Source organism: Triturus cristatus, chromosome 5_2 (assembly GCF_964204655.1).
Source record: "Triturus cristatus chromosome 5_2, aTriCri1.1, whole genome shotgun sequence".
Classification (NCBI taxonomy): Eukaryota; Metazoa; Chordata; class Amphibia; order Caudata; family Salamandridae; genus Triturus; species Triturus cristatus.
In genome coordinates, this window is record NC_140588.1 from 286,658,492 (window position 1) to 286,802,670 (window position 144,179).

General features: G+C 41.9%; 1 protein-coding gene across 1 annotated transcript; it reads left to right on the top strand.

Moving 5' to 3' along the window:
* The first annotated feature begins 15,812 nt into the window (after positions 1–15,812).
* PRL (prolactin) lies at positions 15,813–107,317 on the top strand. The gene is made up of 5 exons (XM_085606592.1): positions 15,813–15,876; positions 21,831–22,012; positions 26,538–26,645; positions 74,775–74,954; positions 106,819–107,317. Exons 1-5 carry the CDS (start codon positions 15,849–15,851, stop codon positions 107,008–107,010), a joined length of 690 nt encoding a protein of 229 aa, XP_085462718.1. The 5' UTR covers positions 15,813–15,848; the 3' UTR covers positions 107,011–107,317.
* Positions 107,318–144,179: the final 36,862 nt, after the last annotated feature.

Below are 144,179 nucleotides of genomic sequence, written 5' to 3' on the forward strand. Positions count from 1 at the left end.
TATGGTTGTCGGGAAGGGGAAGGAGATCTGGGGGGATAGATGGTGGCCACCGGAGCTTGGGCCGGCTCCAATTCCGGTAACGGAGTTGAGAAATTTGGGAGTGTGGATGGAGCCCACTCTTAGCTTCGTGGGGCACTCTAAGAAAACCGCGGCCTGCTGTTTTGGGGTCCTTCGAGGCTTAAGACCTGTCCTGAAGTTTTTTGATCCCCCTACCAGGCAGCTGGTGGTTCAGGCAACAGTAATATCTCGTCTAGATTATGCCAGCTCCCTCCTGGTAGGGGCTAACCAGGCAGAAATCATTCGCCTTCAACGTGTCCAAAACGCCGCTGCTAGAGCCATAGTTGGCTTGCCCAGGTCCTGCTCTGTTTCCAGTACCCTTCGATCCTTGCATTGGCTACCGGTTAAATCAAGAATTCACTTCAAAGTTTTATGTTTGGCCTTTAAGATCTTGAAGGGATCAGCCCCCCGGATTCTTTCGAATCTTCTGTCCTCTTATGTACCAACCCGCTCTGGGCCAAGCGCTTGCGGTGGTCCCGAGGTTTAAGCTCAGCCGTGTTGGGGGCCGGTCCTTCCGGGTAAAAGCAGCAGCGCTATGGAACTCTCTTCCGATCGAGATTCGCTTGATGGAAGACCTTCTTTTGTTCCGTAAAGCTATAAAAACCTTTTTATTTTAATTTTTCCCCTTACTTGCTGCGCTCTTTTTGTCCTTCTCTGTCTCTATGTTGAGTGTTGCTATGTTTACCTTGTCATGCGCCAGGACGCCCCTTAGCTGGGGCAGCTGTGCGCACTACAAATGCTCATAACATAACATAACATTCCATAATGAGAACACTTCCCCTGTCGCAGATTGGAGTCAGTTGGCCAAAGTCCACAAAACCACCAGTATACTATATTACAACAAATACATGAGAGGAGTGGATAAGAATGACCAGGTTCTTCAGTCACACAACACAAGTTTTAAAACTCGAGCTTGGTGAAATAAGCTGTTTAACCACCTGATCCAGATGGCAACATAAAATACGTATTTTCTTTATCATCAGACCGCCACGGGAAGACCCACATATTTCCTTGAATTTCGGTCATTAAAAGTTTTACTGCTACAGAAGAGCAGCCTCCACTTCATATGCTTTGGAGGACGTGACAAGGCAGCAGGATCAACACTTTTTTTTTTACACATTCCAGCAACAGCTAGAAAGACACAACCATGTTGTTGTTGAAGAGTTGTTCTAAGCAAGGAAATAAGTCAGAGACTCTTTGCTACGGTCCCCAGTGGCCATCTCAGCCAGTCCTATGTTTTTCTACTTGCTTTATGTTGTATGAGGCAAAAGTGAATTATGGGAAATTGAGGGGAGCTGCCTTAACATATATCTTTCAATGACTGTTAATGGATACATGCCTTTTTTGGGCCACTACTTTACTAAGGAAGCGGTTGCACAATTGTTTTTCATCTACCTGAGGACTTCATGGACTTGCTTATAGCCTGCTTGACGCCTTTATCTGCCGTCAGAAAATGGTAGATGTTCTGGTTGCCGTATGACAAGTGCATTAAAGTCACCACATTGCACATAACGGTGGATGAAACATAAGCCACATTGTCATGGAGCACTCTGTATGCTAGAAATGTAATCTCTTTAGTGGTTTTTGAAGTGTTCTTTTGGTATGCTAGGTAGTTTTCCCCACCGTGTTTGCCTTTGTTTCAAAGGTAGACATGCTCACTCAGTTTAAAGAATTTTGGCCTTGAAAGGCAGTCCCAAACACCCCCAACTTGTATCCACAAACAGGAAGGAATTTGATTTGGCACTGTGAGTGTGCTAAAGGCATATGAAAGACATTTTTATTTTAGCTTGTGGTAGGTGGCAAAAGAAAGCTTTAGTAAAGGTTCACTTAGCAACTACATGGATAAGTCCGGACCTTAAAGGAGAAAGAGATATGAATAGATAGGAAAAGGTTTGGCTAGGTGTGTTTGACAGGGATATTACATGCGTAGAAGCAAATAGTCGAGGTGGTAAAGATACACATACCGTCACGTTATTATCACCAAAGGACTCAACCCCATCAGCATCACACTCACCCCGATACTCAGTTAATCACTCACTCAACTAAGCAGTTGACTCCAAGCCACAGAGAAGGCAGCAGACAGCCTCCCCTTCAACCTCCCATCATGGACACTCCCTGCACTTCGAACAACTGCACTGTTTCCCCATCCACAGCTCTCTTCAAAACCCTGACACACATTCAAAGCCTTACACAACACTGGTCCAGCATACTTCAAAACCATCTCAGATTTCAGAAACCTTCAAGGCACCTTTGCTTAGCCGGACTCATGCTTGCACACATTCAATGCTTACACAGCACAAAAACAGACACTAGAGACTTCTATCGCATTCTGAAAGTCTGGATTGACCACCCCTACACATCTGGCCCACCTATCAATTTATTGAATTCTGCATGAACCTGGAAACTTGGCTTTCCAGCCAGGTGAGTCCATTGATCATACCTGACTGCTCCTGCGTCTGGAGACTATCCTCCTGGGTGATAGTAAGTTTTGCACAAAATCATAACATTACAGAGAACTCTGTACCCAACACTAAACGTTTGAGTGAAACATTTGTTCTATTTGCCATGTTCAGACTCCTACAGAACATAGTAGATTACCAGTTTGCCGTATGACAAGTGCATTACAGTCACAAAACTCCAATGGTGAGCACAACATACTCCTATTCTCACTGATTGCCCTGTGTGTAAAAAAAATTACTTCTTCTGAATTTAGGATGGGAAGCACTCTTTACTATGAAGTCACAACCAGGCAGTTCTTTACAACGCAGGCAGTACAAGGATCGTGTTGTTACCACACGTTCCTTTACCATGCAAGTTGTTACAATGACTTGCTTTGGGAACGCGCTGTTGAACTGGTGTTGGATTTTAAGTCCAACACCTTCCCTACTGTTTACACATACTGGAGTTGGAATAATGAATTAAACTATTCCAAAGTCCAGCGCTTCCCTAAGGCAAGTTGATGTAATGACTTGCGTGCTAAAGAAACCTGTTGTAACGGCGCATTCATTGGGAAACAGCCTTACAACTAAGTTTTTACCACATTGTGACTTAACCACACATTTTTAAACACGCTTGTTTGACAACATGTATGTTTTTACAACAGATGCCTTTATGACATATTTAAGGTAAGTTAGGGGTCTGGGTGTCTCCCCCCACAAATACATTGTTTTTAAATAAATTTCTAATGCGTGGTAATGGCATCTGTTGTAAAAACATGCACGTTGTAAACAAATGTGTGAAAAAAAAATGCATGGTTAAGGCTTGCGACGTATTTCCCTGCATTGTTATGTCGTACAACCGCATTTTTTGTATGTAAAGGCATGTATGGTTCCATCATACAACCGTTTAGTATGTGCTCTTTAGGGAACTCAGGACGGTCTTTCCCAGCATGTTTACCTTACTTTCCAAGATAAATATGCTCACTCAATTCAAAGAATGTGGGCCTTCAACTGCAGTCTTGAACGACTCCCAAATTGCATCAACAAACCGGAAGGAGTTGGATTTAGCACAGTGCATGACAAGACATGTCTTCCTGAGCCTCATGCGACCGTCATAGAACCATTAGTAAAGGTTCACTAGGCATGTGTTTGTCATTGCTCAGAATGTCGACAGAAGTGGATACTTGGCAGGTAGTAAATACACAGTCAAATTATTTTCATTTATTAAGGTTGTTGACGCACCAACCATCAACATGTCTGGCAATATGAGTGTACAGGTATGCTTATGGTGTGTCTGCATGCAAATTAGTTTATGAATCGGTGAGTCTTGGATTGATTGGGGATCCCGTCCTGTGGCGCATTACTGTGATGAGCCATTGAATGTCGGTGGTATGTTGATGTGAGTGCACTGATCTGTTGGATTGAGCGTGTGACTAGCAGAATGAAAGTATTGTGTGTGGTGCATAAATGGCATGTAAATGGCCGATAAAGCCATTGGTGCCATATAATGGCTATAATACTCACTTGTGTATAACACACGAAACCCCTGTGTTTCGTGTGTTATACATTCATTTGGTGCTGGGGATAAAATCAGGTGTGGGTCTTTAAAAAATATATATCCCTTGGACCCTATTTTAAATGGTTTTGTTTAATCTATAATACTCACTTTCAATAGTCTCGGTTTCAATATTCTGATCCTGTATTAGTATCTGTTCTTTGAAACTAGCATTTCTGGATTAGCCAAAATCAACCTTTTTGAATGGTGATGTTATTTTGAAAGGTCAACAACCCCTAATGTTTTATATCAACTGAATACCAGCAGGTGTCCAGAGTAGTATAACTTGCATTAATCGGACTTACTTTCCCACAATGCCCTGAAAAACTTGAAAGTTTGGGTAAATGGCTAAGATCACTTCTTTATTTACAATTTGGGATGGATATTTATGAAATCTATTGCAATTTGCAAATTACACAACCACCTAGCAATTTTGCATGTCTCAAAACACATCCTTATTTTTGGGGGTGGCCACTGCACTCATGATTGGATAGTGCTAAAAATACAAAATGGACACATACAATTTTTGAACTGAAGCCACCCAGTTTTTTAATGTTGGTAGCTGTGGATTTTGGGGCTTATCTGTGCCACAACCCAAGGAAACCTACCAAATCCACACATTTGTGAAAACTAGACAACCAGTGGAGTCCATGTGTGTGTGACTTGTGTGGCTCTCACTAGGTAATTTTACCCAGAATCCCTTGCTAATCTCAAACTTTGGCTAAAAACATACATTTTTCTCCCATGTCTGTAAAGGAAAGTTCTGGAATCTGCAGTGAGCCACACATTTCCTACCTCCCTGAGTTCCCACACCTCTCTTGATAAGGCCCTTAAGCACTATGTTGAGAGCTAAGCAATAGGGTAGCTGTGCTATTTGGGGTAGTGCTGTTGCGCCACCCATGCAAACTTATGAACTGCAGACTTTTTTTTAAACTAGACAACCAAGGTATTCCAGAGTGGTGTGCCTTGTGTGGATCCCAATACTTTTTCTTGCCAACAATGTCCTGCAAACCTTCAAACACAATGCCCTGCAAACCTCCTTACATTTCTGTGATGGAAACCTCCAGAATCCCCTTGTGCCAATAACAATGAAGGCTCACTTGTGTGGCTGGGCTAGTGCCCATGACAGGAACTTATCAAACTAAGGTCAATGGGAGCCCTGGTGAGGGGACTGCACTTGACCTTGGTTTGATCTGCTCTAGTCGCTGGCACTAGGCCCAGTCACACAAGTGAGGCAGCATTTATAGCGTTACAAGTGGGAGAATGTGATGGAAATGTGTAATTTTAGTCAAAGTTTGAGGTTTTCAAAGTCTTCTGGGTAATAAAAGCTGGTGATGAGCCACCCAAGTCACCCCACTCTGGATTTCCCTGGTTGTCTAGTTTTAAAAAATGTGCAGGTTTTATAGGTTTTCCTAATTGCCGGCTGGACTAGAGTCCAAAATCCACAATTTGCCACATTGAAAAAAATGTCCAGTTTTCATTGGAAACATGTGATGTGTTCATGTTGTGTTTTGGGCGTGAGGTACCATTTTTATTGGAAGACATGTGGGAACATAGAATAGCAAATCATTTGGTATTACCAATTGGAATCACTGCAGTTGTGCCTTCCAAATGAATGCCAATGTATAAAAAAGAAGACCTTTTGAAAAATGCCCTCTGAATCAAGTGCTAGTCTGGGTACTCAGAAAATCAGAGATGTACAAATAACCACTGCTTCTAAACTCCCTATCTCGTGTACACTCAGAAATGCAAAGGTATCCTTGATACACATTTTTCCTTCTTCATATGTCACAATATGAATTGGTGCACAATGAAAAACTATTTTACGGTGCAGCTCAGTGGTTGGCTCTGGCTACCTCGGGTTTTTGGACAACTTTCAAACCTTATATATTACTGCACCCAGGAGGGCCTAGTGAACATAATAGTATACTACTTTTCTGAACTGGCCATCATGACAAACAAGTACAGATGAAAACGCTGTTACAAAGGGCTATTTTTACCTACTAATTTTCAACATTTCTTTATTTCAAAAGTTAGTTTGTAGGGGAAAACCTTTGGAGATCTACACATATGACCCCTTGCTGCATTCAGAGTTGTGTCTACTTTTCAGAATTCTATAGCTTTCCTGGATCACCCATGGATTTTACACCACTTTCCACCACAAACTGGAAGCAGGATAAAAATACCAAAACTAAGAAAAATTTCTATCTCGTTGAAAAATTACAAAATTGTGATAAAAATAGTTCTTTTGATTCAAGCTCTGCATGTTCCTGAAAGCTCGGAAGATTTATATTTTAGCATTGCAAACCTTTAATTTATGTCATTTTAAAGACATTTTGAAGAAAATAAACAGACACTTAGGGGTCCATTACAATGGCGTGCGGGCGCCACGGAACCAGGGACCGACTGCCAAAGTGGCGGCGGTCCCGCCATGTGCATTGGGATGCGTTCGCCACACTGGCGGGCGCATCCTGGGCCATATACATTGCGGGTGGATCTGCTGGCTGCAGCCCAACACGCAATGCATACAGACTGTGTAAAGTATTGCCATGCACTACGTGGCAGGCACCCCGTTGTGCCTGTCATGTAGTGCATGGCAATGACAGGAGGTACCATAGGTACCTCCCATGTGCACCCCCCATGCCCCCAACACCCTGGGCGCCCGCAACAGGCCTCCATAAGGAGGAACCGCATGCCTTTCCATGGTGGCAACGCCGCCAATGGAAAGGCGATTCACTGCCTGAACCATAATATGGATGGCAGTGTCTTGCAGACACCGCAACCATGTAATGCCCTTTTTCCACCCGGCCGATGAGTCAACCGGCGGAAAAGCGGCGGATGGTCTTGCCATCCGCCGCATACCCCCAGCCATACTAATATGGCAGGGGGTCAATAAGGCAAGGATGGCGGGCGGATCGCCCCCACCGGGCCAGCGGTGGCTACCGCCGGCCCGGCTGGGGAGATCCGCCCATCATCCTAATGGGCCCCTTTGTGTGGGTGCTTTTTCCTCCAAAAACTCAAAATATAGCTATATTTTGTCTATTTTCTTTGTTCCCTCCAGGGAAGTTCACAACCCCTGGGACCTTTAGAATGCCCAGGATGCTGGAAAAAAAGATGCAAATTTGGCATTGATAGCTTTTGTGGAAAAAAGTTATGGAGACCTAAGTACCAAACTTCCCCAAAGAAACAAAAATGGCTCAGCAATGGGGCGAAAAAGCTTCAGCAGTTAACGGGGTTAATAAATGGCTAATAGAGTATTGGATAGTTGATTCAAGGAGAGGAGCAAAGTTAAGGTGGCTTATCATGAAATCAAGGAATCTAAACCCCTTTAGGCGTTCACACCCTAAAGACTTCCTAGTGTCTATTCCACTGCCCCTTTTACCATAGACGTAGACCCTTTAGAAGAAGTGATTAAACACATTAAGCTGCTGATAATCATAAATTTCTCGAAATAACAGCAGGCTATGGAATCCCCTGGTGATGTTGAAAGGTAGACACTTCTCTGTTGCCTAGAACTCCTTTTCCAAGTCTTAGGGCCTGATTACTACTTTGGAGATCCCACCGCTGAGGTAGCATCTGATTCACAGCAACGGTCCGCCCACTGTATTACGATGTCGGATTTCAGAATGAAAGAACGCCAGAGCACTGCTGCGGCCATCAGCCATTCACCAACTGCCACAGTGTCTGTTAAGGGAAAGCAGTTGCCATAGGGCAGTACAGAGATGTTTCTCTGCCACCCTAATTATGAGTAGGGCTCCCGGTTTTATGGTATTTATGTTTTTGTCATTTCCATCTGTATTTATCCATATTTATTTTTTGCTAATTTTACCTGTATTTATCCATATTTATTTTACGTTTTGTGGAAAAATTAAGCTGAAATGTGTATATTTCTGCATTTATTTAACCAGCTAATGTGCACTTCTGCCTGAACGCCTGATAGGTTTCAATGATATATACACACTCAGATGGTAAAATATGCACTTGTAAGAAAATATGTAAATTTTAATATCAAGGTTGTGCAAATCTACTGCTGTTTAAGACTCTTTACTAAAATCCCTATATGCCTGTCAATCCACACAACTATTGGCCTGGCAGTTATGACTGACAGCATTTAGAATCACTCAAATACAACCCAATTTCTGTTTTTATCCAGATTTAAAAATAAATACAGACAGAAAAATAAATGGTTTTCTGTTTGCATTTGTCTGTAAAAATGGAAAACAGGGAGCCTTCGTTATGAGTTGGCTTTCTCACGAGGAGACCGTGGTGGTGGGGCCGTCTGCTTTGAGTCATAGGAAATTAAAGTTTTGGGGTGCATACTCACCCATTTCCTTTTCTTCCCTTCAGTCTCCGACGTGGATCACTTTTTCCAGGTACCCCTTCAAAGCAGCATCTTTCACCGAAAGAAAATGAAAATTCTGGTCCCAAGTTCCAGGTAAGTGAGTTTTGTAGTATTTGCTCATTGGATGGACTGGCACATATGGTTCAGACTCTAGCAAAGGGTAGTAGGTATTTTTTCACATGTTATGCATTCGTGTTCATTCAACACTTGTGCTGTCAGAATATACATTCATGCATCATCAAATATGAAAAACACATTCACCACCGTCAGAAAGACCACCTCCAGCCCATCGGAGACATCATAATACGGCAGGCGGGAGACCGCTGCCGCTGTGGTCTTCTTTGGAGAGCCACCGTGACTGTCAAACTCACAATAAGGCCATTAGTTATTATTCCTAATAATATGGTCATCTCCAGGCTGGACAATATGAATAGCTGCAGAGTGGGACAGCCAAAAAACAACAACTGGCATTGAAGGCAGTCTTGTTACAAATGTACTGTAGGAAGAATCAGAAAAGCTCCGACAGAAAATCAGTAGCGACTGCAGAGTTATTGGTTTGTGTAATTCTTACTCGTCTTAACTTCTGTAGGAGGCTGAGACTTCCAGTTGCTATTCTTTATATTTACAGTATGGTCTTGACAGTGGTGTCTAAATTTGATATCTAACTTATGAGTGGACTATAAATTAATGGTCCTCATTGGACAGCTAACTGTGAGTTTATTCATTATAATTTCTACTCCACCCATCGGTGGAGAAGATTCATCAGAGGATCATTACCTTTGTGGTGAATGAATTTAAATTGAATTGAAGGACCCAGTACAGTTAGAGGAGTAATATAAAAGTTGATTAAGTAAGCAGAAAATATAAAAATGTGTAAGCACGCTTACGTTGTATCAGTAGCTTCTTCAATGTATCTTTGAATTGCTTACAGCTCATCTGCAAAATGATCCCTTCACTCAGCCACCAATCTTGTTGAATGTCATAATCTTCCCACCTATGATGATGTTTTACTGGCAGCTTTCTGAATTACCTTTCCCCTGAATTGCTCTTCAACTGTTCATGTGCCATGACTACAGGACCACTATGAAGGCATGGGCTTAAATGCACTGTTCCATCCAGCCACTCCACTACTCCTGTCCTCATATGTTAATTACTCAAATGTCAACAGATGTTGCAAAGGAGTGTTATGAGTGTTTTTGGATGAAGAACATTTTTGGGGTGATTCTTCATCTTGAAGTGAAGCTTAGCATAGACTAATAGGGGGTTGGCATCAGGCAGTGAGTGTGGCATCATGCCTAGGTACTTGGAAGAAACGTCTGAAGGCACCTTGTAGGTAGAATATTATGACCATATTAGAAGATAAGAGGGTTTTGATTTTAATGTACTGTTATGAGAATCGTATCGACTACTTAGGTGGGGTACCGACTAGGTTAGAGGGGCTATTGAAGTGAAGGCTACTCTGTCACTTCAGAGAATGATATGTGTTTGAAGGTGGAAGGCTTAATGGGGAGAAAAGAAAATGTCACAGAGCCTTAAAGTCCAAATACAGTTTTTGTAATTGTTGTGAAGTTCAGGGTGGTCATACTGACATGTAATACTGTTACTTTTACTGCAGACACACTGCAGGTTAAATACACATTGTAAGACTGAGCTCCGTGTTGACATTTTTAAATGATTGTCCCGGTAGTGAGCCAGTCATCTTGACATGATTTTGTTGGGGCAGTGAGAGTGCAGAATCTCCTTAGACGATGTGGCTAGTAAGCGTAATGTAAATATGAAGAGAGGTAAGGTAAGGTACAGAGTACCAGAAGAGGCAGAGGTCACCTGAGACCCTCGGTAGGAAGAGTTAGAGAATGAAGATGCATGTAGCGGTGGAAGAACACACAGTGCCTGTGATTACCTAAGGTATGACATGGGTACCATACACTGAGGATGGGAAGGTCACAATCGTCCAGGGAGCTACTCAGTTCACATCAGTGATGGTCTACCAAATATGGGGTTGAAAGTGCCAGAAGTTACTCAGATCTATGGAGTATAATTCAATAAAGGCTCTAGTGAATGACATTAGCCCCGAGGCAGAGGTATCAAGCAAGAGATACATACAATAATATCAGAAACACTAATAATAATAATAATATTAATAATAATATGATAATATGCTATTGCTGACTAATACGTCATATTTAATGCTAGAAGCAATGTTAACGTCTTACTATTCTTTGAGATTCTGCGTTTTGTTCTTTTTTTGTTTTTTGAGCTACAGCAACTTTCTTTACTATCCCATATTTTCATCAATAAGTCAACCAGTAGTTTAATTGGGTGCCTCAGAGATTTTCATATCTACTGTCCCTTTTAAATTGTAGAAGGAAAAGTCAAAAGAGCAAAATAAATCACACTCATTTGTAGACTCCAATTAATGATCCTCTCCATTCTCACAATACCTGGAAAATAACAAATCAAAATTATCTTATAAGGAAAAAGTGTAGGGGCAAATGGGTAAGGAAACATCTGGGAGAGGTCCCTGCGATATCAGTTTGACCGTAGTCAGTGAAGTCAATAGCATGTCAAAGATTGATTTCATTCCTAACAAAAATCATTATAGATGTTACTTATTTGTCATTAATTTCCCTTTTAGTTAGCTCTGTGAAGTGCTCCAATCTTTTATGGGTTCATTTAGGAGTAATAATACAGCATGTGGGTAAAATCATGTTTTTAGCAATGTTGGATTTTTCGTGATAACGAGAATTATTATAAAATGAATATGCATCATTTCCCATGGAACAGCATACTTCTCAGATTCCAAGAATCAATATCAGGGTACTGATAGGAATGGGTCCTTTTACTCCAAGGGGCTTCTAATAGGCATCTGTAATCGGGGTCCAGAGGCATTTTTTTTAAACAGACACAGCTCAAAATATTTCTATATTAGCCAAGATGGCCTTTACCTCTGATGAAGATATTGACTATATGTCAAATAAAACATCAGCTGAAAATGGTGATAATATACACTTCTGTGAATAAAGAGGTTGTGAAATAGATTCATGATTATATAAGGAGAGGAGGGCTTTGATTTGCTGCCTCCTACTTTAATGCATTTTCTTATTGGGTAACTTGTGTCATAGGGCATAGTCACACCCTATGTTACAGATGTGGCCCCCTTTCCATAAACTACAAACTGCATTTCAACATACATCTCAAGAGAGGAGTAACTCCATTCGGTGTATTGTTTGAATCCATTTGTTTCTTACATTCTTAATTTTTATGAGAGAATAGAACAGTGTAGACCAATAATGTTGAATTGCAGAACAGTTCTTTTATTTCTCTTCATATATTTTTCTTAAGGTTGCACATTCAGAAGTTGTTTTCATAATTAGTTACATATTGTTGCGGCTATCAGTATCACACAATTGTAATCAAGGATACGTGGTTCTCCATCTTCTGGCATGTAAGCACAGGTCCTTCTTAAGGCTTACGGATAGTCTTGCAAATTAACATGGTCCAATGATCTTGTGTGAAGTTTGGGGTGTGCTGTTTGGGGTAATTTCTTAATTCAGGAGCAGAGCACAAATTGTAATTCTTTTAAAATGATCTTGCAGATATAGCGGTCAGAAGATCTTGCATGTGGAATAATGTGGTACAAAACTTGTCTGCCAAAAAGGATGGGTCATTCTTATTTCATTTAATTTAAATCTCTCACAAACTCTGATAGACATGTTACATGTTTCTAAAGCAGAGAACTGATCACTTGTCAATTTACCAGTCATAATTAGTCATCTGACTGTTGTAAAGGATTAACTTTATACATTCAATTCATTCCAAATAATATAAACTAACTATCTAAATATTTCAATATAACCTCAGTCCCTTACTCAATCTTCTCCAATCCAGTATTCACCTTTCCATTTCACATCACCAGCTCTTACTAAACGTTGCATGTTTGTGTAGCGGGTCAGACCGGCAGTCTGTGCTCTATACTCTCACCAATACTTCATGCATATTGATAGGGTGCAATTCACAATGATTTTGATACTAGTGTCAGCTTTTCTGGTAGTACACCTGCATTAATGTTGGATTCCAGGAGTAATCAAAGATTTATCCTGGTAATATCTGGAATTCAGGAATAAGGTGGAAGTACTGTAAGGGTTTACCTTTGAAACAGTGTGCACACACCTTGAATTGAAGCCACCCTGGCTTAAAAAATGGAAACCTAATTGATCTTGCTCCCGGACCCTGTGCTTTTGCATACCCATGCTATGTAGAATTTCAGTTGTGGTACATTCTTTCCTAGGATACAGTAAGATAAAAAGAACATGGACACTTAGATTGAAAGACTGCTGTGTTGGTTTTCTATGTTTCTTTCTAACAAAGATTACACCCAGTACAATGTGAAAAAGTCCTTAATGTAGTTTGGGTGGTAGCAGAAAAAACTGCACTCCTGACTGATGTTTGTTACTTTCCGAGATTACAAAATGAAACATTTATTTCTAGTTTTGATGCCAAATTTATCATTATACATTGAAACATTACGAACCAGATGACTGAGACACTTACAAAGCTCAATAGTGATGAACATTGCCAGTCTGACAATTTTGGGTGATCAAACTTGGAAGGTCAAGCAGATCAAAAGGGATCACAGATCATTACAAGAGCTTCGATTTCACTGGATCAATTACGTTGAATATAGCCAGTTATTGCTCGAAACATTTAAACTAAGAGGCATTATTGTTTCTTTCCAAAGGTAAGTAAAAAGAAAGAAGGTGCATGTGTTCCTTTCTGGAGCTCTGTTATCTGTAATGATGAAGAAAGTCAGAAGACAGTCCACAAATGAGCTACCATCAGTTACACTTGCGAATACTAAAAAGTGATAGAAGGAATGATTGAATTAATCTCATCCACTGTTATGTGGGTCATGTGCACTGTGTCACTGGAACAAAGGTATACCTGGCTGATCAGCACTAACTAGGGCGAAACCAGTCCTTCGATGCTTGTGTTCTGGTTCAGATGGGACCTTCTCTGACAGTTCAGGCTGAACTGTTCTCATAGGAGCAGGGTCAGAACTGATTTGATATGCCTGGGTCTGATCTGAGGTGACATAGTGTGCATTATTGCAATGGACCAGAATGTAGCCAGAGTAATTACCATTGGCTGAGCTTAGTTCAAGCACTCCATCTATCCATTTTTGTATACATCAGTTACACTTGGTCACACTAGAATGTTGTGATACCAAGATAATATACACATTGCGATTCCTATAGCAAATACATATGGAAACACAGTATTTTTAGTGATAGAATGTGCTCCCCTACAGGTCACGATTTGAGACACATTGGGGAATTTCAGGAGTAAATGTACAGCTCAGTGTTTCATGGAAAGTTAGTGGATAGAATCATACAGAGCTAATGACCACAACAAAGAAATATATTGACATATTCCTGTGGCTGACCCTGGGTATGCAGTTTGAGTTTTCCAAACAATGAGGTCAGAGGAGAACAGCACATAGAGATGAGCGCAAAGTTGGCTGCGTCCTTGCATGTACTCATCAATAACATCCATGACATAATGTCCTTAACAATCATGCATGTACTCATCCATAACAGCAACAATTCCATAACCAGCTACCTCTCCTAACACTCGCTGACTGTATGCTTTTTGACTAGGTTCACATTATACAAATACTACATACATGCAAATATGACATACATTTATGGATGTTCATTTAAGCACTTGGCAGAAGGCTGGTACAGTCAGAAGTGCCAAAGGGGAAATACACACGTTAGACTACAGTTGATGTAATTGGTGGTGGACTCAATGAGAATTACGGCAGAGGCTAGTACGCCGTTCCGTCATGCTGTCATTCACAGGGGTAAACTGTTCTACCATGTTGTATGGCTCTACATGAGGGCAATGCTGATCATAAGCCAAAGAAACTATGACAAGGACTTTATCCTTGAGTTCGCTGATGGCTGCATGAGCTCAAGTCAGCAATGTCATATTACCTGTGCCGTCAGACATAGAGTATCATGCTTGAAGGCCTCGTAATGCACAATATTTCACAAAACGCAATTACTGAAAGGAACACAACTCACACTAGTGAAGCACTAGAAGGAACTGGAGGCCTGATTTAGAGTTTGGTGAATGTGGTACTAAGAAACAAACGTGATGAAAATCCATCCACCTTGTTACAAGTGCCATAACATAAAATTCACTATTAATAAATAGAATGTGATATCTGTCACATTTGTGATGGAGTAGGTCGTTTGTCAACCTCTCAATAAGGCCCTAGATCCTGGATATAGGTTACAAAGCCAGTATATTGTTTCTGGTATAGACCTGACTCCTGGAGAAGGGAGATTCTACTCAGATTCCATACTTTCATTCAAATTTTTTTAGAAAAACTGTCAGCTGATGTCTCCTATGATGTGCACATCCTAGAGCAGAGGTGAACACTTGCCTCCATTAAATTCATCCCCCCTCCATATTGCTACCAAATGGGACCTCGTTACAAGGTCCCTTCATTTCCAAATAAACGTCATTTCCCCATAACCCCTGTGTTACCGATGCCAGGAGCACCAGTAATTCAGAGGGATGGTGGGCAGGGCCACGTAAACAGAGATTACAAGTGGAACCCTAATGGTCCTTTTAGAAATGAGAAATTATTGGGATATATGTAATTAGAATACTGAATCCCTGGGTAATTCCTATTTTTCCCCATTATTTCTTCTGGATACTCTGCCTTCTTTTAGCATTAGCAAGTGGAATCTCTGAGAGGAATACACAGATCCACAGAGTTTCTGTAGATCTCTTAATTCTGATGTGACCATTAAATCCTATTAGCTGCCTAATCGTAAATACATGGGAATATTAAAGAGGCTCCTAGTAGGTCAACATCACACCTACCCCGTGCTGGCTGCGAAGTGCAAGCCTTTCATGGACTTCAAACTTAGTTCTCCCACTTGGAAGACCCAAACCACAGCACTGAATCACAACCATACATGTACTGCAATAGGAATCTCATGCAATCCTCTTTAAATACAATTTCAATCCACTGATTAGTGCTGTTGTTGGTTGTACTAATAGAGATATTTCAAATTATATATTTTTGGTGTACATTTTTGTTGCCTTGAATATTCAACCTGACCCTTTCAGGTCTTCCAAAGCCCTCCTGTATAACTTTTTAAAAAAAACATTAATTAACCATCTTTTGCTGAGGACAAACATTTCCCATTTTGTCACAGTATGGTCTTGAATATGAATGGCAAGGTGACCATTTGATGTTTATAATTAGGCAGCACACTATATTGGCAATGACTATGTGAGTAGTTTAGGTCTGGTCGGGTCCCCCTGAATATTAAAATCATAGACCTCAGAGTATATATACAGTTGTGAATAGGAGAGCAAATGCACAAAGGCTTTGCTTCCAACCCAGCGTGCTACTCTGGCAGCCAGGACAAGTACCATGGACATAAAAAGGCAGTCGTTAAAGGGTAAGTATTTTACTCAATACATTACATTATTTTCTCCTGCTCTTGCTGGTTCTCTGAATGGCAGGTGATATTGTGAGAGAAGACAGGGTTATCAAGTATATGACCCTGTAACTTTTGAGGCTAAGGTTGTGAAACACTGAATTGCAGGTTTGAACATAAGTTAGGGAAGAGGACTTTGTGAGGTGGTGCACACAAACGTCAGACAGGGTTATAAATAAATAATTTTAAAGTATGAAAACTCACATGCATATATTTCTGAAAGCGAATAAAAGAGCTACAGAATGGATACACTAAAATAAGTTCGTTTGCAAAGAGCTAATACGTGTTTGCCTTTGCTATCAAGCACTTGGAGAATACAATTATGCAAATGAAGTACACGGTTGTAAAATGATTTGTTTTAGCCTATATTTTTTATGTGCATGCTGGAATCTAACTTAAAGACAAAAATCTCGTCCAAAAACGTTGGTTTTACGATTGTGCCTGCATGTTTACCTACAAAGCAACAGAAAGCAGAAACATATTTTTCACTCATTTTGGTAATATTAAAACTACCGAGTTATTCTATCACCTGCAGCCGAATATCCGCCTGGAGCTTTAATATCAAGCGGTGATGGCATATAGGGATCTCAGATGCAAGTGGTTTACCAAGTCTGACCAGACATCACCCAAAGAAACTACAAAAACTTGTGAAAATGTAACACGTAGGGGCAAATTATCAAGACAGGCGATACAATTATCGCCGCTTTAGTGGCAGAAAACTGCCGCTAAAACGGCGATAATAGGCTTGATAATATGCTCTATGGAATTCCAATTGAAGCTCAGGTTAGATGTCCTTCACATAATTTTATCACCTGTCTTGATAATATGCCCCATGGTACGACCTGAATTCCATTCCTTTACGAGGAAAATCATTTGCGTCTCTCAAAAAATAATCAGTGACTTGATAGACCGTCACTTGCGAAACTGGAGGAAGGGCTCAGAAATGTCTGCACCCACTGCAGCCACTGTTGGTTTAAAACCATCAATGCATTTTTACTAAATATTGTGTGACACTATGACCTCGATGATGCATACTGTGACATTATTACCAGAGTCCCATTAATTCCAGGGACGGGAGAATAACGGGGGACTTCGGGTTTTTGGGGAGTAACATGAAGGAATGTATTTATTCCCATATGTTTTCTCCTGCGTTTGTTTTGGGTCGCCTCCAGCAGCTGAAATCTCTGTGTGAAACACCACAACTCTTAATTCCGATGAGTTACCTTGCCCATCAGGATGAATAAACTACTTGTAACTGAGGCCTGTGACAATATTCCATCCACTACTTCGACCTACCACTATGATTGAAGGGAAACATATATTTACTACTCATAACTTCACCCATGCTTTCCTTAGGAGGAGAGCATAAATGGAATTAAGAATAGAAAAGCAGAGATTCTAATGAAGCCATTAGACTACTCTTCCAGGCCGAGGAACCACCTGCCCACTGGATGCCGCTTTTTGGAAATCTGAATGTGCAGTTTTTCATATGGCATTATGAGAGTAAGGTCTTCACTCTGAGTGACCCGCTGTATGGTCCAACATTTATTGCACCTGATGCCATCCAACTGCAGGGGTTGAAATTCATTGGGTGCAATACATAACACCTAATCATGAGTTTTCCCACCTACTAACAGGGAATATCATGCATACTTTGGTGCTTACCACACCTAATCTACATCTACTGGTAATTAAAGGGCATTATTACACTGATACGTTTCGACAAGTTACCTGCCAAACTTATAAATTTGATTTGCACGGTAACAGTAGTTTCCGCACATATCAGAATCATTCCAGCCACTCATAATGAGTGCTTAAGTCTCTATATAAGCAGTTTCAGGTTGGAAAACATAGGCAGGAATCCTGGAGAATTAACCAACTTTTGCCAGAATGGGACATACACCTTGGTAAAACAGAGAGCCTTCCTTCAACATAGGACACTGCAAACAAGAAACACAGGCGCATATTTATGGAAAAATCATACAGCACATCGTCACCTTGCTGCTCTGCGTGATAGGAAAAAGACAGGAATGCGTCATGTTCAACAAAATATGGCGAATTGCTGTATTTTCTCTGTGCTGGCGCACAATGTGCTGCCTGAACGCCGAAACGCTTAATGGTACCTTAATGATTGATATATATAGATATATATATATATATATATATATCAAACGCAGAAGGTTACCCTTGAGAGGAGCCTCACACGTCAGGATTGCACACCAGTCCGCAGGCGACAGTGTAGACAGAATGCTCCACGCGTTACAAATGCCATACGCGTTTCGAGCGATTAGGACGCTCTTGTTCACTGGCAATCAGAGACAGGAAGCAGTGCGTGAAGAACTTTGTTTTAATTGAATATTTGGAGTCCGGCCCCTGTGGGCGTGTCCATTAGCATGCTGGTACTAGTAGTTCAGATATTGCTAAAGGACTCCATCGTTCTTTTGCCAAGTGGCCACTTGTCCTGCCAATGTTAAAAAGTCAAATACCCTGTTGGGTGTACAGCGCAGGATGCACCGCTGTACCACAATGTCAAATATCTCTGTGGGCGAGGCTCCTGACGTCCCAAGAGCACCGAAGGTTTCTCAGCACTCGGGATCCGCCCGCAAGCGTCGGGGCTCCTCGCGACCGAGCGAGCCGCTTAAACATCAAACGCAGAAGGTTACCCTTGAGAGGAGCCTCACACGTCAGGATTGCACACCAGTCCGCAGGCGACAGTGTAGACAGAATGCTCCACGAGCCCCGACGCTTGCGGGCGGAACCCGAGTGCTGAGAAACCTTCGGTGCTCTTGGGACGTCAGGAGCCTCGCCCACAGAGATATTTGACATTGTGGTACAGCGGTGCATCCTGCGCTGTACACCCAACAGGGTATTTGACTTTTTAACATTGGCAGGACAAGTGGCCACTTGGCAAAAGAACGATGGAGTCCTTTAGCAATATCTGAACTACTAGTACCAGCATGCTAATGGACACGCCCACAGGGGCCGGACTCCAAATATTCAATTAAAACAAAGTTCTTCACGCACTGCTTCCTGTCTCTGATTGCCAGTGAACAAGAGCGTCCTAATCGCTCGAAACGCGTATGGCATTTGTAACGCGTGGAGCATTCTGTCTACACTGTCGCCTGCGGACTGGTGTGCAATCCTGACGTGTGAGGCTCCTCTCAAGGGTAACCTTCTGCGTTTGATATATATATATATATATATAGCTGAAACGCATAATGGCGGCATCAGAATAAAGAAGGAATATTGAGCACTTGTGGTCCGTGTCCATATGTGGCAGCAATCCAGGAAAGACAAACGGAATCCAGGAGATATATTTATATATATATATATATATATATATATATATATATATATATATTTCGATTCAACTCCTCCCATCTGACTGACGTAAACTCACTTCAGTTCACTGTCATTGCAATTGGCAGATCAATAATCCTGCAATAACACGTGAATTAAACTCTACAAACCCATCTCCACATCCAATTCATCTGGAGGGAGGGAGTGTCTCATTATCAGTTCTGCTATTTTCTGAGAGACATTTGCTGTTCACATTGTCTGTGCATCAGACCATGGTACAGGACATGGTTAATAAACACTCTGCCAATTCATCCTGCATCTTCAGCATTTACTGGCTGTGTATTGTATGACATAATCAACCTGGATGTACTTTTAGTCATGATCTGTGGATATACTGTTTTAACCACTTCAAGGTTATCTCATATGGTGTTTTATCAATATAAAGCTGAAAAACTCTGCCTGAAATGCCTTGGTTATATTTTTGGTTAAGCTTGGATAACACTTGCTGATAATATGCTTAAAGGCATTATAAAAATATGGCAAAAGGCTTAGTTACTTTTTAAGGTTGGTACAGATGGAACTGACCTTATCCTATGCTTAATGTTTGTGCTAGAAAAACAGACATTTGAGGTGACCAAATGTAGACCGTCAGTGTTTTTAAAGTGTGCCATAAAATGGAATTGTACCCCACCTAAACCCTGTGGACTACCCAGGGTTTCGTACTCTGTTTTTGCATATATTATGCAGCACTCTAAGCCTGCAAGGGCATTGTTTTGGTGTATATTGGGTGCTACCTTGTCTCTGAACATAGCTATGCTTCTCTGGCTAGCTCTTATAAGAGTGAAACACGTGTCACGTGTCAGATGCTACTTTTACTTCTTCCAGGTTGGCTTGTATGGTATTTTATCAATTCAAACCTGTCAAACTGTGCCTAGAATGTTAAAATGCATGTTACATTCTGGGTTGGCATCAATAACACTTGCTAATTCTGAGCTCAAAGACACTGCCAAAAATTGCAAAAGTCTGCACCACTTTCACGGGTCGGTGTGGTGGCATACGGCTTTTCATATGCTTAATCATTTTGCTAGAACTAGACATTTGAGTTGAGCAGATTTAGAGTGTCTGTGGTGTTGTAGAGTGGTTTATGATAAAGCAGCTGCTCTCCATCTAAAACTCGGGGAACTCTCAGGGTTTCCTACTTCCTTTCTGAATATATGTATCTCCCTACAATTGTCATCATCCAGCTTTTGGTTTAGAGAAACCCTTAGGGAGACCAGAACCGCTACTTGACAAGAAATGTTATACAGAGACACAATATCTGTGGTGCACAGGTCAATGACAGTTTGGGTGGCTAACTTAGAAAACACTACAAGTAAGGAGGATGGTGAATGTGTCACAATCAAAGCATACACAGAGATATTGCTTTTGTAAGTGCAAACTTCATCTGCACTCCTTAAGGCAGTGATGCTCGAAGTACGGCAGGGGGCGGCATGCGGCCCGCTTGACCTTGACATGCGGCCCCCTGTGCGACAGCAGCACTGGGCTGTTGTTTACTGGAATCAGCACTAACATTACAAAAATATTAAGTAAAGAGAAAGCGTTTTTTTAAAGGTTCATTTCAATTAAAGGAAGGAAGTAACTAGGGTGTACTGCACCCTAGGTTGTCCAGTTCCAAATTGTGTGATTCAGTCCAGCCACTAGATGTACTTGCTTCGCTTCTACTACACCCGCTTTACACCTTCCCCACCCCTCTCCAACACCCTGCTGGCATTCTTGCGGCCCTGGGTGACACCAAAGACCAAACATCTTGGACCAGTGAAAATGTCATTCTGAGTTGTGTGGTTAGTTAAGGTATTGTTAGCTTGTTGATGATGCACGTGCGTTTCTAGTGCATCTCTATAATCTGCTTTCAATGTAATCTATAACTTGGTTTTCCTTTTGTTTCTCTCTATGTCGGTGTTTACTTTTGGGTGCCTTTCCCTGCTATCACACCAATTTGTGTCTTTTTTTTATTTGGATGTCTTCTTTGTGAATCACTGAATATATGCTAATGTTGACTTTTTCGATCATTTCAAGTCAGAAGTTACCATAATTCCCGTCTACCAGTATTATATAACCCATCAATGTATCATGGGAGTGGTAGTGTTTGTTTCATTTAGTTGACTCAAAGGGACTCACCAGATAATTACGAGTCCGATACTGGAATCATAGTGTCTTGGCAATGTCGGGCAGACCTGCCCTGGCCCTGTTTTTCTCCCACTCTACTGACCCAATGTTGATTAAACCATGTTCCTCATTCTTAATGTGTTTCCTTGTTCTGTTGTGAAATGATAGTTCTGTATTAAACAGCCCTTCCTCTTATCTAATTGTCTCTATATTCAATTCCACTTGGTACATCACTGTATTTTTGTATTCTATTCATCGAAATGTGTCTTCTCATTCTTGAGAAGGTTTTGATTCAGGCAACTGTGGACATATCTTATGTTGTAAGATTTCAAGCTGGTCAACTTAAAAGTATAGATTTATTTGTAAATAACATTCCACAAAATATTCAGAACTTTTGAAAAATCACTAAATCCCTTTATTTTGCTTTGTCTGTGTTTGTGCCTGAACAGGCGTGCTGCTAATGATGACCCTGGGATCTAACATGTTTCTGACAAGGATTGGTGTCACTTCTTCACCAATTTGCCCTAACGGTGCTGTTAATTGCCAAATCTCTACAAGTGATCTTTTTGACCGTGCAGTGAAACTCTCACACTACATCCACTCCCTTTCCTCTGAAATGTTCAATGAATTTGTAAGTATTCCGCATTTTCTAATGTTGTTATTTTTGTGTGATTGACACTATTTTTTCAGAAATACCCAATATGGTATCAAAAATATAACAAAGCATTGTCAATGAATTATGTCAAAATATGTTTATACCAATTGAGGATAAGCAGGGTAGTGGGAGCAGAGAAGTGCATGAGAATATCCCTTATGATAGACGTGATGCAAAGTTATAATTCCATCAAGTATTGGGTAGCATGTATAAACAGCAACATGTGAAACAAATACTATCAGTGCAATGCAAGATTTAAGAGTAAACTTTATTAAATTGTGTTTTTGAACTATACTACAGTAACATGGTGCTTGAATATTGATTTTTAAAGATTGCGCTAAAACAATATAGTAGAAGAATAACGATAACCAAAACAATGAGGTGGTAAGTATACATACTTTAGTAGAGATAATAGTAGCACAACATTCCTCTAGTCAATATTTTGACTTGCAACTACCACACTATAGGAAAAGTCAATCTGAGGTGTGAGACCCCTGCCCTAAATATGACAGACCTCTGATTCACCCAAAAACATTTCCCAGTTTAGTCTAAAGTCACAATCTCTTCCTAATTTAGCAAATACCATAAAATATTGCCCCAAGCCTCAGGACATATATTTTACTTAAAGTAAATAAGGTAGGCGTAGTATAATGGAGCAATAAACTCCATGTCTACAATCACTCTCACTACATAAGAAATGTATCCATACATTTTTTAATGGTTTTACGACAAATTTCTTCTCATGTAGACCAATCTTGGTTTCTCACTCGCATAGTGAGGAGCAGAAGATCCTTTTTGCCGCATACACACACAAATGTAAAGCTTTTTCTCTGGCTGTCTCTAAGCACAACCTCTCCCACAAGGGTTAGGTTTAAGTTTTCATTTCTCCCACTGCTGCTACATCCACATCACTCCAATCATGCCTGATAGTTCTCTGTGTCACATAGGCCCTTCGACTGCTGGAACTACCGCTTTCTGCACTTCCATTTATTTTTGTCTAGCTTCAAATGTTGCTATTGGTCTCAGACAACATTGTGATGCTGACACTCCACCACTAATTCAGATTCACCTTTGTTTCATGTTCTAACAGCTTTACCCATTCTACACAGCTCATGGCTTCTGCTCTTCCCATTAAACCTTCAACCTAGAGGTTCCTTCTCCTAAAGAAACATACCTCTGATTCTACTCTGCCAATAAAAAGCATGAGTATACTATTATATACATTCCACTATTTTTGTTTTATTATATTTGAAATTTTAAAATGAAGGCAACAGATTGCAAATACAATTACATAATTGGAGAAGGTGCTCTAAACTGTATAAGACAATTAGCGAAACTGAACTCCCCTAGTTAAGTGGAAAAGCTAATTGGAAGGATTGTCATAGTTCCCTTCCTATAGAGGATGATCCAAGAAGGGTGCAACTTGTATAGCAAAAAAGACAGACATTCTCTAAGTCTATGCCTGAGTTGTGCAGTCCTGGGAAGCTAGAAGATCTCAAAGAAAGAAAAACCAACATTAAAGAGCCTTCATTGTCTTTAGAGAACAAATAAACTCACTATATCTAAGAAAATCCTCAGTATATAGACTAACAAGGTAGTTTGTCATAGGTCAGGTAGGTGAAGGTCACATCAACCAGATGACAAGAGGTTCACTTCAGAAAGATTTCTTCCACTTAGACACTCTAGAGTAAACTTGAGTCATGCCATAAGACCACTGTGCAGCCAAACACACAAATATAATGGGAACTTCCTGTTACCCGTTTCTTCCCTTGTAGCATTCCACACTGGGAACAGGGAAATTGGCTGCAAAACACTATACAGGAGGGGCTGGAGTTTGGGGGTGTCTCACTGTGATTCAAGCAGGTCTCCAGTCATGCTCTCTTCTTAGTGATGCAACCTTACCTACACAGAAGCTGAGGCTTGTAGGTTACAAGAGAGACGGATTCTAGGAATGCTCTATCCCAAAATCCCACCTGGGGTTAAAGATGGATTGTCAGACACATCAGCCCGTTATCCACCAACCCCTTATTCCTGTGTGGCTACCACATCAGTACCATTGTTATCATTGGTCTATTCCATGACCTACAACATCACAGGTTTGCTACTTCTAAATGGAGGATCGTTTATTGTGCTGCTGCTACCTGTGCCCACTCTTTTTGGCTGCCTAGGACTTAGACTCCCCTTTGACCATTTAACAGTCTTGGACCAGGCCCTCACCGGAGAAATGTACAACAGAGTATTGACACCAACAGTGTCATGGTACAAGTATAATGAGGATACAATATTGAGGGACAAACTATAGAAAGCTAAGGGCATACAGGGAAATATACATTTATTGTTCCTAATTCCATATCTATGTACCTTGAAGGTATATGTAGCTTGTAGGTACACATATGGGAAAGTAAGTGTAGAAAATCTAGACTTACTTACCTGTTAATATTTTATTTTCGATACACTGTCCTCAATGTGTCCCGTTGATATTGTGGTTTTGATATTTAGGAGGGCACATCTCACCAAAATAATAATCTCCAGTAGCTCAGGGAAAGTTAGCGCCCCTCTATTGAGCCCTTAGCCGCCAGTGATGTGTCACACACTTGAGGCGGTAGGGTGTATCATGTTTCAAAGATGGCAATTAAGATGTTTAATGCATCAAAATATTGCCATGGCAGAGATTACATACTTCTGAACTCCATCTCAGTCATTGCGCAACTAACAGACATTCCACGGTGCCCAAGTTGGAAAACACTCGGTAGAACTCCATGATATCACACAGATGATGCCTAGCACTGGCTGAGCTTACGTTATATCTCCCTCCTTTAAAGATATCCACAGAATCCACTACAAATAGCATGACTAGAAATACACACACAAATATTTGTATATATCATGGAAAGTGCATAGGTCCTTTGATCCCATGTTTATCTCATTACATGATCCTTAAACATCGATGATCTTTGCATGTAGACTTTGCCACCTGCGTTGAACACAAGATATATTACACCTGATTAAGTAGTAGAATTACTATCCTTTTCACTTTACCCCTCCAACATAGTCTGCCACCATGAAACACATCACCTCTATCTCCTATTCACGCCCTAAATGGAAGCAAGGAAAGCTTTAACACCAGTGCTCCTTCTCTCATCAGGAAAAAAATAGTTTGATGGGCCATCCTAAACATACTTAGCATCTCCTCCACAATTGTCCTCCATGTCATTTCCCTCAAACAAGTCAACAATTGACTTTTCATACCCATTCTGTTGTTTTCCCTACCAACCCATTTACCCTCAGTTTGTACAGCACTTTGCACCTATGCCCAATTCCATCCTTCAGGAGATGCTCACTTATCTCCTTTGAGCCCAACGGGATCCCGCAAAATCGTTCTGTTTCCTCTGTAAGAATATCCAATGATGCACCTTGAATGAAATAAAATGAGTGTTTCACTAGAGCCAGGCCTTATGAGTGACTGGTCACAAGGGCTACAAGTGTACCAGCAAGAGAAGAAGTGTGATCCATCACCAGCGGATTCACAATCTGGTGAGTTAACATTTGTAGTATTGGGTAAATAGTTCTGAAATCAATAGTGGGCTCACAAGTACTCTGTGATGCAAGTGTTGCGGAAACTACCATTTTCCAGACTTCCCTTTCCCTTAAAAAAAAAACACAAGACTTGTTGGACTGACTAAAGGCCCATGTTTTTTACAGGTGATTTAGAAATATGCCGGCCATAAATGCACCGTCTTTCTAGTGGCTAAGATTTTGCACAAGATTATTGGTAAAAAGGCCTAGAAATTTATATAAGTGCTTTGACGCCTCGTCAGGGATAGTAAGCGCTATACAAATGCAATTACAATACAATACAATGAGGTGCAGGCGCTGTGATAGATACTTGCAGCTTAAACTTGCTGCCTCTCTCGTTTCCAGCACCTGCCAAACACCTTAAAAACACTAATCATTTGTAATCTTTTGGATATAATAGTTATGTGCTCAGGAACACAGGATTGTTTGGTCCAGGTCTAAGCAAAACAAGACAGGAAGTTCAGCAATGCCAGGAGCAAAGATGTTGTTGAAGGTCTAGCCATTGCTGCTGCAGGACCCCCTTTGCTCCAGAATGTTGGATGGCCCCTTTGCAAGCTAAATTCATATTCCCCCAGCTTCCTGTCGTGATTAATGAACAGGCAGTGACCCCAAACACCCCTTCTGTACAAACGTAGGAGGTCAAAAGTCACATACATTATGTTGTCCGCGGGTGACATAATTATGCAAGATTTATGTGATGCAGCCCAGGCAAATGATGAAGTGCATGTAAACACGTTCAGCGACATATTGGAACAACTAGCAAAATGACAGATGTTGACAGCCAGCGCACTCGCCATCTGCACTGTTTCTCAATCAGAAGGACCCAGAGAGGTATCCATGATGGGCCCAGTCAGGTTCAAAGCCGCCATTTTAATGACAACATCGCTGGCGCTTTTTGTTGATGGATCTGCTTGTCTATCTCTAGGACGAACAATACGCCCAGGGCCGGGGGTTCATAATGAAGTCCATCGATACCTGCCACACTTCCTCGCTCAACACTCCGGAAGACAAGGAGCAGGCCCAGCAGATTCATGTGAGTCGCGCGCCCTCCTGCTGCGCTCCTACTTGGCCCATGGGCTTGTAAACTGGCGAAGAGCATGAAACTGAATTGAAAAGACAGGAGATGGGAAAATGGAGGCGGGAGGGAAAAAGGGAAGGGAGAAAAGTCGAGGAGGAGAAGATGGGAGTGTAGGAGAATGGGGAAGATGGAATGGTTAAAGAAGTGTAGCCTGTTGAGGTAAGAAAAAACAGAGATTTAAAGATGAGGCAAATGAAGGTTGAATGAAGAAAAAAAAGAACAGAGATAGAGAAAAGCAGAGGGAGACAGTGTGGGATTAGGAGAGAAAGAGGGAGAGAGAGGAGGAAAGGAAGAATGAGGGAAACGTTAATAAATTCAGAGGATCTGAAGGTAGGAGGGATTACTAAAAAAGGAAAGAGAGGCATAGGCAGAGAAAGGTGCAGCGGGAAATAGCAGAAAAAAGGGCAGAATGGAGAACAGTGACTAAAGGAAGCCACTGAAATGTTATGGTCAAAGAGAAAATGGGAGTAAAATAAGATGGGGCATGCGTTTGAGAGCTACTAAAATGAAGGTGGGATTTAGAACAAATAGGCATGTATTTCTTTTTAACGAGTTAAAGAAACATTTTGTGCGAGAATGGTGGAAGAAAGAAAGGTGACGGAAATACAAAAGAGGGAAGAGAAAACGAGGGGAAGGCGAGGATGAAAAAGCTGCAGTAAGAAGGAACAAGAGCAATGTGTGTTGCGAATGACACAAGGAAGGAATAAAGGTATGGATCGGGAGGAATCAGGTGAGCAGAGGAATTACTAATACAGAAAGATGGATGACAACAATGAAGGAAGGACTTGAAGAAAAATAAATAGTGGGAAAGAAAGGCAATAGGAATACAAATAGGACTAACTATTAAAGGGCGAAAAATAGACGTAGAGAACGCCTTAGAGATTGAAGGTAGAATCAAGGAGGAAGAAAGTTAGAGCTGTGGAAATACGAGAGAATAGCTGAAGATATAGCGGATAGACGTGGAAAAAGTAAGTTTAAGATGGAATGAAAAAATAGATAGTGGCCAATGAAGGCTTAGGGGTAGAAAATATGAGAAAGGATGAATGAGGCAGAGGAAAAAATTGCTGTATTAAAGCAACACCAGGGAGAAGAGCGCGTAAATTTGAATGAATATTGAAAATGTGATTGAGGGAAAGAAAGGCAAGGCAAGAAAGGAGAGCTACGTCATCCTTAGGGATCGAGTACTGTTCACTTGCATTCTTTATCAATATTAGGGCCTGAATCAGGAAGATTTTGCTATGAATAGATGTGCCTCAATATTATAGTACTCCTGCTTTACTAAATAATTCCACGATTACGTCAGGAGTACTACTGGTATACATCTGGAATTTACGAGTAAGCAAATAGAGGTATAAGCTTAAGACATAGAAAATCTTTGTGTATCTGGCCAATAGTTTTCATACTTTTTCTAACCAAAACTATTATGTGCATGAACATTAAGGCTGTCTGCTGTTTGTGTTTTTTTGAGAGGTTATATACTGTAGGTGTCTATTTTTTTTGTAGCAAAGCTGTTGGTGAATACAACATCCATTAACAGAGAGCTCTTTTAATTACTTAAATGAAGGCCATTTGTAACAATCGATGGACGAATCCAAGCAGACTGCTTAGAGAGGGCCACTGCACGCCAGACGCAAACGTTCCTGCTCACAAAACCCCATGAATAATAAATATATACCTCCCAGCCTTCTGAAGAGGCATTACAGTGTTATTGCCTTTCATTTCGCTCTTCCTTTCCACACTTGAAAAACTCTATACTCACACTTTCTAATTAATTCCCCTGGGCAGGCGGCACACTGTTTTCCGGAGCGGTGGCCTCCAGATTAAGGTCTAACACCTTTTAAAATACTCCTCCACACCTCCGACTCTGCACCGATCGAGCTGCTCATTCAGGAACGACGCTACGGCATCGACGCGCTGCCCAATTAGGCTAACGTCCCATGTTGTGAGACAACCTAACGGTCGCCAAGCGAAGTAGTTCGGTTGACCAGTGTATTAAATTGTTTATGTAATGTTTCAGGAGAAAATAATATGCCTTAAAAAAAATCTTTGTTGAGGTGTAGGTCTCGTTATGTATCCATGCAACGCTAAAGTAAGTGCACACACTGAGAAAGACAGTAATTTTGTATTGCTTTTTTTTTTATCGTTCGGCCTTGATTTTTTTTCACAGTAAATGTAGTATGCAATCATGGCCTGAATTTGCTAAAAAAAACTCAGGCGGCGCAGGGCAGCGTGAAAATACAGAAGTGTAAAGGTAAGCACCAAAGACGTCATTAACAACGGTATTAATTAAGAGGGAAATAAATGAATTGGAATTTGTCCCTAATCATATACAATTTTTAGGTCTCGCCTGAGACAGCGCTTTAGCGCTGCTCTGGCGAGACTTATAGTAAGCGAGTTTTGGCAGTGCAAACAGTGGCTTTTCAGGCCTCCAAATACAGTGCATGTGCCCCGGGCGCGCGCACCATTTGGAGGCCTGAAAGCACTCGTTTGCTTTCACTTTCGCGGCCCCTTTGATGTCCCGTACCACTGTGCCCGCACCCACTCCCCCCTCCCACTCCCTCCTCGTCAACTTCAGTGCGCGCTTGTTTATACAATGCAGCCCTGCTCTCCGCTCCCCCGCCTGGAATGCGCTCCCCCCGCCCGTTTCCTCTTCCCATATATTTGTTTCTGTCTCTGCCCACCCCTCACTCTTAATCTCTGCCTAACTCTTTCTCTTTCACACTCGTGTGCTTTTACAAAACAGCATTTTGTTGGCTTTTGCCATTGTTTTCTTTACGTTTTTCAGATTGGCATGTCTCTGTATTTTTTGTTTTCTAGGCACAGGGAGAGTTGACGCTCAGACGCGAACCCAGTTTCCCATTTCCAAAGCCTGCAGCGCTGGATGTTATGCCACGTCCTCTCTCTAAAACACTCGCATTTTCTGGTGTATTTGTCTTCATTTCCCCTGATTGAGTTACTCTCCAACCATGCGCGCACTCACAATCCCTTCCTCCCTTTTGTTTCCCGTGTACTCAATATCTTGGGGGGTCTGCTTCGGTATGATTACGAACAACACTGTCCCCTTCATAGATGGGACAACAGGAAATCCCAGGTCGACGCCTTTCCCTTCACTTCCCCAAACGTGAAACCGCAGTGCGCGCTGTACTGGCGTGGCCCCCCTCCCCCCGAGGCGTCAAGACTTCTGCTCCTCACAACTTTGCATGATGTTTCTGCCCATGTGTTTGAAATGTAGGCTTTTCTTCCTGTATGTGTTCACCAGTCCCGATTGCCATAGTGAGAATAAACGTACAGATCGGCATTTGTCATTTTCATTCCGTTCTATGTGTAGTTTACAAAACAGCATTTTGTTGGCTTTTGCCATTGTTTTCTTTACGTTTTTGAGATTGGCATGTCTCTGTATTTTTTGTTTTCTAGGCACAGGGAGAGTTGACGCTCAGACGCGAACCCAGTTTCCCATTTCCAAAGCCTGCAGCGCTGGATGTTATGCCACGTCCTCTCTCTAAAACACTCGCATTTTCTGGTGTATTTGTCTTCATTTCCCCTGATTGAGTTACTCTCCAACCATGCGCGCACTCACAATCCCTTCCTCCATTTTGTTTCCTGTGTACTCAATATCTTGGGGGGTCTGCTTCGGTATGATTGCGAACAACACTATCCCCTTCATAGATGGGACAACAGGAAATCCCAGGTCGACGCCTTTCCCTTCACTTCCCCAAACGTGAAACCGCAGTGCGCGCTGTACTGGCGTGGCCCCCCTCCCCCCGAGGCGCCAAGACTTTTGCTCCTCACAACTTTGCATGATGGTGCTAGACCGTCCGCGCAGCTCTAATGTGCGAGCCACCAGCATCTCACTGCCATACTGTGTGAGCCTGGTCAAAGAAATAGTTATGTATGTGCCGGCCGCGTGGCTTGATCAGCATGGGCCCAGCAGGGTGCTACGCATGGAGTATCGCTTCTGTCAGATCACGTCCATCGTGCAATGGACGTCTGTCTGCTAGGGTGAGAGAATCCACATTTATTTCTTGCCATATAGGTGCACGACTGGAGAGCAAAGGAATCATTCAAACGGGTTCTGGTGCTTTGACAGGTCTGATAGGGCCTATCACTAAACAAGCATTTGCAATGCAATAGGTCTCGCATTAACGCGAGTTTGAGCTATTGACATTGCAAATAACAATGCCTTTTATTTTTGTTTTCTTTTTAAAAACATAAAAAGGCATTGTTATTTACAATGTCAATAGCTCAAACTCGCGTAACTGCGAGACCTATTGCATTGCAAATGCTTGTTCTTCATATTAATTAAATTACTAATTTTAGCAAATAGCAATCTGCACAGATGGAAATCTTTTCGATGCAACATATATGTTTATATGCTCAAATCACATAGTTGAAGCAATATGCATATTATATAAAGGTAAGGACATCACACGATTCACTTAGAAAAATCACTCTGCTTAATAGATCTAAAAACAATGACAACTGATCACAACCAACACCTAATATTAGCAAACCGTCTCCTGTGAATGCTTCAATGTATCCTATGAAAAAGAGGCAAACATGTTTAACCTTGAATATACTATTGGGAATGCCAACACCACCAGTGAAGAAATCCTGAACTAGCAGGGGACTGCCCTAAAACTTTGCAGTAGTCTCATTAAGTTAATGGCCACTCCAGGGACTCAAAATACAACTTTGTGACTTCAGTACTGAAAAGTCTGTCACTAAGGGATGTGCAGAAAGTTTGAAAACTCCACAAAGCTCTATAATGATCATTATGTAAGAGCTTAGGCAGCGTTTTGAACTACCTAGAAAAAGAATATAACATTTGACACAGTTGCTAAACGCTGTAAATAACGAATTATATTATTAAACAATTAATGACACAAAAATGACTGATCTCTGAAGGATGGAAGGCTGAGTGTGGCTTGGTGGTGTTGAAGCTCGTCACCTTCTGATCACTGGATTTATCAATGGTGAGCGTTCACGTCAATGAGCGATCTTGCCATCTAAATAGTGTGTTATGGTGGGTCTTCAGCCCGACAACTCTCCTCCTTTTAACACTGAAAAACAGAACGTTACCGTAGTCCAAACGTGACGTAATGAGAGCATGGACTACGGTTTTTTGGGTGTCTTTAGGCAGCATCCAGATGATCTTGCGCAGCCACTTCAAGATGGTGAAGCATGTGCCTGACACCTTGATAGCTTGATCTTGCATTTTCAAAGAGTCATCAATGACAAATCCCAGGTTTCGGACATGATCAACAGGACGGGGGAGGGAGCCCAACTCGTTCGGCCAGTGACGAGAGCCCCACAGATCCCTTTGCTTACCCAGAATAAGGACCTCAGTTTTATTTGCATTAAGCTTGAGATAGTTGTTAGTCATCCAAGCTGCAATTTGACGTAGGCCCGACTGGAGAACAGAAGCAGAAGATGAAGGATCAGATTTGGAGAGAGAAAAGATGATCTGAGAATCATCAGCTTAAGAGAAAAGGGATAGTCCTGCATTAACAGCAATGTCGGCAAGAGGCCTTACATACAAATTAAAAAGTAAAGGACTCAGAATGGAGCCCTGAGGGACTCCAAAAGGTGAAGGGGAAATATTAGAGCTATCAGATGCAGAAAACACTTGAAACGTGCGATCAGTGAGAAAAGAAGAAAGCCAATCCAAAGCTGAACCACAGATTCCAAAGGATTCAAGAGTGTTAATAAGAATGGGGTGAGAGATGGTGTCAAAAGCCGCGCTCAGGTCTAACAATATGAGCGCGACTGTCTCACCAGAGTCCAGGAGGAGGCGTAGTCTTTCAGTCACGCCTAACAGTGTGGTTTCGGTCGAGAAACCTGCACGAAAACCAGACTGAGAAGGGTGAAGAAGATTATTGGTATCTACAAATTTAACAAGGTGAGTGTGAATATGTTTTTCTAAAAGCTTAGAGAAGATGGGAATAAGAGATATGGGGCGAAAGTTAGACATGACTGTAGGGTCAGCAGCTGGCTTTTTCAGCAGAGGGACTACCATACAGTGCTTCCAGATTGAAGGAACAATAGAGGAAGTGAGAGAGGAGTTGAGAACTTCCATAATAACCTGAAGGTGGATAGGGTCAAGTTGTTTCAAAATGGAGGCAGGCAGAGGGTCATTAGGAGAACCGGATTTAATGGAGCCAAGGATGGAAGTAAAAGTTTCCAGTTTCAAAGTTGGCCAGCAGGACAATTTGGGAGGGACGCTGGAATGTTCTTCATGGGAAGCGTCGGCCAGAGTGGAGGGGGACGCAAAGCACTTAAGTGGTGAGTTAGCTATTTCTGAATGAATAAGTTCAATTTTTTCTGAGAAGAATTTAGCAAGATCATCACAAGATTGTTTGTTAAGGGGCGAAGGTTTAGCTATAGTCTGAACACCAGCCAGATTTTTTACCAAGCTAAACAATGTCTTAGGGCGGTTAGTGGCAGAATTGATGATATTACAGGTATAGGCAGCACGAGAGGATTTGCATAGATCATGGTATATTTTTAATGAGTTTTTATATAATTTTTTAAAATCAGGAGCATAGCAGCGCCGCCATTTTCTCTCTAATGCTTTGCATTTGGATTTTTCAGCTCTAAGGCTGTCAGTAAACCAAGGTGCAGGAGGGTGATGGTAGGATGATTTTTTCTTGACAAGGGGAAGGCAAACATCAACGGCGCGAGACAGCCAGTCTTGGATGCTTTGAGCAGAGTCAGGTACCAGCGTAGAAATGGAGGGTGGATTTTCCTTAAGCAAGTTGTTCAAAGCATTAGTATCTACTTTTTTCCAATCCCTAATAAAAAACATGGACTGCGGGGAAGCAGAAAAAGAACTAACTGGAGCCTGAATGTGAAATTTCAGTAAAAAGTGGTCTGACCAAGAGATGGGTAACGCAGGTTCACACACTATAGATGTAACGTTAGAAAAGATGGGATCCAAAAGATGACCAGCTTTATGGGTGGGACCAGAGTTACAAAGGATTATATTCATAGCTAAGAAATCAGAAATAAGATTAGAGCATGTAGCATTAGTAGCGTCTTCCAAATGGAGATTGAAATCGCCCAGAAGTGAGAAATTAGAGGAGGACAGAAGGAGGGAAGAAACCAAACCAGACAACGAGGCCGACCATAGTGAGGAGAGCTTGTTTCAAAGTTCTTACATAGTAAGTCAATCAAAGGAAGGTCAAACAAATTGGCCAAGGAGGCGCACCCATAATGCAAAGAAAAACCGCTTACTACATGGTCTGTAACTTTCGCATTACGGTACAACTTAGTCAGTAGCCTATGCAACTAGGTGCTTTCTCCCCCTGGGGTAATATCCAATGTGTCTTTGGTTCCACTCAAGTTTGGTTACTATTCACATACTACAGAGGTTAGCCGGATTTTTATACCCACGAAAAATCAGGAGCAGAGGAATACCTTCAGAGAGTGATATTAGAAAAGCACTCAATTTGATTGCATTGAGTAGCCAGGAGTAAAATCCATGTCTTCTAGTTCCATAGTTTTCAGCTTGCGCAATGGTGGTTCCAACAGGGATGTCTCTAGGCGGCCCTCCTCAGGCAAATGACTCTATGTTGGGAGTGCATGTCCGTTTTTTTCAGACAGTGCTGTTTTCCAGTATCTTTTTACAATGTGGTAAATCTAGGAATAGACATCAAGCCTCCTAGAGCAATGTCTAAAGTCTACCCAATGGGCTGCATCTAGCAGGGGGTAGTGTGATGACATGTGGCCCCCTCAGTAAATTTGCCCCCTTCTCGCAGGACCAGTCATTTGGCCTTTTTTGAAGCAATTTCAGTGCTTTCTGTTAAGGGAATGAAAAAGCAGAAGGAGATTACAAGACTTTTCTCTGATTGATGGGGCAGTAGATCCTTACAGGGCAGCCTCTATGGGGGAAAATGTTGTTTAGAATTGATGTCCTAATACTATTTAAATTCCGATTGGATAATCAACACACTGCCTTATTTTGCTTAAACCTTCCTGTATATAAAGCATGAAAGTACATAGTGCCCTAGTGTGCAAATGGGATACAATCGTGTATCTCCACATTTACTTAATGTTGCAGGCCATGCTCGTTTTAATGTGATGTTAAAGTGTTGTACCATGGCAGAAAGGCAAGTGAGAGTTCTCTCACAAACAATTTGGAGTGGACAGCCATTTCCCCTACATATTTTTTCACATCTACAGCTACCCAAGGGCAACCTGCATACAATGCACAATTTCACAATAATTACACACCAAGGGCCTGATTCACAAAGGTAAACTAACACACTTTCTTCTACTGGTATTATCTATCTAGTAGTATCTTTACGAAAACGGACTCTCCGCACATAAAAAGATCGGACATAGCAAATAATCATAAACTTACACAAAAGTGTAAGTTTACCTTTGTGAATCAGGTCCTAATTGTAGAACTATCACGTTATAATCAGCTTGCTAATTGTGAAGGCCGAGTTTCATTTGGTACAATAATTCTCTGTAAAGCCTGATCCAGCTACTTTAGTTGATCTGTTTTTGTGTGTACACATTCTAAGGATGTTTTTGGTGTACCTGCCCAATTATGGCCAGCTTTACATTTTGTGCTACATATATTGCTCTTACTTGGGTTTCCGCAATGCGAGATGCATTGCTATTTTCAGTGCTACACTCATAATAACTTTGACTAAAAAATCCTTTTGCAAGCGAAAGTTGACTGACACTGCCATCAGCTCTGCTAGACGTCACTTGAACACTGTTTTCTGTGGTGTGACTGCCCGTGCTGAAGTTCACTTGATTTGGGCTGGGGTGAAAAAATATGATATTACCTTATTTAGTGAAAAATCATTATCTTGAAATGTATCTGTGTTAAATGTTCTGGTCAAATTTCAGTGACAAATTCGATTAAAAAATGATCACGGTAAATTCTAGTCTACTGTGCACTATTATTAAATGGAACACAAAGAAGTATGTATATATATATATATATATATATATATATATATATATATTACCTATTGGCAGTCGCCAGTAGGTAGTTATAGTTAGGACCTAGTTTCCATAGGGAAAGCGTTTTTTCTTTTCCCAATAACTTTGGCACTTTAACGAATCTTCGCAGAATTTTCAAAACTCGTGGGGCGCTCCGGTCAGCTCCTATCTTGAAAGTTTCGGGGTGATTCGGCAAGCGGGGTCCGAGAAAAAAGGGGGTCCCCAAACCTGTTTTCTCCATGTTATTTCCCATAGGAAACTTTAGACACAACTACAGCCCGAATTGCTGAACGGAAGTACACCAAATTCGGCAAAAAGGTAGCCCTTGGTTCAGAAAGATACCTTTTTGTTAAATGGTGTAAATCCGTTCAGTAGTTAATTAAACATTAAAAAAATAGAGGCGAACAAATCAATTTCCCATGGGAAACTTTAGACAGGGCTACAGCTCGAACTGCTGAACGGAATTACACCAAATTTGGCAAAAAGGTAGTGCTTGGTTCAGTAAGCGCCCTTTTTTAAAATGGTGTAAATCCATTCACTAGTTGCTGAGAAAATAAAAAAATAAAAGTTTCAATATCTATGGCCGCGGTGGATCCGCGCACCCTGCGGATCACGAGCTACTTTCTAATTGGCTGTCAACACTTCAAACAAGGAAGTGTTGGCAGCCCTCTTGTGTCTCTGAAGAACCGAGGCACAAGAAAAGGAAAAAGAAATGCATAAAACAAGAAAAGGGGGCAGGGTAGAAACACCTTGACTCCCTAGGCCTGCTCAAGGGGTCCCACAAGGACCCACAGGGCCCAAAAAAGCATGTAAAAAAAATGTTCGCGCTGGGTGCACGAATCCGGCCGAGAAAATAAAAAAATAAAAAGCGCGGGCTCATTTAATTATGGCTTCCTGGTGGGCCAGGTCCTGGGGGCAGTAAAAAAAATGTGTGTGGGGGCCCCAATCCCCCCTACACTGCCCCGGGGACCGCCACCCCTCGGGGCTTTGCATAAATATTTGCGGGGGGCACACAACCCCCCCTGCGGCCCCGGGGACCGCCACCCCCTGGGGCTTGTTTTTTTAGGGCTCCTCTAAGGCTCCCCCAAGCCCCGGGGACCGCCACCTCCTGGGGCTCTCATTAATTATAATCACAGGGGGCACACTGCAGCCGCACCACACTGCAGCCCTAAGGATCGCCACCACCGGGGCTTCTTTTAAAAAAAAAATATACCTGTGTGGGGGGCTCGAGCTGGGTTCCCCGGGGCAATAAATGGCCTGAGGAGGGGGGCCATTCAGCCCCTCTCTATAATAATCAAAAAAAAGTTGGGCCATGCCCCCGGGGATGGGGTCCCCGGGGCCCGGAATTGGCCACGAGAGGGAGGCCCCTGCGGCCCCCTTCCCGTTAATATATATATATTTTTTTTTTAAATGGGGTCCGGCCCTGGGGGATGGGGTCCCCAGGGCCCAAAAACAGAAAAAAGAAGGGGGGCCACACAGCCCCTTCGCAAAAAAATCTTTAAAAAACTACTCGCGATCGTGCCAGAGGCCCCGCCCCCTCCCAGCAACACTCTGCAAACGCGTCCTGTGGCGCGTTTTAAGTTGGGGAATTAATTCCCCTTCAATGCTGGGGGTCCCTGGGGGCCAACTAGCCCACCAGGTACCTCCATTAAGTGTCACATGGCTGCGTTGCAGAGAGGTGATCCAGGCCACATCCCTTTTTACACCTCTCTGCAAAACAGCTCTGTGGTGCTTACTGGAGGTACCTGGTAGGCTAGTTGGCCCCTAGGGGCCCTCAGGATTGAAAAGGACTTTATCCCTCAACTTAAAACGCGCCATGGGGCGTATTTGCACAGTGGTGAAGGGAGGGGGCGGGGCCTGAGGTGGCATGTGTGCAAACACGCCCTGTGGCACGTTTAAAGTTGGGGAATTAATTCCCTTTCAATCCTGAGGGCCCCTGGAGGCCAACTAGTCCACCAGGTACTTCCAGTAACGCCACTGCGCTGCGTTGTAGAGGTGGTACATGGTGGGCTAGTTGGACCCCAGGGACCCTCAGAATTCAAGCGGACTTAATCCCCAAACTTAAAATGCGCCATGGGGCGGGTTTGCACAGTGGTGAAGGGAGGGGGCGGGGCCTGAGGTGACATGTGTGCAAACACGCCCTGTTGTGCGTCTTAAATTGGGGAATTAATTCCTCTTCAATCCTGAGGGTCCCTGGGGGCTAACAACCCCACCAGGTACCTCCAGAAAATGCCACTGTGCTGCGTTGCAGAGAGGTGGGCCAGGCCACGTCCCCTTTTACACCTCGTGCCAGAGGCCCCGCCCCCTCCCAGCAACACTCTGCAAACACGTCCTGTGGCGCGTTTTAAGTTGGGGAATTAATTCCCCTTCAATACTTGGGGTCCCTGGGGGCCAACTAGCTCACCAGGTACCTCCAGTAAGTGTCACAGGGCTGCGTTGCAGAGAGGTGGTCCAGGCCACACCCCTTTTGACACCTCTCTGCAATGCAGCTCTGTGGCGCTTACTGGAGGTACCTGATTTGCTAGTTGGACCCCAGGGACCATCAGGATTGAAGGGGACTTAATCTCCCAACTTAAAACGGCCACAGGGCGTGTTTGCACACGTCCCCTCAGGCCCCCCCCTCCCTTCACCACTGTGCAAACGCGCCCTGTAGCCATTTTAAGAGGTAGTTTTAATCCCCCTGCCTTATTATGTACTAGGGCCTTACAGAGGAAGTCATGCTAATCACAGGGGTACCCCAACGCAAAGTGTTCCCTGGTGTATGTAGGTGTTTTCACTGTATTCTAAGTGTCTTTTAGCATAGCACTGGCTCTAGGCCTGGTTAGTCAGTCAGTTACCACCAGTACCCGTCGGAAAAAGATGCGGGCACAGGATGATTTTGGAATAAGGCCTCTTTCTGCTCCTCTGTTGGTTCTTTCTGCACATGTCTCGCTTCTAACTGCACTTTTCTTCATCTTTCTGGACTTCTGTTGCTTCTTTCTGCATTTATTTTGCTTCTTTCTGTGTGTTTTTTCTTCTTTCTTCACATGTCTTACCTCTGTAGGCATAGTTAGAAACTAGCATTTAATAATCCTTTGAAATGCACTGAAAATCCATAGGTTTCAGGCACGTTATAGTTAGAAATTAGCATTTATAAAAACCTTAGAAATTCACTGAAAAAACCATAGGTTTTAGGGAAAGTTATAGTTAGTTGGACTTTTCACTCGTACAAAACCAGAGAAATTCCCCCGTTATAGTTAGTTCAGCTAACTATAACTCGTGCCCCCGCAATGCACTGCTGATGACGTCACATATTACATCACTCATGACATGGTCAGTGACATCACTGATGACATCACTGATGACATCTCAAATGACATCACTGATGACATCATCCATGTGATAATTTGATGCATCTTCTCACACCCTAATATAACCTATGATACACCCACTCTAAATTACAGACTGCCATTCTCAAAACCATAGACACTCAAACAGCAATAACTACATACACACTCACTGATTCTTAGGTTTACACACACATCCAGTCACTCACCCGTACAGTGACTCATACTTATGATCACTCAGTACAGGACTATCAAATGCACTCATACACCTATATGAACACTCACACCACCACTCACCCATAGAGGTACTCACACACCTAGTTAGTCATGCAAATAATTAATCACACTGCCATTTACTCACCTATACAGTTATACACACACCAGCTCAATCACTCATACAAATACTAGCACATTCTTACGCTCTTATACAATCACTGATACAAGCACACACTCATCCATACAGCCACTCTCACAATCACACACTCTCACTTATAGCCATTTATATACTCCAACACACATATATACTGCCTTTCACATATGTAGTTACTCACACATGTACCACTGAGATATACATTCACTCACTAACACACCCATGCACACACTCACCCACCCATACAGTCCATCACAGATGCACTCTTGAAACCATGCATCCATTGAATCACCCATTCACACATCTATGCACAGAGTCACACAGACCCCACCCACATAAACACTCAGGCACCCATACAGATACTCAGACAATCAATCAATAACCCATATAGACACTCATGTAGCTATTCACAAACCCATGTAGCCGCTTACACACCAACAGACAGACGGATATAGACATTCACACAGTTTAGTCACTAACCCATGCATTCAGTAAGATACGTTTAATCACTCACTTATAGAGCCAGTCACGCACCTACTAAATCATCCATTCCGACACTTATACACCCACTCATTCTTCAATACGCCTTTCCCTATATATATTAAACATATTTAAACTTTACAGAAACACACAGTCACTGGATGATGTCATCAGTGATGTCATCTGTGATGTCATTTGATATGTCATCAGTAATATCATCAGTGATGTCACTGACCATGTCATGAGTGATGTAATATGTGACGTCATCAGCAGTGCATTGCGGGGGCGCGAGTTATAGTTAGCTGAACTAACTATAACGGGGGAATTTCTCTGGGTTTGTACAAGTGAAATGTCCAACCAACTATAACTTTCCCTAAAACCTATGTTTTTTTCAGGGAATATATCTATATATGTGGACAAGGGCTAAGTGGCCCAAAACGCGTCAAGAAGGAGCTATGCACGCAACTTTAATCAACCAATAAAGAAAAAAATCTGGCACCAGCTTGAGAAAGTTGTCCATTCCTGCTTTTTGTGTGTCCAGTGTACAAGGGATAGTAATTTGATATATATATATAGGATAAAATACACCTTGCCCTGCTTCATAAGGATATTGAAGTCCCTGAGGGGATTCATGATCGTATAGAGGAATAATGTTATGGAACTCTGAGCCGACTTGCACAATCCTTAGCATATACAGCAGGGGGTACTTTATTCTAAGGGTGGGCGTAGTGGGCGTAGTGGAGCTACGTGAAGCAGCGCGTAGTGTGCCCAAATCTACGCACACTACGTGCTCCGTGTAGCCCCAGTACGCGCCACCCGCCTCCTGCCCGCCCTCCTTTTAAAACATACCCTGAATTTATACTAAATAAAAGTAAAGACACTTACCTGAAGCGCGGCGTCTCCGGGGCTCCCTCTTCCTGGTTTCCAACTTCTTGCGAGAAATGCGCATGCGCGGGCGTCCGCGCATGCGCATTTGTCAAAAGAAGTTGAAAACCAGGAAGAAGGAGCCCCGGAGACGCCGCGCTTCAGGTAAGTGTCTTTACTTTTATTTAATTTACAATTAGGGTAAGTTTTAACCCGTTCCGTGCTCATGACGGAACCACTCCGTCATGAGCCACGGGCGCCGTGTGCTCATGACCGAGTGGTTCCGTCATGCTGCGGCCGCTCCGCCCACGCGGCGCTAATTCCCTGCCTGTGCAGGCGATTAGCGCAGTGGGCAGAGTTGTGACGGAACCACTCCGTCATGAGCACAGCTCACCCATGACTCATGACGGAGTGGTTCCGTCACGAGCACGGCGGCGCTGCAGTGCCCCCAAACCCCCCCAGCGCTGCGGCGGAATTCGTGCCGCGGCGAAGGGGTTAAAAGGAGGGCGGGCGGGCGGGAGGTGGGTGGTGGGTGGCAGGCAGCTACGCTTCGCCCTGGCGTGTGCGTAGCGCTGCCTGCTTCGCCTACTTCGAAAACTGCGAAGCAGGCAGCGCTACGTACACTACGTGGGCGAAGCATAGTGTCACGCCCAGGGTTACTTTATTCCTTATAATACATAGTCACACCATCCCCTTGCTCACAAACCACTTAAATCCTTGGTGTGTAGCTCTTTCATATGAAAGAGCAAGGATGTTTGCAAACATAAAGAATACAAATAGAATGTCTAGTGCAATATTAAACACAATAAAAAATCTGTCAGAAATGTGTTGAAAAAAGATTTGAGAAGCAGATTAATACAAGTTAGTTTTTTTTTTTTTTAATAAAAGGCATTGTAGAAACATACAGAAAGATTCTAACTTTTGTATAGTTACTCAAATAAAGCAAAAATAAACATGTTGCCATAAATATCTCCTCTCTTCTTGTTAATGTACAGCTAGTAAAACCAACAGAAAGAAAAGCAATGTTTCGTTTTCCATTCTTCTAACATTTGCTTTAATTATGCTTTGTGACCTGACTGGCCTTTTCCCTTTGGCTGCTGGCTCTAGCATCAGGCATGTGATGTTAAAACCCAACTGTAATAACTTGTAACAGTTGTGTTTCGATGTCATTTCTTTATAATCTGCAACTGAGTGTGTCGGAAGAGATGCATTTTTAAACAGTGATTGCAGAATACCATGCATTAGAAAAATGCTTAGTGCACAATTGCATAGTATGCAATAGAAAACTAACTCTGCTTAAAATTTTGAAAATTGGTGAAAATGCGCTCTTTAAAAGTGTTTGGAATTAGGGCATGGTAAATAGAAGGAAGGTCTGAATGTTCCATAACACACGTATTAAGAGGTGTATGTGTGTGGGGGTGTGGGGTCTAGGCAGGTGAACCCTTTCCTTTTGTTTGCAGTTCATTCAGTGTCTTTGAATTAGCATTCAGAGAACTAATATGGCTTGATCCGATGCAGTTTTCAATGCAATTTTAGACATATGATCGAGGACATAAACTACAACAATATTTTAACTTCTGGCTAAATTATGACATGCATTTTGTCTCTGTTCATCGGTCTCAGACAATCGGAATGGCCATAATGTTCAAATCCATCCTGCACAGGCCCTTTATCACTGGTTAGCAGTGGTAAAGTACACAGTTTTACAGCCAGCAAAAAAATAGGATCCAGCAAAAGGTGAAAAATCCAGGGTGACCACGCAGAAAGGTCAAATTTCCCACAGAACCCATCATCTATGGCCAGCAGTCCACTCTAAACATCCAAATGGTTGATGTTTAGACTACCGCAGCTGCCTTATTAGAGTGAATAAGGCAGAAACGGAATTTGGAAAAACAGTATTCTCCTCAGAGCCCCAAGAGGACTTTTAGACAATGGCTGCTAATTTTGCTATGACAAATCAGAAGCAATAAAGCTCTGCACAAACCTAGTACACTGCGGACCTATCAGGCAGGCCTACAAGCAGGCCTACCACCCAGGTAGATATTTGCATGTACAGAGAGCAAAAGTAATTGATATTGTTGCAGGAGGGAAAAGAGAAGAAATGCCACAGTATTTGATGCAGCTCTTATTGAGAGGACAGAAGAAAAGGGTTTAAACAAATAGTAGAGGAGTTAGCAAACCACTAAGTGCTCACCTTGTATATTGTGCTATCTTTGTGATCAGAGGTTCACATCTGAGCACGACTGGTACAACTTTTCATCATTTCAAGAGTGATACCATACTATCATAATCAAAATGTTGATTGATGTAAGTATTTGTGTCTGAATATTGTTTACAAAAAATGAGCTCCCTTGGAGTTAACAACAGAAAATCTACCTCCAATCAGTGGCGGCTGCTATTTACCAGAGGTGGCTGGGTGGGGGAGGGGAGGAAGGGGAGGTTGTAAATAAAAAATTTATAATACCAGAAAATGTCTTACCTTAAGGCCGGCCACTCGGCCGGCCGCCGCCTCTCGATCCGCTCGCCACCACCTCTCGGTCCTCTTGCCGCCGCTTCTCGCTCCCCCGAATCAGGAACCAGGAAGCACCCAGGCTCCTGACTCCACTGACCAATCACAATGCTGCAATGCAGCAATGTGATTGGTCTAAGCGCCGTGGTTCGGCACTCAAATGGGAAATGGAGGCCTGGGCATGATCTCCACCCAGGCTGTTATGCAGTCTGTGTGCAGAACACGCAAATTGCGCATGACTGTTATTGTGGGCCCGAGTGGGCCGGCCAAACAGTTATGCGCACTTTAGAGTGGAGCTACCACTCCTTCTCCTGTCCCCTGCTCTGGCAGTCCAGCCCGCCCGCACTGAGAAATTCAAAACTAAAATGATAATAAGGCTGGTTATTATCATTTTACTTTGCCTTTAACTACTGCTTACATAGCAGTGTTGCGACACTCCTCCACCATAATGGAGGAGCCACCACAGCTCCAATGGAACAATATTTTTGCCAGCGATATTTAGGGCACAATTGTTCTGTCAGGCAGTATTTTTGCTAAGGATTTCTGACGTACACACTTCCTACATCAATAAACATAGTGATCCACCCACAAGTAAATGTGTATGTCAAAATCTCCCAGAAAGAAGTATATGTCCCCACAATGGTGGAGAATACACACTAGTTGTTAAAATACCCCTCACACACCAAAAGGGCCCTTGGTGTCATGCTGCATCATAGGGGTCTTCCCGCCCCTCTACGGGACGGGGCGTGCTACGACCTACGTTTGCGTGGGAGCACTGTTGTTATGAGACAACTATGTGTTGTGTAGGGGTGTGAGAGGAAGGTTCTGGGGTGAATGGAAAAGTGAGATAAAAAATACCTGGCTCGTTGGTCTAAATTTTTTTTAATATACCGTTGAGCTGGTATTAGTAAAAGGTGGGGGGAGGAGGTGTATATGCCTCAATAAGCTGTGCCTCCTATGTCTGCCGACATGTTTCGAAGCTGCCCAGGCTTCTTATGCAGGACCTTAAGGATCCCTTCCTATACTCACTGTGTCGTGTGATAACGTGATAAAATAATTGGAAACGAAAGAAAAATGTGTGTAACAAGAAGAAATGACTTTCTGAGAATATATAATGCCTTAATAGGTCTGTGTAGTCAATATACCTGTAAGAAAACACAACAGGGGAGATAAAAACATATTTTTGTTGCTAGATGTTTAATCCATTGTGAGCATTCAGTGACCTGCAAGAAAGTGATATAATAATCTTCCTTTATCGCTATTTTAACGTTATAACGTGTTCTGGCATGAAATAAGATGGGTGAAAAGACAATGACATAAAACAAAATGCATATAAAACATAAAGCACACACTCTAAGCAAAAAGGAACCCAGTTCCTTGGTTCATAATATCCGAAGTCTATGTTGTTGAAATTGGTAGTAGGACATCAAAAGTCAAATTACTTCATGTTTACAAAGTGAAAAGCGTCATGAGCCTGTTGAACGGGTGGTTGGAGTGCCTAATAGGCTTTCTAAAGGATGGAAAAAAAGGTTTTTGCCAGCAATAGTTGGACAAAGGTTAAAAGAGTCCACCTGTAGGAAGAGGAATCTTTCCCTATCGGCTATGCCGTACTTACGACCCCCGGGTACACTGCCCTGCTGAGTATAACCTCCCCGATCAGCTCCGTTGGTTTTACTGAGCGGGTACGCGGTTCCGTTTAAATACAGAGCTCAATGATGGTGGCGCGCAAAGTAGAGTGGCTGCACCTGTGTGTGGCGCGTGGCACTATTCCATGCTTGCTCTGCAGTAGATGACCCGGACCTGGAAGTCTCCGTACGGAGGTCATGAGGGTGAAGAAGTTGCGCAATGGTATTCACTTGGAAGTGAATACGAGGCAATTGTTTTACAGAGTCTGTTCATACTGATGATTTTACACAAAAGGTGGATATGAGAAGTAAATAATCCACCCGAGAGGTAAACACTCGGTGATTATAAAGAGGTTAACCAAAAAAATAAAAATAACTACTCGAATAGAAAAAAACGAGTCAGACCCTACAGGGGAATAGTATATTAGGAGTTATTTTTAGCACATATACCCCATCCGTATGTAACTTCTTGGTTGCTCGTGTCAAGGACTATACTACAAAATAACAGGATGGAAGTACGGTCCTGAGTTTAGAAGGCACAATGTCTGAATGTATGTTTCTCTCGTATATTTTTCTAAGGTAGAAGCATAAATTATTTATGGTATGGCCCGTAGAATCCTGGTTATTCTATATTTGAGTGATCTCTTAAGTAGGAGCAAACAGTTACGTTTGCCCCTATGCGGGTGCAAAGTAGTCCATTGTCTTACGTTTCTCTGGTTTTCAAGGGCGCCATTTATGAATGCACGGTTTCCCTTATGAAGGCCATATCCCTTGCAGAATGTTCAATGGTTGATTAATAATGGAGGGGTCTTAGTGAAGCGTGTGAGCTAGTGTAATCATCAACCACACACCAAGTTACCCATCATTACAAACTCTAAGGTTACTAGGATAGACGTGAATCGTTGTTGTTTCCATGGTACACTTTCTATTCATGGGTGGAACTGATTCCATGGTATCTCGTCATTGAGTCCCAGGATGTGTGTTCCAAGACGGAACACCCACCGTTGTTCCTTCTCAAAGAGGCCATTTTCTCCATCTAGTCGTTCAATCACCGTCCACTGCAGGTCCTCCACTCCGTGTGTATTGGTTAGGTAGTGATTGGACTGGTCTGGTAGTCATGCCCACATATTCTAACCCACATGGGCATCTCAGAAGCAGACATATCAAATTCAGAAATGGCAGTGAATGGGACCAAAGAAGCTTTACCAACTGCAATAGTAAAAACGTGGTGTACTTCATCACTTGCCCATGTGGGTTAGAATATGTGGGCATGACTACCAGACCAGTCAAAATACGTATTGGAGAACACAGAAGCAATTTCAGATGTGGTAGGAGTACCACGAAGATGTCCAATCACTACCTAACCAATACACACGGAGTGGAGGACCTGCAGTGGACGGTGATTGAGCGACTAGATGGAGAAAATGGCCTCTTTGAGAAGGAACAACGGTGGGTGTTCCCTCTTGGAACACACATCCTGGGACTCAATGACGAGATACCATGGAATCAGTTCCACCCATGAATAGAAAGTGTACCATAGAAACAACAATGATTCACGTCTATCCTAGTAACCTTAGAGTTTGTAATGATGGGTAACTTGGTGTGTGGTTGATGATTACACTAGCTCACACGCTTCACTAAGACCCCTCCATTATTAACCAACCATTGAACATTCTGCAAAGGATATGGCCTTCATAAGGGAAACCGTGCGTTCATAAATGGCGCCCTTGAAAACCAGAGAAACGTAAGACAATGGTCTACTTTGCACCCGCATAGGGGCAAACGTAACTGTTTGCTCCTACTTAAGAGATCACTCAAATATAGAATAACCAGGATTCTACGGGCCATACCATAAAGAATTTATGCTTCTACCTAAGAAAAATATACGAGAGAAACATACATTCAGACATTGTGCCTTCGAAACTCAGGACCGTACTTCCATCCTGTTATTTGTAGTATAGTCCTTGACACGAGCAACCAAGAAGTTACACACGGATGGGGTATATGTGCTAAAAATAACTCCTAATAAACTATCCCCCTGTAGGGTCTGACTCGTTTTTTTCTATTCGAGTAGTTATTTTTATTTTTTTGGTTAACCTCTTTATAATCACCGAGTGTTTACCTCTCGGGTGGATTATTTACTTCTCATATCCACCTTTTGTGTAAAATCATCAGTATGAACAGACTCTGTAAAACAATTGCCTCGTATTCACTTCCAAGTGAATACCATTGCGCAACTTCTTCGCCCTCATGACCTCCGTCCGGAGACTTCCGGTTCCGGGTCATCTACAGCAGAGCAAGCATGGAATAGTGCCACGCGCCACACACAGGTGCAGCCACTCTACTTTGCGCGCCACCATCATTGAGCTCTGTATTTAAACGGAACCGCACACCCGCTCAGTAAAACCAACGGAGCTGATCGGGGAGGTTATACTCAGTAGGGCAGTGTACCCAGGAGTCGTAAGTACGGCATAGCCGATAGGGAAAGTTTCCTCTTCCTACAGATGGACTCTTTTAACCTTTGTCCAACTATTGCTGGCAAAAACCTTTTTTTCCATCCTTTAGATAGCCTATTAGGCACTCCAACCACCCGTTCAACAGGCTCATGACGCTTTTCACTTTGTAAACATCAAGTAGGTTGACTTTTGATGTCCTACTACCAATTTCAACAACATAGACTTCGGATATTATGAACCTAGGAACTGGGTTCCTTTTTGCTTAGAGTGTGTGCTTTGTTTTATGTGCGTTTTGTTTTATGTCATTGTCTTTTCACCCATCTTATTTCACGCCAGAACATGTTATAACGTTAAAATAGCGATAAAGGAAGATTATTATATCACTTTCTTGCAGGTCACTGAATGCCCACGATGGATTGAACATATAGCAACGTAAATATGTTTTTATCTCCCCTGTTGTGTTTTCTTACAGGTATATTGACTACACAGACCTATTAATGCATTATATATTCTCAGGAAGTCCTTTCTTCTTGTTACACACATTTTTCTTTTGTTTCCAATTATTTTATCACGTTATCACACGACACAGTGAGTATAGGAAGGGATCCTTAAGGTCCTGAAGAAGAAGCCTGGGGAGCTTCGAAACATGTCGGCAGACATAGGAGGCACAGCTCATTGAGGCATATACACCTCCTTCCCCCACCTTTTACTAATACCAGCTCAACGGTATATTAAAAATTTTTTAGACCAACGAGCCAGGTATTTTTTATCTCACTTTTCCATTCACCCCAGACCCTTCCTCTCACACCCCTACACAACACATAGTTGTCTCATAACAACAGTGCTCCCACGCAAACGTAGGTCGTAGCACGTCCCGTCCCGTAGAGGGGCGGGAAGACCCCTATGATGAAGCATGACACCAAGGGCTCTTTTGGTGTGTGAGGGGTATTTTAACAACTAGTGTGCATTCTCCACCATTGTGGGGACATATACTTCTTTCTGGGTGATTCTGACATACACATTTACTTGTGGGTGGATCACTATGTTTATTGATTTAAGCCTGGGAGGATGTATCCACCTCCACTACTCATTTTGAGTGGTACCTCTCTACTCCCCATTTTGTTCTTTTTCGTACACACTTCCTAGTCTGAGAATATGATCACTAATTCTGAGTTATTAGTCACTGCATATTTACAAATATTTTACCTAAAGGGCAATCAATGAAAGCTGTGTGTAAATAATGAAGGATATCAAGAATCGTTCACTTGTGCCCTCCTAATTGTTGGAAGAGTTAGCACAACTGAAGTGGAAGGTCCGAAAAGGGGAAAACTTTAGAAAGGCAGGACAGATGCAAGGGGGGAATGGGATAGAAGGGATTTAAAGAAAAAAGCAAAGAAGGCTTTGAGGGAACTGAGAGGAATCAAAGGGAATAATGATGGAAGGAGAGAGCGGTGCAGAGACAGGAAAGGAGGAATGGAGGAGTGAAGAAAAGAAGATAAAAGGATTGAAGCAACGTAGGACAGCTGGGAGGAAGGAAGGAAAGTAAAAAAGGGAGTCAAAAAAGAGGGATGGAAATTAGGAGGAAAAATCAAAAGAATGATGGAACTAACCCTGGGCGTTACACTACGCTTCACCCACGTAGTGTACGTAGCGCTGCCTGCTTCGCAGTTTTCGACGTAGGCGAAGCAGGCAAGCGCTACGCACACGCCAGGGCGCAGCGTAGCTGCCTGCCGCCCGCCACCCGCCTCCCGCCCGCCCTCCTTTTAAATCATATCTTGCATGTTAAATAATTAAAAGTAAAGAGACTTACCTGAAGCGTGGCGTCTCCGAGGCTCCCTCTTCCTCATTTTCAACTTCTTGTGACAAATGCGCATGCGCGGACGCCCGCGCATGCGTATTTCTTGCGAGAAATGCCATTGCGCGGGCGTCCGGTGTTGTGGTGTGCCTTGTGTGCGTTGGTGAGGAGCTTGAAGGTGATCCTCTTGTTGACGGGAAGCCAGTGCAGGTCTCTCAGGTGGGGTGTGATGTGGCTGTGGCGAGGGATGTCGAGGATCCGGCTTGCAGAGACGTTCTGTATGCGTTGAAGTCGTTTCAGGAGTTTGGCCGAGGCGCCTGCGTAGAGGGCGTTTTTATAGTCCAGCCTGCTGCTGACGAGGGCCTGTGTGGCCGTTCTTCTTGTTTCGGTGGGGATCCACCTGTAGATCTTGCAGAGCATGCGGAGGGTGTTGAAGCAGGAGGATGAGACGGCATTGACTTGCTAGGTTATGGAGAGTGTTGAGTCGAGGATGAACCCCAGGTTGCGTGTGTGGCCGGTGGGTGTCGGTGCTGCTCCCAGTGCGGTCAGCCGCCAGGAGTCGTCTCAGGCTGAGGGGATGGAGCCGAGGATGAGGACCTCCATCTTGTCCGAGTTCAGCTTCAGATGGCTGTTCTTCATCCATTCGGCGATGCCTTCATTTCTTCGTGGAGGTTGGTTTTGGCGGTGAGGGGGTCCTTGGTGAGGGAGAGGATCAGCTGGGTGTCATCGGCATAAGAGATGAAGTTGAGGTCATGCAGTCGGGCGTCGTGGGCAAGCGGTGCCATGTAGACGTTGAACAATGTCGGGCTGAGGGATGATCCTTGGGGTGCGCCGCAGATGATCGCGGAGGCTACGGAATGGAAAGGGGGGAGGCGGAGACTCTGGGTTCTTCCAGAGAGGAAGGAGGTGGTCCATTCCAGAGCCTTGACACACAGTGCCGAAGGCAGCTGATAGGTCGAGGAGGATGAGGGCCGCGGTTTTGCCGTTGTTCAGCAGGGTCCTGATGTCATCGGTGGCGGCGATGAGGGCCGCAGGGGATGCAGCGGCGGGAACGGGCAGAGAGCAGAGGAGTCAGGAGACAACAGGGCACAGAGAGAAGGGCATCAGTGGGCACAAAATGAAATAACACAACAGTGGGGCACAGAGAGAAATAAAGGGCGCAACAATGGGCACAGAAAGTAAAGAAAGGCAACAGCGGGGCACAGGGGCATGGATGAGGCAGAGAACACAACAGAGGCAGGGGGCTTTGACCTTACAATGTCAGTGGCGGCAGTGAGCACAGGGCACGGACGCACAGGTGGTGCTGTGCGTCCTACAGGTGTGTGCCTGTGTTGGAGCAGTGCCTTAGGCCCTTTTCATTCCATTTTGTCTCCAGTGCATTAGAGCCACTTTAGCCTTGATTTTTCCGCATTAGATACATCATTGTTCACAGTAATTCATAACATAATATGTATTTGTAAAGTACACGTTCACCCCAAAGGGTATCTTGGTGCTGAATAACAGATGTTTTTTGTTACCCAACTCAAAGGTACTCATTTTATCGACCACAGAAGGATGGAAGACTGAATGGACCCAGCAGGATTTGAACCTGTTACCATGAGGTCAAACAGAGGCTCCCACAGTGGACGCATTCGTCCACTAAGCCACCAGGGCCGGACTCCACAAAGAATATCAACAGAAATATGAGTAAACATATAGCAATGAGCTCAGTAACTGGATTCAAAATTTGATAATCTTTGAATAAAGGGGCTGATAACTATGTTGTGTGGAAACTTTGGGAAACAGCCATTACATAGCATGCGTTACAACGCATGTGATTACAACGCGGTCAATACAACGACTGCGTTGTTACATCGCAGTATATTACAAGGCAACTCGGTACATCGACTTGCTGTAGGGGGCGTGCTAACCTAAGGAATAGTATAATTTATTATTCCAGCACCTTCCCTACTGTTGCGCACACTGGAGTTGGAATAATAAATTATACTATTCCTAAATCCAGCACACCCCCTACAGCAAGTTGAAGTAACGACTTGCATTGTAATGTACTGCGATGTAACAACGTGGTTGTTGTAACAACCGCGTTGTAATTGCATGTGTTGTAAACGCATGCGATGTAAGGTGCTATATTCAGAAGCTTTCCGCCCGACACTGTCTCAGAATCGGGACGACTGCCTCGCGGTCGGTGGATCCGCCCGACCAATTACGATGTGACCGAAAACTGTTTGGTCGCATTTCCATTGACTCAGATGGGAGTCCATGTTCAGTCTGACAACACAGGCTCATATGAGGAAATGGGAGTGTGTGGAAAACTCTGCACCGTATCTCAGGCACCCCATGGTGCCTGTCCCACATAGCAGAGTTTTACAGGGGAGTCCTTAGGGACCCCTCGGCCCCCTGAACTGGAGGCCGCAGGATGAAGGGGGCACTGCTAGGGGCCCCAAATGTTACTTTCTTCAAGCCTTTTCGCGTAGGACAGGCCGACCCAGAAAGGTTGTTGGAAACCGATATTGTAATCGCTCGGTCGAGAAATGCAGTTCATAGAGCTGTAAGATGTGGGTCCGACTGACATGTATTCTCCAAGCGCTGGTCGGAACAGATTTGAAAAACCGTGTGGTTTACAGTCCGACCAGGAACATCGTAATCCGTCGGTCGGATTGTAAACTGACCGAGTAGGTTGGAAGAGTTCAGACACAGTCTAGGGGAATCCTTCTGTCGGTAGGAGGCTTTCCACCCGACACTGTAATTGGCCCCATAGATTCTTGATGACACCCACTGAAAGGAGAGGGGAGTAGTTATGAATACACCACTAAGCACCCTCATCTCAGGACTTAGAGAGTACTTATCACAAGCTATTCATCTAATTGAGGTCTGAACATGTGATGGTAATCCATTCATTGTGTATTGACGAACAATAGCTAATGTCTTGCCATGTAGGTATGTCGAGTGTCAACATTAATAGCATCCATTTGCATGCAGGGATGTGTTTTTTTTGTGTCTGCTCATGCACAGGAATATAGGTGGCGTCCTGGGAGCAGCAGACCAGCTAGTGCATTAACTATATATTAAACAAATTATTTTATCCGTCATTGTTCGGTGAGGGATATTTAATTACATGTGCTGTGGCACTAACCAAGGTCACCCCTTTTCATGCCATTGCTGAGAAATGTTTATTAAGTAATGTCGGAGTCATCTCAAGGATTTTTGGGGCCTACGGCACTACATATTTTGGGGGCCTGTGTTTGGAATAAATTTGAATTGTATTACCCATTTCCTGCTTATTCAAGCCCTTATGATTCCAAACAAACTTTCAAAAATGTGGTCACAAAAAAACAGTGTAAATATATCTTTTCAGGGCCAGAAATCATTAGGCTGACACTGGGCAAAGAGAGACTGAGTCAGAGCTAGAGGTAGGCAGAAAGGAGGAGAGTTTTCGAAATGTAGAAATGGAGGCGAGTTAGATAAATTCACCTACTTTGCCCATGCCTTAACACCTCTGAGAGTAGTGTGCCCTTATAAATGAGATGATTGATTGATTGATTGACACTGTATAGTCAATTTGCTCTCATGTGCATAGCATATGGCACGAATACCCCACCACGTGACATTTATAAGATTGCTCAAATTAGGCTACCTTGACTTAGCTAGTGAGGGAATAGCATGCGTGGGTGCATCAGTAACAAGATTCAAGCTTTTCAATGTGGAAAGATGTTCCTGAAAGGAGTGTACAAATGTCATGCATAGGAACAGCAGTGCCTGCAGTTATGTGCAAGTGAACATACCCACTGTGTGATTCGAAATTACCGACCAATAACTCTAGTAAAAGTGTTCAGGACACATAAAAGCATGCGTTTCACAATATTATTCCAATTATTCTGCTGCCATGTCCACCCTGGGAGTTCCACAGGAGACTTAATTTTCCAAAGAAGGTAATGCTATTAAATGTGTCAGTTGCTTACAAGTAACACGACTGGAAGTGTCCTTATTATCTCTGAGAAGGCAGCACAAGAGTTCATGCATAGTCGCACTGCTAATGGGCAGGCCTGTAAAAATGTGCAGTGTCGTGCATAAACTGTGCCGTTATAGGCATAGCAGCAGATTCTCTTTGAGGCAGATTTGATGGAATAATGAACAGCCACGACTGAGGCAATTAGGTTATGTGAAGTTTTTGTTAGGGGATCAAAGTTTTCTCTAGAGATTGAGTGTTGACGTCCCCAAAGTTTGCAGATGTTCCTGCATTTCCAGCCTTTTGGGATTGGAACACTTTTCCTTGCAACTTGGCAATATTTACTCATGAATGTCAAAATATGCTGTTTTGTCTCAAATTAACTTTTTTCCTGAAGACTTTGAAATGAGAAGAATGTTATTCATCTGTTTTTTTGTCAAATCAACTTAAAAAAGGACAAGAAGCTCTTACATTTAACGAGACAACCCCCTCAAGCAGAAAAGTTCAGAAATTGCAGGTGATATTAGACTATGTGAGAATTATAATAACTTGGCGAGAGAAAGCATTTGGTACTTCATAGACCTCACAACTTTCCCGACTAGCACTTGCTGTGTGCATGTTTGCCATCATTACTTGTGTTCAAAATACTTTGTGACTTCACAGACCCCTATAATGCACCCACAAGTGCCCCAACTAGCACTTATTCTGCACATGCCTAGCATCATCACCTGTGCAAAACAACTCTGTTGATATTCTTTGTTATGGTATGCACTGATATGGGTCCCGTGCACACTGTGGAACCAAGCTGTCTTCGACTGGTGAGCCCATAACTAGGGCGAAACCGGACCTGGGTTGCTTGTGTTCTGGTTCAGGGAGGACCTGGCTTAGCAGTTCGGACTGGACTGTTCTGAATGGAGACTGATTTGCAAATAGATGGGTCCAAACTGAAGTGACATGGTGGGCAACATAATGATTGATTGTACCCAGCTCATGAGCCCGTAACTAGGGCGAAACAGGTCCTGGGTTGCTTGTGTTCTGGTTCAGGGAGGACCTGGCTAGGCAGTTCGGGCTGGACTGTTTCGAATGGTGCAGGGTTAAGTCTGATTTCCATATAGCTGGGTCCAAACCGAAGTAACATGGTGTGCAAAATAATGGATTGGGATGCAGCCTGAGTAAATACCAGTGACTGAGAATAATTCAAGCATTTCATCCATCACTTTTTTGTATACTTTAGAACCCCAAGCATCTAGTCGCAAGAGAAGGACAAAGTCAAATGTTATGGCTGACTGCGATGTAGCACGATTGTGATGCATGCAGTGGATTAGGTTCTATTATTCAACCAGGTAGTGAACTTGAGTCCCTGTTTTTCTGTGCCCTTCAAAATTATAAATACATCATCTATGTAGTGTCTACAGACCTCAATGCTGGATAGAAAAGTATTTATGTGGTTCAACACATGTTCCATATCGAAATTGTGGACATCCATGCGGGCACTGCTTGGTGCAAATGTACTGTCCATAAACTTGTCATGCACCTGTAAATAGAAGTCATCCTCCTATTTGAAGGATTTTTGTGTTACCGCTATGTGTGTGCTGTCTTGCACAAGTTAACACTGGTAAATAATTCCCATTGTGTATTTGAGAGTCGTTTCAAGCACCCTTAGTCATTCCTACTGTGAGATGCTTGTGTGCAATGCCTCTTTGTTCATTGTCATAAGTATCTTACTAGTGGACTAAAATGTATCCCCTTTAGAGTGTTTAAGATGTCTTTGATGTCTTTGATATATAACAGCATCTTCAAGACCAATGGTATCAAGAAATAGCCTGCAAACTTCGACAGAGGCACTAAAGCTAACCCAATTCCTGATATAAAGGCCTCCCTTTAGGAGAATGTCTGTCTTGTGTACTTTTGGCAGTATATAAATATAGATTTCTTTCTAACCTTTCAAGTTTCTAGTGTTATCCAGATAATTTTGGCATGAATCCTCACTCTTTGGTGGTTTTATTAATATAAAATCAAGGGAAGACATTTTGGTTAGTGCTTCTTGCTCTACTCTGGTTAAGTTGTGAAACACGTTCCTTCTCTCCTTGTTCAAGAGATCAGAATAATGTCTGCCTATTTAAATGCCAATAGTTCATGTGCATGGGGTTAAACCAGGATTTTATTATCCAACCTGCATTGGTGTCATTGACCCCTACTTAAGGGGCACTGTTCGGAACAAAGGTTTTCAAATTTGTTTTGTTGGTAGAACTCTGAAACTATTTTGCGAATATAAAATATATCTGCTTATAGGGTGGGGAAAATCCCAGACAGTTGTCAAGCAGCTGTAGCTGAGTGCCAGAGAAAGAGCAATTATTTAAGTTATCCCCGAAACTTAGTGTTTGCTCATTCTTGGCTGTTTTCCAGTCTCCTATTCTTGTCGTTAGGTTGTCTTGTCCCACTTTATTATCCTTTTTCTCTTTTTCCCCTCCACCTTCCTCTGCCTCAGCCTAAAACAGTGTGGTAGGGTGAAACCACTTGAAGTTGTGATTGAGTGTTGTGGTTGTTTCATAAATGCATTCCACCAACACAGTGCAGAGTGGGGGTGTATTGTGGTGGTCCATACTGTTGATGGAACCATCATTGACTTTTTCTGGGTTGTCTACCCACCCTGCCTATCCTGCGAGGGACCATTGTCACTGCAGTCAGATGAGTAGAAATGACACTGGCGTAGAGACTGGCGCTTTTATTAAGTTCTGCAATAGACTGCTCAACTTCCAGGATGGCAGTCGTGAGGCCAAACTTTGGAAGGAAATATCGACCAGCACATCTAGCCGTAAATATCGGCACCACTTGACCCACTCCCTACAGCTACTCGGAGTCACAGAATATTGGGAAACAAATCCATCACAACAGGCATTGAAGACCGTAATCAAGCGAAGTGTTCAGCTCTGGTCTTTTCCCTCCGACAGGGCAATACTATCCAGAAGGAAACACGCCTGGGCTGTTGTCTCCGATTATAAACCGGGGGTTGAGTCATCCTACCTATCAAGCACATACTCACTCTTTTGGAAGGTTAAGTTCATGGCCCTAAGGCTGGGCGAGTGGCGCTTTTTAAATCATATGCCACAATGGCGGCGCCCCAGTCTCAATATTAAATGCAGGGAATGCGGCTACCACTCCGAAAGCATGGAGCATATAGCCTGCACATGCCCAGCTCTGCTTAACGACAGAAGGACTTTATTGCGAGAGGAGTGGAACAAACTAGGTGCTCGCACATGTCGTCAGGCCATAATAGCAGCTATGAACCCAGAAAATACAAAGCTGAATATTCGGTTCACCAAATTTGTCATCCGAGCTGCTAAAATGTTGAGGAAAGAGAAGGCAGCAAATCTTTCGCTGGTTGGCCTTGCCACCTCTTTGTGATAACAATTTTAGCGGCCGCTGGCCCCTTCAGCTTGTCCTTTCTGGACACTGTCTTCTGTACCTTAATGCTAGCTGTAACATTTATTTGTCCCTTTTTTTAGACTTTCTTAAAACCATTCTTTGACTGTTATGTTATCCAATAACCTTGAACGGTAAAGACAAATGATTATTCGGACAATTTTCAATTTTAACCCATTTGTATCGCAAGATTACTGCACTGTTTTTGCACTAACCGGGGTCCTTTTTAGGTCTCGCCTGACCCAGCGCATGCGCTGGTCTGGCGAGACTTATTGAGAGGGCTCCAAAAAGTGCTACCAGGCCAGCCTAGGGCTACAGTGCATGTGCGCGGGCGCGCGCGCCACTTTTACCACGATTACTTTCACTTTAGCGACCGCACGGCCGCTTTGATGTTTGATTGCGATCGCGATCACTTTCACTTTTGCGTTTGATCGCGATCACTTTCACTTTTGCGGCTGCACGCCCGCTTGGCATAGCCAATAGGTCTCGCTTTTGGGACCTTATAAGTGTTTAGTTATGCAACTGTTGCATGGCTAAACACTTATAAGGTCCCAAAGGCGAGACCTATTGGCTATGCCAATGCTTGTTTTCTTTCTTTTTAAACTTTCGTATATGTACACATGAGTTACACGGTTTTAACACTTTGTTATGGTTTTTAGTAATCCATCAATACACTTTGAATACTTGAATACTGAATACTAGGAATTACTCCGTTTGGAGGAACTTTCATATGTATCTGTTTTCAAGGTTGAAAATCATGTTCTGAGTATGGGAATACACCTTCCAATGAAAATTGTTTCAGGTCTTTTTGAAATGTTGATATTTTAGACTGTCATAAATTATTGAAACTATGTTGCTATTTTATTGACTTCCTCCAATTTCTTTTTAAAGTTTGTTAGAGTTACCTAAGTTTTTAGTACTACCACTGTCATTGTTATCTTTACCAGTAATGCATCTGAAAGGGACCATTTTGTTTTTTGATTTAAGCATCCTCCGGGAAGATGTGTGGGTTAGTGGTTACACTGATCCTTCTCTGTGCCATGTTTCCTTGGAGATATTTGGTCATTAGGGCAACATGAAGTAAACTTTTCACTTGTGTCCTACAGCAACAGGTTTTTGGGAGTAGTGGAGGGTCCTTTGAGTGGAATGATGGAGAGAATGCCTTTGAGAGGAACTGGATCAGCCCGTTATAAAAGTGCTTCTGAATACAATTGTTGGAGTTATGAGGAAGGGGTAATGAACTGTGTTTGCAGGATACTGCTGCTCAGCAGGTAGGTTTACTAGTGGGAAGGGCAGAAAACTGGTTACTACAATTTTTCAAAGTCAGCGAGGACAATTCAAAGGTGACAGGAACTCTCAGAAGTGGATAAATACAACAGTTAATGAGGATGGGTGTTTGAGGTTGCAAAGGGGGAGGCCCCAAAAGTGCATAATGGATATGTTGAAAAGGTTTAGATATTGTTTTCTAGTGGGCACAGGTGGTCAATTTTCCACATGAATCAGCTTCGCCAGTTGGGAGACTTTTGCTCCTGGTCCAGAAGCTTATTGTTAAATGGTGATGCCAATAATAAAAAAATACATTAAAATGTTGGTATGCCATAAACAGAAAAGGACACACATTTCTTTGCCCAATGTATTCTTGACAAACACTAAAACCTCTTGACAAACCAGTTTCTAGGCCTTCTGCACGTGCAGGAGACTAAGGGCCTTGTATAGAGTTTGGAAAATAGGGTACACCTTCACAAACTTGGCAAATGTCCAGTCCGCATTATACCAAGTGCATTATTGCCTATGGCCCTTGTAATTAACCAAACAGGATAGCCACAAAAGTTGTGACAGAGTATTCCATCTGCCAAACTCTAAATAGGACACTAATTGCTCAGTGTGCTGAACAGGATCAATGATCCATGACTACATTAAAAAAATATGATCTCCAAACAATACAAGAGGACAGAAAAATTGAAAGGTACCCTGAAGGATTTGGAGAAGCAGAAGTTAAAATACCCACAACAAATAATTGAGAAGGCTGTGAATGCGGTTGATTGAGAATTGAACATTTTTTCACCAAGCAGAAAAATGATATAATCGAATAATGGTTCTGTGCATGCCAGTTAGTATGGAAGGGATCAATTTAATATATTTCGTAGTGGTTTGTACCTATAAACTACTTTCCCTTATTCTGAAGGATGACTGCTATGTGTTTATGAGTGCTAAAGTGCCATGTCTCTATTGAGAAAAGCAAATCACAAAGGGCATGCAGCGCATGTTGCTATTGTTCGAACTGAAGACATTTAAGATAAAGAAGGAATCCTAATTGCAGTCAATGCAAAAGACGTACAACTATCATGAACAATATAGAATCCACTTCTTCTCAAACTCAACTTCTGGTGAGAAGAAAGGTGCCTAAATTACATTACAAAGATTGTTCATTGCATACATAGTGTAAATAATGAGTTACGTCAGACAAATGTCCTACAAGGTAAAATAATAGACTTGAAATACGTTCTTAAGACATCATAATACCTGCATCCCAATTACAGGCAGATATTCCTATTATAGTCCTAATTCAAAGGATTGGTGGTGATGTTCACTGAAGAAGACTACACAACATGCAGAATTACATTGCACACCAATTCAACTGGCATCCAGTTCTGCACTTTATGCATACTGGAACAGCCCAGAGAGCACTACAGATCAATGCCCCAAACCCCTTCTTTTGGGATGAGAAGTGGGTATCTAGCTATGTAACTGGACCACAAGGGCTCATAGGCAAGACAACTGCAAATAGGAGAATAACAACAGCTGACAGAAAAAACACAATGGGAGATAAATATATACATATCATGTTCACGTACATATTTAGGCTTCTTATGCAAAGAAAGAGAATGATTCTAAAACGTCTCCAGCATCTTGTCTCCCAATGTAGGCACATTCTGTGAGGTAACGTATCACTCTTAGAACTCTATGACCATCAGAGGCAGATATTAGGGGAAGAGGGCTTATTAATGTGTTGAATGATGCTGTAAGGAAAGGATGCTTATCCTCAGTACTTGCTATCTTCTGGGTAAATATCAACTAATAGGAACTGTTGCAGCGGAAGCATGGTAACATTTTATTATTATACATTTGCTGACCTTACTACACTAACCATACTAGGCCCTATACCATCAGGGAAAACTACAGCATTACCATTTACCACAGAGGCACAGGTCCTCTGACAAATCTTTCTCATACATTTCAAATGTATGTTTACATTCGCTAACTCCTACAAAAGCAGTATTAGTATTTTACTTCTGTCTGTATATACAAAGTTTGCCTTTATGTTGCCAGTCTAAAAGCAATGAAAACATTCCCTCTATGATTTTATTCTTCTTCTTGTGGTAAGCTCCAAGGAATTAGTTTAGGTAATGCATTATTATTATTTCTTACCTTATCTCATCTACTTTCTACCACAACTATTAAAGTCTTTTCATCTCTCACTAATTTACATAATAGGTTACTTCTAAGTGAATAAGTCATGTCCAAAGTTTGAGCTGGTTTGAATACGTAACCCGTAGTTACAATTGTTGAAACTTCAGAATGCGGATATAAATGTTGAAACACGGTGAGTTCAGAAAAGATCCGATCTTGATTAGAGTAATAATATTGCAATTGATCAGTATCATAAAAAAGGCTAGCTAAACCACTGTAGGAATTTCCATATGCTAAAGGTAAGCTGTGGTAAGTTGTACCTTCAGCAACTGATGAAGGTATTTGCATCCAAACCTAGCAATCGCCAAAATCCATAGTATTGCATATTCTCTAAGCAAAATAGTATAAACATTTAAGCTAAAGTCTATTCCTAAAGCATTGCTGTATAAAGAGTTTTCAGTCAAGGCAAAAGATTTTGAATCATTTCTTTTAGCCTTTCTGAAAGAAATAGGAGGGTTCATATATTTCACATGAACACCATGTCACATATTTAAGATAATAAGTATTATAATTAGTATCAAAACAATAATAAAAATAATCACGGCATATACACATTTGCATTTTGAAGAGATTATAGTGACAGATCGCTATTCAAAATTCAGACCATTTAACTAAAGATCAAAAATACCAGCAGTGGTTTGTGCAATTCAACAAAGTCTTGGCACTAAAAAATTATGGCAAAGCTCGAAATCTTCTCAGATACAGGAAAACTCTCATATCAGCTTCTTTGAGGAGTGTATTTCGGAAAATCTGTGTCAGTCCATCGATTGGTAGATCCAGATTGAAATTCTAATCAACAACGAAGTTTGTTTCAAAGAGGTTAAGGTGAATGCTTATTATTAGCACAATAGTTGTAGAACTCGCATTCCCACTCATTGGTAGCCAAATAAGTCCATTCAGGAGATGCGCAACTTTGACTTGGTACCTTTGCTCTTTTTGATCTCCTAACAAATGTTTGCTCATCATCGGTAATACTTTGATCTGATTGCTCAGAACTTTCAGGAATAGTTGGTGGTACTCGTCCTGCGGTGAGCACTCTTCTCAAGTTTTTACCTCTTTTGAGGCAATGGTCTCCGGGCACAACTCGCTTTCTTGCTGCAGTTGGTCGTTCGTTAGGATCGGTACCTCTCGTTGTCAGCTCTATTGGTTGTGACCCTTCGGTACCCACAGTTGACTCTCTCAGACCCCCCTCAGGCCAAAAGAGTACTTTTCCAGTAGCTTGCTTGTCACTCTTAGCTTGACTAAACTGATCCCTCTGTCTCACTGATACCACCATCACATTAGGAACAGGTACTATTGTATCATCATGGGGACTTGGGACTCTGCAAGTGTGGCCGACATGGACCCAGCTCAGGAGACCTCTGCCCTAGTGGTATTGGTGACTAGGATCACCTGGAATTGCCCTTTCCAGCGAGGTTTCAAACACGTTTTGCGCACATGTTTCTTCACCATTACCCAGGCCCTCAGACTGAGGTCATGGCACTGCTCCTGTTGGACCGCAAGGGCAGCTTTTCCAACCTGGTGAGAGACAGAATGCACCTCATCAGCATGGCCCGTTTAAAAATCCAAGATCATATCATCCGATAAGTTGACTAGTGCATTTGCAGGAACAGCTGTCAACCTCATCACATGTCCCATGATACCCTAATTAGGTGACAATACTCTCCACTTATCTGGAGTACTTCTCAAACTCATCAACACAAGAGGCAATGCTCTGCCCTTTTCAGAGATGTAGAAGCGCACACTATTGCAAGATGGATTTCAATGTGCCATTGATCTGCTCCACCAAAACAAAAGTCTCTGACCAGTAACTGCAATAGAGCATCTGCTCAACCCGTAGTGCTGCACAGAAAATGTTTAGGACCTCATTATTAAAATAATTTTTGCGGTTGCCTCAAGAGAAGCCGGAAATCTGATCCTCCGAATCAAATCCCTAAGCAATAACTTTGCCATAGTTAAACTGTCATGTCTACAAGTAGGATAAACTTCAACCCATTTTACGAAAATGCAACAATGACCAAAACATACCTTAGTCCATCGCAAAGGGGCATCTCTGTTAAGTCCATTTCCATCCGGTTGAAAGGACCTGCAGACTTACCAATGTGACTCATGACAACCTGTGTTTTCCTGCCTGGGTTTTGTTGTTGACACACTACACAAAAATGGCAAAGTGTCTCTGCATTACTCTAAATCTGGGATTGTAACACACCTGTCGGAAAAGACTCACCATTGTATCTCTCCCAACATGTGAAGGACCATGGTAGTGTCTTGTCATTGGTGACAATAAGCTGTCAGGCAACACTGGTCTGCTATAAATGTAAACAAACATGCCATCGTCCCTCTTGGTGCAATCTGCTCGCACTCAACCCTGCTGTTCTGTTTCTGTCACCTCATCTTGCAGTTTCCTCACCTCCTCCCACATATCTTAGGCTGACAACATCAAATTACAATCTGTTATGGTGGATGTGTCTTTCAATTTTTCCTCTTAAAATGTATGGGCACTCAAGGCACAATACCTTGCCATTTCAGCACCCTAATGGTTGCCTACTATAACATAATCTGTGCCTTGTCAATGAGCGACTCAATTCACAACAGCAGTTTGGACAGGTAATTGTAGGGACTGCATAAGACTCTCCATTCCTAATGGAAGAACCAGGGGGCCTCATGAACCCACACTGTGACCACAATTGCCCGAAGTAATTTACGACTCCAAAGCCATACTCACTATTGGTATAAATTGTAACTCTGAGCTGTTTTGAAATTGTACATGCTAATGTCAGAGCTATGAGCTCTGTAACTTGCACAGAAAACACCCATTTCAATCACGAAGCTTCTACAACACCTCCTACTAAACACACCTCATAAGCAACTTTCAGATTTCCTTCATTGTCTCTCAGACATGAACCTTCAACAAACAACTCATGATCAGATGCAGGTAATGGCTTGTCAAGAATATCAGGACACAGCTTCAACTTAGTGACATCCGAGCAATGATGCTCAATTTCATCAGTCACGTTTTCATTTCCAGGCAATGGCATTAAAATAGCCGGATTCAACACGGTACACCTCTTAAGAGTCACGTTGTCCAGACCCAAAAATATGTTCTCATACTTAGTTAAATGAATATTGGTCAGGTACTGTGTTTGCCTGTGAGTCAACAGTATCTCCACTGAATCGAGCACGAATACTGTCAGTGGATGACCCATAACAATAATTTTGCACTGCTCCAGACTCACGCATGTAGATGCAACTGCTTTCGGACATCCAGACAATGCAGCCACAGCAGGATCATGGGTCAGCAAAAAGTAGGCTATAGGTCTGCGATTGCTTCCATGCATTTGTGTCAACACTGAAAGAGCACAGCCTTCTCTTTAACTGCAGAATAACACAAATCACTTATTGTAATCAGGCACCCCCAAAGCTGGTGCCCCGCAAAGGCATTCTCGCAGCTCCGTGAAGGCAGTCTAGCAATTCTCATCCCAGGGATCAAACACATATTTGAATGTGAAACTCTGAAGAGGTTTTACTTTTAGGAAAAAATTTGGAATGTGCTGTCTGCAATAGTCCACCATTCCTAAGAACATATGCACTTCTTTTTTGGTAGGTGAAGGATTCATATTAAGAATCTCAGAGATTCTTTCTTGTGACATTTTTCTCGCTCCTTTCTCAATGTGATGTCTAAATCCAGGACTTCAGTTTTGCAAAAGTGTAATTTAATCAGAGAAACTTTATGTCCATTCTCTGCCAGATGGTTCAACAAGGAAATAGTGTCACTTTTGCAGGCTTCCACCAATAGGTCATCAATGTACTGGACTTACACTGACTTACACTGTGGGACTCGGCACCATGCCAAAACATGACTGCTGAAACAGAAAGTGAATAAAAACTGGCTATCCTTATGCAATGGAATTGAAAAGAAGGCCTGGCACAAATCAATGACTGAAAACAATTTGGCCTCACATGGAATCTGAAATAAAATCACAGCTAAGCTCAGTACCACATGACAACATGGAATAAAAATGGCATTCACTTTGCACAAATTCTGTACAATGTGATGCTTGCCATTCGGCTTCTGCAAGCCCATAATATGAGAGTTAAATGTTCTTCCTCTTATCTCTTTCAGGATTTCTTGCTCAATCATTGAGTCAATCACAGAAGTAATTGTGGCAATAGTATCAGGAGACAAATTGTATTGTGGGATTCTTGGGAACTCTCAATCAATCAATCAAGGGGTTGTTAAGCGCAACTACTCACCCAATAGGGTCTCAAGGCACTGTGGGGAGTGGGGGTGGCTCCCAGCTACTGGATATTCATGTAGATTTGTCGAAGAGCCAGGTCTTGAGGTCCTTCAAGAACTTGGGGAGTGCTGATTTCTGTCCGAGGTGGAGGGTGGGGGGTGTTCCATGCCTTGGCTGCGAGGAATGAGAAGGAACACCCTCCTGTTCTGGTCTTCTTGATGCGCGGTACCGTAGCAAGGGAGAGCTGGGCTGCGTAAGGTATCTTTCGGGTGCGTGGAACGAGAGGCGATGGTTCATGTAGGCAGGTCCCTTGTTGTGGAGGGCTTTGTGGGCGTGGGTGAGAAGTTTGAAGGCGATTCTCTTCTCAACAGGGAGCCAGTGTAGTGACCCCAGGTGTTGGGTGATGTGGCAGTGGAGCGGTAGGTTGAGGACTAGTCTGACGGAGGCGTTCTGGATGTTCTGGAGTTTGTGGGTGAGGTTCTTGTTGATCCCAATGTAGTCCAGTCTGCTGCTGATGAGGGCTTGGCTGACGGTTTTCCTGTGTTTGAGGGGGATCCAGTTGAAGGTCTTTCATAGAAGATGGAGGGTGTGGAAACAGGAGGAATTGATGGTGTTGATTTGTAGGTCCATTTTGAGTTTGGAGTCCAGGATGATTACAAGGTTGTGTGAATGGTCCAGGGGGGTGGGTGTGATCCCAAGGGTGGGGGGGGGGGGTTCACCAGGTGTCATTCTAGGTGTTTGGGTGTGGGCCCATGATAAGTGCTTCAGTTTTGTCCGTGTTTAGTTGTAGGCACCTGTTCGTCATCCACCTGGTGACTGCTTCCATTCCTTCCTAAAAGTTGTGTCTGAAGATGTTGGTATCATTGGATAGGGAGAGGATGAGTTGGGTGTCATCTGCATGTGATAGGATGTTGAGTCCATAGGATCTGACGATGAGTGTGAGTGGTGCCATGTAGACGTGAACAGGGTGGGGCTGATGAAAGATCCATGGGGGACTCTGCAGGAGGTCGTTGTGGGGTCCGAGAGGGAGGGTGGGAGTCTGACCGCTGTGTTCTGCCAGGCAGGAATGAGTGGATCCAGTCAAGGGCCTTGTCCGGGATCCCTGTGACATGGAGTCTGCAGGCTAGGGTGCGGTGTGAGACTGTGTTGAAGGCTGCAGAGATGTCCAGGACGATGAGGGCCACCGTCTCTCCTCTGTCAAGGAGGGAGCGGATGTCGTCTGTCGTTATTTATAAATTGGACTGGGTTGACACCTTTAATTAGTCTGATATACTTACCTAAAGTCCAAGACTTTAGATAGCATGGTGTCTCTCAGTTCTTTGGGAAAATCCTCACACGTCAGAAGAGGATACATTCCTACATCCGATTTCTGTTGGGTAAGTTTAAAAACAACATCCTCATCATTTGTATGGAACTCAATTCCTCTGGGTGTGCAATAAATTGAACAATTTAGTTTGTATAGTAGATCACGTCCAAGCAGATTCACTGGACATGAGTCACACATCACAAATCAATGTTGATCCTCAAATGATCCTATTTTAACAGTAACTGTTTCCTGAAATTGGGGTAGACAACTTTTTATTAGTAAATTCTACAGCTTAGATACTTTTTCCCAAGAGGGTTAGGTTGGGAACCTTTGCTGTTTTTACAGTAGAGTGGGTAGCACCAGTGTCGACAAGGAATGAGCCATGATTTCCATCCACTTCTCTATCCACTTAGGGACCACTCTGGCCTTCCTCTAAGGCTGCCCCAAGCATGATGTATTCCTCCCCTCTGAGGCACCATCATTCTAATAGACCCTGATCATTGTCATCCAATTAGATCAAATATTCTGATTTTGGGAAGAATTTCTATCCATCTGTTGATTTTGATTTGCATTATATCTTTGTACCTAAACATTCTGTTGTGACATGGGATCTTGGAGCATTTGCATTTGCTGTGATACGTTAGAGTTCTGCATTCTCTGTCCTTGCATTTGTTTAGTCTGTCCTGTGTTAATTCTTTGAGACTGTGTATACTCCACACTCTGCATCTGATTCCCTGCATTATTCATAACAGACCTACACTCGCGTCTCCAAAATCCAAATAGCCCGCAAGCATGACATGGTTTTATCTTTTTCAAAAGAGACACATTCAGTTCTAGAATCTACAGGATTGCTATGACCTCTAACTTGGGACTAAAATTCTGCTGCTCAAAGCCGTTAACACCCTGCACCACCAAAGCTTGATTATAACCTCCCTGTACTTGTACTGAATTATCAAAACCTGATTTTGACCTTCCTGCATCACTTTTATCTGAGCAATCATCAATTTCTCCTTGAGCTTCTTTTGCCTCATCTCAATGTCGTAGCCACAATATTTTGCATGACACAAAATTTCATCCATAGACTTACTCTGCCAGCAAAATATTTGCTTTTGAATCATGTTGGAAATCTCAGGTTTCAAACCGAACACAAACCTGTAAACAAAATGTCCCACATACCTGTCTGCAATAGTGTCTGATCCACTATACTGTTTGAAAACCTGCAATAATCTCTCGTAAAAGGCATGTACTGATTCTTTCAATTCTTGAGTTGCACTGTCAATCTGCAACCAATCAATCTCTTTACGGGAATAATTAGTCCTCAGGTGATTTATTTCCTGCTGGTATTTCCTCATTATCAATGGTGATGGTGCTCCTGTTCTAAGATCCCTTTCTGGTTCTGACTCAGGCAAATCCACAGTCACTTTACATTCAGCCCACAAATCTCCAGGAACCACAATCTCAGAGTATTCAAATTAATCCACAAAACATTTGGAATCTTCACAAATCTGTCAACTTTTCTGTACCATTCCACAGGATTTTCTCCCAATTTAGGGACATCTTTTGTAAATGACAAAATGTCCTGTCTTGTCCATGGCATATGAACATTACTTAATCCAGGTACCTCTCTCATAGGGCACATTTGTACTTCTCTTACACTGCCACCAAAAACATCACATGGTGACGGCATTCTAACTCGCTTTGTTTTGACCATCTGCCTTCCCTTCCCATATTTATTTTTCCTCCTATTTTCTGATTAATAGCATTAGCTCTTTTATCTGCAATTTATTTGCGGGTGCCCTCATAGTCTCAATGTCTTTGTCAGTAAAATCTAGCCTTTAAGATTTTGGCAAAATCTTTGAATTTCGAAAGTCTATACCAGATTTTGAGCCAATTCTACAAATCTCTCATAGGTCAAAATTGCTAGTCATATGACAGTAGTTCCTCCTCCTGACAAACATCTAACCTTGAAGACTAAGTGTTCCTTAAATCATTTCTTCTTTCCTAAACTGAATTTTGAACTGAACTTGACCCTGTAACCAAAGTTGAAGTAGGTATTGTACTAGAAACTGAAGTTTGCAGTGAATTTGAATTTATAATTAATACAGGAGCTGAAGCTGAAACCATTGCTTAATTCAGATTTTAGGGGTTATATATCCTTCAACCCATTCTTCAAATTCTTGAGGAGTAATCCCAGATTGCTATATTACTTAAATTTAAAAACCCGTCATTCCAATTTACACACATTCCAGGTTGCATAATTTGCACGGATGAATCTGGAACTGAAATACCCATACGCACAGTCATGACTGAAACACAGTAATTCATTTCTGGACGTTTACTTGGTTTTGGGCAATGTAAAGGTGGGAACCTCTACACAAATCCTTGTGTCTGATCAAATTCTGTCTGATTTGGAACAGCATTCAGAGCTGCAGCATTATTAGTTTGATTTGGAACCATGGGTGCATGAAGCAGTGATTTTGTTCTCAAGTATGATAAGCTTTCATGGACTGTATTTATTCCAGTAGGTACAGTCAAATTGTGAACCATATTTATCTGTAACCCAGACTTAAAAAGGGGCACAACAGGACCAATAGTAATGGATACAGTCAAAGTGCCTGGAGTACTTTAATCAATCATGTTTATATGAGCTGACATTTCTGTCCTCCCACTCATTGGAGAAATAACATAGATTAATTTGGCTCTTCAGGCATTATAGGAGCATTAGGTTTCTCAGCTGGAATGGCATTTATTAAGTCCCCAGTCTGTGTCTCATTTTAAGGTGGTGGACGATTCAACAATAAATCATTTAAAAGGTCATCATCTATGCCACTTTCATCTCCTTCTTTCCCTGAATCAAATTGGTATGTCTCTAAATGCTTCTTTTTCTCTCTTCTCCAACTATTTTCATCTTCCTCAACCTCTAAATCCAGATACCATGTGATCCTTGTATTACATCTGCTCTCCACATTTTCTGTTGCACATCCCATCTAGCTTCTGCGTAATGATCCATAGTTTTCCTATACCTCCTTTGGTATATCTCTTTGTATTTCTGATGGGCAATATGCTCCCAGGCATTTAAAGCTTCAATTACAGTGGCTTTAAAAGGTTCTTTCATTTCATTCATTCTTTTCCTTAACTTTTCTAATATTCTCAAATTCAATGTTCCCTAATGAGGGAACTGTAAAGTCTCATCTTCGTGATTTTATGCCAATAATTGAGCCACAGAAATGGATGTAAGTGGTACTTATACCTGTGCTTTGACAGATATGATCTCATCTTCCTTAAGTAATTTCTGCAATGACTTGAAAATATTAATTTTTTTAATCAATTCTGTATTCACAAACAATTTCTGTGAATGCAGGAAATGTTATTCTCCCACAATTCACCTATTTAGCAACCTCAATGAATAACTGTGCGACTCTTATGATGTAGTCAACCAATCCCAATGTGGCTTTACACCAAACGACCAATCACAGTGGGGCACAATGTGATGTCAGTCTCACTCCTCGCAGTAGCTCACCTTCTCTCACAATCTTCACCTGTGCATTTTTCCCTAAGCAAAATGACAATACAATGAAAGCAACAAAAAAAACTGAATGCCACACCAAATATATTCACTCTCACAAGGTAACTAAGCTTTCTATACTCATTCGCTTCAAATGAAACCTCGACCAGCAGGATTTCACCCTTAATTGAAATACTTATTCCCTGTGCACCTGGGATAAACCATACCAACCGTTTACCACTAACACACATAGAAAACCCTTACCGAGGTGTTGTCGACGATGTCTCACGACCAACACCACAAAACAGCAGACAACTTACTCAGTGTCTTCTACACTGAGATAACCCGTAAGAAAATATCTCAAGATCTTAGGCAACGACAGACCCGTTTATAACTACAGCTTTACACAAAGCACCATAATCATACATGAACTTTAGTCATCTGGACTCTAACCACTTCACTCTACTCAATGGAAAAGTCTCAATTTTATGCAAATGCAATAGTAACGTGCTTCCCTATTAACACTCTTATTCCCTTGCTGCTGCTTGTTGACTCTATTCAGTGAGATAATCCATCAATCCTTCTTTTTTGCTGAGCCGACATTTTTTTTGACGCTTCGGATTTGGGCAAAGGACTATTTTTGGCACCCTAAAATCTCACTCAACCTGCAGAACCATCCTCTGCTACCAAGATTATAGCAGCGGAAGCATGGTAAAAAGTTATTATTATACACTTACTGTCCTTATTACGCTAACCTTCTGGGCCCTTTACGATCAGAGAAAACTTCAGCGTTACCCTTTAACACAGAGGCAATGGTTCTCTGACAACTCTTTTGTCTGCCAATAGGAAGGCTGGAAATTAGGGTGGCCAAGCACCTCATTAGCTGTCCAATGAGGACCATTAGTTGACAGCCAACTTACAAGTTTGAGACAAGATTTAACTAGACCACTCTTCAAACCATATTGTGGAAATAAAGAATAGCAACAGGAAAACACGGTGAGTTATGATTACTCAAACTAAAAGCTCTGCAACTGCAATGCAAAACTAAAGAAGTAACACCTGATGTTCTTGCAGAGTTTGCTGTTTCTCTATACAACTCGTTTAAGTCATTAGTAAACAGCACAGTTTAAATAGAAGAACAACAGGATTCAATATTAGACTCAGACAGATATTTAGATCAATTTGATTATTGTATTAAAGATTCAAAATTCATTGCAATAAGCAGTCATTTGAGAATTTCAGTTAAGAGTAGCACAGCACATAAAAAAGTGTGAAACACTTAAGCAGGCTTTGTCGGATGGGTCATATAAAATCAAATTTCATAGTTATAGAGTCCCGCCACCATTTAGGCAGAAGGATAGCATGTGCTCTAGTAGCTCAACTCCTACGAAGAAAGGTAAAGGATTCCAATTTAAAGGCGAGTTCATTAGCATAGAACAAAGGAACATTCAAAAAAATTAAATTTGGCTGCAGCATCACATCATCATCGAAAGACTATTGTATGTTCAGATTCACATAATGTCACCCAGGACACTTACAAGAGTGAGATGCTTTCCCATTCTGGTCATGAAAAATAAAAGATTTTGAAGTCCGCAAAGGCCTAACATTGTTGTAAGGAGATACAAAGTAACCATTTATAGCAAGTAGCTGGAGCCCTGTTCCAACAGGCATATTTCACAGTGAAAGTTGTAGAAACATTCAGGAATGTTAAAATTGGTACATGTAAAGGACAAATAAAGCTACATTTCACTGGTTGTAAATGGGGTATTGTATTATTTAGAGGAAAGGTCAGCATTAGAGAAAAGCATTTTCCAAGCATCCTTTAAGTTGGTGTTACACGTTTAAATTAAATAATTCTAAACCAACATCAAATATAATGTAATAAAATCAATTTAAACTAGAGAATATATAGAACTTTCACCAACGTTATTACATGAAAATAGCTAATGTTAGAAATACCTTACAACCACAATTTACTCAACATTCATATAAATGCATAATTTTCTAAATTCACATCACAAAATCTGTTTTAAGTTTTCATAACCGATTGAATCACTAGCATTAGTTTGCAACATATCAAGATAACAACACATTTCTACACGTTTTTACACCGACTTTTCTAAACGGTGCACTCTGACAGAAAGCCTTAGGAACACTAGGCCAATTAACATCACAATTTCATCAGTAAACGTTAATAAGCAATATGTTACATACAAAATTCATTAATGCAACTCGTTTATATGTATTAGTATTACTTTGTATGTATGGTTTCTCCGTCTTATTTTTAAATGCACGCTTTTATGGTGCTTCTACTACACTTGTCTCAATCTTCATGTGTCATTGTGTTTAACATTTGCAAAGTGTACATTCAGCTTTTCGTGTCTTCAATCAATAAATGTGTCATTTATTATGATTTTTTAAATCTTGCGTCATCAGAACCAATCACAATACAGCATGTTGGTAGTGTTCATCTATTTGATTTGCAATGATTATCATATGCTCTCAGACCAGAGAATAAGAATTGGCCTTACTGATGCATCCAATTGATGACATTCTTTTGACATTTAGCCATGTATACATAACAGTATTAAAAAATGTGCTGACCTAATTAGCAAGACTGAAACAACAGCACAAATAGTGAACTAATTGAGGAAAAAGGTTCAAAAAGTGGCCTGATAAGTGGGCCAGCAGATGAGTTAATAAATTCACATTTTGAGCTGCAAATTCATCCAAGATCAGTGTAGGAGTTCAGTTTTTTAATAAGCAGAAGTTAAGTGAATAGTATCATCAGCTTGAACAGAGAGCTGGCATAAGATATCAAATAAACAGAATGCATTGAATGGAGTCAACATCCTTCGAAAGGTAACAACAAAATTTAACTCACTGTCAGGGGCAGATTTACTAAATTTTCACGGAGCACAGTGCAGAAGCTGCAAATGCTGCATTGTGTGAGAAGGAGAAAGTAGGAAAGCACCATATTTATAGAAATATGGCACTCTCCTTCCCTCTCCCTAGTGCTGGTGCCCAAATATGCTGTCTTGTGCCACAGACACACATTTGTACCATAGTGCAAGGGTGTCTCTGTGAATCTAGCATAGGTTTTGTATTGGAAGGGAAGCCTTCAAGTGAAAAATTCCTTGCTTACACTAACTTGAAACCTTTTCAACTTTGTATGTGTGCTGTGCAGTGCAGCCCACATACAAAGTCCAAAAAGAAAGGAGAAATGAAACATTTCTCCTTCCTAGTGCCTATTTGACATGGGTGCTATTTTGTCACGCTAAACCCTATCTTCTTTTTAAGTAAATACGGCATAGCGTCTGAAACCTTAGGTGGTTGCATGGGGACGCCCATGCACCACCCATGGTATGCCCCCTTGGGCTAAGTACAGCTTTTTTGAGCTACTTTGGAGGGTTTTCCAGCGCTAAATTTGCATCACTTTTGTGATGCAAACTGAGTGCTACATCTTAGTAAATATTCTCCTGAGTTTTAGAGAGTGTGTCTAGTCATGCTGTGTATGCTGGCCACTTCAATGTCATGAGATGAGGCCGCTTTCTTTTTTGTATCTTTCATCTTACCGAAAACTTACAAAAATCATTAGGACAAAAAAGTCTAAGAATCTGAACACATTTTGGAGAAAGTTGAATCTTTGTTAGATAGAAATGATCAAACTATATTAGACATATCACAGCAATGATGGCTTATATATTATTTAATGTACAGCAAACATTTATACTAAATGTTTTATTGAGTTTTTCTTGCACTGCACTGTACCTGTTAGTTTAGATGTTCTACCTTTCATGTATTTATGGCAAGAGACAACATACTATTTTTAGGTGAACCATAGACACACTTGACTTTGATGTACCTACAGTGCAGAGACATTTTAGGCATGTGCAGAGAGGGCTGTGGCATAAAGCCCCAGCCTTGCAGGGGGGCCCCTGATAGGGCCAGGTCTGTTCTGCAGAGTCTTGTCCTGATTGACTTGAAAAATTCTTAAACATATTTGTTTAAATACCGTTCATTTATTTTTAGTGTGTGTGATGTGTTAGATTCTATTACAGACATTTTGCAGACAAATGTTGTTTAATTTTCATGCAACATCCATAAAAAAGTTTCTTTTAGATCAAAACAGGACCTCACATATGAGAAATGAGAGGGTGTCACCGAGGTTACTTGCAGTAATATTAGTGAGCTGCTGTTGTGTTACAAAATTGAAAACACAAACCACTATCTCTGAATATTTAGCATTTGGAGTGTGCATGTGCACTGTCAGTGACCTGGCCGAAGATGGCATGAACGACCTGAAATTGGATCTTAAATCCAAAGCTGTTTCAAACAGGGGGCCCCAAAATACGTTTGGCCAATGGCCTACAAGATCTTAAGATGTCCCTGCAACATTGTAACAGCACCACGCCTCCTACTCACATTTACTGCCTGGATATTCTGCTGGGCAGTGCTTACTTAGTAAAAGAATAATATGCCATGACCTAAATATTTGCACAGAAGCCAGCCAGAGTTATCAAAGGTCAAGTTGTTGAATACAAAGGCTGCCTGTTATTGAGCCCACCTCATGCCTCTGTAATTCTCCACCAGATACTCCGGGTCCATTTATCTCACTTTTGTAGCTTTTTGTTTTTATCCCTGCTTCCACCCTTTGTCACGGTTTTTCCATGTATCTTTCACTTCCTCTTTTCTTCCACCTTGTGTGTTTTTTTCTCTCTTACTCTGGATCAAAGTTTGCTTAGAAAAAATAAGTGTTGGTCCTCATAAATGAGTACCACTCGCCCCCACCTGCAACCACTGGCTCAAATTAAGCACTGCTGTTGGGGCTATATTATGGCTGCCTCTTATTGCTATGGTGCAGAGCCCACACAAGAGTCTGGTAGACTGAAAATGACATTTGATGAATGTGTTAGCTGGAGGTTGGAAAAAACAATTGGAAAATTAATAATAGCAGTAACAATAATCAAATACTGTCTATGACTAGACACATACAAAATATCTTATCCTTGTTAATAATAATTTGAGCTAACAGTATGAACTGTCCTACTTTGCCACACTTCGGATAGGTTACATGCCTATTTTCAATTTAAGAACTGCAATGCACGGTTCTTTTTAACAAACCATCCTTTTTTGTACAGCATTATTCTTAAGAATTCATTTTGCAAGATAAGAATGAATAATTTGTATAATCATGATTGGCTCTAGCAAATGAGATTTATTTCTCTTTTGCTTTCATTTAGCCAAATGGGCCTAATTTCAATTTTAGGCACAGCAAATTTTGGAACAACGTTTGCCAAGTCTCATTTGGGCCAATTTAATGAACCCTTCACTACATACCCTAATGTATAAATCACAAGTGTTAGTGTAAAATTAATATATATATTGACAGGTACACAAAATTTATGAAACGTGAAAAGAGTCGCTATCAAGACTTAAAAAAGTAATATTCTCATTTACATTTGTACTGATTCAGGAAGTCTGAAAATGGAGTATGAGAATAATAGAGCATGGAGATTAAAGGTTTGTGTTATGTTTTGCAATGCTTTCAAAAACCGCTTTCCCCCTATGGTGATAATTTGCTTTGGAATGCCCAGCCATTGTCCATCCACCTATGAATTTATCATTAGTCCATTTTCCAGCCGCGGCCCGTGCAGGTAAGAGCGACAAGGGAAAATTAATTATTTATTTAATTTTCCATTGTCATCGTCTGTCCCCACCCTGCCCCACCGCTCTTACCTGCACTGGCTGCAGCTGCCATTTTCCCATGGGTCATGTGTTCTTACTGCATTTCATGCTTGTTCATTTGCAGCATGATGATCTGCTGAATCTGGTGCTCAGGGTGCTACGTTCATGGAATGACCCCTTGGGCCACATCGTCACAGAGGTGCAGGGTATCAGAGAAGCGCCAGACACCATCCTGTGGAAGGCAGCCGAGATTGAAGAGCAAACCAAGCGACTCCTTGAAGGAATGGAGAAAATCGTTGGAAGGGTGAGCACTAAAGATTGTGTGAACAGTGTTATGCAAATATACCTTGAGTCCATATTGCTCAAGGGAGATGTGTGGTACAGCAGCCAGAGCGACTGACTCTGGATCAGGGGGCTCATGGTTCGATACCTAGCACCAGTTCAGTTCAGCAGCATGTGACGCTAGACAATAGCTCACTTGATCTCCCCGATGGCCCCCCAGTGCCTGGATAACCTTAGGAGTGATAAGTTCAAGCATTACAAGTGTGGAATTTAATGCATAGTCAGGAGCAGATTTGACGCAAGGCAGGGCACCAAACAAAGTAGTTCTGCTTTGTTGTGTCAGATTTATACATAAAAACTATACTGAAAGGTGATATGTTAACGTAAAGAAAAAAAACATAAATGCGTGTCAATGTTTATTAACTCTGTATGTGTGCTGCAGAATACAACACATGTGCAAAGAGGATGAAAAGAGGAGAAATATAAATATTTCTCCTCATTACATCAGCCTCACAGACACGCAAGATTTTGGTGCAAATTCATGTCTACAAGTGTTTCAAGATTAGAATTTGTATTAAAATCTATGGGTGGATGTATGGAAACGCCCATAACACCCACGTAACGCCTCCTTGATGCAAAGTAAGGTAAGGGTGCTGGTTGCGCTGCATTGCATTGCTTTTCATTGCAAACCACACAAATCTGTATTTGTGTTGCTTTTTAAATGCCAATCTGGATTTTGCGTCAAGTCTGCGTGAACAAATGAACTTAAACCTGACAAATGTTTTGTACATATGTGCCTCAGTACCTTTGTGCTAGTCACTATTAGGGGTGCACAGAATTTTTTTAAATAAAAAAACAGAAGAATGTGGGAAGTGCTCAATATCACACTCTTTGAAGATTTATTTTTCTTTTTTTCTCACAACTTTTTTTTATATTTTGATGATATATATTTTACGTGCAATAATATTTGCATTTTATTTTTCCTGCAAACCAGGTTGCAAATACTAAATTTGCAGATTTTTAACTTTGCTCACCTCAATACTTGTTTTTTTACTGCACACACAGTTTTTATATATTAGGATATTTAGATTATTTTGATCCACATAGCCGTCCTACTTAAATATATCAGAAGATTAGATACGTCTAACATGAGATCATTTTACAAAGAGTGGATTAATTGTTGCTGACCATGAATATTGGACTGCTACCACCCAACTTCTGAACCGGGACCAAAATAGACACTTTTTCTGCTACTTTTCATTGTTATTTTAAGTGGTTTATTTCTACGATTATTAACTAAACACTGCCACCACTGTTCCACTGCTTTCATATTACTCCCCCCTACTTTCAAATTGTTAGTAGAAAGGAGTATCATCCGACTGCCAGCAATGACACCAGAGTCGGACTTAGAAGAAGGACTTGGACATTTGCTACTGCTATTAAGGGTGGCATTTGTTCCGCCCTCCCCTTCTATTACTGCCTCACAGTCACCAAATATGGAGAGTGAGACAAAGGAGGGCTTCCGCACCTTAGGCGCAAGTAGTCAGCCTGCTTGTCTGTATGTAACCTAGTGTACTAAAAAGCCCACCTGAATTTTGAGACAAATCTGCTTGGAGAATGAGCTTATGCCATGCAACAGTCAGAGCTCAGGCCACCCCTGACATCCCAATGGTAAATCTAGGTGGTTGTCCATCTCCAGGCTAAAACTTAGGGCAGCTAGAGCCTTTCATGGAACTCTGAATGAGGCTCCACAGTTGTAGTTAATAACATATCTCTGCAGAAGTTAATAAACATTGACACGCATTTATGTTTTTTGTCTTTACGTTAACATATCACTTCACAATACTTTCCTTTTGGTTACATATTTGGTGTGATGGGAATGAGCAAGAGTGTGCAAGATCAATCAGGGGTTTAGAGCACCTTATGCCTGGAGATGTGGATAGGGTCTGAACATACCCGTCATGTGACTTCTTCCAGAGTGTTAAACCTGTCAGCCTTAGGGTGTTCTTTCCCCAAACTTTTTGCCTGCTTGCCTCCAAATTTTCTCATCCTGTTTTGTTGTTTTAGAACTCTCGGTTCTTTGCCACTGCTAACCAGTGCTAAAGTGCATGTGCTCTCCGCCTAAAAATGGTTTGATTAACTTATCCCCAACTGGCATATCTAATTTACTCATAAGTCTCTAGCAAAGTGCACTACATATGCCCAGGGCCTGAAAATTAAATGCTACTAGGTGGCCCGCAGAACTGGTTGTACCACCCACGTAAGTAGCCCTTTAAAACATGCCTCAGGCTTGCCACTGCAGAGCCTGTGTGTGTATTATACACTGCCATGTCAGCTTGACATTTAATCAAGGCAGGTATCAAGTGTTTGCTAAGGAGTAGCCAATTTAGTTGAGCTCTTAAGGAGGAATCAAGTGTGTGCTTTGGTGCTGTGGAGGCTTTGCTACAAGGATGACATGCCTCACTTTCTCTCCTTTTGAACTTGGATTGGTGGGTTGGGAACTTATAGCTATATCAAAGGTTCCTGGGCAAAAGTCAGTACGTTGTGAATCCTGTACATAACCAGGGCTCTGGCATCATAAAAAAGCAACTAATAACTGTGCCTTCTACTCCACAATAGCCAGCAAGTTGCATTTAGCACGTTTCATGATATTGTGTTACTTCATATTGTGGCACTATATATCTTTTGCATCCTGTACCCTGTTTTTATGTAACATATTCCACACATGCATTTACTAGATATTTGGTGAGCTGCACTAAGCAGATGCTGTGTAGTAGGATGATAATATAGCTTTAGAGCCTGACATAGCTGTCTCTACCGGGCATTAAAAGCCCGCTCCAGCATTAAAGGCCCGAGCCGAAGGTGAGAGCCTTTAACAAGGGAGCGGAGTGCTCTATGATCTATTAAAACATTCTGCCCAAAGAAGGCAGAATGTTCTACTTTGTAAAACAAAGCCCTCACAGAGTCCGAAGGGATTGAAATCCCCTCGGGCTCTGTGATGCCTTTTGTTCACAGAAACACCTGTGAACACAGATTGGAATGTTGGAACTCCGGGCTTCTACTAGCCACTACAAGCCCGGAGCACTCCATTGTTTTTCAATGGATCTCCCAACATGCCAATGTTCTAATATTGTTTGGAGCATGGACAGGAAATTGTCTGCTTCTTAAAGAATGTAGTGAATATCCCTGCATCTAATAACATATGTGACAGATGCATGTTGAAATGAAATGAAATTAGATTTTGATTTATAACTCCCACTAATACTGGAGGTGTCTAGGCGCGGTGGCTCATCATGATCTATTAGCCCACGGAGGGAGTTCGTAAAAGTGAGTTGTTAAAAAGCTGAGTTATTAAGGCTTTACGAAAAGCCAGGAAATTGTTTTCTGTCTTCAGTGCTATTGGAAGTGAGTTCCACAGTCTAGCTGTGCCTACAATGATACTTCTCCCCCCAAGAGGCCATTCTGGCCCTGGGAATTACAAGCTTTGCGGATGTTGCGGAGCAAAGCTGCCTATCTGGAAGATACCACTTGAACTTATTTGTCAAAAAGTCAGGGCCGAGTCCATGAAGTGCCTTAAAGGCAAATTCGATCCTTCTTTTAACAGGTAGCCAATGCAAGGTTGTTAATGAATGAGCCACTGATTGATGTTTCGGGCTATCAGTCAGCAGACGAGCTGCTGCGTTTTGGAGGACCTGCATTTTGTTGAGGAAGCGTGCTTATATGTTAAGGAACAGCCCACTGCAATAATCTATTCTGGACAATATAAGTGCTGTTACCACCACTTTCTGGAGCTCAAGTGGGATAAAGGGAAGGATCTTTCTGATGGTTTTGATCATGAGGAAACAGGGGGAGATGATTGTATTGATTTGTCCCTCGAAGGATAGCTTGGAATCAAAGTAAACTCAGAGGTTTCTCACCTTAGAGACGGGGTTGGGGATTTCACCCATTTCCAATGGCCACCAGCTTGGTTGCCAGAAAGAGGTGTCACAGCTAAATAGAAGCACCTCAGTTTTCCCTGTGTTTAGCTTAAGGCAGTTTTGGGACATCCAATGTCCAATTTTGCACAGACACTCTTGGAATATCAATGCAGTGTCTGTAGGGTCTCCAGAGAAGGATGCCACAATTTGTGTGTCGTCGGCATAAGACACTGGTTCGAATCCAAAAGACTTTATAAGCAAACAGAGAGGGGTGACATACAGGGTGAAAAGTGTTGGGCTCAGTAAAGAGCCCTGCGGAACCCCGCAAGGCAAGGTGAACCAGGACGAACTGTGCTCGTCAAGTTCCACTCTTTGTTCTCTCTCAGAAAGAAAGGACTTCAGAAGGGCCAGAGCCTTGCCCCTGATCTCAACCGAAAAGAGACTGCTAACAAGCAGATTGTGGTCAACCGTATTGAAAGCCACCAAGAGGTCCAGAAGGATCAGACCTGACTTCACACCTTTATACAGAGTCTCTCTAACTTCTTCCGACACATTGATCAGGGCCAGCTCGGTACTATGCTGACTTCTGAAGCCATATTGCACGCAGTCTAATATCTTATTATCCTCAAGGAACGTGGTGAGTTCTTTGTTCATGGCCTTCTCAATGATCTTAGCGGGCAGGGGTAAACGAGAGATAGGCCTGTAGCTATTCACATCTATAGTATCCAGGTTTGGTTTTTTCAACAACGGGAGAATAGATGCCTTCTTCGAGGCGATCGGAAAGTATGTAACTGAAAGCATCAGGTTGAAAATACCTGTAAGGTAGTGAGCCATAGCCTCCAGGGCCAGGTGGAGACTTTTGGGGGGCAAGGGTCCAGGGTGATCCTGATCTTGTTTGACTAAGTATAGTCCTAACCTGCATTACAGTCCAAGACTACTTTGACTATTGCTTGAAAGGCAAGTGCTAACTGGTTACAAAAATCTTGGTTTACTCCTGTATTTTTTTGGGAGGGGAGTTTACTCAGTTTCTGCACTGTGGCGAATAGTTCTTTGGTGGAGTTAAGGAAGGCACTTCTTTTGGTGGAATAATATTGTGTTTTAGTAATTCGGCTGTTTGTTTTATAGTCTGCAATGGTTTTTTGGGATGTGACCTCGTCCTCGATTTCATAATGCAAGCGCCACTTCCTTTTAAGCCTTCTGCAGACTTACTTCTGTTGTCTCAGGCTATCGTCAAACCATGGCTTGGAGGGAGAGGTCCTTTTACTAGATTAGTAGATTTAAGTGGCGCTATGGAGTTAAGATTGTTAGTGATCCATTTATGGTACATTTTTGTAGCCTTGTGTTTTGATGTTAGTCTGACACCCTTATCTACCTGCATGGGTGTGGGCAGAAGAAGCCATTATTATCCTGCACCAGCTCCCAAATTGGGTTCTAGACACGTGCGCCTTACCTCACATGCAACATCAGCACTGGGTTTGTAATTAACTATTGGGCCCTGGCAGGACCTACTAGGACAGATGATTTCCAACACGAGCCGGCACTGATGTAAAGTATCTCGAAGTGAGTAATCCAAAGAGCAGGGTTGGCAGCAGCATATCTGCATTTCACTGGCATGAAGTGAGAGCAAAATTAAGCACTGTGAGGGGGTAAGGGCAGTTGCATGCTGGCTCGGAGGGAAAGTAGAGTACGGCGAGCTACACAATCCATGTTTCTAACATCTGGGAGCCTATACTTTATGCTGGAATCCATTCCTAATTCCAAGGAACACCTTAAGATACTTAGTGGCACAGGGACTCATTAAGTCACCAGTGTATCTTCTTATTTCAGCTATTAACTTTCTGTATATAGCTTATCTGCCACCTCTGAAAACCTCTTGCCCGTGTCACACCCCAATCTCCTCAAGATGAATACAATTTGTGCTTCTCCCTTTTCCTTCTCCTAGCACCCACCACTGGAACCAGCAGATGAAATGTCAGCAAAAAAGAGTTGATAATAATACCATTATCTAAGGATATGAATATATCCTGCCCTTTCGAGGGTCTGCATGCAACCCAAACACCCAAGAAGTGGTTATAGGCCTCAAATATGTGAAACAGAAGTACGTCAGAAATATACTCCATTGGCCCTCATTACAGGTAGATCGGTGATTGGTGGAATATTTTTCACACCTCAGTGGTCTGAATATATTGGGTGTGATAAATAGCACCTGTTCGTTTTTCATCAATAATGGCGAATAAAACACAGACATTGGTGCTTACTGCACCAAAATATGCATATCTAAGTATTTACTGTTCATTTTTCACTGGTAAGTTTAATCAGGTTAAAATTGCAGGGTTCAGGTTTTTACCATAAAACTCAGCATTACAGCATGTGTGGTAACGGGACTTACCACACATACCAGAACTTAATGGGCCACTAATAATGATGGACAGAGTGATAAGAATAATAACCACTGTTGTCACCAGGCATCCTGACCCATGAAGAAAAAAAAATAAAACATAAACTGCAAGACTCAGGGGAAAGAGTAGAAGCAATCTAACAATACCTTTCATGTTATCTCCTTTACCTAAACAAGGATACAGCTCTGTGTTAGCCAGAGTGGTGGCTCTCACTCGCTTGAATTTTCACTGCTACGTAAACCTAACATTTTGACAGGCTCTGATATCAAGCATTAAATATGCTTTTTGAACAGTATGTGTACTATATATCTAAACAAACATTTGCTGCATAAATGTACCATGAAATAGTGCCTCTGCTTCACCCTACCTAAATACCTCTTCACACGATGACCCTTATTACAAGATGGTCCGATATATGTGCAAGGATACCGTGTGGCTGGAAATATAATTTCCAGCTAATATACCTACACATATACCAAGATATGAGTATATTTCCCCAGAATAGCGACTAAAATGCAGGTCTGGATTTACCCGGTTAAAATCTGAATGCAATGTCCACATTCTGGGGACAAATATGCTTCTATTTGCTACCTGCTATAAGCAGGCGGCATATGGCAGCTAGGGACAAATTTAGGCAAGAGGCGGGGGAGGCATCCATAGACAGTGGAAGATGTGGGCTGTCAGGGGTGAGGGTTCCATGCTCCCTCCATGTCTTGGGAGGAGAGCAGGTGGAGGCCTCTGTTTTAGGGCAGGCTTCTTTTGTAGCCCAAGCTTCACGAGATTTATCAGCTAGATGTTCTAGCCGGTACAATCAGGTCCATTGTTCTTGCACCCATGATTTCCAGGTGCAATGACACTGAGTCAGATATAAACGGGAGGAGCTGTATCTCATCCTGGAACACCATTTCTACCAACTTAAAATTGGGCTCTAAATGGAACTGGGTGATATAGTTGGACATTTCCAATAAGCTTACTACTTAGTAAGAAAATAATATTTGAATAGGATAGCAGCAATACTGCGTAAAACAGCCATACCAGCTTCTAACAGAACAATTAATTATAAACAACTTACTACTGCAACCACATAAATCTTATGATCATGCATATAGATTTCACTGAACTATTTACTACTCCAGATAAGTTCCTATTTAAACATGTTAAATGGATGCATAGTCTGTTCGCTTTAAAGGTCTCTGTTAGACCTGGCACCTTGGCGTGAGTCTCCCTTCCACATTTTTTCGTTGTGCCTCATATGTTTTTGCTGGTGTTAGCTGCTCAGGGCACTGTGCCACTGCCAACCAGTGCCACAGTGCAAGTGCTCCCTATTTAAAATGTTATGTTGTTTGGATTCCATGATTGGTTCATTTGGATTACTGTCAGCCCCTAGTAAAGTGCACCAGGAGTGCCAGGGCTTGTAAATACAAATGCTGCTGGTGGGCTTGCAGCACTGGTTGTGCCATCACAGAAGCGGCCTAGTAAAATGTGTCTAGGGTCTGCCATTGCAGAACCTGCGTGCAGTCTGGTACTGTCATGCTGACTGGGTAAGTGCACCCACTTCCCAGTCCCTAAACCTTCCCTTAACTTCATATTAGTCACCCCTATGGTAGGCCCAAGGGCAGGGTGCATTGTAAGTATAAGGTAGGACAAGCCCTGATGTCTGTGGCAGGTCCTAATAGTGAATTACTGCCATTTTCGTTTTTCACTATTGTAAGGCTACCTGTTCTCCATAGGCCAGAATGGGCTGTCAGAATTGTTACATTCTATGATCCTAACAGACCCTGGGAACATGGTAGAAATTCGAGTTTAGTATGCCTGAACTCAGAAAAATAAAATACATCTTTTAGTAAAGTTTATTTTAATATTCTGTGTTTGCAAATACCACTTTTAGAAAGTTGGTATTTGCTTGCCTGACCATTTCAGCCCGCCTCTGCTATGATGTGTATCTGCCTGTCTGGTTGTGTGAGTGACAGGGCTGGGGAAACCCAGAGGGGCAGGGCTAGGTAGCCTGGTGGTGAATAGGAAGATTGGCAGTCAGATGGGTGGGAGGAGTACACCTGGGCTCTGAATAGGGTTGTGCTCTGCTACCACAATGCTGGCGCCGCCTCCTGCGGAGCGGCTGATGTCTCTGCCCTGCACCCTGAATAGAAAGGCCGAGTCATGTCAACAGAGTGCTCAAGAACTGGTTTGGACTGGGCAAAGGCCCCTCTACCCCAGAGGAACAAAGGAATTAGGGGTATAAGTATTGGGACCCTGCTCCCAAGAAATTAGATCAGATCCCGCTGAAACAAGAAGAACCTCTGCCAGAAGAGAAGGAACTGGGAAAGCTGTAGGAGGAGTAACTGTCCCTGACCTGGGGGATTGGCCTGCAGTGGTTGCCTTGCTGCTGAAGGAGAGGAGAAAAGACTACAAAGACTTTTATTTCAACTTGTGCTTAAAGATCTCCAAGGGCTTGAACTGAGCTTGCCCCCTGAACGAAGTCCCAGGACCAGTGGACTTCATCCCCAGCTCCCCAAAGTCTTTTGGAAGTGCCTGCTGCTGTTGTTGGGCCTTCTGAGGGACTGCGTGACGCAAGGAGCTGGAAGCGCGACGCAAGGGAGAGAAGCTGTTGCCGTTGCATCTCGCAGAGAGTGTCGCCGCTGCAGCATCGCATCGAGCGGAAGCGTCTCGCATCGACCGGAAGTGTCTCGCATCCACGGAGAAGCGTGTCGCCGTCGGAGCCGCGGTTGCCGCACCTCGGAGAAGGGGTGTTGCCGCTGCAGCATCGCATCGAGCGGAAGCGTCTCGCAACGTCGGAGAAGAGTGCCGCTGCCAAGGCCGCTGTCGTCGCATCTCGTCAAAGGTGACGCCGCTGTAGCTGACGCATCGAATCGGGCCTTCTCGCAACATCGGAGAAGCATCACGCATCTGGAAGATCCCGTCTTTATTTCTTTTGCACCAAGAACTTCAACGCATCTGCATCGTTGCAACACTTTCGTTGCCCTGCGTGTCGCATCTGAGGTACATTGACTTAAAGTGTCGCATTTAAGAACTTAAGAGAACCTAAGCAACCTTTTACCAACTAAGCAACCGTATTGTGTATTTTTTTTAATCGTTTAATGGTCTTGTGATAATCCTATATAAACAATCCTTATTTTTAATATACCTACCTGTGTGGTGTCCATTTGTAGTGTTGTCACTTGGTTACTGGATGTGTTCACAAATGCTTAACCTATAACGCTCTGAGATAAGCCTTGTCTGCTCGCGCCAAGCTACCTAGAGGGTGAGCAGGGGTTATTTTAGGAGTGTAACCCCTTACCCTGACTAGAGGAAAGGTTCCCTGCTTGTCACAAGTACCTACCTGTGCCAACCAGAGAACCCGGATTCTAACAGTCTCACATACTAATTCTCGATTTAAGTTCACACTAAACCTTGTCCTTTGATGTTGCCAAAAGTTTCAGACCATGTTAACTAAATGATTTCACCACAAAAACCTTCTTTGCTACTGAGCTGGTGCTGGAATTGGCATGTGTCTCTTTGGCACTTCATGTTCTAATGCTTTTTAGGTAGCGTGCAGCCTTTGATGCTAGAAGTAAGTATCCTCATACTGTTGTAATGAAAAACACTGTATGTTTGCAATGTCTGATTTGCTGAATGCATTTTTCCAGTTTTAAAATCTAAGGAAAAATATATGCAGATTTCAAATAAATATATAGCTGGCTTTGCATTGAAAGATTGGGAACATTTCTCTGTTTACTTCCTTATCTTTTAAAGTAATGCATATTCTGATATGAATATCAAGCATCTGAGGCATCTTAGGAGGTTTGCTTGGTTCAGGTTGTAAGTTCTTTGGTCACTTCTGATAATCACTGTGTAGTGATAAAGTTCCATGCATAGAGGTGATGAAGTAGACGTAGACGAGTATTGCCTTTGTAAGTTATTTATTAAGTCCATACCATCAGTGGTAGCAGCCCCACCAGGAGCAGCCTGCCTGCTCTTCAGCCCATCTTTCGACTGTCAACACTCATAGCAGGCACCCAAGCATTCCACTCATGTCCATCACACCAACATTCCATACCAGAATGCTCACATTGGCTGAGCAGCTAGGAACCAGATAACAGGGAACATTATAACCACAACAGGAAGATACTACATACTGGAATAACGTCTGGCTCCACCAATGTAGTAAACCTGGGCGTAAACTCCCCTCCGCCAGTGGAATGTGCGGAGATTTTCCCACTCCGCGCACCGCTGGGAACGCGGAGTATAGGACAAAACTCTGACTACGCAGCGAAGCGGAGTTAGCTAGCCCGCCCCCCTGCAATAGGCTCCCCGCCTCTAACCCCTAATAAAAAATAGGTATAAACTAATTTAAAATGAAATAAAAACCCACTTACCAGTACTATGGCGTCCCCGGGCTGCACTCCTCTTTCTGGCCGTCTCTCTCCTACGTGGAACGTACATCTTGAGAGAACTGCGCGTGTGCACATGCACATTTATCGCAAGACATCTTGCGAGAAATGCGCATGCGCAGTTCTCTCAAGATGTACGTCCCACGTAGGAAAGAGATGGCTAGGAGGAAGAGGGAAGCCCAGGGATACCGCAGTACAGGTAAGTGTGATTTTATTTCATTTTAAATTAATGTGTAACTGTTTTTTATTAGGGGAGTGGAGGCGGGTGGTGGAGCGGAGCAGATCGTGTTTCCACTGAGTTTTTCCCCAACTCTGTGGACCTCCGTGTAGTCTCACTATGCCAGCTCCGTCCACCCTTACAATGTACATATCTATTGATGGATCTTTTTTGCTCGTAAATGAGTAATGTTCTTCAGACATTCAAATGTTTCACAGTCTTACAATTCCCCACAGTTGTCTCTCTGTTCCTAACGAGATACATCTTCTAACATACCACAGCACTACGTCTAGAGCGTGTGGTTTCAACAAAACATATGTTTTCACAAGGAAACTCAAAAATGTTAATGCCCCATAGGTGATTTTCCAACCCTAGTAAAAATTGCAAATGCACAGGCCTAGTAAAACCATATGTATACATATCACTTACATGAAATAGAAACATCTCAGCATAGAATATTCTGTATCACACAGTAAATGAATCTGAATGTTAAGCATGGCAGGTTGGTTGTAAATATATATATATTAGAGAATTTCATTGAACAGTGCATAAAATTATCACATTTTCAAAATACATGAAATGTATTAACAGGTCATCAACCATACCTCCATACAGTAAAACATGAATACATAAGTAAATATTTCGTTTTCTACTCTTTTAGTTTCATAGATTCATGGATTCTGCAGAAAGATTTAACAATTCCATTAAAAAACACACTTAGCAATCCTCAGAGTGGAACCTCAAAAATAACTATTTGGGAAAAACAACACTGTACGTGGGTGATATAAGAAATATAGAAGGGAGAATGACAAAGGGAGTGGCAGAAGAAGTGTAATGAGTGTTCCACAATATTTCACAACCAGACTCCAGTCCCTGCTAGAAAACAGTAGACTGTGGTAGAGAAATGAAGAGCAACAACAGGTGGCGTGTCCATTGCATCTGTCCTAAGCCAACTTTCTGCCCTGCTCTGTAGAAATATGCCCTGCAGAAGCCCCAATAATATCCTTTGTCACGGACAACCCAGATTCATATGACAGTCGCAAACATTCACAGTGATTGCCTTTTGGATATTTAGCAGTTTTCCAACTCCGGTATTGGTAACCCAGGAAGAAGTCGGAGGTGTTTCTCTAAAAGGCCAAACACCCCTATATAATTCAAATCAATAACACTTATGGAATTCCAGAGAAATGAAAACCATACTTGCGTGAGAGCTCGGTGTGGTGTCATACCCTACAAGCATACTCTCAAAACTACCTGTAAACGAGAGCCAGGCAACAATCCAATTGACTCTTATTATTCTGATGCACCATGGGATACAATTCATAATATCCATCTCTTACCAAATTACAAACTACAAGAACTCCACAGCACACAACACCAAAGTTAAGGAAAGCTTCAGTGCACAGCAAGCAAATAAACGCTGCTGCCATTTTGTGATATAGGTTGTTGCAATCCAAAAACCTGCCAATTTGAGCAGGACAGGTTATAGAATTGGAAAATTGCAGTATTAAGCACTATATAAAACAAGTTATTATTAAGGCTGTTGAATAGACTGGTTTGAGATTGGTATTTAGCCCTGTGACAGGAAGCAACATATCAGACAGATATACCACCCTTCTTTGAGGATTCTTAGTAGAATGCAAATATTTCCTTTGCTTTTTCATTGATAGTCTTTTTTCTATTTCTGTTTCATGGAGAGTGTAAACAAAAATGTCTCTAGGTTTCCACTCCTTCTCTTTCACACCACAACTCAGCTGTGCCTGCTCCGGGTCGGACTGTCATATCTTCCATGCACCCCCTATTTTTTATTTTAAAGCTTGTTATCATCCTTTCTGTGTGAATGAGCCAGTGCTGACTTCTGGATTTAAGTATACTTCTATTTGTATCTTCTAGGAAATGTGAAGGCATGAGAGATCAATCACTATTTTCAAAGCACTGCATAATTCTAGTAGAGATTCCTGAAGATGCACTCTGAGAAGTTCAGTAAATCAAAAATTGGAAACAGTTCCCTAACAAATGCAGGACCATCCCTTCACAGTGATAACATCCATGAGACCACTTGGGCATGCATGCTGGAGATGGCTGGGATCCAGGGCACACTGGAATGAGGGTTGTGCTTGAGAGGTGGGCATGTTTCATGAAGAACAAACCTTCCACATAAACTATTACCAAGTGGTACAGCATAACACGATGTGCTCATTAACAAATACAAGCTTCCGAATTCATGCAACTTTTATATAGTTTGTTAATTTGCTTCATGAAAGGATAAAATAATAAACACAACAATAGATAAACACATATATAATCAGATGCATACATGTAGGTGCCTGAGGTAACTGTCAGCTCCACGGGCAGGCCCTTTATCAAAACCAAACCAGGAAAAGTGAAGAAGTTTCATGTCAAGTTATACATCTACTCAGCTCAGCTACAGCAGCAATTAACTTCCTACACTGGCTGCCCATCTACAAAAGGGTGCTCTTTAAAATTCTACTGATCACTTTCAGGGCTTTCAATGGAAAGGGACCCAACTACATACTGAAAATGTTTAAGCACTACAGCCCCACGCGATGCCTCAGGTCTCAAGGGGCCAATCTTCTCACCATTCCCAAATTCAGACTCAAGACTAAAGGAGGAAAATCCCTGGCGGTACTAGGCTCCAAGGCCTGGAACCTTCTTCCCTCTCATCTCCGTCAAATCCCTACAGAAGCAATTTTCAGAAAGGCCCTCAAAACTTGGTTTTTCACTCTCTCCGAACAGCAATGTAAAAACCTAGTCTAGATACCTCCCCCTTCCTTCCAGATCTACTAAGATTCTTAAATCTCTTCTACACCGCAAAGATGCTCATTGGAGTGCAACCTGCGCTTTATAAAAACCCCATCACATCACATCACATCAATATAGCAGTCCAACCAATGGCTCAACCACATCACTTCACGGTGCACTCGAGGTAGAGATACTACTAGCACTGCACATTAGTCAAGAGGTCCAACCCTAAGAACGAAGGGAAATGCTAAGATATTTGTATATGTAGACATAGCAGCCCGAATACTAGTTGACCAAGAGAGACAACCTAGACCAGATAGAAATACCATGAAAGAACAACTCAAAAACCTGACCTCAACAAGCTGTACCGATGGTGTGTGGCTGTGAGAAGGCATTTAATACCATTAAGGGAGAAGTCTCACATGTGGGTCATCTGGCTTATTTTGTTCCTCACCTAGTCATTGAATCAACATAGACACAAGCCCACTGTCCTTGGAAACCATATTGGCACAATCTCATAGAGGAATGGACTTATTGTGCCACATTGAGTCATATGCCATGCAAAACCTGGCAGATACGATGTATAACTAGTAACAGCTCAAGAAGGTGTGCCTGGCTGGCATGCCAACACCATCACCTCTTTCAATTTGGCAAACGCTTAACTGTAGTCACTAATCCCCAAGCCCTGCTTGAAATATAACAAATTCAAATGCAAAGATACCACCATGAACTAGGAGGGGAATAATATACATGAAAGATTGGAATTATGCCACAGTATAAAGAGTGGGCAAAGACTCATTGGACTACATAGCTCACCGGCCACCTGCTCAAAATAGAGGATACTCAACAATCCATGGCAGATTCTAATTGAGCTGTAGTGAGACTGAAACAGATGTTACTGCCATTTTTTTTATCACCTGATATGCATGCAAAAATGAAAACATGCCAAAGACACTCTGAATCACAACCTGGGAGTCAATGCAGCATAAAGGGTCTGATCGTAGTGCCCACAGGTGTTTTATTGGTGTCATTTTTATAGCCATCCCTAAGTGCATAAGAAGATTACTCAGTGATTCACTGACATTGCATATTTTTGGGTGGCAGAGGCATTGTCACTGAGTGAGCATATGGATCCTTCGCTTCCACAAACTGGTAGAAGGAGTCCTGAGACAGTGCTATCTATACCAGTGTGCTAGGCACAAGCCACAACCCTTTCCCCTTTAGATTTCTGCAGTACCTGAGGGAGTGCAATAACTGAATGAATTAGACATCGTTGGGCCCATTACATTAGAAAATACCTTGTCATGGTGATGGATGGATTTTCCAAATTGCGCATTGTGAAACGTTTCCCCAAAATGAGCATGGAGAAAACTAAAACAACCCTGAAAGTCATGTTTGCAAACAGGCATTTCAAACAGAGTTAAGAAGGACAAATGACTGCCATTTGCCTGTAACAAATTTAAAAAGCTTGGGCAACACACAGGGTTTCTAAGTTTCAGTGAAAATTGATTAAAACAGGCACCATTAAACCGAATTTTTGTTTTTCAGAAAAAAAGGGGAAAACATCAGATTTTATTCTTCTTTTACTGCTTTGGTGCCATCTTTTGCAAAATTGTATAAGTGTGCCCCCACCTCTTAACTGTTCTGTGGTGGGTGCTCCCACTGTGACCCACTCGGGCCATTAAAATGCCACTTAATATGTCTATATGGCCATTCACAAGTCCCTGAACCCCGAGGACAAGCCCACTTCTGTTTTCGCCTTATGTGACTTCAGCTTACTATGTGGTGGCCAGAGGGTTTGAATTTGAACTCTGAGCAGTGTCTCAGTCCACGATAAGCGGCACCTCCATGATGTCATCCTCCTTCGCTGCGAGTGTTAGGAACATCTCTAGTATCAGGTTTGTGTCAACAAGATGATTGTGCATATGGATGTCATTAAAATCAATGCCGTCCCATAAAGCACAGCACCCACCACTCTTGTTCTGTTGTTTACATTGTGAAGGTCTCATAAGCATTGCTATATGAGCCACATACCCTAATACAAAAGGACCAGGGGCCATATTAAGAATATGTTCAGTGTTCATGATCAAGTTCAGAAAAGGCTTGTGCACCACTTTTTCTGAAACTGTGCTACTTTTAGCATTTACTTTCACTCAAAAAACTTCCAAGTTAGGCAATGAGCTTTAGGCAGTGCAGCTCAAAACATGAAAGGCAATTATTGTTCTGTGTTTCCTAATTTCTGCAGATTGTGCAATTGCAGGAAAAACAGGTGCATAGACCAGTTCTGAGCCTATGTGTTAAAGTAGGAAGTGGTCATGATAGTGATACAGTCCAAGCATCACCAAGCTCAACTTTTATTCCAACTTCATACCTTGGAAATTATGGTGCTGAAACAAGGCTTGACATTTGCAACATCATTTGTACAAATCCCCATGACTGTATTTAATGAAAACTTACTGAACTGTGTTTTTCTCTCATCCCAAGATGGGAAATGCACTAGAATGGTACACAGAACAATGAGGTAAAGTGCCATGTGCAACTCACACCCAAGCAGGGTAGGAACACAGCACTAAACTGCTTTAAAAAAGTCACATGATTATAAAATATCAATGATAAGATGCCCTTGTGCTAGTTTTCAAATATGCACAAAATCCTGTAGACATGGCCCAACAATCTCAAATGAAATTCATTCACGGTGTGAACTGCACAGGCAAATGTACCAAGAAATCCTGAAGGTTCTAGCACAGTTTACTGCCACCTATGTCCCCATAGCTAACAGTATGCATATTCATTCCGTGATAAGCTTCTCCTCTATGACCAGGCAAGGCAGGAATAGGACCACATCAGACAGTAATAATACATCTATTAGCCCAGTTCCTCCTCAGTATTTAGAGACAAAGGATGAAGCAGTGTGATACCGGCTTGCTATAAAAGAGCACATAGCACTCCACAATATATATCTCATGGTCGAAGTAGAAAATCTTGATTAATCTGATATTTGCCTCTTGCCTAAACAAAGAGCAACAGAAGAGAGTTACATATCCACCATTAACATTTAATCTACTACAATTAAATCTCAATAAGTGGCAAGCATGTCTCCAACCATGCTTGACATGGGTGAAGCTGGAATGCTGAAAAGATTGGTTTGAGTACAGTGAAATTAGACAGACAGTGAAATGAAATAGTGAAAAGTTACTTGAACAAGCAAATTCAAGGAAAGGGTTCAAAGAATGGACTTATGAACAAGAAACCTGGGAGGGATAATTGACAATATGAATGAAAAGGGAAGGACAGAGATAAAGGCAATTATTTTCAAAGCACAGAAAACACAGCATTCCTGTGATTTTGCATGAGGTGGAAAAGCGCGTAAACACCAGGAACCGCTTTTACTTTTTAAAAACATTGGAAAGCACTCGAAAAATCCCTCCAGAATTCACAACAAACAGAAATTGAAAACAGGATAGCCCAGCAATTCATGATATGCTTAGACAGGAGTGATTCATACTCACACTAAAGTGAGGAATAAAACTGGAGAAAATTCATAGCTGTTCAATTGTGCCACTTTCTGAGAGCATATCACAACACTTCTCACTGCTCAAATTCCAAGCATCCAATTGATTTGATAGTTGGAAAGAGAGGTCAACCTCAAATCTCTAGCTGGATGAGACCACAGAACAACATGCACAGGCAGATAGGTAAACAGCGAGACAGCTATTCTTTAAGTAATGGATATGTTCCCCCCATAAATTATAAAAAATGACCACTGTCTCCTGATCCTATATGCAGCCTTCAACAAAGCTGAGGGTCAGACATAGCTATACAAGCACTGTAAATATACACAAGATAATCCAGAATTGCATATCAGGTACCTGCATGAAGCTCAACCTGATGGATATTGAATTCCTCTTTTTTGTTAATAGGTCCAAAAAGCCACAAACCCATCGATCTCTTTAACATAAACCTGGATGACATAACCCATGCTAAAAGACAAGGCAATATCTCTTCCTTTCACCATTGACACAGATCTCAATATCAAATAGCACACCAAAAAGGAAAGTGAAACTGACTGGTACAAGTTCTCCTGCCTGAAGAAAGTAAAACCCTTTTTTCCCAGAAGCCAGGTTCAGAACAACATCGCAAACCATGGTATTGTCCCAGCTGGATGGAGACAATACTTTCTTCAAGGGCCTCCAAGATACCACTTTGAGACATTAAACACTGAGGCGTGTCTCATTAGGGCTTCACAATTTTTGACACAATCTGCCCAGGTTTAAAAGAACAGAATTGATTTACCCGGGACCATATCATCTTCAGGACAAGCTACACCACCTGGAGTGGCATCAGAAATGATACTCCAAACATACTTTGCCAGGAAACTAATGACTCGGGCAGGCGGAGTCACAACAAGACCCAGGATGTTAACAGACAGAGAAAATGTACAAGAAACATAACCCCAGGTGTTCCCAGGTGCAGGACAATATCATAGTGGGTATGAGAAACAAACCATTCATCCTGCAATTACTGAAGAAACAAAAGAAACATCACTTCAAGGAGCATAACTCCACACACACACAATAGGACGTATTTGTTTTCTGCCTCAATGTGGATGATCTGAATTAAACTCTGGGACCTCCCCTATTGTTCATTGCTCCATTACTTGCCATATAGGTGTGCACTATCCAAGAACCACATTATACATTCTGCACTTAGATAAATCATGACTGGTAATGCAAGCAACCAATCTAAAGGCGCACTGAGAAACTGTGAGACACTAAGGGGAGTAACATCAAAACACAAGACTGGTTGTTTGTATGCAGATAGTGTAGGAAAACATCTAACATTCCATTTGAAATGAACATCTCAAAGCAAGTGCTGGAAAAAGGAGCATGATCAAGGGCTTATGACCTGGTAACAACATCATTATATGAAATGTACTGGCTTTCAAATGATCCCTTCTAATAGACTTCCAGAAATTAAGATCTCAACATTTCACCCAAGGTGACTCTGTCACTTAGAAATAAAATACGTCAGAAAACTCAAGGTTATCACAAACCATACAGGGTCCTGGTTCCATCAATTAGGATGTTCAGATGAAATATATGCTCAAGAAGGGGGACGGCTAGGGCAGCTGGGAATTTTTCCTTCTTGCTTATTTAAAAGCGTGGAGGTTCTGGGTAGCAGTGTTACTCTAGGGCCCAAGTGGCGTAACCAGGTGAGGGCACTAATGGCCACCGCCTCCCTCCTGCAAGAAAGGAAGTGAATAGGAATGATTAAGGCTTTCTTGAGATAGTTTGCATAGGGGCAGTGTGATGTGAAGCACACTGTACCAATTAATAATTTGCCTGCAATATTTTGACAATATAGAGCAATTAATCCAAACCTTTGTCTGTGTCTTCCTTCGTATCACTCCTGATGCAGCAAGGAAGTGACAGCACATGCTTACGTGTGCTCAGCTTATATTTGGTATGGAAATTGCAATGTCTTGTGAACCCTCACCTCTTGTCTACATTCCAAAACACGAGACAAGCAGTCTAACTTGCATCATGGGCACTCCCATGGCCATTGGGATCAGAGTGCATTGGATGCTTTATCCCATGAAAATGATGTTCACTCTGGATTAAATATATTTTATTTCTACAGTTAAATACTCTTGGACATAGCCCGAGCTTAAACATCAATGACACAGGACAAAGACAGAAAAGTATTTTGAGACATAAATAAGTGCACAAGTGAAACATGCACATTTTGCTTCAGTTGTCACAATGTGAGTTGAGCATTTCAAATCTATGTTCTGAAAATAATCAAGAGTATAGGGATTTATGAAAAATATTTGTTCGAAAAAGCCCAGCTCCACGATAACACACCCATAAATTATATGACTGTACCTTGGCCCAGTAGGCTGTGGACTGAAGCCTGTCTAAGTCTTTAGAAACACAAAAAGTGATAGATTGAATCCTTGAACACCCTGGGTCGAATCTCAGTCATTTGTTTCTTTGCTAGTCGGTACAATTACAGACTAAGGACAAAACTGGTCTGGGGTTGCAAGCGTTCCTGTTCAGATGTGACTTGGCCATTAAGATCAGACTGGACTAATTCTTTTTGGAACAGGGCGAAGGCTGATTTTCAAACAGCACATCCCTGTCTGCAGTGCCACAGTCAAAGGAAAAAGATTGCTAGAACAGGATCCAGAGTAATTATAAGTGGCAGAGACTAAACAAGATGTTTTCGATCACTTTTTGTTCTTCTCGTTTTAATGCCCTATGTGTAATAGAAATACACAGATTTAGGTTTCCTACGTCACCAGAGGATACAAGCTGTACTTTAGTAATGAGACCCAATATAGCCAAAAACTGGACTTGGAATTCTTGTGTTCCTGTTCTAGAAGGACATGGTCTGGTAGTTTGGGCTGTATTGTTCCAATTGTAGCTGGTCCAATGCAGCATTGTATATGGCCAGTCCCTGTACTGAGTGCGTTGCTGAGTAAAAACAAAGTGGTAGGCTGGAATGCTGCTAGAGTAATTAATAGAGCATGAGATTAGTTCAAGAGTTTCATCTATCAATTTTTGCTCTTCTCAAAGAGATGCCCTCAGTATATGTAGATGTAGCTCACTGTGGCATGGTACTCTAGCTGAACCACCACACAGATAAAAATTAAAGTCGGCAGAAGCCAGTCTGTACCCATTGAGAGGGAGCTTGCCAGATAATTGTGGTAGAATGTTGCCATTACAGAAGGATTAAGGCTGATTTGCATATTGCTGGTCTCTATCTGCATGGACACAGTGAGCAAAAAATGATGGAATGAAAAGCAGGTCGGAGTATTACTAGTGGCTGAGATTAATTCAAGTGTTCCATCCATCAATTTTTGTTGTTCTCAAAAGATGCCCTAAATATGATGGGCAAGACCAGGTGTTGGTTGCATTAATTGCTATGTCGTTAGAATCAAGGTGTGTCACACTGACAAGGCCCAGTCTAAAGTTTCTTATGTTCACATTCAGTGTTGACATGCTGTAGCAATACGGGTTGGAATGTTCCTCACGTAGCAGACTAAGGCTGATTTGTATAGAGTTAGATACCTGTCGGTATTGTCACATTGACCAAACAAGATGGACTTCAAGGCAGCTTAAAGTAAGTATCTGAGGCTAAGATGAACAGAGGCACTTTATACAACACGTATATGTCTTCCCTTAGAAGTATCCTGAGAGAAACAGGTATGTGCAACACAGGGCCCCCACAAGGCCAAGCCTGGTCTAAGGTTACTTGCAGTTGGACCAGATGTGACCTGTCAGTTCAGGCTGGACGGTTCTACTGCAGCAAAACCAAGGATGATTTGCATATTGACAAATGCTTCCCTGAGTAATTTACCAGTGGCTGAAAATGAATCCAAGCATTCCACCAATAACAGATTATGGTATTCATCTTCAGATAGCCGTATGGCCATTAGCCTTGATTTCAACCTTTATCTCTCTGTATTATAGAATGCCACTACCTGCAGTCAATCAACGTGGTTTAGTTTACAGAACTCAGAGGGAGTGCTATCTACTAGATATGCAGATCATAAATTGCTGATCCGACCCCTATCTCAAAGGCCTACCATAATGTCCTGCTTTTAAATTGTTTAAATCGTCTTTCTTAGGATTCTTCCTAGATGTAGAATATGTTTCCTATTGTTTGAGATTCACAAACATCTCTAGGAGTAATTTGAGAAATCTACAACAGTACATTCATGGAAGTACTCCCATGTGCAATATTAACTCATGGACTGGAATGTGTAGTTGTAAAAGTAACATTTTTACAACATGTTTACTTCTGGAGAAACCCCTTTCACCCCACATTCTCATGCCATATATATCGTGCTGTTTCTTTCCCAGTCTCACCCTGGAACCTCAAGTACTTCAACCTCTTTTGTGAGTAACTTCACTAGTAATTCTGGACTGGGAATGGCCATGCAAAATGTTTGTGAATATGTATAGATGTCCAGACTTGGTCTGGGCAGCTCCTATATATTCCTGACTATTCCACTAAATATACAGAAATAAAAAAACTGTCTCAGTGGTTAATGTTTTGCCATCATAAGTGGTCTTTGCTATCTACAATTTGCCCTTTATAGTGCACCTCACTCACACCTAGTTATCTTCAGTCTCCAACAAATCTGTGGAATATTCAACTCAGTTTTTCATTCAAGATATATAAACTTTGAGTCCACAGCTACTGATGTCACTATCCTATCACTTGTCCAAATCCCATATTTTAAGATATATAATATATTTTTGGGAAAACTTCTTCCTGGCAAATGCCACTCACCCACTGTGTACATGAAGCCAAAATCAAACCCCTTCTGATCCATTCGCCATTTCAAACTGTATGCTGTTTTATACATTTCATGCAGACAATCCACAATTCTTTCTTTAAGCACAGCATGCATTGTAATATGTTTGCCTGAGTTACATTTTTGTGCACGTGAGTCTTGCCATTGTACCTAATATTAATCATCCTAGTTGTACATTTTTTTTACATGAAATGCAGAGTACAAATGATAGGATCAAAAAATGAATGAATTAGTGCCTTTTGTGTATTCCTTCACTCATGGAGTCACACATTCATTCTAGAGAGGCAGCATGATGTCAGCTGAATAAGTAACTAGCCCAATTCCAAGATCAACCGTGTTCTTAATGACATAATTGTCTGGATATAAAAATCATGGAGTGTCCAATGATGCTAGATAACACCACAGCTATTTCCAATCAGTTACTGCTGACAAATACTGCGGGAAAAACTTCTTAAAAATCTTTCTTGCAGACTAACTTTAAGGACTTCATAAATCTGAATAACAGACATGACTGGAATCTGAGATCTTGTAAAGCTAACTTGATTACACTAGAAAATAGAACTGGCTTATATGAGGAGGCAAAATCATCTCACTCATGGGTCCAGAACTATGAGATTCACTACACTAGAACCAGAGGAACTAACAATTCTGACAACCTTCACACTAAATCTGAATTTGTTGAATGTTTTCTTCTCACTTTCCTATACCTCTGGGAAAATTCTCCCCATGCTATGAAAGACAAAGCCCTCTCAGATACTAATGTTGCTTAGCTTGGAGCAGGAATAATAAATCTCACCCCTCCAAAATACAGTGTTTTCCCTACTGTTGCAGAGGTTGGAGTGATAATAGAAAATGTGATTCCTCCTCAGTCCAACATTTAACATACTGTTGCTTAGTTTGTAGTAGTAATAATAAATATGACCCCTCCAACAATGCTTTCCCTACTGTTGCCTAGGGATTGATTTACCTGTGGAGCACGGTATGCACTCATCAGGTCGATGGTGTAAAATACTCTGTCTCCTTGATTCAGTACATTTAGAGATGTCCACCAGCCCTGTGGCATGATCCGCCTTGACAGAGGTTCCTGCTAATGTTTTAAAAGGTTGATGGATGGCTCTCTCAAACATGATGGCGGCTCATCAACGTTTTTTACACCTTTTTGTTTTTTTAAAAACAAAATCCCAAAGCAATATTTTGTCTTTAAAAAAGCAAAACATTATGAGCCCCAAACCATAGGAGTTCTCTCCTATGGTGTGGGGGGGCTCTTTGGTTTACTGTCCCTCACCACAGGTTATAACACCATCCACTCTAAATTGGGCAAATGGTGTTTTATGTAAATCTCTGACAGCTCGTACTGTCAGGCCGTTTGAGGTTTATGTCAGTCACAAGCCAGAGTTATCTCTATGACTGACATACTTGAAGTCCGTCTGCCTATAAAGCAGGCGCGTGGACAGAGAGTTTGATGGAGAGGGTACTACATCACAATTGCGTTTGCCTTTCTGCCAAGCTCTAAATCAGTCCCTTAGTTTGGAGCAGGAATAGCAAATCTGACCGCCCAAAGTCTAATACATTCATCAGTGTTGATTATGTTGTATCGGGAATAGTAAGTGGTAATAGTAACTCTGGCAAACCAAAGTATAATACTTTCACCAATGTTGATTATGTTGAAGTGGGAATAGTATATCTGACCCCTCCAAAGTCCAACGCTTCACCTCCTGTTGGCTAGATGGGGTAGAATAGTAAATTTTATCACTTTGAAATCCAATGCTTTCCCTACTTTTGCTTACATTGGAGTGGGAATAATAAATATGACCCTTCCATTGTCCAATGCTTTCCCCACTGCTGCTTATTTTGTAGTGGAAATAGTGAATCTGACCCCTTCCAAGTCAAAAACGTTAATCAATATCGCTTAGATTGGAGTGGGAATAGTAAAAATGGCTCCTCTAAAGTGAAATGATTCCCTATTGCTTCTTACATTGAAGTGTGAGTAGTAAATCTGACCTCTTGAATGTTCAACACTCTCCCTACTGTTACTTAGGTTTGAGAGGAAATAGTGAAAGTCACTTCTTCATTGTCCAGCGCTTTCCCTACTGTTGTTTTGGTTGAAGAGACAATAGTAAATTGCACGCTTCCAAAGTCCAATACATTAATCAATGTTGCTCAGGTCAGAGTAGGAATATTAAGCCTGAATCCTCCCCCCGTACAGTGACTAATGTTTTCCCTACTGTTAGGTATGGATGGGAATAGTAAATCTAACACCTCCAAAGTTTAACACTTTCCGTTCTGTAGCTTACATTGGAGAGTCAATAGCAAATTATATGCTTTTAAAGAGGAACATGTTCCCTTCACTTTTTGAGTTCAAGGGGGGATGGTAAATTCTGTTCCATCACGTTGAATTTATATTTACATTTTTTGTTTTCATTTGGAATACTAGTTTTGTTTTGTGTATGTTTTTAGTGTAATGTTTATTTTAATGGAGTTTAATTGTTTGGTATTTATTTCAAATGTATTATGTTTATTATGTTGGATTTAGATTTTAGAATCTTTCCATTTTTGTTAAGATATATCTATTTTATCAATTGTAGTTTTTTATTCTAGTGTTTTTATATATGTTTATATTTTTTATATGTGTATATTATATATAGTGTTTTTAGTTGTTATTAATTATTTTTTACATTTTTAAAATATTAGTATGTATATTTATATCTTGTGTATTATACATGTATTTATTTTTGTTAATTTTAAAATATTTTAGCATTTTTTTAAATCTCTTTTTATTTTCATTTTTATTATGTTTAAATATATTTTTTGGTTTTTTTAAAATTACGTACTGTTAAATATATATACATACCTATAAAATCTTGGCATTTAGGACCAGAGTACTTTCTAGACAATATTTTTGCAGCATACATTTTAAACATGTAAACTCGATATTTAGCACTGAGATATTTTTGCTGTGACATTGGTATAGTATGATACTTTTAACATCAAAAGCCCCTCTCATATTCCAGAAGACTCCCAGAGGATGATGATGTCCAGCTAGGTCTCCACGAGATATGTTACTCCCATTTCTCAGCTAGACTGGTACCATATCCAAACCAGTGTGCTGAATGAAATGAGAGACAGGTCAGTGGCCACACAACCACATATAGTAGAAGTGCACATTTTCTTTAATCTTCCTACCAGTCAAAAACACTTTTGATCCAAGAAACCCTTACTGTGCTGTGCCTGTTTGAAACATCCTCGGGTCACCTTCGCTCTCACCATGACATTTACACCTTTAGTGCAAGAAAATAAATATTTTTTCTGGGGAGTGGGGCATTATATGTGGATCACACTGCTACAGTGTCAGAGCTGGTGATCAGCATAAGCTAAGCAAAAGGTTGGCTCTCATTTTCCCTGCCCATAGTTCTCTGAAAGATTTGTCCCTGTGCCATAAAACCACTGGCTTTCTATATTCGACATGACAGGATCTTCGACTCATTCCTTCTCCCCCTTACTCCTAAGCTAGGTTGTTGATACATATAGCAGCAGCAAGTGGCCCATCCTCTCATACTGAGTCCTCTCTATGGGAGATACAGATCTGCCTTGTTCACCAGGTGCAGCCAGGGCTTAATTTGTAAAATAATGCGTGCAGGCGGCCTGAGTTTATCTCAGAGGCCCGTGAGTGGTGCTATCAAAGATTGAGGTGGGGTGCCAAATACCAATACTGCTTAGTCTTGAATCCACCTCATGCCTCTTGCTTTCACTACCACACACTCTCTGCCCCTTTTATTTCACTAATGAATGTTCTTTTTCATCTCTGCTTTCTCTCTTTAACACTTTTCCGTTTTCCTCTTTGTCCTTGTTTCCTCTTTGTGTGTTTTCCTTTCGCTTGCTCTGGTTCACTCTTATGAAGAAAGTTAAGTGCCGGTGCCCAAAACTGAGTGCTGTATGACCCACCTGCAACCACCGGCTCAAAATAAGCGCAATGTCTCTCCCTGTGTTTCCGTGAACAAATTCTTCCTTCTAAAAGCAGGCATAATCTGTGTAGAGCAGTGCTTAATTTGAGCAGGTGGTTTCCGGCATTTAATTGTCAACACCGGCGCTTGACAATCTGCCACAAGGTGGCACAGTCTGGCTAATTTAGAGATGGCCACAACAACAGATAATTAATAATTCAATCTACATTAAAAATGACTACCATGTGCCACCCAAGCCTTTCTAATAGCTGTGGGGGCCTGAAATAATCCCAATTGTCACGCTTGTAGGAGTGAGATGATTAGTAGTTGTGTTGTTACTATCATTGGCAGCACTGGGAGGAGCAATGTGTGGTGCGCGCTGCAGTGGCCTCCTGACAAGAGCCCTGGCACTTATTTTTTCACAAATTGAGCACTGGTGTAGAGAAGCACAGCCAGAAAGAGGATTAAACATACGCAAAAGGGCCCAGTAATAATTAGCCCCACATGTTATTCCCCTTTTGGGCTATCCAGAATCAGAGCTGCATAGTATGGAAGCAGGAATTCCAAATGGAAACAGTAAATATAGCCAAAGTATTAACATGTCCCCTGTACCATACAACTCTGAATCAGGGCCATTACAGCGGTGTAATGAAACTTGAGAGGGCCCCCCTACAAAGTACATGGAGGGACCCCATTCCGGAGTCAGTCAGGAGCTATCAGCCCCTGAGAGCTCCTGACTGCACCTGACCACCTGACCATGGGCCCCTGAGAGGGCCCCATGGAGCTCGGTGCCCCCGCACCTCGGGGGCTGCAGTGGCATATGTTACATCACATAGGCCTTACAGTATACGGTAAATGACACTCTTCGCAGCGTCTGAGTACTGTGACCTCTGACTTATATCTTTGTTTAAATGCTTTAATAGAACAATGTTATACTGTGCTTCATTCAGCTGCTTGGGAGTGATTCAAGCCCTGCAGGCATACAGAGGTACAATAAAAGAAAATGCTGGTGCTTATGAAATAAGAGCAACCACAGGACATTTTGAAATAATATCAGCGAGAGATAAAAGCGTGACTGCAAGGGACACCGATGAACTCTTGTCACTGTCCCTCCGCTGCAGACGTTTTTGCTTGGAAGCAGAATGAATTGAAAATCAGCACACCCGTAGTCCCATTTATTTTTTTCAATGCCTTTTGAGGGGATTCAGAGTAATGGTCTTATAGAGTTTCAAGTTAGAAAATGCATTCAAAGGAGCAGATTTCAAAACAAATACAAATTGCACCCAAAATACCATTCAATGTCAAAAATAAAATAGGGTCGACCTGCAATGATCACAAAATATTTAGAAACATTTTTGAACCACTCTCTTTCCCACTGAGATCAATCACTGTACCCTGGTAATAATACAGTCATTGCAGGTATTTAACCATGTCACTTCCCCCACACTGAATTCCCGTCCTCTATATTTGTTTTCTCCTTTGTATGCAGGGTTATATTTTCTTGTTTCTCTGTCTACAGGCCTATCTTTTCTTTTCTGCTGGTCTGCAGGCTTATTTTTTATTTGCCCCTTCTTCTGCTTTCCTCAAATGCTATGCGGCATTGCATTTTACATTAAGGGCCTCATTATGATGGCGGTCAGATGAGCAACCGACTGACATTGCGTCAGGCAGGTGTCCGACTGACTATACGTCAGCGGTTACACCTGACCGATTACAATGCTACCGACACAGTGGAAAAGGGCAGTTCTCAAACATTCATGCACCGTGTGCCAAGCACCCAATAGTGCCTGGTACAGGGTGCATGGATGTTTGGGGGAGCACCACATGTGCCCCCCGAGCCCATAACGGAGGCCGGCAGGGGACGGGGCCCCTGCTAGGCGCCCCCAAAGTCGTATTCCGTCTGCCTTCACATGGCGGTTGGACTGCCATGTAAAGGCAGGGGAAAGAGGGTCATCGTAATCCCTACAGCGGTGCCTCTGCAGGCACCGCCCACATTGTAGGGATTACGCTCCGACTGATGATCTGACGGGCTCCTTGACCCTGTCAGAGATGTCAGTCTGTTCCTCTGCATGCTGCGCTCAAACTGACCCCATCATTATGGGTCAGTCGGACCGCAGTCTGAGATGTCAGATGGACCACCATCATTGGCCTGTCGGTGGCGATCCGCCCAATATCATATTCGGGCCCAAAGTGATGCTGTGACACTACCACTTTCTGTTTCTGATTCAGAGTTCTCCTCCATCCCCTGATGCACAAAGGGCCTGCACGCTCGTGGTGGAGAGGCCCTGCAGTCCTGGGAGAGTCTCCGCACTCGAGTTTAAATCTCCACAATGAGAATGCTCATTGCAGAGATTACCCCTGAGTGAGGTGACTTCCACAAGACTGCGGGTCTCCGCCTCAATTGCTGAGGCACTCTGAGAATCAAGCCCCAGGTCTCCTGGCCATGGAGTACTTCTCAACTCATGTCTGTATCTTTTACCCCTCCTACATCGTTTTTTTGCAGCCGCCCTCATGTAGTTTGCCTTTCCAATCTCTCATGTTTTTTCATGACATGTATGGTTGTAACCTTTTTACAAGCATTATGTAGAAGCATTATCTAAACTATACCTAGTATATTCTATTTGGCTCTTTGCTAAGTATTGCCTGGCACCAAATTGATAATTCTATGTGGAAGGAACAGACAAGTTAGGACTGAGGCACCCCCTCAATTTATCTGGCTATGGTGCCTGTCAGGCAGGTAACAGTACCAGAAGCAGTAAGGCATGTTTATTTATTGTTGTGAGTTCAGGAGAGTTCGGGCATTCTTATGCCACAAGTGTGCACTTTTCGTGAAATTTGCACCACTATTAAAGCCTATAAACATTATGAACATTTCCATTATATTATATACATTCATTTTTAAGAATCCTTTCAAAAGTAAAAAGTATTGTCACAATGAGGGTCAGGCAAAATTCACTGTCTCTGATTTGGTCATCCAGTGGTAGACCTGCCATGGATTTCCCCCTGTAAAAACGAGCCGCTCCACCACTTCTAAATGGGATTAGGGAACCATAGGTGTGGTAGATGGGCCATCGGCCATATTTTGGCAAATGGCTGTATTGCAAAGACTTTAGATGACTGCTTTAGTTAGCTGCAAACTCTATGATTGTCCTATATCAAGATGAACCTACTGCATATTTCTATTTCTCTGTCTCATATAAAATTAAACTTTCAGGTGATATGCTTGCTTAATATACAAACAGAATGATGACTGAGTCCAAGTACTTGTTGATCTGGCTACTCTTGGGCAAAATATCACTAAACTATTTTATGTTATGTCATAAGTTGTTATGTTAACCCCTTGCGTGCTCATGACGGAACCACGCCGTCATGAGCCACGGGCGGCGTGTGCTCATGACGGCGTGGTTCCGTCATGCTGCGGCCGCTCCGCCCACGTGTCGCTGATTCCCCGCCTGTGCGGGCGAAATAAAGAGTGGACAGAGTCGTGACGGAACCACGCCATCATGAGCACAGCTCGCCCGTGACTCATGACGGCGTGGTTCCGTCACGAGCATGACGGCGCCGCGCTCACCCCGCACCCCCCCAGCGCCGCGGCGGAATTTGCGCCGCGGCGAAGGGGTTAAGCTATGCTATGCTATGTTATGTTTTTTGTTATGTTGATAGTTATGTTATGTTCATTTGCATAGCACACATTATGCCTCTTTCAATAAATTATGGAAATAATTTTGCAAACTGAATGTGCTTGCAAACATTTTCTTATAAGTAATATCAGTTAATATGTCTTGTAGGATAATTACTAATTAACTAGTTTCTGTTTTTCAAGAAAAAAATGAGGTAACCTTGGAATATTTTCACTTATTTTGCTGAAACAACATGTAAATAGATCATGAAGAACAAAACTATGGGCCCGATGTAGGTGGCTAAATACCGGTTGGTAACCCTGAAATTCGGTAAATTTCAAGGTTACCGACCGGTATTTAGCCATTCCTAATGTAGGTGATGATTTGGTAAATACCGTAGCTGTATTTAGCGATTCGGTATTTACCGAATCGGTAAATGCAAAGTAGAAAGCACATAAAAGAGTGCTTAAATAATTCGTTAATTACCACCAACTTCAAGTTGGTGGTAATTAACGAATTCCTTTAAAAATGCACTTTTGAATTTTTTTTAAGTGCCATGTGGCACACATCGATGCCCTTAGGGCATGTGTGTGCGCCACATGTGCACACAGGCACATTTCAGGGGTGCAACAGGGTGTCCTTTGGACACCCTGGCCCCCTTGAAATACCTCCCGGTATTACCGATTTGGTAATACTGAATCGCTAATACAGAATGGCTTTACATTCATTCCTATGGGCCTCCAAGCCCATAGGAATGAATGGGTAGGTATTCCTTATTACCGATTCGGTAATAAGGAATGTTAAGGAATCGGTATTTTGTACCGATTCATTAGCTACATAAGAAATACCGATTTCTTAATACCGAATCGGTAAAATTCGGTATTAAGAATTCGGTATTTATGGATTATCTACATTTGGCCCTATGTTCCTAAAATGACTTGAGGAATAAAAATGTAGGACACTTTTACACCCGGTATCCTTAGGTTTGCACTATACTGCCTGCACATGCAACCACATCCATTTCACAAATGAGGTCACAGCTAAATCCAAGAGCCATATTCGCCTCCAACAACCTTCAGAAGACTTGTCAGTGCTCTCTTTGAGCACTTGCAGCATGTATTTCCCAACAGATCAAGAAAAAACATGACTTCATACCAGTCTCTTCTTACCACCTCAGCCTTTGCCCCCATTAGAATTCTGCATGAGAGCTGCCTTACTCAGTAATAAGGTCCCTGCTCAGGTCACATTATACTCAGAAATAAGCATCGCTGTGATTTGTCGAGTACAGAAAAAACATCTCTAGACATTTTAATTCAGTTTGTACTGCAAATATCAACGAAGCATTTTATTTTGCAGAAAAAATATGATCACTTATTTCTCTGGGTGATAAAAGCCCTGCTGAAAGAATAATGGACCACTTTTATGGCACTGTTATGAATGTGCAGATACTCTTTTAAATCAACTCTAATGTCAAAGCTTCAATAATTTCAGTGTCCCAAGAAATACACTAGGGGGCTTATTTACGAGCCCATTGCGCCACCGGAGCATCACATCTATGAGGCCACGCAAACCTACTATGCGTGGCTTTGAATGGTCTCATAGATATGGAGTAAGGTAATGCAGCGCAATTCGCTGTGTTTCCTTACTCTATGTTCTGGAGACGCTCCATGAGCATTGAGGTGGGTTTTCTCATGCAATACCCATGGATTTTGACACTGCCCCAGATTTACATGAGCATGTAAACCTGGGGAAATGTAAAATCCTTTCGCCTGCTGAGGCGAGGCATAATGAAGAGAAATGTCTTTATTTCTCCTCGTTATTTCCTCCTTCTCTGTATGCTGCATTCAACAGCACACGTAGAAAGAGGAAAAAACATCTTAGGTTTGTTTCTATGCTGGATGGTGACCCTTCCTGCCCAAAAACAACCCTGCCGACAATACAGGCACTCTTTCACCATAGTGCAAGGGTACCTGCATAAACGCTAGGCAGCCGGAACTGTGCCAGCGCAGAGAGAAAGGGCAGGAATGCACTATATTGCATAAATACTTTAGCGTAGGGCAGCGCAGCAAGATGACTTGTTGACCTACCTTACGCCAAATCTCCTTAAATAGGGGCCCAGACCACTAGGGTGTTTAGAGGGAGGATCCTCAAACTGATATGAAGGAGAAATCTGTGCTTTTCACTTATATTTACTAGTATTATGAAAAGATCAGGTGGTGTTGCATGACCTTAAATGCATCCCACTTGGCCTTAAAGTCATGTGCTGTGGGTCCTGCTATGTTATCTAAATTGGTTTGTCTCTTTATATGCCTTAGTTTCATCCTGGCGACCTGGGCAATGAAGTCTACTCGCGGTGGACAGGGCCAACAGAGATACAGATGGCTGATGAAAATTCCCGCCTCTATGCCTTCTACCATCTTTTGCACTGTCTTCGCAGAGATTCCCACAAGATTGACAACTACCTGAAACTCTTGAAGTGCACGTTGATGCATGGCAGCAACTGCTGAGCCTTCTCCCTGGTTGTCAATCATTCACTGAAACGCTATCGCTGATGGAAGGCGCATTTTGTCACATTGCCATTTTTTATTCAAGAAGAAACGCATTCCCTGCCACTGTGATAGAAAAATGCTTACTTTTATCTGGGTCAACAGTGCTTTTATTCTTTTGATAGCAAGGATGCAACTCCATAGAACTGTTTTCAATGTTTCAATTCCTGTGCTCGAGTGACGGGCAGAAAAGCCCGCGGATATTCTCTGACGCGCGGTTAAATGCCAGTCATAGAACGCCTACTCTTGCAGCATGAAGAATAAAAATATTGCCATAAATTGAATTTGTCTGTGGTTTTACTGTGAAGCAGTCTATGTGATTTAGAATGTGTGTAACCCAGTGCATGCTCTCATCACCAGTGTTACCGGCAAGATCTGAATACATTTATGGAACAAAGTGACTGAAGGGCAGTCAGAGGATACGATAAAATGCCCATTAATATGAAGCTACTTCTAACCAGGATACAGAAATGCCTTATAGGTAATTCTAGTTCTCTTAATGCCATGGCCATTGCAGAGGTGTTTTAACTGCAGCTCACCGTTGACTCTGGCACCAAATCACATTGTATTGGTGTTTTCTAGAATCATTGCTTAGAATATGCACCACTGTGAACGGCCACAGTTTCTTAGACTGCTCACTACCTAAAAAAATTCTACCATGGGTACGAAAAAACAGAGGACTAGATTTGCTAACATTTTGAGCCAGGGTGCATGCAACGACGTGCGATGTTCTATAATGTAAAGCAGTGCACAAGGCAATGCCGATCAACTTTTGTGTGCAAAAGCTATCTTCAATTGATAGCAGTGCCAGCTATGCGTTGCATTACAGATCAACAACAAGTATTAGAACATTGGAATGTTGGTAGCGCCATTGAAGCCAATGAGTAGCTCTGGGTTTATGATGGATGATGTAAGCCTTTGGCTCCAACATTCCAATGTTTGTCTTCATGTTTCTCCCTTTGTAATTTAGAACATTCTACCATCAGTGAGTGGAATGTTATAACAGCCTCATAGCCCTTCTGCCTCAGGCTATTCCGGTTGTTAAAGGCCCTCTCCCTCAATATAGGCCCTTGTCTGTGGCTCAGGCCAATAACTTGGGTTCAGGGCCTTTAATAACTGGTATATCCCTCGGCAGTGGGCTGTATTAGAACATTAGAATGTTGGGAGGTACATTGAAGACAATAGATTGGCTGAGGGACAATAATGCCTGATATAGCCCTTCTGCCTCAACATTCCATTGCTTCTCACTGTTTTTGTACTTATTAAATTGAGAATACTCTACCCCAAGTAGGTGAAATGTTCTAATAAATTGGTAGTCCTTTTGCTTTGGTTTATAACGGTTGTTAAAAGCCAGGTCGCTTGTTATAGTTCTGAGCTGCACTTAGGGAGGGAGCCTTTAAAGACTGCTAGAGACCTAGATAGTGGGCAAAAAATCTATATTATGTCTAAACAGCAATTTTATCGACCATTTAGTCTCATTCACAGTTTGCTGTTAATAGGCAACACAACTGAGTATTCAATAAATCAACAGCCCCTCTTAAATCCATATGATTAACCAAAGGTCCCAAAGTACATAATACGTGAAGCCAATTAGCCACTGCTGTGACCTATTTTTGTGTTGCAATCAAGTGACTAATGGATTGAAGCTCCGAGTGAGAGATTCTCAAATGTGAAAGGTGCAAATGATTCATGATCTCAGAAGTAAGATGGAGAACAGCAGGACTTGTAGTTTGGAGGAAAGCAAGATTGTTGATTTATTTTGAAGTAATTTCAAAATATATTTGGGCATAGATTCACGTGGAAAAACTCTCTACCTGTAGTTTATTTATGCAGAATTCAATTATCAGTGTTTGGAGTCTTCAAAATACCTGTGACAAACAAAAAGTGAATTGTTGAATTTGTGGCCTAATAATAATTGAATATCATGTTCCACTGCTCAGGGCATCCGGTTGAAAGACTAAAAATAATGTCTAGCAAATGAGTAATTTTTACTTCTCAAAATGTTATTTGGGGAAGCAACATTAAAAGAATTGTTATAATCCTGGGGGCTGCTATATGTTGTAAGTGCTCACCATAGAAGTGAAAGGGCAGCCATGCATAGGATTTATATAGCTGAAGGCAAAGCTATCCAAAATGTTATACATCTATTCCTTTACCCCTGCTATCACATAGTACCAGTTGATCACAAACCCCAAACTCTCTGGGGTTCTTGTAGTATGGCATTCAACCCTACTCATTATGCCTTCTTTTAGCGGCAAGGGTTTGTACCATTTTCAACATAAAGTTTTTTTTATCGTCCTATAACGTGAGCCACCTGCTGCAATGGAAATCAGAGATAAAAGAAAAAAGAGGGACACAAATTAACCCTCAAAGTGAGTTAAAACAGCAGTTATTGTAGGACGGTGAAAGAAAGAGGCTTGGGCTGCAGTCAAGACTAGCCAGCATTTGTATTTACAACCCCAGCATTCTGTAACACCAATGGCAGGCTCCTAAACAAAACGATGGCCCCCTGCACTTATTTTATTGATTTTCTTTTACAAATGAAGCACTGCACTTGACCTTGTGTCATAAAGGTTCGTCAGTTACAAAAGAAACAAGGCATCAAGAGTGTGATGCCATCTGTGAATCACAGGGTTTGAGTTAATGTGCAGAGTTTTAGCTTTTCATGTAAATATTGAGGGATGATGCTGATGAGGGTTCTGTTATTTGATCCAGGTACTGAAGACCTTCATTGATCAGTGGCCTTTGCACTCACTAGAGGCATCCCTAGGCTTCAGTCTGGGGATGAGGAAGCCATTTTTGAAAAGTTTATATTTGACTTACTTTGAGTGGCTCCTAAAAAGAGATTACTTTAAAAAGTTTCATTACTTTTAAGGGGAAGAGAAATATGAACCCTTGTCTCCACGTATGTATATTAAAAACTCTAGAAAGTCAGACATTCGAAAAAAATTAGATTGAGGAATATCCTGAATGTTCCCCATCCAGTGTTATGTTATATTGATTTGTATAGCGCACTAATAACCCAAAAAGGTGTCCAGGCATTTTGTCAAGGTGTCCCAAGATGGTCCCAAGATCCTTATTTGAAGAGCTGTTATATTCCATATAAGGTACCCAATATAGGCGCAGGTAACATTATAACCTTTCACCTATATCCCTCCCTACATTACAGACATTACGGTTCTTGAGGACTGATCTTTTACCCAGATGTGATACTGCATTCAGAATGCAGGTTTTCCCTAGTTCGATTCTCATACATTATGCATGAGGCTTATTGGAAGCACAGCAGGACTAACAGCAGGATTACCATCTCCTGTATAATATCTCTGTATAAAGTTCAGGCCCAACATCATCCTGTAGGCCGACACAGTGACACAGCAAGGTAGGACCCCCGGGGAGACCTATGGGTATAAATACATCACATCTTGCTTGGGGAGATAGAGGAGGCCGTGACTTCTTGGCTGACATACTGACCAGAGACGCTGTGGTTCCTGCATGCAGACCCTCCAGCTAGCAGGGGTCTAACATCCCTCGCGGGGTGTCCAACTTGAGACCAGGATGGGGTCCCATATTCTCTCATTCTCAGGTAATGGGGTGGACTAAATTCTAGGGGGATTCTTGGCATAACACCTACACAGATGCTAGGTACATTTAGGTACATCTAGTTAGCAAGACATCTTAGGAGTATGCACCTTTTATCATGTGTTTTATATACTTGTATGTATTCATGATTATTGCAAGATGGTAGAGCTATACTATCCATTTACTTTCTTAGTGCTTCTAATCATATATGTCTGCTACTGTCTAATGTTTTTTGCAGCTCATCTATTATACACTAGAATAACAACTGTTCAATTAATTCTTATAGAAATACCCAGCCTTTTTATTCTGTGTACCTCTGAGACAAACTAAGTGAGTACGAGTGACTGAGCAAAAAGTAGTATATTGTTTCTACGATTCTGGGGGATCAGAGTTGTCATGTTCTGAGGTTGCCAAGAACTATTTTCGTCCCAATAAGAGGATATTCTAGTGGCACTGTGAGCTGGCTGATACAGACAGGCTAACGTATCCAGTGGGGGTGCACAGAATCAGTCTGCCCCCAATCCCACAGTTTATATTATCCAATAAGCGCAGATCCTGTGTAGGGTATATATGAACTACACAACAAAGCCAGGTCTTCAGCTTCTTGTGGAACTCAAGAAGTGAAGAGGAGGGTCTCATGTATTTAGGGAGGTTGTTGCATGTTTTGAGTGCGATGTAGGAGAATGAGCGACCTCCAGTTTTGCTTTTGCTGATGTGGTAAGTGTGTGCGAGTAAGAGTGAGGTAGAGCATAGGTGTCTGGTGGGTTTGTGAAAGTGTATTCTGGCCTTGTGTTGTGTAGGGTTTTCTGTGTGAGTTTAAATTGGCTGCACTTGTGAATGAGGAACCATTGAAGCATCCTGAGGTGTGATGTGATGTGGGTATGGCTTGAGAGGCTGAGTATGAGTCTTGTGGCTGCATTCTGGATGGTCCTGAGTCTGTGTAGTAGTGGTTTGGAGATTCCGCCATAAAAAGTGTTGCCGTAGTCTAACCTGCTGGTGATGAGTGCTTGCGTGATGGTCCATCTGATGTTCATTTGAAGATCTTTTGCAGCCTTCAAAGGATGTGGTAGCAGGAGGTGTATACTGTGTTGACTTGAACTGTCATGTTGAGCTTGTCATCTAGGATGATCCCTAGATTTCTTGCATGCTCTGTGGGTGTTGTTTCTAGCATGGACGGCCACCAGGTGAAATTCCATGGGAGAGGTCTTGTTCCTGAAGACCAGTACTTCCATCTTGTCGGAGTTGAGATTCAGGCAGTTGCTTCTCATCCAATCTGCTGTCATGGTCATGCAGTTGGTGAAGTGGGTTTTGGTGGTGTTTGTCATGTCCATCAGTGAAAGGATGAGTTGGGTGTCATCTGTGTAGGAGATGACAGTGATATTTTGTGATCGTATGATGTTGGCTAGCGGTATCATGTATATGACAAAAAGAGTGGAGCTGAGGAATGACCCCTGTAGGACACTGCATGTCTGCTTCTTGGCCTCTGATGCGAAGGTGGCAGACTGAGCTTTTGGGTTATTCCCATGAGGAAGGAACAGATCCATTTGAGACCGGATCCTTGTATCCCAACTTTGTGGAGTCTTCTGATGAGGGTTGCTGTTTCTCCTTGGTCCAGGATGTTTCAATGTTGTCGCTGGCCGAAATGAGTGCTGTTTTAGTGCTGTGGTTCTTTCTGATTCCTGATTATATGTTATCCAGAAGATGGTGAAGTTCAAGGTAGGTTGTGAGTTGCTTGTTAATCAATCTCAATCACTTTAACTGTATAGGGGAGCAGCGAGATGGGTTGGAAGTTGCTCATTTGATTCGGGTCGGCTGTGGGCTTCTTGAGAAGTGCGTTGATTCCTGCAAGGTTCCATTCATCCAGGATGGAGGTGTTGATGATGTGAGTCAGGGTGATACTGATTGGTGATGTTCTCAGATTGTAGATGTGGTGGGGCATGGATCTGTTGGAGCCCCTGAATGGATGGTCCTCATGATTGTGAGTGTGTTGTTTTGGCTGAGGGTTGTCCATTCGGTCAGATGGCTGTCTTGATTGATGCTGGGTAGTTTAGCGATGCGTTCTCTGGGGTTGGGTTGGTGTGTAAAGTTGCTGTAGATGTTTGCAACTTTGCTGTGGAACAAGTTGGATAGGTTGTGACAGAGTTCTTGGAAGGCAGCAATGTTGTTGACAGTGGCTGAGGGCAAGGTGAAATCTTTGATGATTGAGAAGATCTCCTTGCAGCTGTCGGAGCTTCCTCTAGAGCTTTTTTCTTGGTGTCACTAATGTGCTGGTGATGGTGTCTGAGTGCAGCCTTGTAGGTCGTTCTGTCAGTGGTGTCATGGCTGGCTCTCCAGTTCGTTTCTAGCTGTTTGTAGTGTTGTTTGGTGTCTCGGAGGTCTTCTGTGTACCAGCATTTTATTGACTGCATTTTACTGAGTGTTAAATTCTCATCAGTGTAGCCCCTTATGCACAAATGTACAGGTAAACACATGCCTGATGATTCTGTTGCATGAACTTCAGCCTAACATTTCAAAACATTTCTAAATCCCTGGCCAATCATACCGTAACACCATAACCAAGTATACTCTAATATCATCAACAAAGTTTAACTAACTGCCTAACATTATTGTCCTTTATCTTGTAATAAAGCATTGGCACATTATTTTTGCCACCCTTTATCAAATTACCGACAAAGAATTTAATGGGGTGCTTCCTAGGCAATACACATCAACATATGTCCATTTGGACACTCACCATAATAGATTTCAATTAAATTAAGAGGAGTAGCTGGCCCAACCTTCCTACGAGTGTCATATGTTTCCCCAGAAAAATTGTTGAATCATAATATTAAAGGTATTACAGAGGAAGAAAGATAGAGGTGGGCCTGAGACTGTATATACACATTAGCATATATGGCAAAAATCAACCTTCCCACCAGCTACTAAACAGGGCTCCACCGAGCTTGATCCTATAACTGGTTTTGTTTGTGGTGTATATTGAAGCACTGAAACACATCATGACCATAAACAAAGTCCCCCAACCAAGTAAACAAAGTGGCGTTGATTAATAAAGAAAGCAATAAACTGTACATCTTCCATGGGTGAAGATTTATGAATTTCAGAAAATCACGAACATTTCCAGAAGTATGCTTAAAAACCTGCACTAGTCACAAGTTTGCATGCATATTCCTGCAGAAATATACACTTGTATAATTGCTCATGCTGAAATCAAAGGGCTTCGATTCACCACAATGCTAGGCATAGCACAACTGACAGCATGTGCCCTTTGACCCCTGAATGACATCACAGGAAATTACATCATATGTCCCTTAACCCGATTGCATAATTGGAATAGACATTGATTAACCTTTTAGCAAAATTGAATCACAGCAAGTGATTTCATGGAAGTTGATGGAAAAATACTACCAGAACATCTCATTATAGCAGTAATACATTACAAATCTTAAACACAAACAATAACACCAATCCTCCTAAAACCTATTCTAGAGATATAGTCTGTACCTGACAATATGTGCACATATAATGCTGCAAGGAAAATCAGCCCTTCTTCATTCTGCATGATTTACATGGTGCGATAACTTTGATAACAACTCTACCAATGAGACTCAGAGATGTTCAATGGCCAATTAAGAGGAGATCCACATCATTTTTGACCACTCATTACTTAAAACAAAACTCAGACATGGCATATTCTCCTCTGGTAAGCAATGCTATCTAGCCTAACATGAAGCAGAGAAAGAGAACAGGTTCCATTGCCCAAAGTAATACTCGGGTATTTTTGTGAGATCTTTAAATAAAGACATTTAGCTCAGACAGGTTATAAGATACTCTCTGTGCAATACTTTACTCAGCTATTTAAATGCAGTACATAGCAAGGAAAATGCAGTGCCCCACTATCAACACTGGAACTATTCATTAAGTAGAACAAAAATACAGCACAACGCATAAGTCTGCTAATTTAATTACGATGGACATACCAATTCAGCATTGCATATAATGATGGGATTTAAAGCAACAAAAAAGTGCCTTATTACTGTTCAAGGAGCTCTGTTTAATTTCTGAAATGGTTAGAGCGAGACCGAGATCTGCTTCATTTTATAAAGTGAAGTGACTGCAGTAAGAGACAAGACCAAAGCAGAACTTTGCATTATGTTAGACCATGGGAACAGCAACCATCCCTTATGCATGAGCACTGGCATGTTATTCATGAAAGTGTCTGCTTACATTATTTCACATATTCACCCTTCTCAATCTCATCTTTATTTGACTCAAAAAGCAGCTTTCATGCAATAGTTCTCACATTTACAAGAGTTTGAGCTATTGGCATTGTAAATGACAACGCCTTTTATTTATGTGTTGTTTTTAAAACAGATAAATAAAAGGCATTGTCATTTGCGAGACCTATTGCATTGCAAATATGTTCTGCGCCCATGCTATAACAATTTTAAAAAAGGGTTAAGAGAGAGCATGTCCTGCCTGCAACAGCAGGAAGGACAAAGCTATTTGAGGAATTTGTGCTCGGAGGCTGCAATTAAAGCCTACCCAGTAGCAACACACGTAACAGGGTGTAGCCAAGGGAGGTTACAAAACAAGACAAGGCAATACTAAGGAGGGACTACTGAGCCTATTGACCAATGAATAGCCACAATTTACAGTGGAGAATGACACAAGCCAATGAAAAATATGGGCGCAGAGTGGGCAGAGCTTCAAGCCCCTACCTGAATACAGCATTGCCTCGCAGAGCAGTGCGTGCGCTGTCCAGGCTCGACCTAAAAACAATAAGCCAGTGAGTTTCCCGAATGCTGTCAGGTGATGCATGTGGCCACTGTCTGTACTAGCTAAACCCAGCCCTGTGCATTCAGTTTCGGAAGTATGCATGCAATATACAAATTCACCAGCATGAGTCTTTTCATAGCTATGTGTTACCAGAGGTCACAGGCAGCTTAAAAAGTGCAACCCTTAAAACTGGTGTTGTTCAGACATACCAAGACTTGCACCCATTTCTTGCAGTCTGAACACACCACCACTTTGCCTTACCACGTCTCACCTGCAACCCCACTAACCATTTCAAAGACAGGTCGGAAATTTCCCATTGAAATATGCCGGTTTGTTCATAAATGTTTTATTCCTGTGCTGCTGTCCCTGCCCCTCTTCCTCAAGTTCCTATTTACACAGACGACTGGCAGACCAAATGAGAAAAAAGATGTGAACTGAGGCTTCTTTTGACTTAATGGTGCTCTGAAAATGAGAAATCCGATGAAAGGTGTGAGCATGCCCTATGACTCCCTTCATCTGCCTTCAATTTGACAAAGCCAGTGCGCAAGCAAGAGCTATACTCAATGACGTTACTCACGCTTTGACGTAAACAGTCACCAAGATGCCTGCGACCTGCCAGAGCTGGGGATGCAAGGATTGGGGCGGCCATGTTTGGGCTGAGTGGGAGCGGAGGCCTGCCGTGCATGGGGCTGGCCTCCAGCATTGAAGCAGCAAGAGCACGGTAACAAAAAGGCAAATGCAGTGAACAATCATGACACAGACATGTGTTAACACGTACTCTGCCTTATTATAATATTGTTGATATCATAAAGCTATGCTATATAATATCATTATGCTATTTCTATATTCTTTGTGCTCACTCCCCGCCAATATTGGCAGATTATATCTAAGCTGTTAGTTCAAATTGCACATCTCTTCTACACACCTTGGTAGCGTGTTCTTTTTGCGTTTAGATGTATGTATCCATTTTGTATTTGATAAGTAATTCATGTACTCTGAAGTCCTTACATAATGTAACTGGTTCTACTGTAAAGTGCTCTGACATCTTCGGGTAAAGTATGCGCTATGCAGCTGCGGTCCGTGCAGGTAACAGCGGTGGGGCTGGTTTAGGGGCAATTTCGAGGAACGATGCAGCGGGAAAATTAATTATTCATTTAACCCCTTCGCTGCGGGGGTAATTCCCCCATGGTGCGAGGGGAGGTGGGGGCCGCGGCGCCGCGGGGCTCGTGATGAGCCCAGCTCGTCATGAGTCACAGTGAATGCAGCGTCGGGGAGCCACGCCTCCACGCTGCTAAGCCGCGTTTGTGGTCCCTCCCTCTCCCACTCGCTGGATGCCGATGGCGGATGCCTGCTGTCTCCGAGAACGCGTTGAGTCGAGTTGATGTGACGATGTGAGCGGGAGATTGGCGTTTTCTTGCTCCTGTTGCCTACGGAGGATTAAGGGAAGAAAAAAGAACGGTTGAATTGATGAAATGAACCGGGGAGGACACTGCTTGGCAGGAATATGAACCTGCTGCCTTTTTGGACCTCCTCTTGACCGCGTTGGAACTCTCAGCTGCCAGGGGCCTAGATGGACTCTGTATAGGTGAGCAGCTGAGCATACCCTGAGCGCGCTCAGGCCCCGTCGTTTGAGACGTAAGGAGAGGAATAAAAGGGGGTTGCTGGCTAGAGAGCTGGACTGTACTGGCAGATAAACATTTACATTTACACAGGGGTGTGTTTTCAGTTTCCTCGGTTTAGAGATCTTGCCGGGGGGGGAGGGAGTTAGCCCCCTTGGCTTTTTAGAGGAAAATGGTGAGACCTCAGAGGGAGGGTGCTGCAAGTTTCAAAGCGGCCAGATCTGAAGCACAGAAAGTGAAGAAAACCTGTCGCGCTCTCACAAAGATTGTGCGCCAAGCAGTCAGAAAAAGCGACAGGGGAGCTGTGCCTTCTTCACCGGACAGCTGCAGTTCGCCTGTCACCTCAGATGAGGATATCTCCTTTACCGCGGCTGTCGATAGTCAAACCTTGCAACAGGAGACGCGAGCAGAACAAGCGGAACAATTGAATATTAGCCTGGAAGGGGGTATCTTGCCGGGTCAGTGTAACCAAGACCTCTCCACTGGGGGGAAAGTGTTAAAGGAGGTGAAAAATGTCCTTTATTTACCAAAAAACAGACTTTACTACCGTCTCACTCCACTACACTTCAACAATCTATTGATCCCGGCGTGCCCTCTCCAGCGGCCGGAGTGGATTCCAATGACTGGGGGGTAGTCACATCTGGCCTTGAGCTCCCAAATTTGTCAAAATCAAAATGTTTCGAGCCTTGTCCCTTAGGGAGGATTGGGTCAGGTGGACAGGTAGATACTCCAATGCCGATTAATGACTTACCGGATCCGCCAGATCCCCCAGAATTGGGACGAACTCCGGATAACCCACAGGCTTCTGCGCCGCTATTATTGGATCGCTTTCCGAAATCATAGGAATCATTCTTAACTCTACCAGCATCTGGTGTTGATACTTTACCTTTTGCGAAATTTGGCACGGAGAAATCCGAAAATTTTCAAATTGATATCCGAGATATGCTGAATTTAATTTTAGAGGAGGTAAGGGAAATGAAAAAGCTTCAGCAAATCGAGATCAACACCCTTAATCAGGGGCTAGATAAAATTGAAGAGGCTATTACGGGTCTCCCCTCTAGAGTCTCTGAAGCAGAGGCCAGAATCTCCACCATTGAAGATCAACTGGTGACGGTGATGGCTGACTCAAAGGAAGCGGACAAGAAGAAAAAATATCTTGAGAATAAGGTCGAGGAACTGGAAAGTCATTCTAGGAGATCTAATCTGCACCTAGTGGTGGTGCCTGAAGGGATTGAGGGATCCCAGACTCTCCTCTGGGTAAACACGTTTATCAAGCAGCAAGTGTTGCCAGACTATGAAGGAGATCGGTCTATCACTAGGGCATATCGTATTCCAGCCCAACCTTTTCCAAATTCTCCTTATCCGAGAACAATTCTTCTCAACTTTGCTGACTATAGAATTAAAGAGAAGGTGTTGGCAAAAGCTATCCAACAGCGTCAATTTCCCATTAACGAGACACAGAAATGTAGAATCTTTTCTGATATGTCAGCTGTTGCAGCTCGAAGAAGAAAAGAGTTCGTCAAGATGCTACATCTCTTTAAATCTCATGGGGCCCAGGCCTCTATCGTTCAGCAATCTAAATTAAAGGTGTTGGTGAAGGGGAGATTTTTTATGTTTTCGGATATTGAGGAGGCCCAGATTTGTTTAAAGGGGATATCTGGTCCCTCGTATGAAGCGTGATCCTAGATTTATTCAAGCTGGTGTTGGTTTTTCCCTGATAAGAAATGTATTCTAAACAAATGTTCTTCCTTTTTCTTTTTTTTTTCTTCTCTATCTCGTAATGCTTGGTTTGTTCTAATCAGGGTACAGGAGGGGGGGGGGTAGGGGGAGCGCGACCACGATCGCACAATGGGGTGTAACAACATGACACCCAGGAACAATTGTGGGAGGTGGGAGATGTGGCCTGCGTGGTGCAGGGGGGGGCTTTTCCACATTTCTGGGGGTGGGTTTTTCAGGGTGGTGGGTAGTTGGGTGTTAGCAGGAAAAAGAGCAGTAGTAAGAAGGCCAGGATTGATTTATAGAGTACAGAAGTATGGCAACTGGTAGTTGTAAGATTCTGTCGTTAAACACCAATGGGATATTAAATAAAAAGAAATATGGTGCACTTATAAGATGGGCCGCTTTTTTGGACCCCCATGTTCTCTTTCTTCAGGAAACCCATCTTAAATCTAATTCCCCCAATTTTTTTATTCCTAAAAAATTCTCAAAGGCTTTTTTCGCCTCGTCAGGGGCAGCAATGAGGGGGGTAGCAATCTATTTCTCTAATAGAATGGATTGGGAGTTTCTTCAAGTATATAGAGATATTCTAGGGAGATGGATCTGGGTAACAACAAAAATTAGGGGTCGGATAATAAATTTTATCAACTATTATGGCCCTATATCTGATGATGTCTTACCTCTGACCCAGATCCACGAAAACTGATTAGTTCTCCTGGGCAAATTGTTCTAGGGGGGGATTTTAACTATATTAGGGATATTAGAAAGGATTCCACTAATAAAAACAAAAGACAGTCGAAGCCTAATACCAAAAAAATGATGGTGGCAATTATGGAACAGTTTGGGCTTGTAGATTCTTGGCGGGATCTCCATCAAGAAATTGAATCCTTTACGTTCTACTCCCACCGTTTTTCTTCGGCCTCTCAACTAGATTATCTATTAACATCAAGGTCTATACAGGTGACAAATGCATGGATTAGTGGTAACTCCTTTTCTGACCATGCGCTTGTTGGGGTTTCCTTGCTATTGGGGGGGAGAGATAAGGAACGATCAAGGTGGCAGATGGATCGCCTCCTCCTCCAAAATGCAGATTGGATTATTGGATTTAGGGAGTGGATTGTACAATATTTTGAGGTTAACAATAATACCGCCACCCCCTTCGCTGTCTGGGGAGGTTTTAAGGCTGCGGCCCGGGCCCAAATAATAGCTATCATGGCCGGGCAGTCCAAAACCCGGAGGCTACAAATTGAGAACCTTCAGAATAAGGTGGAGCAAGAATACGCCTTAATGCTACAACATTCCCCCAACTCCTTCAATAGAGCTAGTAGGGAACTAAGAGATTTTTTCATCCTTGAGGAAGTATGCAATTCTAAAATTTACCAGCAAAAACTGTATGAAGAGAGTCAGTTAATGGGGAAGCTGCTAGCCAATTCTACCAGGAAAAAAATTGAATCCTCCCTAATCACCTCCATCAGGGACCCGGTCACAGAACTAGTTGTATCAGATAGGGATAACGTCTCACGGGTTTTCCTCCATCACTACGGACAGCTCTATTCAACAGAGTATCCAGTTAACAACGAACAAATTCGGAAGTCCTTGATGGATGTTGATCTTCCCAGACTTTCAGAGGCCAGAATTAAAGAATTAGATGATGAAATAATGGAAGAAGAAATTAAAAGTGCAATTAATTCTATGCAGGGGGTTAGGCATGTGGACAGGATGGATTTCCCATCGAATTTTATAAGGTTTTTATTAAAGAACTGGTATCTCCCTTAAAGAAACTTTTTAATGATATTAGAACGGGTGGAACTGTGTCAACTGAATTTAAGGAGTCTATAATAATATCCTTTGTGAAAAAAGATAAGAATCCATTAGATGTTAACTCTTTTAGGCCAATCAGTCTACTTAATTCCGATTACAAGATTTTGATGAAAGTCTGGGCTCAGCGCTTCCTTCCTGCTGCTCAAGAAATAATCCATAAGGATCAGACAGGTTTTATAGCAGGTCGATCTATGGCTACTAATACCCAATTTTTAATTCATGCCTTAGATTTTTTTAATACCAACCAAATTCCTGCCGCAATAATTATGGTTGACGCTGAAAAAGCCTTTGATCTTGTGAACTGGCAAACACTGTTTTTAACTTTAAGTCGTATTGGTCTTCCACAACAGATTATTAATATGCTAAAGAATATTTATCATAGTGCTAGCGCAAAGGTGGTTATTAATCAGGAACAAATAGGGGAAATTACAATAAAACGGGGAACCAGGCAGGGTTGCCCGCTTTCCCCGCTACTTTTTACCTTTTTTATTGAACCCTTGGTTTTAAAAATTCGTAATAATGCTGCTATTTTTTCTCCTATACCAGGGATGTCAAAAGTTAAGTTGTTCGCTGACGACATCATTCTATATTTAACCCCAACGAAAGAGAATTTAGAGCTAGCCTTTAAAGAGTTTTTTCTGTTTCAACAAATTGGTGGATACAAAATAAATGAAAAAAAGACCGAGATACTGGCTCTTAATATTGATCCCAACGTCTTTCCTAACAATTTGAGGGTCCAGGCCATGAAAACTGACCCGATAAGATATTTGGGTATTTATGTTACTAACCAGTATCATTAATTATTTGAACTAAATTATCTTAGAACTAAGCAGAAGATAAAAAGCTCCCTTGAACAATGGTCTGCACTCCCCCTTACCATTATAGGGAGAGTTTCTTTGGTTAAGATGTCCATTCTTCCCCTACTGATTTTCCTATTCTTAAATGTCCCTATTCGTCTCAATCAATTTTATTTTAATGAGTTAGATATACTGTTTAGGGAATTTATTTGGGCAAAAAAGGTTCCCAGAGTAAAATTAGCAACAGTTCAGTTGCCCATAAATCAAGGGGGTCTAGCATTCCCGCAAGTACGGACATATTATCAGGCAGTTTTATTGAATTTAGTTGTGGACCTAATATGTTATAAGTGCATCTATGATAGGTTTTTTTTGGATAAAATGGTAGTAGAAGAGGGAACGCAAACGCCCGCTTTTTAAAAAACAGCTAAATTACCAAAGAAAACCCGCTACAAGTCTCTACGAGAAGTTCAGTTTAGGCTTCAAGCAGTTTTTAAAAAAAATAGCTCCTCAGGCTTTCAATATTTGGGTCTGGGTGAGTGTAACAGCCTTGGCCTTCACCTGCAACTAAGACATATTGAGATATGGGGAGAGTGTGGGTTCTCTCAACTTAAATGTTTTATTATCCATAATAAAATAGTATCTTGGCAAGAAATTATGGTTAGGGCAGAAGGTTGTAGAAAGCCCACATTCCTCGAATATATGTGGATAGCTCATGTTATCTCCAGTATTGAGGGCATTTTGAATACTCCAAATAATACCATGGTAGTCCTTTATGATTCCAAGCTTTTGGGACTTGGGAAATGGTATTCTGTATTGCGGAAGGATGAACAGGCAAAGGGGACAGTCTGCCACATTGAAAAAATAGCTAGGGATACTGGATGTAGATTTACTCCTAAGGAATGGGAAAAAATATGTCTTTTAGGTCACAGATCCCTACGCGCTGCTAATTTTAAAAGAATGTCCTTTCTTTCAAGATGGCTCGCTTATTGGACCCCGGCTATGATTCAGAAATGATATCCCGATCATCTTAATAAGTGTTTTCGTTGCCATCAGGAGGAGGAAGGAGGTTGGCTACATATTTTCTTTTCCTGTCCGCAATTGGAGCAGTTCTGGGGGGAGATTTTTAACGATATGGGAGTAGTTATAGGCATGAGTGTTTCTCCCCAGGCGGAAACCACATTATTTGGGTATTCAAGGGACGAGGCCAACTTATCTGGCTCTGATAAGGTTTTTTTAGCTATATCTTGTATGGTGGCCCGTTCCTTGATACTTTAAAATTGGAAATCTAAGGAGATTCCAAATCATTTAAATTGGTTTAATAAAATGAAAAGGATTTGGAAATTTGAAATATGAGAAAAATTGGAAAAGATTTGAAGAATTACTCCTACTCAAGGATAGGTCGTAGACTTGTCGCAGGCTTTTTTTATATATATTTTTTTTCTCTATTTGTGTTTAATGTGGCAGTTTAAATCATAAATCACTACTGATCCCCAACTGGATTGGGGCAATGATTTTCTACTTATACAAATTTTATATGATTAGCAACGAACAATTTCTGGGGCTCAATCATGAAAATGTTGATTTATGTTTAAGGTGTTTTTTAGTATCATATTTATTGGCTGCTATTTGTATTTGCACTTTATCTTGTTAACCTTATATGCTGTATTTTATGATTGAAATACTGTGGTTGTCTTCTAAGTGAAGTTCTGCTGCTATCATATTTGCACTTTATATGGTGATAATACTTGTATTTGATGTTAATAGTACTGTATTTTGCTAAAGTAAAGTATCGGCTGCTATTGCATTTGCACTTTAATCAAGAACTTAATTTGTGTCTTAAGTGACTCAAGATTAATTTTATATCACATTTAAGACACATGCGATTTCGTAGCCTCATTTTGCATTTGCACTTTATTCATCAGTTTGTTTCTGGGGTTCAATCATGAAAATGTAGATTTGATGTTAATAGTACTTTATTTTGCTAAAGTAAATTACCGGCTGCTATTGCATTTGCACTTTAAATCAAGAACTTGATTCGCCTCTTAAGTGATTTAAGATGAATTTTATATTATATCTGAGACACATGTGATCTCGTAGTCTCATTTTGCATTTACACCTTATTCATCAGTTTGTTAATATACAACAGAATGGTATGATATAGTATATAAAACACAAGAATACATAATACCCTGTATGCTGTTTAGCAAGTAGTCTGCCAACATACTTATATCAATGGTTTCTCCAGTTGTTGTGATCTAAATGTTTTGATTGAAAACGTGTATTTTGTTACCTTCTTGTTCTGCTCAATAAAAAATAAAAATACAAAAAAATTAAAAATGAGTCACAGTGGAGCTGTGCTCATGATGAGCTGGGCTCGTCACGACTCCACCCACTGATTAATTCCCCGCACAGGCGGGGAATCAATCACGAGTGGGCGGACCGTGGCAGTTATGACGAGCCCAGCTCGTCATGAGCACAGCTCCACTGTGACTCATGACGAGCTGGGCTCGTCATGAGCACGGAAGAGGTTAATTTTCCGTCTGCATTGTCCCTCGAAATCCCACTTCACCCGGCCCCACCACTGTTAGCTGCACGGACCGCGGCTGGCGCTATGTAAAAACACATAACTAAATATGTGTGATGAGCAGTCAGTGTTTGAACGGCTGACTTCTCCCCTGAGTTTGGATAGATCTTTGATAGAAAATTAGCTAACTGCACAATAAAAAAAGAGGGGCCCGAGTCCCCAAGCTTTTCCGACATTGCTGTCTGTTAAACCAATTTGCTTGGTTTGCCATCATAAATACTGGGGGTGCAGGAATCATGCAAAGGGTCTCAAGCTGATTATCAGGGGTTGCAGCGACCCCTAAATAATGTCCATGCAGAATTTGTGCAATTGTACTTGCTTACTTGGTTTCCTGTCTGCTCAATGGCGAAATATATTTTTCCCATGAAAAAACCCTTCCCCTACACATACCATCTTTGTTGTTGTCTTAATCCCTTTCTCACCCTGGAAAGTGATAATCCTGTCACTGAGTAAATATCAACCATTATCCTCGGAGGGATAACGACAGAGAGGAGTTTGTGAATGTCCACATATGCTTATGTTTGTGGATTTCCTATTAGAAACCCGTTTCTGATAATTCAATTTGTGATTCTGTGCTCATTAAAAAGCTGTTTTTAGTACTAAGTTTAATATGTCATTGATGTATCTAATTTTCTATCTGCCTATGGGCACCTGGTGTGCACCTCCTAGGGAATAAGGAGCTATTAGTGACACCATCTGTGATAAGAGTTAGGCATAACACAGTATGGCAACCCAGTAAACCTCCCGGAGACTGGGTATGAGCATGTACAACAAGGAAGCTTGTTTTTGGAGACTCGGTGAAGAATATATCTTATACACAGTATGCAATAAATAGCAAATCAGTAATACATGTATCTAACATAAGGAGTATTTCTATGTATGTCAACACCAAATGCAATGTATTAATCATAGGAAGCAGTTAAAAGAAGGATCATAAACAAATCACACTTTCCTGCTGCCGCAACAAGATATCCCGAGTAAAGTTTTAAAGCCCCAATGGTGAACCGAGGCAGGCCAGGGACCACAACATTATAAAGTCCTCCTTGTATTTAGAAAAGATTTCCTTGTGGAAAAGGCTTGCAAATGTTTCAGGCTTGGTAATTTTAGTGGTCACTACGTCGAAATTTTAGTGGGTTATGATCACCTCAACTCAGGCGTGACAAGTGGGATCAGGAAGAGCAACATTGAAATCTAAAGGCACAACCAAGAAGGGAGTTTCCTGAATCACCCATCCCTGAAACCGACTGATATCCCATGGGTTGTTTTGGAAAAGAGAAGATCATTTGTGAACAGTGATCATTACTGTACCATACTTCATGTCAACATCTGCCTAGTGCATAGTAAATGCTGCCCCTCGTTTGACTTTCAAAATGATAAATGACTCCAGCACATACTACCGAGAAAGCTGTGCCCAACCACCAATGCCCTTAAAGTGCCTGCTCTTTGATCTATCATTTCGAAGCACATTTCAATATGTTTGATTAAACCAGGCTCTGTCCTGCTTCTCAAACTTACCACTTGTCTGGGTTTACTCCTTTACATTAACCTGCCTGTATATTATTAACCATCTCTTTCTGGGTGGATGACTCAACAAATATGGAAAATATATTTTGAAAGGTAGCAAACAGTGCTGTATTACCCGCCAGCTGATGCACCTTAGAAATTCCTTACGGCGAGGTTGTAGTGCATTGAACTGATGTGGAGTCTATCATATTGTTTCATCTTTGAAAATACTGTAAGGATGAGCCAACATATAATCCAAGAAATGGTGTTTGTGACCCCATCACCTTTCCTCATGCCTGCTCTAGCTTCGCTCGAGAGGTAAGGGGAGCGCAGGGAAAGCACAGCCACCCTTTCGTCAAATGTAAGAAATATAGGGGCTTATTTACAAGCCCCTTGCGCCACTTTTGCGTCATTTTTAACATGGGAAAAGTGACGAAGGGTGGCGCAAGGGGTTTGTAAATAAGACCCACCATTTTATGCAATTCAGGAAGGCAGTAAAGACCTAACTATTTGCAAAGAGATTCCACTTTTCCCATAAACCTTGCCACACCCTGGCAACACCATGAAGAAAGAATCCGTGCCCCACACAAATATTATATGTTATATCATATGTTATATGTATATGTAACAGCACTTGCACTTTACATCTCGCTACTCCACCCCATGCTAAGGAGCAGCTAGAAATTCACTGCAGTATTGGAGTGTTCCTCCGATACTTATGCAAAGTACCAAATTTGTTCCAAGTTAGGCTACATGATGAACTCCCACTCCTGCTCTCTTAGCACATGAGATCAACACTCTTACCAAAGAGGCCAAACTTCAAAAACATACTCTACACAGGTTCAAACCTCCAAGCAAAACTAAAGTGTAGCACCCTACTTTTCCACTGAACAGCACTATAAGGCCATGTCAGGGTTTGAGGCACATGCATATGATACTACTAATATACAGTACAATCAACCTTTTGTTATACCATAAAGCCATCATCAAAATCATTACTTCGTTTTTACAGGATTCAGCGTATTTGAGTTTTTTTTCTCTCTAAAGAAAATATCTGTAGTCACTTGGAGTCCATCTATAGGCCAACTGAGGCTACTGCTGCTGCTGTTTTCTTTGTAACCACAATACCTTTGCAGGAAGCTCATGATTTCTCAATCCCATTTTATAACGTATGTAGGTGTTTGTCCTCAGAAAACTAGGATTGTGCATGCACATAATAAAAAAAGTAACCTGCATTCCCTAGAATTATTTGTATTACTAACAGTTCCACAACTAATCCCAAGGTATTTTCGAATTTTCATGAAAGTTCAGACAAAAATAAAGGCAATATTTTGATCAGAACACCTTCCGGTTATGTTATTTTGCAGTCATGGTTAAAGGATTGTCTGCTAGGCGTTTTGAACAATTTTATTGGGAAAGGAAGAATCTTTGCTAATCTTACCTTACAACAACCTCACTCAGGGCCTGGTTCTCAAAGATAAACTTACACGCTTGTGTAAGTTTACGCTTTTTCAATATTCACACAATTGGATATTAATACTCATCATCCTCTTTATTCGATTTTTATAAATAATTATAAATGAACAATCATCATATAAGAGAGACAGTAAAACATCAAGTGAATTGTTAAAACATCCACATAATAATATTTAGCAATTCAAAGAATTGCGCTAATGCGATGCATTTTTTCAAAAGGCCCCACAGAAAAGCAGACAACATGATCACATAGCATAACAGAGGCAATAAAATGCAGGCCTACATTCCGAAAGCCCAGAGCTTTTAAAATGGGTAATAATAAGCTATGTCTAAAAGGTTTAGAATGCTTACAACAAAAGGGAAAAATGCATCAGTGACTGAGGGGAGGTGCCATCTCAGGGGCACACAGGGATACATTTTTTATCACACTGTACCAAAGGGAAACAGAGCTTGCACATGATAGAGCACAGTGCGAACTTGGTCAAAGTGATCTTTACCAAACATTATTGACCTGTGAGCGATAGGGTTCGATAACCTGGCATGCCCTGGACAGATGCAAATCTCATAAACTACTTCATAACCATGCTGGCCATGCAGGGTGATTAAAAAATCTCTGGCCTGCCCAGACTTTTACCAGTTCTCCAACTATAACTTAACCATGGGATCTTATGTCCCAGATCACATGCCAAACAGTCAGAGATAACCTCCCTATTAAATTCAGTGTGTATATTCACCTACAACACAATCCAGAGGAGAAGTGGTGCAAGCTTGATACGATGTTCCACAAAACTCAAGCCCAATTCTTCATCAAAAAAAGTGTGGGCTACCTGGGCCTACCATGAGCAGCTATCTACAAAAGCAATTCTCTTCCTGCTGTAGGCTTGGGCAGTCCTGAAACTCCCATAGAGATGGCCCAAAGGATATAATCAGTAAGCACTTCAGTTTATACATCTCCAATAGGGGCAAAATCGTTTTATTACAAACTCTAGATGCCAATCTAAAAACAGCCCCACGGAGATATTAAAACATGAGCAACACTTTGATAAGCATGGCAACCAGCTGCCCCTAGAGTCAAAGGATATCCCCAAATAGGAAAACTCATTGACCCATCTGATAATTTGGCCCTTTATCATCATGTGGCCAGCATAACTTTGCAGTTTTCCACACACCATATAATATGTTTTGGATATATTGTCTTTTTTTTGTGTTGAAATTTTTTATTGAGTTTTATAAGACGAATACATCAGAGCATAAACAACAATAAATAAAGAGAAGATAAATCCATGTTGAAATAAACAGTGCAAAAGGGTATTGATGAATAAATATGATATAAATATGCATTTAAATAAATAAATACTAGTTGAAGTAACAATTAGAGCAAAGCATAGAATGATACATAATAAAAAATAACCTATAAGGAAAAGAAAAGGGGGAAGACCTAGAAAATAAAAGTGCAGAAAATATAAATGAATAGAACGAAGAAAAAGTAATTAGATAGAGACAGAAGAACGCATCAAAGGATGAAGCAAAGGATGAGGAAAGCAAAGAAAAGAGATAAACAAAGAACAAAAGAGGATAAAAGCTGATTAATGTGCTTGGGTAAAAGTGGAAGCAGGGGGTTCAGCAGCATTTGATTTAAGAAATGGAGACCAAGTTTGAAGAAAAATATCAGCTTGGTCCAGAAGGTTATAAATTATGCGTTCATGTGAGGCTGTTTGCATCATCGCCACCAACCAATCTTCCTGAGAGGGAGGTAAAGATGATTTCCAATGACGCAGTATACATATTTTGGCAGTAGCAAGTGAGGTATGAAAAAGGCGGAGTTGTGGTTTCGAGAGCTTTGGGGAGTGACGTAAATCATGCAAGAGAATGTTAGTTGGTGTGAGTGGCAATTTTAGGGGCATAGTGGAGTTCAAAGTAGCACCAATGTAAGTCCAATAGGATTGGATACTAGGACACTCACAAATGATATGAGTAATATCACAACCTGGATTGGAACATCTCCAGCAGTTAGAATGAGAGAGAAGACCAGCTTGGTGTAATCTGACTGGAGACCAATGCCAATCATGCAGTATTTTAAAAAGACAAAATTTGAGCCTTGATTCTCGGGCTCCCTTATTTAAATTCTCTAGAAGCAAGTCCCATTCAGTATCTGAAAAAGAGATTGAAAGACGAGATTGCCATTTACGCTGAAGATCGTGTGAAAGAGATTTAGAAAAAAGATGAGACGAAAAAAATTTGTATAGACCAGAAGTAACACCTTTAAATTTCCCCCAAATGTGCAAATAGGATAATATAGGGGAGTCTTGCAGTAGCCACGGTGGTGACCCCATATGGGTCTTCAAACATTGCTGAAGCTGAAGGTATTTAGAAGAATGATGTAGGGGAAGACCAAATTCTACACTAAGCTGAGAGAATGGCTTAAACTCCCCATCATGAAGAAGTTGATCCGGACAAAGAATACCTGCAGCTCGCCATTCAGGCCAGGATAACATACGACCATTGATACGGATACCCGAATTATTCCATAAGGGAGCCTTGATATGGATTCTTGGATTTGAGCCTAACAATCTATGACTTCTCTGCCAGGATTTATGCATGGCAGATAAGATCGGGTTTTTCGGGTCAAGGCGACTAGTGCCACTACCATACAGAGGAGTAAGATTCGATTCTGAGGATAGAAGATGTCGTTCTATTTGAACCCATTGTGGTAAGTCTTTGATACCAGGTAAAAAATATGAGAGTTGGGAAATATGTAACGCCAAAGAGTAGTGTTCAATGGATGGAAGGCCAATTCCGCCAAATAACTGATGAGCCTTTAACTTTGTTATAGCAAGGCGAGGCTTAGCGGCACCCCAAATGAAAGTTTTAATCTGGGCATCTACTGATCGAAGTAAGGACAAGGGAATCTGTAGGGGAAGCATACCTAAAATGTAAATAAATCTCGGAAGAGTAACCATTTTAATAGCCTGGGTTCTACCCCAAAGAGAAAGACCCAAAGCCTTCCATTTATCAAAATCCCTTTGCATTTGGGAGATAAGAGGAGACAAATTATCTGTAACCATGTCTTGTAATCCTTTATTAACTAGGACACCCAAGTATTTGAGGCGTGAAGGCTGCCAGTGAAAAGGAAACCCATAAATGGCTGCTTTTGTGGTTCCGTTAGAAATGGGTAAAGCCTCACTCTTGTCCCAATTAATTTTGTAACCTGAAAAAGAAGAGAAATCATTAATAATTTGAAGAAGAGAAGGGATCGACCGAGGAAGACGAGTAAGGGTGAGTAAGATGTCATCAGCATATAGGTATATTTTGGAATGTCCAATTGGGAGGGGGACACCAGAGACCTCATCAGATTGACGAATGGTAGCAGCCAAAGGCTCCATAGCCAGAAGAAACAGAAGGGGGGATAATGGACAACCTTGGCGTGTCCCTCTCTGAATCGTAAAGGTGTCAGACAGAAACCCACCACAGTTCACCTGGGCAGAAGGGTGATTATACAGTAAGCGTACCTTATCAATAAATTTCGTACCTAAACCAAATCTATCCATAACCGTGAAGAGATAATTCCATTCGATGCGATCGAACGCTTTTTCTGCGTCAAGTGAAAGGGCTAACGCATCGTCTGTAAGATGTTGAGCTGACCACAGTGCATGGGCCAGAGAACGCAGATGGTTCCGGGAAGAACAACCCGGTACAAAGCCTACTTGAGAATGGTGTATCAAAGAAGGCAAGACTTTACGCAAACGAGATGCAAGAATACTAGCCAAGATTTTAATATCAGAGTTCAACAGAGAAATGGGACGATAACTGCTGCAAAGCTGGGGATCTTTACCTGGCTTCAGAAGCACAACAATAATAGCTTTGTTAGAAAGGGGGCCTAATGAAGATGCACTATCCGCCTTCTGGAATGCGGCATGTAGAGTGTCAATAATATTGTGACCTGCCCATCGATAAAATTCAGGAGGAAATCCATCCTCACCAGGGGCCTTGTGGTAGGGCAGGGCAGCGACCTCACTAGAAACCTCATCCTTGGTTATTTCACCCTCGAGAATGGCTCTGCCATCTGCTGAGAGAGAAGGAAGATGCACCTTAGCAAGAAATGCTGTCATCTTATCCGAATCCATTCGATTATCAGAAGTATAAAGGGATTTGTAAAAGGAGGCGAACTCGTTAACAATGTCTTGAGGCTTTGTGCACAAGTGTCCTTGCGCCGATCTGATGGCCGGAATGGCCATAGACGCCTCCCTCTGACGCAACTGCACAGCTAATAACCTTCCCGCCTTTTCCCCATGCTCGTAATGGCGACCTTTCATTTTCTGTAAAGCGTATTCTGCTTTAGATGTAAAAAGACTGTTTAAAGCCATTCGGGCTCGTTCGAGTGATTTACGATTTTGTAAGGACGGAGATGTGATATACAAGCGAGAGTAGGTTTGTATGTCATGCTCGAGCTCAACTTGTCTCCTTGCATTTTGTTTATTAGCGATTGCTGCATCACGCATTAATTGTCCCCTTAAAGTAGCCTTAGCTGCAGCCCAAAGAGTCCTGCTGGAGGCCACGGATCCCTGATTAGTAGAAAGATAATTTTGAAGGTGTGATTGCAGTTGGGATTTACCAGTAGGAGTCCTGTGGCGTTGAATATTCATTCGCCAGGACTTACGTCCAGGCCTAGAAAGCCCCAGTTCAAGGGAAAGGAGAACCGGAGAATGGTCAGACAAGGCCGCTTCCAGAATGCAGGAATCTGTGACCAATTGAACTGCGTTATGTGAGATGAGGAAATAATCAAGACGAGAAAATGTGCCATGAGCCGATGAAAAGAAAGTATATTCCTTATCCATTGGATGGCTGAAACGCCAATGATCAACCAACCCAATATCTGATATGATGTCACCTAACAAAGCTCTATCTGACGCATTGCCCCTATCTAATGGGCCAGTTTTATCTAGAATGGAGTCTTGCGTCACATTCCAGTCTCCGCCAATCAAATATTGCGATGCATTAATTTCGAGCAGCAGGCGGGACAATTGAAGAAAGAATGTTTTTTTGGTACCCATGGGGGCATAAACAGACCCTACACAAATGTGAGAATCTCCAATTTTAAGTTTAGCAAATACATAGCGGCCATTCACATCTGACCATGTTTTAGAGACAGTGACCGGAAGGGATTTGCGAAGGAGGATTGCAACTCCACATTTGCGGGAGGGACCTGCGTCCGTGGATTCATCTTGTTGGATGCTGCTATGTATAACCTTGCCCACCCAATCTCTACAAAGTTTATCTGATTCTAAAGCATCTAAATGGGTCTCTTGAAGCAAGGCCACATCTACATATTTAGTCTGAAGGTAAGAGAGTACTTTCTTCCGTTTTATGTAGTGGGTGAGACCATGTACATTCCAAGTAATTGCATTAAGAGAATGCGTTTTTGCCATATTAGAATAATGCAAAGATCAAAAACAGGAGAGTGAAGCACAAAACAACGTGTTGAACCAAACAAAGGAAAAAGGAAAAGAAATGACAAAAAGAAGGGGAGACGGAAATAAAATAAGTGGAAACGATACTCTGATTTAAGTGAGATACATGAAAAAAAAAAAAACAGTAAAAAGAGTAATGAAGAAAGGAGATGAGATTTAGATAAGTGATACAATAATAAAGAAAACTATAAAATATTAAATAGTAGCAAGTAGAGATCAAGAAACCGTAAACTGTTACCCGCGGGTCTGGCCGCACTAGTGCGCCGCCGCGGGAAAAGACCCCACAGAAAAAGAGAAAGGGTTAGGAAGGTAATAATAATATAGAAGGAAAGCCCAGAAGAGCATTGCGAAAAAGAACATAAGTACGATAGAAGAGTAGAAAGAGCAAAATAGAAATTGGGAAGCTGTAAAGCATTACTTAAAAAGAGAGATCTAGTAATAATTAGATATAAAGTAACCTAAGAGCATAAAGCATACAGTGCGCATATAAATAAGCATAGGCCAACATGCAAGCGGGCAAATAGAATAGGAAAACTATAATCAAACAATTAGGTGCCAAAGCACCCACGTAAATGCAGAACCAGTAAAAATATGCAGTAAATTGTAATATGGAGAGCAATGAATACAGGAAGAAGAAAGAGTAATATTATAAAGCAGAGAAATAACAGAAAGCAGAGTGAAAGAGAAAGGAAATAAGGTAGAAAGCTAGTGAGAAAGAGATGAAAAAGGCAAACAGACATTCATGCCAAAATGCGGTAGTTAAATAACAATGGAAACAGGGCTCACAAGGAAAAGAAGTCTACAATTAACTGCCAATAGGCCTGAAGATAACAACTTCCAGGGGCGAGAGAGTTATTCAGTCCGCATCTGAAGGAGTTTTAAGAGGAGACCGGGACTTGTCTCTTTGCAAATCTTGTGGGAATGTAGCAGCCGAAACCGATTGTAGTGCAGATTTCCTATCTTCTTGTGAGCGATGATGTCGTTCAAAATCCCTACCCCGAGGTCGAGGGCTACTGGGAGGACGCCTGCTGCGATCTGACAATGGAGTAGAAGACTTAGAGGATGATTGGGACTGATCTTGCTGTGAAGATGTAGTAAGAACCTCCATATCTTGAGGGTGAAGGCAATCCAAAAATTGCTGAAGATGCTCTGGGTCAAAAAAGTCCTTAGAGACTCCATCCTTGGTAACGCGAAAACGTGCAGGCTCAAATAGGCCATACTTGATGCCTAATTGACGTAATTGAGGTCGCATGGAGAGAAAGGCTTTCCGCCGCTCATTGGTTTCCTTGGAGAAATCAGCTGCCATATGAATGCGATGGCCTTCAAAAGAGAAGGAGCCTTGAAGCCGAGCGGCAGACAGTAATTGTCTTGTTTGTTCATGGCGAAGAAAACAGGCAATAATCGGCCGTGGACGTGCAGCAGGATCACCACGTGGACGGCCAATTCTATGAGCCCGCTGTATCTCCAGAGGTGGATTGAAAGAAATGCCAGTCAGCTTTGGAAGTATTCGACACAGAAATGCACAGGAACTCTGCCCTTCAATGCTCTCTGGAAAGCCAAAAAAACGAATGTTGTCCCTCCTACTTCGGTCTTCCAAATCAATGAGTTTACTATGGAAGAATAAAAGGTCCCGGTCTTTATTTGGAAGGGAGTCCAATCGATTCTCCACTGCCAGAACTCTAGAGTCAAGGGATTCAATCTTCGCATGAAAGCTGGTGATTTCTGTTTTAATTGATTTAGTCTCCTCAGCTAATGATGTAATTGTAAGGTTCATGTCATCTAGTCGACGACTAACCTCAGATATTTCATGCAGAATACGTTGCAGGGTTGCCGCCGACGCCTGCCCACCATTAGAGGCCGAAGCTTGAGATGAAGTGGAAGGGGAGGAGGCGTTGCCTTTTGTTGGCATATTGGTGGACTGTTTAAGAGCTTCTGCAAAAAGAAGTGGTTTAGAAGTCTTATTTCCTTGCTTAGGAGCAGACATTTGGGGAGTATGCTTGATAGAAACTTTGAAAATACGTGAGGACGTCTTGCCGTTAGGAGATGCTTATATGTAATCACAAAAAATACAGTGAAGTACCAGGACATGCAAAAGCAATACAATTAATAACTGTATATGTATGATAATAATATACTAATTTCCCCAAAAGGAGCTTATGTCGCATTTCCAGTCACTAAAATGCAAAAGTACATCGTATAGAGGAGAAATCACTGCTTAGTAACCCCCAAAAACCATGAGCACAGTATAATTACATTTGTGGACAAAGAATCAGCTGCCGCTATGCTCAAAGACGCGTAAATAAAACTGAGATAAAATGAAACAGCATAGGCGCGCTTATGGCGATGGTAAACACAATTGCATTTGCAGCGAAATAAACAAGACTTCAGAATGCAGAGTAGACATGGCCCATGTCAGAGCAGAGAATACACAGCCTTACTGAAAAAGGTTGACGAGGGCGCTATGATGACATTGGAAGAAGGCACACTCTTATGTGAGTCACACAGACTGCGCTAAAGAAAGCCATTTCCATGAAGCATCAGCTGTTACCAAAGTCAAAAGGCGCGAAACTGCAACTGTAGCGAAGATGAAACAACTCATGGAAGGGCGAAATATTCAGTTTAGAAGTTCAGTTTAGTGTGATGAATCATGAATGTTACTTGCCAGAGGGTCGCTAACCTTGCGGAGGATGGGACGCACAATGACTGAATTAGGTGGGTGACAAAGGCGCCACAACAAAATTGTAGAAGGAATTAATCCTACCAGTAACAGACCATCAGTGCGTCAAGAACCATAATTCCAGTCAGGTAATACTCCTGGAAGAAATATTGCAGCAGGCAAATTGAAGGAGGCGCGACTTCATGGAGAGGCAGGTACTCAGTAGCAGCAACGAAGGCGCGACCTCATGAGGAGGGCGCTTGACGACAGCAACGAAGGCGCGGCCTCATGAGGAGGACGCTCGACGACAGCAACGAAGGCGCGGCCTCATGAGGAGGCAGGCGCTCGTCATCAGCAACGAAGGCGCGGCCTCATGAGGAAGCAAGCGCTCTTCAACAGCCACAGAGGCGCGGCCTCATGAGGGGGCAGGCGCTCGTCGTAGGCAACAGAGGCGCGGCTTCAGGGGGAAGATGAGGCGGCCTGAGGAAATGCGTCAGGCATAGTGCGCCGGACAAGCAGCGCCACACATCCCCGTCGAGACGGTCAGCACCAGGGAGACTTCGCCGTCACGTCGCCGAAACACGCCCAAATCTTGCCCGCCACCTTCCGGCTGCCGCAGGGCATGTGAAGAGGACTCCAAAGCCGATGGGAGGTAAGAAATTTCCGTTAGGAGCCCATCCCGTGGCGGAGCTCCCTCGTCAGGCGGCCATCTTCCTGCGTGGCCAGACCACGCCCCAATATATTGTCTTTTAATTCTAGGTCATCCGTGTATTTGACAGAGGCGCCAATGAGACCACGTAAACCATTGGGTGCTCGTGAAAGCATTCATATAGCGTAGCTGGCACATACTTTGCTTTCACTTTCAGAAGATCCTTCCCTTGTGAAACCAAAACTGGATCAGGCCCATTAACATATAGAAGAAATACAATTGGGGCTACAACACATTGCTGATGAAGACCCCCAAAAATATTAAGAGATTCTGTACAGTACTCCTCTATACCATAATATACCTAACTGATACACTGACCCCCCTCATGTAAGGCATGTACAAATTCAACTATCGATTGGGGCAAACCTTATTTAAATAAAATACTCCAGAGCTTTCAACAATTTACTTTATCATAAGCACTGCTAGAATCCTTAAAAGCAAGGCACAAGGAACCCTTTTTAACAATTGTATATTTTCCCATCAAGAGATGTAGATTTAGAGACCCCTCTTGTCTTCCTAGCCCTTCATGAAACCCATATTGCAAAAAGCTGAGGACGTTGTTTTTTTGGGACCAACACTCAATTCTACGTAGAATAATATGCCCTACTATCTTGACCAAAGAATCCAACAAACAAATTGGTCTATATCATTGGGTATCCTTCCTATTTCTTATCTTTCTTAAAAACAGGCACTATGCAAGCTGTTTCCACGGGGAAGGTATTTTCTGGTAAACAACAGCATTAAGAACATTAAGAACATTAATGATAATGGGTGCCCACAAGGGAATATTCTCTTTATAGAGGTCCAGCGGTACCCCCTCAGGGCCCGGCTCCCTTTTGAACGGACTATCTTTTATTGCCGCTACCACTTGTTCGAGCAGAAATCCAACGTCTCAAGGAAAATGATGAGTAGCAACCATCTCAACCTTCCCCAGGCTATCCCCGTAAGAATAAATCTGCCTAAAGTGATTTTATCACCATTCGGGGGTAATATTAGATCCTAGCCCCTCCGTGGTTTCAGTACTAAAGTTCCCTTTATTTACAATATCACCAAATCTCCAAGAGCCCTTCACTTTGCATGCCTGCACAAGATTTCCCACATTTCTGCCTTGATCCCCGATTTCCTATTCCTTATAGATGGCTTATTTTCTAATCTAACAGCTGCCACCATTACCTTATTTCTAGTGTTACAGCTGAGTGCAAGGCGTAACCTTTTAATTATGGCTCTACATGAGCTGTTAACCTGTGGCAACCCTTAATCAGAGCCCTAACAAAATTGTTCAGTTTCCCAATAGCTAGGAAAAGTTCATATGGGGGACATTTTCTGCCAATAGACCAGCCCATAGGTAGATTTCAGGAAGGCAGACAGCATAGAATGAATTTGGGCTCTTCTCCAGGTAACCCTAAGCCCATTATCTGTTAACATCCAAATCTGTCGGCCATAAGAATTTATGAGAGTGCCTGCAGTCAGGAACTTCACTTACCACTATGCCGCCTATGCAGATGATATCCTTATTTTTTCTGAGAACCCTGATAATACTGTTCCCCAAATTATTTCTTTAATCCAATCCTTTGCATAATGTTTGGGTTAATATTTAAAAAGGGAATAGATGAAGGTTATGCCCCTCAATGCTCACTGTCATTCCTCCTGTATCGGTCAATCAGGCCTTCATTGGCAGCATAAAATGTTAAAACAAATCTTAGCATATGCTTCTTTAGGGACCTAGCAGAGTCCATAGCCATTAATGAGCAGAAATCTTAGATAAAATCAAAGACCAGTTATCTTCCTGATCCCTTAAATTTATATCATGGTGTGGGAGATTTGGAAGTTTAAAAAAGTTGTTTATGCCCCTTGTGACCTTCTTGGCCATGATGCTCCCTGCAAAGCTATCTCCAAATTTCATCTCTACGGTAGATAAATTAGCATCATTTTTTTGGGGGTCAAATAAAAAGCCTAGAATGAATCTTGAAACACTTAGACTACCGCGTTCAATGAGAGGATGTGACCTGCCAAATTGGTTTGATTATCAAAGAGCTTTCCTTGTAGCACGCAGAGTGGGTTGGCTCGATACCTCAACGTCCATAGTGGTCCTCTTTTTTTTTTTTAACTCTTTTTATTGACTTTATGCAAGATATACAGTGTGGCTACAGTTCCATCAAAACACTGACAGCGTGAACAACAGGACAAATCATACAATATAAAGAAGGATGAGAGGAGGAGGTTATGGTGAGGGAGGACCATAGTGGTCCTTTGTCTCTTGATAGAGCGCCGCCACATGTCTTCATATTCTTTGCTTGTGGCTTTGACAATGAGCTCTCTGGCATCACAACATTCTTCTCATATCTTTCTCAATACTATTTGAGCTCTCAAACTAGGGGAACAATCTTTGTCCTCTAATTTATCAAAATCTTTGGCTCTTTCCTTATGGAACAATTCAAAAACATCTTCCTTGACTTCAACCAATATATATTCAGTTTGGGCCGTGAAGGATATCAGCGTGGTATCTGATCTGATGGAGGATGATCGCCCTCTATCCTTTGCCCTCCTACAGGTTAAGTATTACCTATTCAATATGGACTTCTATAGTTTTTTAAGGATCAAGGTGACACTTTCAAAACTTGGTACCTTGCCACCCTCAAACCTTCTTTTTTTATTCAACAATTGAGTAGAGGGAGTCATATAGTGTGTGCAGTGCTATGGTGTTTTCCTCTTCTCCCCTTAAAAACAATGGTCTAAATATTTTCAAGAATCAAATTTTCCCCCAAGCCTGGACACCAGCTTGGCAATTATATTCTATAGCCTCCTTATTAATAAAGTAATCCCTTCTCTTTCTCAGACACTCTTCTATACTGCACATTCTCTCCATGGACACCGTATAAAATGTGTAAACTGCATCACTTGAATCTTATCTTTGGTGGTCCTGTAACTAAACCACTGGTACTCCTGATCATATGTTCCTCATGTGTAAGCACCTCTCCACCTATTGGATGGAAGTTCATGAATGAATCACTAGTATTTTTGAGGTACCCTTTCCCCTATATTTCCTCTCATCATGTTGAGCCCATATGTAATGAACCCCTCTTTGGGTTTATCTGATAATGATATGGCCTTACGGGACCTTCTCTCGACGGTCATTTTGTTAGAATGGAAAGTACGGAACAACGTTTCCTTCCACAGTTGGTGGGCATGAGTCACATATCTACGCATAACTGTTTGTCACTCTTTCCTAGGACACCTGTCACATCACAATCACTCTGGCACACCCTTGACATCTTTATGACCATAGCATAAAGGACTATTTGGTATTATTTGTTTCCATTATATATTTCAGGACGTAATCGATTTTACACCATGATCTACACCCCTATGCTGCCTCCCCCTATTCTTTCCTTTCTTCACTATTGTTCATCTCTTCTTTTCTCATTTTTTATTCTCTTTCATTTATATTATGGAGGTAACCCTCTGGGCCTACGAACCTTTGATCTTTATGTGCCTCCTTTTGTGTTTTTATGATTAATCTTTGTTGCCATTATACCTGTGTATTGCTATTGCTTGCTGAATGTACGTTTAGATACTTTCTTATACTATGAAATTATTGTCAGTTTTATGTTTTATCTCAGGTATTAGGCATTATTGTACCTTTTGATCAACTAATCTCATATATATCTGATCGAACAGATTTGACACTATCTAGAATGTGGGGCATATTCACATTAAATCGACCTCTTGATGTATGTATGTGCCTTATTTTTATTGCTTTTTGTGTTTTCTGAAAAATAATAAAATATTTGGAGCAGGAATAATCAGTTTATCTCAAATCTGACAACAGAATATGTTTTGTGAACTATCAATGAGACTTATTGTCAGTGATTACTAGGATTTTCAAGCAAACCTTTCTTAAATATCAGAATTATCTCTACTCTGGCCCAAGTTGAAAATCATTTGGATCCCATCAAGATGCCATCAGTGATCGTATTGATATAGGCTCACAATGTGTGACTCTGTTGAAAAAAGGTCACCCAGTATTTTATCAGGACCTGAAGCATTATTCATAATTAGGCCACTGATTGCTTTAACGTTTCAATTTGACAGCCGCGGTCCGTGCAGGTAACAGCGGTGGGGTGGTGGGGTCGGGTAAAGGGGTATTTTAAAGAACGCAGAGGGAAAATTAAATAAATAATTAGTTTTCCCTCTGCATTGTCCCTCGAAATCCCTCCTTACACGGCCCCACCACCCCACCGCTGTTACCTGCATGGACCGTGGCTGCATTTAGGGACTTTTCCAATGTCTAGATGGTAGAAAAGCCCATTCCAGGGATCTGTCATTATTGCTAGAATCATCATCAGTTGAATATAGATTAGGGGTGGGCATAACTAGCATATTTCTCTGCAGTGTAAGTACTCATAATTACCGTAAAATCACTCACAATAAGGAGTAATTATGTGAGAAGCGTAAACCAGCATGTAGTGCTATTCTTTAGTGCAAAATGCACCCTTACATCCAAAATGGACCTGAGGGCGCATTTTGCAATTAAAAAAAGAACTTAATACTACAGGACATGAACAGCAGTAGCCAGCAACAGCTCGTGCTCTCGTGGGGGCATATTTACAAGGGCTTTATCTCTGCTTTTTTGGCTTAAAAAGCCCAAAAAGCGGAGATAAAACTATCACCCTATTTACAAAAGGGTGCTAACATGCATAATCGCATGTTAGCACCCTTTTACCTAACGCCTCCCTTTGCATCTCTAATGAGATGCAAAGTGGGCGTCACTGGGCGTACCCAAGATGGACAACCTTGTAAATATCACTGATGTTCACATTGCGATATTTACAAGGCTGCCCCAGCATTTTAGCACACGTCAGTTTTTGGAGAAAACTGCTGTTTTCTCCAAAAACTAACATCTGGTAAAAAGCAGACTTACCTATCCCCGATTATGCTGATACGACAGCAAGGTTATCGCCGTTTTGCAGGGAACATCGCTGGAAAACAAGCGATGTTCCCTGCAAAAGGGCGATAACCTCGCTATCTCTCGAATTTTTATCGCCCTGGAGTAACGCGTTGTTAATAACTCGCTACCAGGGCGATAAATTCCAGATATAGCCTGCGATAAAATATTTATCGCAAAGCACGGCCAGCGATAATTATCGCTGGCCGTTGTTAATATGCCCCTATGTTTATTGCTCCTGTGCTCCTGCAATAGGACTTTTGCCCCAAATTACTCCTTATTACTCAAGCTGCACAAATTACATAATTTCAGTAATTTTGCATCATAAGAGTATTGCGGAATTGCTGAAATTACTCTGAATACTCCGGAGTATTAAGGATTTCGCCCAGGCAAGTATAGATTAGTAAAGTGTTCTACCCAAACTTCTGGTTGAACAAAATAATCTGCAGTGGTCTAGTTGTGGTGCCTACCATGAGCTATTATGTGCTACAACAATTTAATGTCCTTTTCTTTTACTGCTTTGGTTAAGTCTGACCAATTGTTGTCTTACCACTCTTTCTGTGCAACAGTAAGTGTCTTTTTATATATTATCCTGACTCTTCTTATGTTTTCATCGTTCTAATCCGTAATTACCTGAATGAGTGCACTATTGTCTTCTAAACATTTTTTAGTATATCAGTAGTTTGGACTATGTGTATGGCAAGCTGACTTTATATCGCTATAGAAATAATTTTTAAATAAATTAACCAGGTCATCATTTGCACCAAATTATGCTATTTGGGCTATATAAGTTTACAGACAGAGAGATAAAGGATTCCAGCTGCTCAACTAATTCCCTATATAGATTGGCTAGTATTTCAGGGTACTGCTGTAAATGACTCCACTTCACAGTTCCTCTGTTGTTAGTAACAATCACTTCTCTCCAATCTACCAGGGTATCCAACAAAGCTAGCAAACAGTGGTTCAGCGCTCCAATTTAGTAATATGTTGTATAAATTGCATATGAATTCAGCAAGTAGAGTTTTTCATTGGCAAACACAGTGATCACGGTGCATATGTATGCAACAGATAGACAATATAGATGTCACAGTTTTCTTTCTTCATTAGTTCTTTATTAGTTCTCTTCTTATGAACAAGGTATTCAGGGCTTCAGATTATGCATGGGATTCACCAGTTCCTTAATATTTACTGGCATTTAGGAATATCCATGTTTAAGTCAATTCATAGGAATTGGAATACGCTTGTTCCTCTAGTATGTCCCATTCACAAAATCGGATTCCAATGGAACCTTGTTCATAAGAGGAGAACTAACAAAGAACTAATGAAGAATGAAAACTGTGACATCTATATTGTCTATCTTCTGCATACATATGCACCATGATCACTGTGCCAATGAAAAAATCTACTTTCTGAATTCATATGCAATGTATACAACATATTACCAAATTTGGGTGCAGAACCACTGTTTGCTCATTTTGTTTTTGAAGTTTTCCATTTGGAGTAGAGAGGGGCTGTGTTCCAGTGTTCATTACACCATTGAGAATGTCTTACTTTCCCCCACAATTTTTGGCAAGTGTGGTTCTCTTTTGCCTCAACCCCTCTCTTTCTTGTTGCATCCAAAAAAGCTATTGAGTAAAAGAAAGAAGCCTGCACAGTTAGTTTAAGGGCTCTGTAATCGCTATTTTTGCATTTAATGATTTCCATATATACCGGAACTTTCCAAAGCCTTAAAGATAGCATGATGTAGTCTATCTTGCTTACATGATGTAGTCTATCTTGCTTTATATGATTTGGGCTTGTTGTAAGTATGTCATCCCTTCATGTTGGGTTGAGTACACCCATTACATGCTCCAAGCCCCAAGGAAATTGTTTAAGAATTCAGCTGTATCGCTGATGCTGACCAGCATTTTACAGGAGGCATATCTAATTCAGGAATACCCCACAGTTTGGCTTCTGCCTCAGTAATTGAGCAGCCGTTGAGATCCAAAGGTTGTATTTAAATCTCCTGCAATAATTAGTGGGGCTCTGTGATTCATATTTTCAGTAACTGCGTGCAATTTGTTTAATGTCTCTGAGCCATTCTTGTCTCTTGCAGTAAAGCTATGAATATTCAAACATTACACTTCCTAGCTGAATCAGATGTTATATTTATACCTAATATATGGTATAAGTCAGTCTCCGGAGCTTTAATCTTGCAATTCAGGGTTATGTTAACTCAAATAGTTACGTCCTCCTTGGGTCATCCCACTCCCTCAAAAAAGGCATCTAAGCTAAAATAAATACACCCTGAGCAAAATAGGGGCACCATACACCAATGCCCTGTTATGAGTGGGCTGGTAAATTGTGATTAGGCTTTCCGGTTTTCAGTTTCTATTTTTGGTAAATTCTGGTGGTGTTTTTTCAGTGTTTTCCAGTGATTTCAATCCCTCAAAAAAACAGTGCATTTCAGTGGTTACTCGTTTTCGCCCCATAAAAAACAACTGAAACAGTGTTTTACCGGTGTTTATGGAACGCTTTGCTTTTATTATTGCTTGTTTCTGGAAGACATTTCGTGCAACCATCTATGCTACACCAAGTCAAGGAATCCCTCAACAGAGGCCCTACAGAAGATGCTTAACTACCAATTCTAAGGGTAAAAGCATTGGTCTGATGCCTACTGCGTTGCAGCACGTTCCTTCCACAGACATGTATAAATAAATACTGCCACAAAGGTGCTCGTGAAGAGGTGGATGTGGTGTGAGTTTTGAAACTTGACTGTGGTCGCTTACAACCGGGGCTGTAGATGGCTTCTCAGTCCAGCCCCATTCTGAGAAACCTCTCAGTCTATGTGGTGTCAGCGTCAGGCATCTCTTGTTGTGAGTGCAGTGTCCATAAGTTGCAACTCTTGTGCTCTGAGTGCTGTCTGTAAGTAGCACCTCTCCTTGCAATGCTATCAGAGAGAGGCACCTCTCATTGACTGCACCTGAGAGACACTGTCCTAGCTGTATTTGTGTAATTGTGGGATGGTGGTGGTATGCATCTGTGTAAGGATGGTGTGCAAGCTGAATGTGGCATTGAAAAGGGGAGTACGTTTAGGGAGGTGGTGTAGGAGTAAGTGTGTGCATGGATGAAAATGTGAGAACGCTGTAGGTCAGTGTGTGCGTGAAGTTGGATGTGGGAGTGTGGGGAGCTTGTGTGTGTGTGTGTGGCTGTCATTGTGGAATGTGGGAATGCTGTAGGTGTTAGTGGGCATGTAGTGCTGGAGGTAGGAGTGTCGGAAGATGGCATGGGTACGATTGTGGTGGTCTGTGTTGGAGTGCGGGAATGCTGCGGGTATGAGAGTAGGTGGGGTGGTGGTGTGGTAGTTTGGTGCAAGTGCTGGTTGGTATGAATGCCGCTGTCATTTCTATTGTCAACAGTTTCCCTGCATACCCGGGCCAACAAGCTATCGGTCTGCAATCTGAGGATGCGCGGGTTAATTTCGTGCAGGTTCTTAGTCCAT

Bases quoted from the DNA above. Each gene is read 5' to 3' on its own strand.
- PRL (XM_085606592.1), top strand. From the start codon at position 15,849: ATGGACATAAAAAGGCAGTCGTTAAAGG. The intron at 26,646-74,774 runs GTGAGTCGCGCG...GTTCATTTGCAG, and splicing joins AGCAGGCCCAGCAGATTCAT to CATGATGATCTGCTGAATCT. The intron at 74,955-106,818 runs GTGAGCACTAAA...TATATGCCTTAG, and splicing joins TGGAGAAAATCGTTGGAAGG to TTTCATCCTGGCGACCTGGG.